The sequence below is a fragment of the Phocoena phocoena genome, chromosome 17 (genome assembly GCF_963924675.1).
Source record: "Phocoena phocoena chromosome 17, mPhoPho1.1, whole genome shotgun sequence".
In the NCBI taxonomy this organism is placed as follows: domain Eukaryota; kingdom Metazoa; phylum Chordata; class Mammalia; order Artiodactyla; family Phocoenidae; genus Phocoena; species Phocoena phocoena.
In genome coordinates, this window is record NC_089235.1 from 12,004,621 (window position 1) to 12,147,414 (window position 142,794).

Below are 142,794 nucleotides of genomic sequence, written 5' to 3' on the forward strand. Positions count from 1 at the left end.
GTTGACTAATAGAGGACCAAGAAGAGGGAGCATCAAAGATGACTTCACAGCTTTAAGCCTGGGTAACTGGGAAAATACATAACAGAAGCAGGAAATCAAGAAGTGAGCTGGTTTTAGGAAGAAGTTGATTAGTTCAGGGTTGTTGTTTCTCTTTTTTTAATTTTTATTTTTTGGCTGCGCCACGCAGCATGTGGGAATCTTACTTCCCGACCAGGGATCAAACCCGTGCCCCCTGCAGTGGAGGCCCGGAGTCTTAACCCCTGGACCGCCAGGGAAGTCCCTGATTAGTTCAAGCTTAGATGTTGAGTGTGAGGTAGAGGCAGCAGGGCGCGCAATGGAAACATATAACAGGCAGGTAACACGTAGCCCACAAGATGCTGGACATTAAGAATAATGCCGCCTCTGGTGCTTTAGGAGTAGTTCTCTTTCTAAAGGGTGCTGTCATTCCAACAGAATCCTTTGTCAGGTCCCTGACTTAAAGATCCTCTCTATCAATTGTTACAGAAAGATGACTAATCTGGGTAGACAGGAACTAACCAACACAGTTGAGATGCCGTGCTGGAATTGACAAAATCAGGACAGACATTTCAGAATGCTGTCTTTGCAAGGCCTGTTTTGGTCTGATCACGCCTGTTGCTACAGAGTTGTCTGAAGCATAAGTTGAGCGAACGGTGATATCCGTGCATCCAGTCATTCACCTTGAGATTAAGAGGACTTGATTTTCAGAGGTAGAGGGAATAAATATGTTTATCAAATTTTCTGCATGGAGTAGGAATACATTTTTTTTTTTTAGAAAAAAAAATTAACAAGAAAAACTCAACCCAGAAAAATAAAATCTTGTTCAAAAATGTTTTTGAAGGAGCTATAACAAGGTGATTGCAATCATCCTTATAATAGTATAGCTTTGAGTATTTGACCTTCTTTCCATGGTTTTCATCATGTCAGAGTTTATCTGTACACTGGGATGCTAAGGCAACCAAGAAACACATAGTAGGACTCGAACACCTAAACTAATTTTATGAATGCCAGCTACCAGATTTCCTTTACCTTGTGTTATATAAAGCCCAGAGACCAGCATTTACATTCTACTTTGGTTTATATTTTGAACACTGTTTTCACTTTGTAGAGAATGATGGTTATGAATGTATACTAGATATAATTGTATATGGAGTTACATGATGCAGTGTTTATGTAAAAGATATAAGATGTGTGCATCCATGTATGGGGAAGAAAGTGTGTGTCTGTTTAAAAAATGTACATAGGGCAACAGCTACCAAAGAAAAAACATCTCAAAGAACAAACAATAGCAACAAACAATCTTGCTTATATGTGAATTAAAATTAAAGGTTAAGTTTTCTGGATTTTTTTCCAGAAAGAAACACACATGTAAAAAAGTCTAATTGACCTCAGAGATTTACAGAAAATGCCATTGTTTTTTCTCTGGCACTTTCTACAATGAGCGTCCTTGTCAGGCAGGGGCCTGGGGAAGCAGGGACGTCTGGGAAAGAGGGCGCAGATGTGAGTAATAACGGTGACGGGGCTGGTCAGGAGGCTCACAGGGGTCCGGAGGACACCAGTGCTGGGAAGCAGATGGGTCCACTTAAGGTAATCAGTCAGAAACTGGGCAATTCAACTCCATAAACATGTATCAACTCAAACTCTCGTGAACAATGCAGTCAAACCCCTGCCTTCACCATTTCAACTTGTAGAAAAACTGAGTTCTTGTTCCTCGGCCCTGACAAAAATACTTGGAAACCCTCCATGTCAAACCTTGAGTCCTATCAGCCCATTTCGGCTCGTTTCTTGTTTTGGGAGCTTGGCTGTAACTGACTGAGATGCTTGGCCAGGACTCCTGCCCCCTGGTGCCCAAACCCTTTGCCTGGTGGGTCACTGACTCCATGGCCCCCAAGGCTCCTCACCTGATTTCTCCCTTCTTCTCTCAGAGGCTGGAACCTGTTTGCCTACAAGACCTTCCTGAGCCTCTACCATCTGGTCTTTGCCTCCCCCCGCAGCCCTCCCCATCCCTCTTCCTAGTTGATCCCGATCCTGGCTCCTAAGCCTTTCCACACTGAATCATGAAAAGGAAGATCTCCAGGAGGGCAAGTTCTTCAACACTGTAAGCTTGGTCAAAGCTGGAATGTGCCTGTGAAGTTGAGTGCTGCTTGCCCAGCGCCCAACAGTGCCCACACGTGCTTGGCACAGAAGAGACATAAAAAAATGAAAGTAAGCCGAAAAAGTATTATTTATCCCGAGTAGGAAACTGACAAAGATTTTTAATATGGATTGAAACAAAACGTGTTTCTGCTTAATCATCAGCTTATTAGGACATTTTAAAAATGAAAGTTTATCTATTTATAATTAAGTGAGATTTAAACCCTAAGTATAATATTTCACGCTGGCGTCCTCAACGTCTCTCAAACACATCAAGCAGCCTCCCACTCTAAGGCCTTTGTATGTGCTATTCCCTCTGCCTGGAATTTTCTTCCCTCAGTCACTGCAAGGCTCATGAGTTTTCTTCTTCCACGTCTCTGCTCAAATGTCACCACAGCAGGGAGGCCTTTTCCTGACTCCCCATCTGAAATAACACCACCCCATCACCTCTAGATCCTTTGCCTGGCTTCATTTTCTCCTCACCTGACATCCTGACATCCTACATTCATGGGTCTGTTTCTGTCTCCTCCCACTGGAACTGTATAAGCTTCATGAGGGAACACCTTTCTTTTCTTCACTACTGTATCCTCACTCCCTGGAATGATTCCTGGTATAAGGCAGGTGCTCAGTAACTATTTTAATGAATGAATGACTGAAGGCAGACACTGAAATATGCACTTTTAAATCTGATGCTTGAAACTACGATCTTGATCAGTACTTCATTTCAATGGAGTAACCATTATTGTTGGACCGTATAAGAAATTATGAAAGCAAACAGCCTATTGCATTTAGTATTACTGCATTTAACTACAGACTAAATGTATGTTTATAAACCTCTGATACTGGGGTACATTTTCCTCTTATTTACCCTTTTGATCCCCATTAATCTACTCTAAAATATGTTACTGCTTACTCAGTAATATTTATCTGCAGGGTAAATAAGACAGGGCTTCCCTGGTGGTGAGCAGTTAAGAATCCGCCTGCCAATGCAGGAGACATGGGTTCGAGCCCTGGTCCCAGAAGATCCCACATGCCGCGGAGCAACTAAGCCCGTGCACCACAACTACTGACCCTGAGATCTAGAGCCCGTGAGCCACAGCTACTGAAGCCCGAGCGCCTAGAGCCCATGCTCCACAACAAGAGAAGCCACTGCAATGAGAAGCCCGCACACCGCAGCAGAGTAGCCCCCACTCGCTGCAACTAAAGAAAGCCCGCGTGCAGCAACAAAGACCCAACGCAGCCAAAAATAAACAAACAAATAAGACAGAACGTCTGCCTCCTAGACCCACACAATGAATCATAAAAGTACAGAGCCATGTTACGTATAGCAAAAGCAGACCTCTTCAAGCACACTCATGTTTAATCTTTATTATTATTAATAATAATTAATTAATTTTTTTTTTTACACAGCAGGTTCTTATTAGTTATCTATTTTATACATATTAGTGTATACATGTCATTGCCAATCTCCCAATTCATCACACCACCACTCCCACCCGCCGCTTTCCCGCTTGGTGTCCATACGTTTGTTCTCTACATCTGTGTCTCTATTTCTGCTGTGCAAACTGGTTCATCTGTACCATTTTTCTAGGTTCCACATATATGCATTAATATACAATATTTATTTTTCTCTTTCTGACTTACTTTACTCTGTATGATAGTCTCTACATTCATCCACGTCTCTACAAATGACCCAATTTCATTCCTTTTTATGGCTGAGTAATATGCTATTGTATATATGTACTACGTCTTCTTTATCCATTTCTCTGTTGATGGGCATTTAGGTTGCTTCCATGACCTGGCTATTGTAAATAGTGCTGCAATGAACACTGGGGTGCATGTGCCTTTTTGAATTATGGTTTTCTCTGGGTATATGCCCAGTACTGGGATTGCTGGGTCATATGGTAGTTCTATTTTGAGTTTTTTAAGGACCCTCCATACTGTTCTCCATAGTGGCTGTATCAATTTACATTCCCACCAACAGTGCACGAGGGGTCCTTTTTCTCCACACCCTCTCCAGCATTTGTTGTTTGTAGATTTTCTGATGATGCCCATTCAAACTGGTGTAAGGTGATACCTCATTGTAGTTTTGATTTGCATTTCTCTAATAATTAGTGATGTTGAGCAGTTTTTCATGTGCTTCTTGGCCATCTATATGTCTCCTTTGGAGAAATGTCTATTTACGTCTTCTGCCCATTTTTTGATTGGGTTGTTTGTTTTTTTAATATTGAGCTGCATGAGCTGTTTACATATTTTGGAGATTATTCCTCTGTCCGTTGATTCATTTGCAAATATTTTTTCCCACTCTGAGGGTTGTCTTTTCGTCTTGTTTATAGTTTCCCTTGCTGTACAAAAGCTTTTAAGTTCCATTAGGTCCCATTTGTTTACTTTTTTTTCCCATTACTCTAGGAGATGGGTCAAGAAAGATCTTGCTGTGATTTATGTCCAAGAGTGTTCTTCTTATGTTTTCCTCTAAGAGTTTTATAGTGTCCCGTCTTACCTTTAGGTCTCTAATCCATTTTGAGTTTATTTTTGTGTATGGTGTTAGGGAGTGTTCTAATTTCATTCTTTTACATGTAGCTGTCCAGTTTTCCAGCACCACTTATTGATGAGACTGTCTTTTCTCCATTGTATATCCTTGCCTCTTTTGTCATAGATTAGTTGACCATAGGTGCATGGGTTTATCTCTGGGCTTTCTATCCTGTGACATTGATCTATATTTCTGTTTTTGTGCCAGTACCATATTGTCTGATTACTGAGGCTTTGCAGTATAGTCTGAAGTCAGGGAGTCTGATTCCTCCAGCTCCGTTTTTCTTCCTCAAGACTGCTTTTGCTATTCAGGGTCTTTTGTGTCTGCATACAAATTTTAAGATTTTTTGTTTTAGTTCTGTAAAATATGCCACTGGTAATTTGACAGGGATTGTATTGAATCTATAGATTGCTTTGGGCAGTATAGTCATTTTCACAATACTGATTCCTCCAATCCAAGAACATGGTATGTCTCTCCATCTGTTTGTGTCATCTTCCATTTCTTTCATCAGTGTCTTAAAGTTTTCTGAGTACAGGTCTTTTACCTCCTTAGGTAGGTTTATTCCTATGTATTTGATTATTTTTGTTGCGATGGTAATGGGATTGTTTCCTTAATTTCACTTTCTGATCTTTCGTCATTAGGATTTAGGAATGCAAGAGATTTCTGTGCAATAATTTTGCATCCTGTAACTTTACCAAATTCATTGATTAGCTCTAGTAGTTTTCTGGTGGTATCTTTAGGATTCTCTATGTAGAGTATCATGTCATCTGCAAACAGTGACAGTTTTACTTCTTTTCCAATTTGTATTCCTTTTATTTCTTTTTCTTCTCTGATTGCCGTGGCTAGAACTTCCAAAACTATGTTGAATAATAGTGGCGAGAGTGGACATCCTTGTCTTGTTCCTGATCTTAGAGGAAATGCTTTCAGTTTTTCACCATTGAAAATGATGTTTGCTGTGGGTTTGTCATATGTGGCCTTTATTATGTTGAGGTAGGTTCTCTCTATGCCCACTTTCTGGAGAGTTTTTATCATAAATGTGTGTTGAGTTTTGTCAAAAGCTTTTTCTGCATCTATTGAGATGATCATATGGCTTTTATTCTTTGATTTGTTAATATGGTGTATCACAGATTGATTTGTGTATACTGAATAATCCTTGCATCCCTGGGATAAATCCAACTTGATCATGGTGTATGATCCTTTTAATGTGTTGTTAGATTCTGTTTGCTAGTATTTTGTTGAGGATTTTTGCATCTATATTCATCAGTGATATTGGTCTGTGATATTCTTTTTTAGTAGTATCTTTGTCTGGTTTCGGTGTCAGGGTGATGGTGGCCTCATAGAATGAGCTTGGGAGTGTTCCTTCCTCTGCAATTTTTTGGAAGAGTTTGAGAAGGATGGGTGTTAGCTCTCTCTAAATGTTTGAGAGAATTCACCTGTGAAGCCATCTGGTCCTGGACTTTTGTTTGTTGGAAGATTTTTAATCACAGTTTCAATTTCATTACTTGTGATTGGTCTGTTCATATTTTCTATTTCTTCCTGGTTCAGTCTTGGAAGGTTATACCTTTCTAAGAATTTGCCAATTTCTTCCAGGTTGTCCATTTTATTGGCATAGAGTTGCTTGTAGTAGTCTCTTAGGATGCTCTGTATGTCTGCGGTGTCTGTTGTAACTTCTCCTCTTTCATTTGTAATTTTATTGATTTGAGTCCTCTCCCTCTTTTTCTAGATGAGTCTGGCTAATGGTTTATCAATTTTGTTTATCTTCGCAAAGAACCAGCTTTTAGTTTTATTGATCTTTGCTGTTGTTTTCTTTGTTTCTATTTCATTTTTTCTGCTCTGATCTTTATGATTTCTTTCCTTCTACTAACTTTGGGTTTTGTTCGTTCTTTTTTCTCTAGTTCCTTTAGGTGTAACGTTAGATTGTTTGAGATGTTTGTTGTTTCTTGAGGTAGGCTTGTATTGCTATAAACTTCCCTCTTAGAACTACTTCTACTGCATCCCATAGGTTTTGGATCGTTGTGTTTTCATTGTCATTTGTCTCTAGGTATTTTTTTACTTCCTCTTTGATTTCTTCAGTGATTTCTTGGTTATTAGTAATGTATTGTTTAGCCTACATGTATTTGTGTTTTTTACATTTTTTTCCCTGTAATTCATTTCTAATCTCATAGTGTTGTGGTCAGAAAAGATGCTTGATATGATTTCAATTTTCTTAAATTTACTGAGGCTTCATTTGTGACCCAAGATGTGATCCCTCCGGGAGAATGTTCCATGCGCACTTGAGGAGAAAGTGTAATCTGCTGTTTTTGGATGGAATGTCCTATAGATATCAATTAAATCTATCTGGTCTGTTATGTCATTTAAAGCTTGTGTTTCCTTATTAATTTTCTGTTTGGATGATGTGTGCATTGGTGTAAGTGAAGTGTTAAAGTCCCCCTCTATTATTGTGTTACTGTTATTGTGTTATTGTGTTAAACTGCTGTTAGAACTTGCCTTATGTAATGAGGTGTTCCTATGTTGTGTGCATACATATTTATAGTTGTTATATCTTCTTCTTGGATTGATCCCTTGATCATTATGTAGTGTCTTTCCTTGTCTCTTGTAACATTCTTTATTTTAAAGTCTATTTTATCTGATATGACTATTGCTACTCCAGCTTTCTTTTGATTTCCTTTTGCATGGAATATCGGTTTCCATCCCCTCACTTTCAGTCTGTATGTGTTACTAGGTCTGAAGTGCGTCTCTTGTAGACAGCATATATATGGGTCTTGTTTTTGTATCCATTCAGTGAGATTGTGTCTTTTGGTTGCAGCATTTAATCCATTCACGTTTAAGGTAATTATCGATATGTATGTTCCTATTACCATTTTCTTAATTGTTTTGGGTTTGTTTTTGTAGGTCCTTTTTTTCTCTTATGCTTCCCACTTAGAGAAGGCCCTTTAGCATTTGTTGCAGAGCTGGTTTGGTAGTGCTGAATTCTCTTAGCATTGCTTGTCTGTAAAGCTTTTGATTTCTCCCTTGAATCTGAATGAGATCCTTGCTGGGTAGAGTAATCTTGGTTGTAGGTTCTTCCTTTTCATCACTATATATATATATGTCATGCCACTCCCTTCTGGCTTGTAGAGTTTCTGCTGAGAAATCAGCTGTTAACCTTATGTGAGTTCCCTTGTATGTTATTTGTTGTTTATCACTTGCTGCTTTCAATAATTTTTCTTTGTCTTTATATTTTTGCCAATTTGATTACTATGTGTCTTGGCGTGTTTCTTCTTGGGTTTATCCTGTACGGGACTCGCTGTGTTTCCTGGACTTGGGTGGCTATTTCCTTTCCCATGTTAGGGAAGTTTTCAACTATGATCTCTTCAAATATTTTCTCTGGTCCTTTCTCTCTCTCTTCTCCTTCTGCGACCCCTATAATGAGAATGTTGTTGCATTTAATGTTGTCCCAGAGGTCTCTGAGGCTGTCTTCATTTCTTTTCATTCTTTTTTCTTTATTCTGTTCCACAGCAGTGAATCCCACCATTCTGTCTTCCAGGTTACTTTTCCATTCTTCTGTCTCAGTTATTCTGCTATCGATTCCTTCTAGTGTAGTTTTCATTTTAGTTATTGTATTGTTCATCTCTGTTTGTGTGTTCTTTAATTCTTCTAGGTCTTTGTTAAACATTTCTTGCATCTTCTTGATCTTTGCCTCCATTCTTTTTCTAAGGTCCTGGATCGTCTTCAGTATCATTATTCTGAAATCTTTTTCTGGAAGGTTGCCTATCTCCACTTCATTTAGTTGTTTTTCTGGGGTTTTATCTTGTTCCTTCATCTGGTACCTAGCCCTCTGCCTTTTCATCTTGTCTATTGTTCTGTGAATGTGGTTTTTGTTCCACAGGCTGCAGGATTGTAGTTCTTCTTGCTTCTCCTGTCTGCCCTCTGGTGGATGAGGCTATCTAAGTGGCTTGAGCAAGTTTCCGGATGGGAGGGACTGGTGGTGGGTAGAGCTGGCTGTTGCTCTGGTGGGCAGAGCTCAGTAAAACTTTAATCCGCTTGTCTGCTGATGGGTGGGGCTGGGTTCCCTCCCTATTGGTTGTTTGGCCTGAGGCAACCCAACACTGGAGCCTACCTGGGCTCTTTGGTGGGGCTAATGGTAGACTCTGGGAGGGCTCACACCAAGGAGTACTTCCTAGAACTTCTGCTGCCAGTGTCTTTGTCCTCACGGTGAGACACAGCTACCCCCTGCCTCTGCAGGAGACCCTCCAACACTAGCAGGTAGGTCTGGTTCAGTCTCCTATGGGGTCACTGCTCCTTTCCCTGGGTCCCGATGGGCACACTACTTTGTGTGTGCCTTCCAAGAGTGGAGTCTCTGTTTTCCCCAATCCTGTCGAAGTCCTGGAATCAAATCCCGCTAGCCTTCAAAGTCTGATTCTCTAGGAATTCCTCCTCCGGTTGCCGGACCCAGGTTGGGAAGCCTGACGTGGGGCTCAGAACCTTCACTCCAGTGGGTGGACTGCTGTGGTATAAGTGTTCTCCAGTCTGTGAGTCACCCACCCAGCAGTTATGGGATTTGATTTTATTGTGATTGCGCCCCTCTTACTGTCTCATTGTGGCTTCTCCTTTGTCTTTGGATGTGGTGTATCTTTTTTGGTGAGTTCCAGTGTCTTCCTGTCGATGATTTTTCAGCAGTTAGTAGTGATTCCAGTGCTCTCCCAAGAGGGAGTGAGAGCATGTCTTTCTACTCTGCCATCTTGATCCAATCTCCCCTTAATCTTTAAGCGGATCCTCTAAGCAGGGCTTTTGACAACGTGATAGTCAACGCGCATTTATGAATTAATGCTTTTTCTTTTTTTGTGGTACGCGGGCCTCTCACTGTTGTGGCCTCTGCCGTTGTGGAGCACAGGCTCCGGATGCGCAGGCTCAGCGGCCATGGCTCACGGGCCCAGCCGCTCCACGGCATGTGGGATCTTCCCGGACCGGGGCAGGAACCCGTGTCCCCTGCATTAGCAGGTGGACTCTCAACCACTGCGCCACCAGGGAAGCCCATGAATTAATGCTTTTAAAGCCACCTACTACTCAATCATGGATAACTCTATTGAAAAGTTTTTTTCTCGTGTCTAATGGGCACTTCCAAGATGATACCATGGGAAAATGTACATCAAATGTGGGCATTTGTCATGATACATTTTAGATATCAGATCCTAAACTTTGGCTTCCCTGCTGAGGCAGAGCACCAAGAAAGTATACATACACTTGTCATCAAAATGGATATAAAAGGATTATAAACAAAGATCAGAATAATTGAGGCTGTGGAGGGACAGTGGTGATGCAGAATGTCCAGAGAAAATTGTGTGGGGCATTGAATGGTGGCTGGATTCTTAGATTTTTTTTTTAAGCCTCCCAAGCAAGATTTAAACTTTATTCTTTAGTTACTGAAACATAAGGCAGAATCTCCTGCTGTCCTTACTCACGTCTGAACTGTTACTACAGCTTTACAGTGAAGCCCCAAGGCCTCTCCCTCTCTCACCAGAAGCTGGATTTAGCAAATAAGATCCCTGGTCTGGAATCAGAAAACCACTCCCCTGGCCTTAGGAAAGTTACTCAACTTCTCTGAGTCTCAGTCTTCTCACCTTTTAAATAGAGATAATAATAATATGTATATCATAGGTCATTGTAAATATTAAATGGCATAATACACAAAAGGGCTACGATGAAGACTTGTGATTTAGTACGTACTCAATGAATTAATATTGGCTACTTCTTCCACATTCTTTTTGTACATTAACTTTTTCTCTCTTTTCCTTTTCCTTTGTTTTTCCCTTACCACAGAGCCCAACTGTAATTATTATTTGCAAGTATTTATTGAGCATCAATCAATTACTATTAAACAAAAGAAGAGTCAATACGTTTGTGAGGATTTACTAAGCCATTATCAGGAGCAACTGCTGGGAGAGACTGTGTACTTGGTCCCTGCCCTGTGGGTACACAATCACACAGCAGTGCAGGCGGGTTGTTCTTCCATAGCTTGGGGCAACATTTTTCTTGAATTGCTGGTGATGGCTAACCTTGATAGAGCAAAGACCTGCAGTGTTTGGATTCTTAGGAAGCCCATTCCCATTTGGAAGCCAGAGGCTCCTCGTTAAGTGTTTCCTGGGATGGGGGGTGGGAGGGGGCTCCTTTCTCTGCCTCCTAGAGTCCCTGAGCTCCGGAGAACAGGCTCTGTGACCTCTGGGGCAATGACTCTCTCAGGGCTGTTTCTGAGAAGTGGGTCTGTCTAGAAAAAGGCTTTGCGAACCAGAGACATTCGGCTCAACTCTAGCTGGAGAGCAAGCTGCGGAAGCAGTTTCATGGAAGCCCCTCTGCTCTTTTCCTGTTCACACTTTTGTCCTACCCGATCTGCATCCCACCCCTTACCACACCCTTCACAGGATTAGCACTCCCAGCCTTCACATTTCTACTTCATCCACTTTGACATGTTTACAATTGCCTGAAAGAGCCTTGTCTTCTCTCCTTCATTTATTACAGGCAGGGCTGCTTCCTCTGCCTTTAATATTCTTCTTGGCCCAGCTCCTATTTGTCTTCAAGACTCAGCCCAGGTGCCAGCTCTGGGCAGTCTTCCTTCATCCCCATCCCACCAAGGTGCTCCTCTGTGCGCCCCTGGGGTTTCAGCGCTTGTAGTCATCGTGGTCCTCAGCAGTGAGTGTGTAGCTGCCACGACTGCCTACTCTTCTGGAGGTGCTTTGAGACGACAGGCCAGGTTTGTTTGTTTAATCTCTGCGTCCCTAACACACCACAGTGTCTGATGCTTAGGAAGTCCTTAGAAAATGACAGTGGAACTAATTAACTAGACTCTCCACTACATTTCTCCCTACATACTCCATCTGCAAGTGAGCTGCTGTCTGTTCTCCCTAAATAGTTCCATAAATTTATGCCGATAAAGTGTACACTTTCACCCACCTCCTTGAGTACTGGAAAGATTAATGCCTATTTGGCAATGAAAGTTTTGTAAGAAGCCTTGGAGGAAAGGAATGATGCGTGTTTGAAAATTCAGTAATGACTCTGATCCGTGGTTACTGCCGCATCTCTCCTGGATTCCACTTATAAAGAACTCAGGGGCTCTGAACTACTTAGAAAAGTGGTACAATTTTTTTAATGACTAGAAATGACCTCATATTACCCTACATACTTGTCAGATGAAATAAAAGAGATATTGTGAATGAGCAAACAAAACAACCCCCAATTTGATTCACATACTCTCCAGCCTCCAGTTGGGGAGAAACAACTGTTTGCTTGTTAGGCTTTTAAAATAGTGTGGACTTCCAAATGTTTCTTTTTTCTTTCCTGAGATAATATGTCCAGACATCACATACTACATTGCCATAGGCAGCAATTACAGAAATGAATCCCAAAGAAGAACATTCGCGGGGTATTAGTGGCTGTTCGACTTGACTTCTTAGAAATCCATAGGGAGGTCCTCGGCTGAGAAATAGTGAGGATTTACTGAACACAAAACACTTCCCCACAAACAACTAGCACTACTGTATCCTTTAATTTTCTTCAAAATAAACTCTTGCACCTACCTTTGCTTCAGGGTGCCCTTGGTATAGATGGCTGTCGTTCCATGAGTGACAACGGGTAGAACTGGGGGACTCCAACTCCAACCTACTTTCCAACAATATCACCACCTAGAATTTGTGAAATAAATGTAGAAAAAAATGGCTTTAAAAGCTTGAATTTTTGAGGAAAGCTTCAAAGATGAGCATAAAAATATGCAATGAAAACAGAATGGTTGAAATAATTCTTGTATCCTCGGGATACCTCCAAGAAAATGCCCTAGGACTTCCCTGGTGGCACAGTGGTTAAGAATCCTCCTGTCAGTGCAGGGGACACAGGTTCGAGCCCAGGTCTGGGAAGATCCCACATGCCATGGAGCAACTACGCCCATGCGCCATAACTGCTGAGCCTGTGCTCTAGAGCCTGAGAGCCACAACTACTGAGCCCACGTGCCACAACTACTGAAGCCCGCGCGCCTAGAGCCTGTGCTCCGTAGCAAGAGAAGCCACTGCAATGAGAAGCCCGCACACCGCAACAAAGAGTAGCCCCCGCTTGTCGCAACTAGAGAAAGCCCACGGGTAGCAACGAAGACCCAACGCGGCCAAAAATAAATAAATGAATAAATAAATTTATTTTAAAAAAAAGAAAAAGAAAATGCCCTAAAAATGTCACCATAAAGAGATAAACATTATCACTATCAGCAAGGAAAATTTACATAAAATTTTCTAAAGTATAAGAAGGGCCTTGACCAGCTAAGAGGTGGTGTAATTATTGTAAACAAAAGGTATGGGCTGTAGTAACAGACCAAGATCAAATTCTGTTCCCTCACTTAGTAGCTGCGTAACTTTGGGCAAATTACTTAACTCCATGAAGCCTATCTTTTCTATATTTAATTTGGATTCCTGACTGCCTCGTAAACTTATTGTTAATTCATTTGCACAATTATTAAGTGATTATTTATTGAGCTACTACTAGAAACTAGACACCATGCTGGGGAATAAGATACAATGTTTTCTCTCAAGGATTTCATTGTCGAGGAGCAGAGACAGTTGAATAAATAAAATAATGGCAATACATTGTGATACCTGCCTTAATACCGTAAGTCCAAGGTAGTATAAAGGAGAAAATGTTCAGTCCGTGTAGGGCAATCAAGGAGGGCTTCGAAAAAGTGATGAAGTTTAAGTATCCTCTAAGGTTGAACAGAAGAGCTGAGGTAGGGAATAGAAAGACACTGAATGCAAACACAACGGAACGCTCCATGGCATGATGTGAGAGACTTTGAAACTTCAAGAGCTTAGGAAGCACCAAGTGGCTCGGCATGTCGATACATTTAAGTATCAGGAGAGGACTGGGGACCATCCGGATGAGAGCGCTTAGCGAAGGAAGGATGACACCCAGGTTTCTGTAGGGGGTGACGAAGTTGAGGTTCATGTCTCACTGAGGGACCTAAGAGGAGGGACATTAAGAAGAAGGGATGATGAAGATAAAGAGGCAACTTAGGGACAAGGTGACTGTGAGGGTTCTGTGAAATGTCTAGATGAAATGTCTTGTAAGCAGTTTAATGTACTGGTCTGCTGCTCAGAAGAGAGAACTGATCTGGAAATTCAGGTCTGGAGGCCAGAGCCTCACATGTAAGACCAGATGAGCACTTGGGTCTTTTCTCCCACACAGGGTGGCCTCAAGGAAAATGAGAAAGTCTGAGTTGTGGGGCTGGTGTCCAAGGGGGAATCCGTGCTTCAGTTCGCAGTCTTGGGGGGAGGAGTTGTAAGCTTGAGAAACCCTGTGGTCCATTTTTAGAGCAAAGCTGCCGTCATAATCTGCCAAAACCCACAAGTGCCGCCAAAATTATTCGTTATTCGCTTTCATTTCTTTAACATTTTGAATGAACACAGACCATAGCAATACCTCTTAAAAGCCCTGTCTCTTTCCCATTTATGTCCCTCTCATCACAAACTGCTCCTCCAACCCTCATACATGTCCTGAAAAGCCTCCACCCCAGTCTGCACATCTCCTGTTCCTATCTCCCTCCCACTTCCCCAAAGATGAGTCTGTAAGGCAAGAGAGGCTTCTCTGGGGGTGAGGGAGGAGAAGAAATAAAACTTGCAAAGTCAGGATCCTTTTAGAGGCCAGGAAGAGGGGAAAGGTTGGAAGGACTCATGCATTAATAATTTTGTTCTTGTTACAGTAGACTCAAAAACCAAGCTGATCATCTAAATAAGTCATGCATGCAAAGAGACTTAGCAGAGAGCAAGGATCCTGTTCCAGGAAGTGGGATGGAAACCAAACAAGAGAAGAAGGTTCTAAGAAGTGGATGAACGGTGTTGTCTAGAGAAATGCCCTAGGCTGCAGGGAACTGCTGCAGCAACTTGTATAGGTTCTAGTGATCTCTGACACTGGGAGAAAGGAGCCATTAAAGGTCCTGGTGAGGCCTGGACATCACTGGAAGAGGTATAGAATGAGAAGAAAATAAGAGTCAGGACAGAAGCTTAGGGAGCAGATTGTAGGAGAAAGTCAATGAAGTGTTCTGGTGAGAATCTGTCAGGAGGTGGAAGAGAACCAGGAGTGTGTGGTGTCCTGGAAATTAGGAAGTATTTCTTACGGAGACAGTGTCAAGTGTGTGTCCCATAATCATCAAGTTTGATAAGGAATGGAAAGCATCCATTGGACTTGGCATTGGGGGGTCACTGGTAACCTTAGCAAAAGCATCTTTAGTGAAATGGTGGAAGCAAAAGGCAAACTGCAGTGTGTTCATAGAGAGGGAAAGATGAGAAACTTGAGATACGAGGACAACCGTCCTGGGAAGCCTGTCTGAGGGCAGGAGGCAAGACAGCAGCTAGAGGAGACGGTCCCCTCCTCTCTTCTTCCCCTCTCCTTCCCTCCCTTCCTTCCTGACGGGCAAGACTTGGACCTCTTTAAAGGCTCTTGGGTAGGATCTTATGAAAGAGAGTCTAAAGTCCAGAAAGGAAATGATAGAGAAGGAGGGTGGGTGAGGGGGAGAACAGACGGAGGGATTCACCTTGAATGAGAAGAAGGAATACCCCTTCTTCTGAGAGTGGAGGAAGGAAGGAAAGTGGCAGATACAGCAAGGTTTTAGTGGGAAAGCAGAAGGTGATCAGCCAGGAAGTTGAGGGAGTTTCTGTCTGCTAGCCTTCAAGTTCTCTGCAAGGCACTTGGCAAGGTCATCTGCTGAGAGCAAGGTATGGAGGCAGGAGCTGGGTAGAGGGACATAGTGAGAGGTTTGGAACAGTGACAGCAGGAATGCGATAGGGGAGAGAAGATACATGGCAAAAGGCTTGAGTGTGTGGGACCACACGTTAGAGACACCTAGTATATTTGAGACTTATGGTATATTTTTCCCCAGCTGCACCTGGATGAGGTGCAGAGATGCAATCATGAGATGTGTTCAGGGACAGCAGGTTGAGACAGGTGAGGCCTTCGATAAATATCTGCTCCCTTACTACGAAGTACAGGTTGGTAGAAGAGAAAAACATGCAGTTGTGACTTTCCAATGGGAGAAAAATGTTTTCATTTGGTGATGTTAATGTCAAGGCCATTGAAGGTCTTCTAAGATGGTTGGTTTCAAGTTTGGATAGATAAACTGTAATATCAGTGGTGCCACTTGGTTATTGGACCTGGGGTTGTGACTGCTCTTATCCTGAGAACACAAAAGGGGTAATCAACTCCCTTTTGCCCTACTTAAGTCATGGGAGACAAAAGAATCCCAACAAGTCCAATTCTATTGCCCTTGTAGACAACCTTCAACATTCTAGGAAGCAGTAGGACAGTGACTTTGGGGGAATATGCTCACAAAGTGTCCACATACAAGGCCATTTCTTACAATTATTTCATGAAGGCAGAAATATTTCTTTTTTAGAAAAGAGATTTGAATTCAGATGAGGCAGGCTAAACGTAACAGAGCAAGAGCCAGAATCAACCAATTTGTCCTCTTTTGCCTGGCTAAGAAAGTGAACCAAACTTCTAGCAGATACAAGTCAAAGCAGGAGAGAGACATGGGGGTGAATCAGACACACCCCCAAGAAGGTACTGAAAGGACTTAAAAGTAGGGCTGAGGCTTCCTTGAAGAAGAAGAAATTCTACCTGTGGATAGCAGCTTCACTCTGTGCCCCAAACCCCAGGCTACCCTTCCTTATGGATTTCGGATTCTCCTAGTCAGCTCCCCAAATCCTGTAAACCAATCGCAATAAATCTCTCTCTTTTAAATCGAAGTATAGTTTCAGGGGTAGAGCATAGTGGTTCAGTATTTTTACAGATTATACTCCATGAAAACTTATTACAAGATAATGGCTATAATTCCCTGTGCTATACACCGTGTCCTTGTTGCTTATCTATTTTATACATAGTAGTTTATATCTCTTAATCCCATACCCCTAATGTGCCCCTCCCCCCTTCCCTCTCCCCTTTGGTAACTAGTTTGTTCTCTGTATCTGTGAGTCTGTTTCTGTTTTGTGTATACATTCATTTGTATTATTTTTTAGATTCCACATATAAGTGATATCACAGAGTATTTGTCTTTCTCTGTCTGACTTATTTCACTAAGCATAATCTTCTCTAGGTCAATCCGCACTGCTGCAAATGGCAGAAATTCATTCTTCTTTATGGCTAAGTTCCATATATTTTACATATATATATATATATATATATATATATATATATATGCCACATCTTCTTTACCCATTCATCTGTTGATGGGCATTTGATTTGCTTCCATATCTTGGCTACTGTAAATAATGCTGCTCTGAACACTGGGGTGCATGTATCTTTTCGAACTAGTGTTTTCATTTTCTTTGGATATATACCCAGGAGTGGGATTGCTGGATCATATGGTAGTTCTAGTTTTAGTTTTTTGAGGAACCTCTACACTGTTCTCCATAGTGGTTGCACCAATTTACGTTCCCACCAACAGTGTAGGAGGGTTCCCTTTTCTCCACACCCTCACCAACATTTGTTATTTGTAGACTTTTTGATGATGGCCATTCTGACAGGTGTGAGGTGATAGCTCATTGTAGTTTTGATTTGCATTTCTCTAATAAACATATTTCTTGATATCTGTCTCCTACTGGTTTTGTTTCTCAAGAGGAACCCTGGCTGATACAGTACGTCCTTCAGATGGGTTGTGAAGATTAAATGAAGTAGTGTGTTACTGTATAAGAAGCACCTGACACAGTGCCAGGAACAACAAAATGGAGTTGCAAAATGCCAGTTACTATCATGATGGCTTGGAAAACACAAAGTTGAGTCTAGCTGACTCCCAACTTGACTCTTCACCCAGTAACTTGGTCAAGAACTGTAGTTACTGGTCTGGCCTCTATCACTAATTCAATGTAACCTTGAGCAAGCCACAGCCTCTAAGGGCCCTAGTTTCCTTTCTGTACAATGAGGGACTGTGAACCAAATGATTTTTGTACAAACTCTTTCAGCTTTGATGTTCTCTGGGTTAGTTTTGACCCGGTTTATTAGATTTTTATTAGGTCGCTCTACTTCTTCCAGCCACCAGACAAGATCTTTTTCATTACTGTTACATTCAAGGCTGCTTCTATACAAATGACCCTCTAATTACTGGGTGGTTTATGGCCTGAGAATGCAAACCAAGTTTAACATTAACCTGAGCAAAGCATTTCTGTTATTTTAGTCAGTGATTATACAGCTCCTGTTCTACACCAGAATACAGGCCATATGGGATGTAAAAAAGCATTCAATCTGGTCCCTGCCCTCAAGGAGCATGGGGGGGGCATCTAAAAATCCAATACTACTATGAGGGAGTATATAATCAAGTCTACAAACCACAGGCTTTGAGAGAAAGGGGACAATAAGATCACTCTGAGCTGGAACGATAAGAAAGGCTTAGTAAAAGAGGCAGGGATTTAGAGAGATGAAATGTCTATGTAAGAGATGAGAGAGAAGTTAAATCTTCTGCTCTTGCTGTTTGTCATGTATTCCAAAATTGGATGTGTGAGATTTATATTGTTGCTTGCCTTTGTTGCCGCAGATGATAGAAAGGTGGCTGCTTCATAACTTCAGGCTTTCTCTCAGGTTCCTCCTGGCATGTCCTGTGCAAGGATGAAGGGGCAGCAGGTGTACCACCCTGCATGAATTTACCTGCAGACACCATGGCAACCCCCATCATCCATGTATTTGGGGAACCCCCTACAGGAGATTAAGTCCCATTAAGGTGGGGTCCATGCTTCTCTTGTCTACTGCATAAATATTTATGGACTAAATCACTAAAATCACTGCTCTCCAGAATATAGGAGACATAAATGGAAAGGTTTCCTATCTGAACCTTTCGATGGCATTAAAACTCTAAAAATAGTGATTCTTATACTTTGGAAATTCTCTGATTTTCAACGTCAGCCCAATCTGAATCCCTGCTCCCACTCCCTGCAAAATGCTGCTTAAACGCTGCTGGCAGGGCTTCTTATCCAAAGAGCCATTGACAGAACTACTGCCAAAAACCTGCTGGAGCTGAACAAAAAAACCAGTGGGTGTGGACAGAATTAACGTCATGCTTGAATGACAAGCAAACACTAGAAGAATTAATTTTACAAGCTCACCTTTGAGATCAGATAACAGCAGCTTGACTTTTTAAAGACAATACTCATTTTAATCAGTTTAATAAATAGCTGTTAGCAACACTGACAGTTATCTTTAATGGACAGAAACAGAGAAGCCTTATTAACAGTTAAATTTAAATTGCTCACTAATCTTACTTTAGTTTATTGCCTCTTTCATGATGATCTTTTGCTAAATGAGTCTAAAAAAATACTTGGTGATGTGTGCAAACAAGCCAGAAATTCACAAGACTGTGGTCTAATGAAAGAAAATAAACAGGGTTTACAAATAATTCAGAACACTGAAAGAGGCAGTGTTTGGAGTGTAAATATAGATTTTTACAAACAAGATGTTAATAATCATAGGTCAATATTCATATAAGGATTGCTATAGAGATTGGAAGTGGAAAAAATGTCCTCTGGATTCAGAAATGTCTCCTAGTCAATTGCAAACTAATTCTGTACATAGGTTATAAACATTTATAATCCAACAGATTTTTGCAAATGTTTACTGACCTCCAACTATGTGCAATGAATAGTTCTCAAAACAAACTGCATCCAATCAAGGCAATCAGTCATTCCGTTTTTATCCAGGGTTGCACTACCAGTAGTCCGGGTAATGCCGTGTACATATGATGTCCTTGCCTGTCCAGTCTCTATGTATTCCCCCCTCTTCTGTTAACAACACCTGAATTTTCCTTGGGGGAACCACTCTACCCCATTCCACACTATGTGTTTCTATGGGATTGATCCCATCCTCCCAGCTCCAAGGGTATTCAGGTGATCATGACCTGCTCAGTTGTCCTTTGGCCACAGTAATTGATTTAGAGATGGGCATAAATATAGACTGAAATAGAGATGAGTTTGGTGATATAAGCCAGGTTAACAAGACTAACTTCTGGGCTTCTGTTGGAAAAACTTGTGCAAGAGAAGCTTTCTTCCCACAGATTGCAAGCTGTAAGGGTGATGAGCTAAGACCCTGCCTAGAAAGACACCAACATAGAAGATGAAGAGGGAGACCAAGTGCTGTTGGGCATTTTCCACTTGCCCACAGATCTCTCTCCTGCTCTCTACCAGCTGACTAAATGGACACGATCTACCTCTCTTCCCCTTTGGCTTCGAGGTGGCAATGCTGTCAGGAGATCAGAGACATTAGGTCATTTATTTCCCAGTCCCTTTCCGTGGGGTCCCCTCAGGTTAGCTGTCTCTCTGCTGAAGCCTATGGCTTCTGTCAGGGGACCTGGTCACATAGCTCACTGTCTTCAGGTTCCAGGATCCATACTTGCTTTATTACTCCTCTAGGCCTAGAGATGGTAATGGTGTTCCACTATTAACTGTTACTTGCTCTGGTACTTCAATACCCCTTGTAATTTCCCTAAATCCTGCTCTCATCTTTGTAAGTAGTCCTCTTTTTAAAACCTGCACACAACACCACCAAGGGGTGGGCAAAACACCTAAGCCACCCTCTGGCCCGACCCCTGGACACACCCTTACCCTCACCCCATATAAGGAACAAGCTTGCCGCCTGCTCAGGGAGTCGGCAAGCAAGAGAACCTGTTGTTTGTTCTCGCTCCCTGCTGCTGCAGCAGGGGCCCCAGTAAAGCTTTGCCTGAAAAAAAAAAAAAAAAAAACCCTAATTGGGTGGAGCCATCTATTCCTGCCAGGACCCCGACAAATCAAATGACATTATCTGAGTTCTGGATTCAGACATACTTAAAGATAATGACACTCCTGACTTCTCAGTTACTTGAGCCAATAAATTCCCTTTTTCCTTAAGGTTGTTTGAACTAAGTTTTCTGCTGCTTCCAACAGAGGGTCCTAATACAGTTTGTTAGGTTCTTTTGATTGCATAGACTTGCACGAGACTCTTAAAAAAGGGGAGGTGGCATTGTTACGCACTGAATTGGGCCCCTCAAACTTATATGTTGAAGTCCTAACCCCCAGTACCTCAGAATGTGGTTGTATTTGGAGATAGGGTCTTTAAAGAGGTAATTAGGTTAAAATGAAGTCATTACATGGGCCCTAACCCAATCTGACTGGCATCCTTATAAAAAGAGGAGATTAGAACACAGACATGCACAGAAGGAGAACACTGTGAAGACACAGGGAGAAGACAGCTATCTACGAGCCAAGGAGAAACCAACCCTGCCAACACCTTGATATCAGACTTCTAGCCTCCAGAATTGTGACAAAATAAATACCTGTTGTTTAAGCCACTTAGCCTGTGGTACTTTGTTACAGCAGCCCTAGCAAACTAACACTGACACCTATAAACTACAAATGGGAAAGACATTTCTAGAGGCCAATGACTCTCTCCAGCTCTCTGAGCCAACATGGTCTCTTAGCTAAGTTGTCTGTGTCCCTCTGTAAATTGGTTCCATTCACCTTTATTACTCACTGGCCAACCTTTCCATATTCCCCACAATCCAAAGGAACCTAAACTAATTGGCTCGGCTAACTACCATTGATACTACTGGAGCGAGACCTCTGCACTGCTCCACCTCATGGGTTTCTGGCCAGCACTGGGTAAACTGCTCTGGATCATATGCCTTCATCTGGTTCCACCGGCGGCTGCCCTGTGTAGGGGACAAGTACATGCCGGTTCCCTGCATAGAAAGTGGTGGGAGGGTCAGTTTCAGGGAGAAAGAGAAGCTGGATACAGCTGGTATTGGACAAGTCCAGCATTTGGTCTCCGGGGCTACTGGCATTAATAATTACAGGAAAACATGAATACCAACACATACTGCTCATATCTGGCTTCAATTTTTACTGTAGTAGCCAGTTCCTCATTTGAGTTACAAGACCCACTTTCTTGACCCTGAGTTTTATAAGATGACCTAGAATCCTTACAATAACCACACTGCTTTGCTTGACCTCGTTTAATGTGTTTATGACTTGAAAACAAAAAAAAAGGCTTGATGAAAATAATCTCCAAAGAGAACAGTAATTCTGTCCAGGGAAGAGGGATCTGTTAATGAGTAAATGTGACTTTTGTGGATTATTCCTGACAGTGCTGTCAACTTGGTGACCATGCTTTGATCTCTTCACTTCCTCACGTACAGAAATGGAAGGAATACTAAAGGACGTCTTCCTCCTCCCAGTAATGCTGCCGGAGAATCTTAAGAAGGTGCCTCACGGGGTCATCTACTCCTACGTCAGACAGGAATTGTTTTCTTCTAGTTTCTGGAACCCTACAGAAGAGAAGTTTTTTCAAATTTCCTGAAATGTTAACTTTTTCCCCTTCTCCACTGACTTCCCAGCAGCTCTTTCTTTACTTACTTCCTGATACCACAGAGACAGAAACAAATGGGCACAGACGTAAGCGTCACAATTTGTGGCGCTGACACCATGTACCCAGCAGTGTGATCCCATTCCTGTCAGTAGTCATTTCCCCCTTGGGGGAGGTCAGGAGTGGTGTGTGGCAGCTGGGCTGGGGTGAGGGGAAGCTTGTGGGGCCCTGAGGCTCTCAGGCCTCCTCCTGCGCAGGAGGTCCATCCAGCAGGGTGACCGGGGCCATTTCCCTGGCATCCAGGGGCCTGCAGGTGTGGGAGTCTGAGTGCATGGGAGAAACTTGATCCTTTACCAAAGCCGGATACTTTGGGACAGGTTGGGGTCGTGGCACACGTGGAAAGCCATCTTTTATTTACTAGAGACAAAATGTGAAAACATCGGAGGATTTAAGCTGAGAGAGCCACAAGATCAAATTTTCACCCTGGAGAGATTACTCTGGATCACTGTGAATGGAGAGCGTTTGGAGATGGGCAGGCTGGAGGTTAAGCTGGGCTCAAAGGCTATTGTAGGAAGCCAGGCCAGAGGTGACGACGGCCTAGAAGAACTGGAGCCAGTGGGGATGAAGAGAGGAGGGCGCTGAGAAAAATGTAGGGATTACAAGTGTGGCTAGGCCTGCTGTCCAATACCCCAGGAGGGACATGTGCAAAGGTACATCTGCGGGGCCAGGATCCTTGGCTTTGGTGTTGAGGAATTGGATGCCATGGCCAGGACCAAGGTGGAGCCACTCTGCCCTCAGTCCTCCTCTCTGCCCGAGGCCAGGAAAGAGCTTAGAGACCGGGCAGCACGTTGTAAATTCCTTAAAAAGACAGGAATGAAGACACAGACCTACTGGAGAACGGACTTGAGGATATGGGGAGGGGGAAGGGTGAGCTGTGACAAAGCGAGAGAGAGGCATGGACATATATACACTACCAAACGTAAGGTAGATAGCTAGTGGGAAGCAGCCGCACAGCACAGGGAGATCAGCTCGGTGCTTTGTGACCACCTAGAGGGGTGGGATAGGGAGGGCAGGAGGGAGACGCGAGAGGGAAGAGATATGGGAACATATGTATATATATAGCTGATTCACTTTGTTATAAAGCAGAAACTAACACACCAATGTAAAGCAATTATACCCCAATAAAGATGTTAAAAAAAAAAAAAGAAATTAGTTACTGACGCAGCCCAGCTCTGGCTGGTCTTTTAGGGAAAGGAGCTATTTAAGAGGGAGGAAAACAGGGATTAAAGCTTTGAGTGGCAGTAGATGTAAAAAAATCTTTCCTAACCATATTTTTACCCCTCACCTTCCAGCCCCCCTCCATTTTAGGGACCCCCCTGAACGATGAATACTGGAGGCCAGACTTTTGCCCGGTGAGGTAGAGTGTATATTATTGTCATGTAACTATTTGCTCTCTCCTCTCCTCCCTCCACTGACAGTAGGTCTGACGGTGTGACTTGCTTTGGTCACTAAAATGTGAGCAGAGACTTAAACTGTGCTTGTGTGGTTTCGCTTAGCCTTTTGCCTTCCTGCCCTTTGCCATAAAAAGAGCCTTTTCCTTCTGCTTAGGCCCTAGAGTAGGGGCAGAGAAGCAGACCTGAACCGCCTGCAGGTCGGAACAGAACCACTGCAGGCAACCTAAGATCCATGAGCCAGATGCCTTTGTTTTATAAGTCATGGAGATCTGGGGGTTGTTTATTACACAGCATTATTGCAGTAAAAGCCGACTAACATAGAAACTAGTTGTTGAAAATGTGATGCTGCTGAAATAAAAGCATAAAATATGTGTCTTTGGTCTTGGGACTAAACAGCAGACAGCAAGAAAGTGTTGGAAACTGGAAAAATGATGATCCATATTATGAAGCAGTAAATATTTGGTAGAACTGTCACCTGAGATAACCTGAAGGCAGAAAATATAACTCATGAATGCGTGGTTTTGGGTGAAGAGATTTCAAGATACGGTTGCTGCTTTTCATAAGGTCTTTCAAGAAGGAACTGACCTGCTTGCAAGCAGGAATGAAAGAGTGAAGAGTGACTCCATAAATTCCAAGACTTGCAAATTTTAAAATAGAACTGTGTCTCATCTCCAAATAGAACAAGAAAAATTGAGAAATGTTTAAAGCCACAAAGGCTGATTAAGATATGAATAAGACCCAGTCTCAGGACAAGGAGCAAATAAAAGTCACCATCGTACTCTTTGTAAGACCTTTGAATGGATTAAGGTGGCATCTGGACAAAATAACTTGTAGAAAAGAAATAAGGACTAGGTTTCACAAAACTTGATAAACTCAAACTACCTGTAATTAAGTCTAGAGAGAGGGAGGCATGACTTGAAAATGATGTGGATATGGCTGTTGTCTCATGGAGCTAACTTGAATTCACACACAAAAAATTTTAATAGTTTCTGAGAGACATTTAAGTCCCAAAGCAGCCTTGCCAGGATTAAAAAAGACTGATTTTTTTCCTAAATGAGATTGTGACTCTTTGAGCCATAATGAAAGATCTTAGGATAATAATAATGTATCAATATTGGTTCATTAATTGTGACAAATGTACCGTATTACTGTAAGATGTTACTAATAAGAGAAACATGGTGTTGGGTATATGGGAACTCTGTACTCTCTCAGCAACTTTTGTGTAAATCTAAAACTATTCTCAATTAAGATTTTATTTAAAAAAAAAGACCTTAGGGTCCCCAACATTCTACAGGCAGATAGTAGGATGAGGAAGCTGCTCAGCTGCCAGAGAGGACATATACTTCTTCAGACGTGACCAAAAGGGGTAATGGAAAACTGCCTCCCCCAAGGTGGGGCCAAGAGCCATGAGAACAATGGAGAAAAGAGCTATTCCCAGGGAAGAGAATTGGAGCCTGAGCAAGGAACATTCCCTACCTCCAGGTTGGGAACTTGGCAATGTTTGCCCAGTGAGATTTTAGAATTGCTACAGATCTGTGACTGCTTCCCCTTCTGCAATGGGCTATTTATTTTTGGAAGCCTGTCTCTGTTCCACTATGGTATGTGGTGTCCCAAATAATCTAGGATTATGGTATCCCAGAATGAAGAACCCACAGAACAAACCTGAACCTGACTCACAGGTCAGAGTACGGCTGCCACAGCTGCGCAGCCAACCTGTAGGCAAGATGTAAAAGTTTTGTTATCGTGAACCACTGAGAATTTTTTGGTACATGGCAAAACTTGATTAATACATCCGGCAAAGGTTCCCAAAGAACTGAGGAATGGCTCTAGATGGGATCTGAGCCTACTAAAGGTGAGAGAGTAGGTGGAGGAGAAAGTTGTAGTACTTCTCTAGACAACGATCAGCTCTATTTCCAAAATCAGGTTAGAGTATTCAAAACATCACATCCACAAGGTATATCAGAAATGTCCTCAAATGACTAGAGTCCAGAATTTTTTATCAAACTTTAATAATTAGTGATACTATTAAAACCCAGACAATAACTATAGTTCCAAACAAGGTCCAATTACAAAGAAATTCCTTGGGAATGAGACTGAGATATAGAATGTTAATGAATCTTAGAACCGCTTAGATAATGTTTTTGTTTATTTATTTATTTATCTATTTATGGATATTTTTAGAACCTGTTAGATAGTTTTTATGAAGAACACACAAATTATAACAAAATCTCAACTGCAGTTTTCTAGTATCTTGAAGGCAATTATTAAAATAGGCATCTGAGATAAAAATTAACTTCTCTATTTATATAAAAACATTAAAAATTCACTTGCTCATTTTTTGAGCCATAAACTTGCACCCATTAAGATGAATATAGGAAGAATTAAAACTCTTTTATTGCAAAATAATTTGACTCTGCCAACAATGGATAAATTAATAATAATTTTGACATTTATTTTGCTCCAATGCAAACTATATATTTAATTTCATGCTAAGCAATATTTGATATAACAAAATACCAACATAAAATAATTCAGATTTATCCATGGAGTTTGTTTTAATGGGAACTGACCTATGTTTAATGATTGCAAACCACTTTAACAGGTTTTACTTGTTTATATAAGAGACATTTTTAAAAAGACATTTATTTTTCACTTTTCCTGGCATTAACTAGGGACAATCTTGCCACAATTCTACTTTACAAAACTACAAGGAAGGAACACTCAATTTGATGTTCATGAGAAATATATTTACCTACTTTTCTTCCTTTCTAACATGTACTCCACAGACAGGATGACAAGCCAAGGGGTACATAATACACTGCCTGTCATTAATAACCAGTATGCTCTTCTGAAATTACTTTACAATAGCACTTATTCAGAATACCCTTTACTTGCTTTTTGGATCACTATGGATATTATAGCACTTTAACAAGTAACGCCTGTTTCAAATCAAAGATATAAATAGGAATTTATTAAATAAATGAATAGACCAGGTACAATCATAAACAAGTATTGTAAATTTTAACATATACAAAGTTTCATCTCTGCCCATGACTCTTAAGGTGGTTACACGGGCAGGCTCTGGGTCCCTATGCCAGGATTGCCGAGAGATACAGCTCCTCCATATTGTCCTAAAGAAATATCACACATTCTCCAAGGCTCTTCAAAGCCCACCTACTGAATGAAGTCTTTCTTGAGTCTCCCGAGCATATGTGAGCTCTTCTTCCTTTAAATCCATACCATATCTGGTTTATCCCTCCATAATAATGATAAAGCTAATAATAACCCAAATCCCACTGACTTGTCCTTGAGAACTTCCAATATGCTTCATCCGCGCTAAACTCTACATTCGCCATCCATTTCATTTCTTCTTTGCAGCACTCCTACAAAGCAGGTATCATTATTCCCACTTTATAGATGAGGAAACTGGGCAAAGATTTGAACTCAGGATTTAACTGAGTTCTTTTTTTGTTGTTGTTGTTAACAATCTCTGATTTTAATGAGAGTCAATCTCAAGGGAACGTCATAACCTTCTCCACGTGATCCTTGACTTAAACGGAAGCTCATGTGTTTGGCCCAGCTACCTTAGATCTCTCTTACCCCAGAATTCCAGTGTACTTTCTCCCCTTAGTTTCTTGGCTCTTTTCAGCCCCACCACCCAGCAAACTGTTCCAGCCTCAAACCCAAACAGGGTGCTCTTGGCTGAGTCCTAGCTTGAGTTATTTCTCTCTCTCATTTCTAGCTGATGCCACTCACGATCACAGCATCATCTGAGGAGGAAGGTGTAAGCTGGAGGTAGAATATGCTACCACAGCATTTTGTTTGTTTAAAAAAATGTTAGGCCCCGGTCCCCTCCATTTTTTTCCCTTTTATATCCAAATTCTGACACCACTGGCCTGTAGCAGTCTGTAAGAGGCATGAGTTCAAGGTGCCATATGCTTCTCTGGTGCCTGTCTATGAGCCAAATAGAGGAAGAGTGTGCTGGAGAGAGCACTGACCAGGAAGATGACATCGAACCAACAGTGATAGAAGTTGAACTGCAGCTCTCCAAGAACTTGGGTGACTATGGTGCGGTACTCCAGAGGCACGCTCATTCGGATCAGCAGCACAGAGGAGACGAAGTACGTGCCCATTACCTGTGCTAATAGCAGGACAGTGACATTGGAGGACTTACTGCTGGATACGGCATAGAGGAACCTGGTAAGAGCGATCAGCACCCCTCTAATAGGCGTGACAATGATTATTCCAATCAGGATGAAGGAAATGTGCTGGGACCAGAACTTCACATCAAATGGGATCCCCAGATAATTCACAGTGATCTCAATGCCTCTTGTGACTGGATCAGTTTTCCCAACTCAGTCAAAAACGATATTAATGGTTGCCATGAAAATTTTCCAAACATAGTAAATAGAGAACAAGTAACCCAGAAAATTAAAATATTTCCCCTTGCAAGTTTTGGGAGTATTCTATTCTCTCCTTGGTAGCATAGAGATCAGCTGTTTCCAGAAAAAGCTGCCTGCTTAGTTCTTCCAAAGCATCCACTTCCTGTTGAATAAGAGTAAGATTTTCACTTCCTGGTACTGAAGTGGTAACACTCTTTATCATTCCCCAGAATCCTGATGGTTTGTTATGCACCTCCCCTTTCTGGAACATAGTAGCTTCAAGGACAGGATTTAACTCCAAAAACGGTGATCTTAAGAACTCAGCTGGAATACTTGGCTTGCATTTGAATTGTATGTGATTTCCGTCTCCCTATTCAGTCGGGGAGTTCTTTGGGCAGGTACCATATGTGACCGGCTCTGTATCACTTTATATCCCTTCATAGTGTCTTGCACAGTAAGAAGTGAAAACAAATACTGGATTTTCTATATTCCAAAAAGCAGCTACTCTTTCCACATTTAAATGTCTCTTAAATTGGAACACGTTCAATTGGTGTCTTGATTTACAAGGTAGTCTTTTCGTTCTTTCTTCTCCTGAAAAGCTGTTATTAGCCCTTAGGTGTTTCCTATCAATATAATCTTAGGATCAAGTAGTAGTTAAACTTGGATAGAAGTTTAACCACCAGAGGAAAGATTAGGTCACTGTGGAGGTAAGCTCCTTTAGATTTCTGAATGCCACCTGGGTATTAAGCAGAGCAGAAATCCAGAGGGGAATCCGTTTGAAAGGGAAAGGGAAGGTAATCAGAGGTAGCGCATTAGATATAAAACGTTGTGAGTTCAGTGGGTTTCAAGGGAACATGCAGATTATGCTAAGATCTCATGAGGAGGGGGAAACTGCTGAATGTTTATATCTCTGTGATGCCCAAACTGAGGTAAGACAGAAACACAGATCGGGGGTAAACAGGAGTCCATGTCCATCTGACTCTGACTGCACATACTCTCCTACCAGATGTCCTGGCAATGGCATTAGAATGAGAAAAATCATGTGAAAATACTGTAAACAGTCTTTCAGGCAGGGACATGAGTAGCTTGTCCACTAGCTTAAAGGAAGTCCTAGGAGAATTTGGGAGTGACGTCATGAAGGGAGTCATTATGTATAACACAATATCAAGCCTGGGTACTTTTGTATCCTCCCTGTCTTGCTTTGGACATTGGTACTGTGGCTTGAAAGGTAACATAGATTATTCTTTCCATTAGCTTGGTTTGGAAAAGGAGGAAAGAGAACTGAAAGTAGCTGTGTCGGGGAAAGGGTCTGGATTTAAGGGAGGGTTTGTGTTTTTATAAATAGAAGAGACTTGAGAATGTTCTTATGCTGAGAAGAGAGAGTCAGCAAAGAGAGAGAGAGAGAGGTAAAAATTAGGTAAAGGGGATAATTAAAGGAGCAAGTTCCTTAAAGTAGCCCCTGAGAGCCTGAATAGGGCTCAGGGCACAAAGAGAGGTATTAGCGTTGGTCTGGAGGAGGGATGCGTTTTCAACTGAGCTGAAGGAAGGGTTAAGAGAGGGTACAGATGTGGATGCGTTCAGAGTGGTGTGGGGCTCGAGTTGGGAGAAATAACACAATGACTTCTCAGTTCTTTGCAGAGGAGATAAGTCTCACTGTTAAGAGTGAGAGGGAAATAGGTCACACAGAGGGCTTCAGGAGACTGAAGAAGGTTGACAATGACTGTTCAGTGGACAGTGGAAGAGCTGCCTTGTGCTGAGGGCATGACTGAGATTGCAGACCATTTTTAGTGGGAGCAGTCTGCATGGGGTTATGAGTTTCTTCAGCTGGGATAACTATTGGGGGTAAAGAAAGGGGAGAAGAGGCAGATTTACCAAGGGTTGAGCTGTTACTGGAAGAGCTCAACAGGACACTGGAGCAAAGCATCTGAGGTGTGCACAAGAGGCTGGTTGGTGGGGTGGTGGCATCCTAAGCTCAAGAGGGTAAACTGGGAAAATTGGTATGGTCAGTGGAATGTAGGCTTCTGTGAGTTTCAAAGAGCAGTTTAATAGGAAGCGGTCGGTTTGGAACGACAGGAGGAGATGATCAGAGAGAGACTGGAATTAAAAAATTTAGAACTGGGTGATAACAAGATCTGGGGGACTCCACGGATGTGAGTGGAGCCAGCAAAGTTGAGCTGAAGAACCCTGAAGTTGAGGAGGATGGAGTGTTGGATTGGATCATCCATAAGATAATGGAAGCCACCTGTGACAATGTCAGGCGTGCAAGTGTTGAGGATTTTTCCTTAAAACAAAACAAAACAAAAATTTAACTGTAGTATAACAGAATCTACCTTTATTTTTAAAAATAATAGACTTTAATTTTTTTGATCAGTGTTAGGTTTATAGAAAAATTAAGCAGAAAGTATAGGCATTCCCATATAATCTTTAACTATCCTGCTATATGTGTGGTTTAATCATGTGTTCTCTCAAAGCCTTTGGAGTGGATTACAAATAAATGCATATCCTGATTGCATTTTATAGCACTAAGAATTTGACTTGATTAGAATTATTGATAATTGATAAGCTCTAACCCAGCTGTACTCAGAAATTCCTTCTCACCTCTCTCATCTTACTTATCAAAAAAGTACCCATCCTTTCAGTCATTTCATATGCCTTCCACTTCATGAAGCTTTCCCTGACTGCCAGACCTAGATGTTGGTTCTCTCTCCTTTAATATCTCATAGCACTTTGATAATAATTCTCTTATGATACTTATACATTGCTTTCTGGTAGAATTTTTTTTTTTTGCTATTTAACTTACGCACCATTAGGCTCTAAGCTCTGAGGACAATGTCTTTGTTCAACTCATCCCCTGTAGCACCTGGCACGGTGCCTTGTGTACCACAGGTTTGAAATTAACATTTGTGGAAGTGGATGAATTATGAAGTGGAAATCCCAACTTTACAAAGGAGGTAAACTAGGATGTAAATATTCTTTCTTTCAACAAAGGGATTGACTTCATGTTTTTGCTAAATAATTCGTTCCCTTAATGCATTTAATATATAATTTACAAAATTTCAAGTGAACTAGAAACAGTTCAGTTCCAAAATTTTAACCGACCTAGGAACAATTTCTTGGCACAAAGTACACGTGTCTAACCACTAACTTTGGATTATTTGAAGCAAATCTTGCTCTCATGTTTTTGTTAACAGAAAGAGTTGATACCAAAGGTCTTTGTTCAGACCTTTTACTGCCTCTTGTTTATTTGTGCTTCTCCTGGGAACTCTAGCTCAGCTTTTAAGCCCAAACATACTACCTTCTCCAATGTAGAAGAAGGGGTAAGTAATATAACTCATGTTAGGATGATCCAGGGGGGAGAGAGCACACAACCTCTGGGGTCAGATGTTCCTCAGGTTCAATCTTGTCTCCACTCACTACTACGAAGCTCAAGGAGAATTTTACTTCTCTGAACTATGTCCTTACAGATTAAATGGCGATAATAATATACCTACCTCACAAGAGAGTGGTGAGGACAAAATATAATGTATGTCAAGTACCTACTCACAAAGATCAATAAATGATATATATGTTCCCTTAACTCCTGAGACATGATTGTGTCTGCTTCTGTCATGGGTGTAAGAAGTAAAAATTTTTCTGAAAAGGTGGCTTGCTGGGAAAATTAGACCAATATCAGCTCCAGTCTTTGGGAATGTAGATCTTCACAGTGTGTCTTATGTTTGGTTTAAAGCATTTCCAAAAGACCGGGTCATGGGACTTCCCTGGTGGTGCGGTGGATGACTCCACCTCCCAATGCAGGGGGCCTGGGTTCGATCCCTGGTCAGGGAACCAGATCCCACATGCATGCTGCAACTAAGAGTTCGCATGCCACAACTAAGGAACCCGGAGCCACAGCTAAGACCCAGTGCAGCCAAATAAATAAATATTTAAGAAAAAAAAAAAAAAAGACCAGGTTGTTATGTCCAAATGGAATAATTTGGACATACATGTGTACATGTAATGTAACAAATACATTACAAAGCAAAATATAAAATTTAAAAAATTTCCTAAGATGGTTGCATTATTGGTCCTGTATAAAACTTTCTGTTCTTCAGAGAGGAGCCACCTAGCAAAGGCGGTCCTATAAGGATCACCTTACGGGATCTTACAGGATCTAAAGTCCCTGAGACTTTAATTATGATCTGGTAGAAAATGTCTCTGCTAATGACATGAGCATTGTATTTCTTGGATCTGTGATCACTTATTATTTTAACCTTTCAAAGCCAGTAATTTTAAAGCGTTTGACTCAACTACAGTACTTTATTAGTGTGGAAATGTTCTACTGCAGCTTGGCTGACATTTTCTTTTACTAATGTCATTAGCACTACGTAAAAATGAATTATGTTGAGGTGTAAAGTACTATCTTTGTTTAGAGAAAATATGATGATGTTTATGAGCACATGAGGTGGGTCTCCTGGGGGTAAACACTAACAACATATATCTTTCTCATCCTCCAGCCATGCTTTTACATTGCTAATAAGTATAAGTACTTTGGCTTGGAAAAAGGCCTGGATTTAGATTTACTTTTTCAAGATTATGTTGAATTCTCATAACATCCTTTAAAGAAAAGTCTAGCTTCGGAGTCACTAAGGCTTAATTAAAATCTCTAGCACACAGTCTGGTCACATCCCTTACCTATTTTGTAGCTTTAGCTCCTGGTAACTGTTGTATGCTAACACTGGTGTTCAACAGGTCATCGAAATCAAATTAATGTAGGCATCTTTGAAGTCAGAGATCAGTTGTATTCACCTACAACATTTTCACATATAACAGGTACAAAATAAAGGAAAAGTGATTTTGTTTAACCTTGGAGAATCCTGAATGGATGCACGAAAACTGCAAGCATTTTAGTGGGAAAATTAAAATTATTTGTGGAAAAAAATTCTAATTAAACGAAATAAAATAAACAAATTTTGGTATACAAATCCTTTTCTGAGTCTTTAAGAGGTAAAGACTCAAGGTCCCAAACCGCAATTCCTAGGTCTTTGAAAGTGCTTTTAGAATTTCCTACTTTCTTGGGCAGAGCACAGGGATTCTCAAAGTGTAGTCCTGACCGTCAGCCCCTTCATCATCTGGGAACTTGTTAAAAATATAAAGTCTTGGGCCTCCCTCAGGCCCCAGAACCAGAATCTTTAGGGTAGGGCCAGTGATCTGTGTTTTTGTAAGCCCTCAAGACCCTCTGATGTTCTGCTCTAAAATGTGGGAGCCTTTGACCTACAGCAATTCTTCTTAAATATTTCTGTGTAGCAGAAGACCTTGGAGGGTTTGCCTAAACAGAGGTCCCTAACCCAGCCCCTGAGATTCAGTGGCACTAAATTCTCGGAGTTGTATGGGAACCTGCAGTAATTTTTTTAAGATTCTGGTATAGGTGATCTATAAAGCACAATCTGAGAAATTCTGGCTTGAAGTGGATTTAAGTGTTGACAAAATTAATATTTTTTTCCACAAAATTCCCCTCCACAACTGAACAAAAACCTTTGAGCTCTGACTTCCAAGCGTCTATAACATTCGTTTAGCCTGAAAATGCCTGCTCATGAAGGTATCCCCTCACTGCAGGCTTCCCTCATCCCACTGTTAGAGGGACGGAAACCTCTGTGGGCCCCGCTGTGAGGCTTTGCCCACCTCTTCCACAGGTGTGATGTTTCATCACAGAAGCCTATGCTACAGGAGAAGGGATATAACCCATACATCTGCAGAACGTAAAGTATTAAGTATATGCTCAGCCAAGATAAAACACAAGTAAGGACCTAATTTTTTAAATTATTATTTTTTTTTCTGAGATGATAGCTGAAGAAAGATCACTTTGGGAAAAGGGAGCTCCACCTTTGCATATCCTGCCATGAGAACAGTCTGTTCTAAGCAAGGTGACCTTTAAAAGAAATTTGGGGGATTTTTATTTAATCCACGGACACTACTAAAAATATTAATGAAATTAGGAAAATTGTTGGTTCATTTTATGTTTCTTCTAATGTATCCCTGCTTGCTCTATAGGTCTTTCCACTTTGTGTGGTAGGAAGAATATGGTAATGAATATTTTTGCTACCAGAAAAGAAAAAGAAAAAGAAAGATGCATGTTGTATACTGGCCTCACTAGCTTATTTAGCTAGTTGTGATATAAAAATCTATTATAACATTTCTGGTTCAACTGAGAAAAAATTGATATTCATTATATTTACAAGTGTATTCCTTTCAACATTTTTATGTTTTATTTTCTACTGTATTAGATTTTTTAGTAGCAAAAGTAATATTGCTTGTTAAAGTCAAACACTACAGAGATGTATATATGAATATAAATGTCCCATATCTCCCTCCAAAGTTATCTCCTAAGTATTTGTATTTCAAATAGCCTTTTATTTTTTTTTAATTTAAGAACAATACATGTCCATTCTAAAACATTTAGAAAAGGTAGCCAAGCAAAAGAAGTGAATCACACACAGTCTCCCATTCTCATATAACCACTGTGAATATTTTGGTGTAGCTCTTTCAATCCTCCCAATACGTGTATTTATTAAAAATGGTCCCCACTTTTTTGCAACTGATCTTTTTTGCTCCCTGCTATCTTGTGGGCATTCTTCTATATCATTAAAATGGAGAATCTTGCCTTACCTAAAGATGATATGTAATGTGTGCCACAGTTGATGCACGAAATGACTTTTTGGTGCTACATGAACACATTTTAGACATTTTTAATGGTCACATTTTTTGTTTGTAACTGAAAAACGTAACGAGTGCACTGAGCCTGGAACTTTGCAGATACTGTTGTTTATAATAAGGCTAAAGAAGGGAGAACTCGATAATCGACTTTATGAAGAATGTGTGGATTACCTCAGTAATGTGTGACCCTTAGTCATGCCCATGAATGTTTCAGATAACTTCTTGGACTTGACGAGTGTGGGAGTGATGAGCTCACCCTGTCAGTGCCAGCGGTCCCTTTCAATGACAAAGTTTTAACTCACCTTGTCCAATCCCAAAATGACAGTCAGAGATAGCCTACCTATCCACGTAATTTAATAAAAGTCAATATAATGCCCTACCCTAGATAAAAAGGGGAAACAAGAGAGAATAATTTGTATAAAAGAATAAACATTTCAGTGAATTAAGTGGTTGGTCTTAATGATGGATGTACTACCATGACGGACATAATGGGAGATTCACTGAGAATGTGAAGCTGGGAGTGTAGATAGACACAGGTGAGTTTCATGGCGACTCAAACACTGTGAGCTGCATGGAGATTGGCGACACTGATTTTCCAAAATTGTGAACAACTTTTGGTAGAATTCTGAACACAATAAACAACGGTCTTCCCTGATGTACAAAGTAGCTGCATTTCTGGAAAAATCAGCATATATATATATATATATATATATATATATATATATTTAGCATATATTAAAGCTGGGCAAAAAGTTTGCATTTACGTGTGAAATGGATTTAGGTCTGGATTAGGTAATTATGAATATAGTACTCTTTAGGTCTGGCTCAGTTGACTTTTCACCAGCTTGGATTTTCTGAAAGACATTTGAAGTCACTTGGAATTAATTACCGGTCAATTCCTGGTCACAATTCCTGGTGAGAACATGCCTGGCATTGCAGCTGTCTAACACTTCCGGCTCCTCCCCAACAAAGGCAGTAGTACTTCCAACCCCCAATTAACAGCAACAAACAAAAAATTTTAGATTTCTAAAATGCTCCCCAGGCACAGTTTCTGAGAACTGCGAGTGAAAACTGCACAGAGAGCTAGTGCAATTACGAGCACTGGCCCTCTGACCACTGTGCCAGCTGACTGTCAACGTGACAGCTGTGCTCTTTTCTGAGGTACAGCAAAGGTCACTTTTGGAAGTTAGCGGTTATTTAGTATGCAAGGTATGTATAAATATGCATAACTGTGCTTTGGAATCAGACCTGTACTTCATTTTTCTTACTGGGCCTTTTGTACATCAGTGAGAAAAGAGATTTTTAGTGCAGAAAGGTTAGGTGTGTGACAGAAATAAAGGGTATTAATTGTGATTTGGTTAAATCAGTTGGTGTTTTTTTGGGTTTTTTTGCTAGGTTTTAGGACCAAGTCAATGCATTAATAGCCTTACTATTTTTCTTTATATTTGTTTCTATAACTATCTGATACTGAAGGTAATTATACTGTACTTCCACTTATGTAGTGATAAAAAGTTACCTTTAAATATCCTTATCTCAGTAAAACATGTGAGTTAATTTAAAGGAAGATGTTAAGTAGATATTAGCACAGATGGCAATATTCCAAAGATAGCATATGAATGATTAAAGATTGGGAAAACCTCACCTACAACACTATTTTCATGAGTTAAACATAATCCTTTTTACCACTTTTCTAGTGTTGAGCTTTTCATTTGTTTTCTGTTATAAACAATGCTTCAAAGAACCTCCTTTTTTTTGGCCAGGTTGTGCGGCCTGTGGGATTCTTAGTTCCCTGACCAGGGACTGAACCTGCACCCTCGGCAGTGAAAGCGCAGAGTCCTAACCGCTGGACCGCCAGGGAACTCCCTCAAAGAACCTCTTGAGCTAAATATTGTTCATATCCGTGATGATTCCCTTACGAGAATTCACAGATGTGAAACTGTCTGGTGGAAGGGCAATGATTATATTATTTTAAAGTTTGAAATTAACAATTTCTCTAAGTTTTTATGAAGACATTTAGGAGGTTAGCAAAGTGGTATTTATGATCCATGGGAATACTTTCTTCCTTGTTACTCAAAGGACTGCTTAATGCAATTGCCTTCAGGTGTGTTCAGGGACCAACGCACGATTCTTCCCACCCTTTGGGGACGCAGGTGGTGGGCAAAACGCTTGGTTGGAAGATCTGGTTTGTAGTTAATGTTACCCTTTCCATTTAATTAGCTTTGTGATCTTGCGCAAGTCACAACCTCTCTAAGCTATAATTTTCTTACCCATAAAATTGTCCTAAAAATAATACACTATTTACCTCACTGAGCTGTGAAGATTAAGTGAAATGATATATGTGAAAGTGGCTTGTAAATGCTAAAGCACGACATAATATGTTAGTTGTCGGTATTATATAAGTGCAATATATAGTCCCCTCTTGAGAGATTCCAAAAGCACAATTCTCTGGCTTCACAGATACAAGTTGTCTCATGCAATGCAGATAATTTTAAAATACCACATGGGGACAGTATCTAGAAAAAGTGAAGGGTATGAAAGAGGAAAGAACTAAATTCCAGTGAGAATCTATTTCTTTACCGCTTGTCCCTTCCCGGTCCCTCCTCAGCAAACACTAGAACCCGATTTGGCACTGCAGCAACACTACCCTTGGGCTTTTGGGCTGAGCTTTGCTCCTGACCATCAAATCTCACTGAAAACATCGGTTACCCAGAACTCACTTGTTAATCTAGGACTGGTCTGGTAGCTCAGGACTTCTGAGTTCAGGCTAGGACGAGAAGTTGCTATTTCTGGCACCTATAGATTGTTGGAAAAGCTAATGATTTTCATGAGACACTGTTCTCTTTCCATAATGCAAGTTATTCGAATGGTGTCTCTTTGTGGGTGGATTCAGGTAAGAATCATCCCATGAGCTGCTTATCAGATGCTGACAAAATCCAGAGAGCGGAGCCCGGGGTGAATACAGTGTGTGCAGAAGGGTGAGAGGGGCGACACTGAAGGCACCTGGGCTTGAGATTTAACTCTGCCACTCAACCCCCCCAGCCTCAGTTTCCCAGCTGCAAAATAAGGGAGTCAGACCGGAATTTAGTCACGAGGTCTCCCGTGTCTCTACCCGCAGTAAGATTCTATAATTCCATGGGCCAGTTTAGAAATTGGGGGTGGACCTTCCCAACCTCCTGCCATGGGCAGGAGAGGAAGTGTTGCAGCTGGAGGGTCTTAGCTGGGCCTTTGGGAGGAGCAAGGATTCTACTCTGTGACATCACAATATCCAGCCCAGGCTCAACCCTGGCTGAGAAGCAGAAGGTAACAGGAGGTTTGGCTACTGATGTATTAGAGGTGGACGCTACCTGATGGAGCTAGAAGGAATCAGCCAGCCATGACTCCGGTTCAGGTACGTGACATCTGCTGAGCTCAGAAGAGAAATTACTGTGTCTAAAGGAACACGAGGCGTGTCTCCGGGCTTAGGGATGACAGCATAAGCACGGAGACCATGCACCAGTTACTTTAGGGTAATGTAAAGAATCCAAATGAGCAGACGAAAGGCCACAGGTGGTCCCACCAGAAGCAGAGCTGGGGCACGTGCTCCCAACAGCCAGACTTACTGCCATGAAGCCGAACCACAGGGCATTTCCAAGACGGTCAGCCCCTCACTGTCCTCCCCCCACCACTGGGGGGCGCAAAAGAGGCTCAGGAGGGAGCCGCAAGAGGTCAGTGTAAAATTACTTTCTAAAATAGTCTACAATTGTTGCCTAATGATGCTTATTCTTTTATATAAGGTGTTTTCCTTGTAATAGCTTCTCCCCAGAATGATAGGGAAGAGTAAGCTAAATAAACAATAAGTTAACTGGGGCTTCCCTGGTGGTGCAGTGGTTGAGAATCTGCCTGCTAATGCAGGGGACACGGCTTCGAGCCCTGGTCTGGAAGGATCCCACATGCCACGGAGCAACTAGGCCCATGAGCCACAACTACTGAGCCTGCGCATCTGGAGCCTGTGCTCCGCAACAGGAAAGGCCGCGATAGTGAGAGGCCCATGCACCACGATGAAGCGTGGCCCCTGCTCGCCACAACTAGAGAAAGCCCTCACACAGAAACGAAGACCCAACACAGCCAAAAATAAATAAATAACTAAATTAAAAAAATATATATTTTAAAATAAGTTAACCGAAAGAAGTATTTTAATAGAAGATAGTATAAAATGCAAACAAAAGTAATATAATAAAATGAAGAGAAAAAACTTATTAATGGGTTAGCAACCGATACTGATTCTAAAGTCTGGTTTTGAAATTTCAAGGCTTGAAAGGCAAAAGGCCACCCCCTATACACAGTGAAAGAGAAGGGCCTTCTGGCTGAGAAGTAAGTAAAACAGTTCAGCTGAAACCACCTCCAGCTCCTCCCCCTAAAGAACTCGCACCAGTGAAGTCATCGCTGGGGATGCGGACAGTTCTGTTTTCTTTACCTTGCCTTAGGGTTTTGGCTTCTAAAATATTTGTTTCTTGCTGGAGTCTCAAGGCCCTGAGAGGCTCTGAATGACGGCAAATAGCTGCTCTGTTTACCAGTAGGGCGGAGCGCGGGGGTGGGTGCCAGGCCCTGACTCATCGGCACTGGCCTCCCTGAGCACACTGCGACCCCAGAGCCAAGTACAGGACTGCTCAGGCAGGCACGCTGAGATTCGCCTGCAAGACCCAAGTTTACTGCCATGCTCCCCAGTGGAAACAGCAGTCCAGTGTTCTCACAGGTAGATCAGCTGCCCACAGAGGACCCCAAGAGCAATAGACAAGGTGGGGAAGACCCAGTGTCTATCCACAAGACACAATTTTAACACTCTTTAGCCTCCAACCCATTGGGAATAAGTATATCTCAGCCGCGAGGCCAAAACTCACTCTATAAAAGTAGTGATAATCCAAAGCATGTAAATAAATTCAGAGGTTCAGATAAAGACAAAAAGTACCTGCACATTGACTCTAGCACATATTCAGCTTCCGCCTAGAGAAGCCACTATGATTTTCACAATTAGATTATGACCCAACCTCTGAAGTCCTTGGAAATTAAAAGCTCATTGGTCCAGTTTTTAGACTTTATTCATTTTATAGTCATTGAAAACTACGTTTAGGTTTAACCTAAAATAATATCCACAAAACGCAGAATGTCCTAACTTGTCTACATTTAGATTTATTGACTAGCATGTTCTCTGACCATTGTGTTAGTCACATACCACAGGCGTTCAGAGTTGGAGGAGAACTAAGAGATCGACCATTCCAACGTCCTCATTTCCAGAGGAGGAACCCAGCACAGAGAGGTTAAGTGTCTTGACTTAGGCCACTGTGCTAGTTAGTGCTAGCTTGAGACTAAAGCTTAAGTCCTCTCACTCTTAGCGTGGTGACCTCTTCAGTCCTCCCTGCCTCTAATTCACTCTGAAGGAATTTATTGGTTCAGACTTGAACTATTTTAATTTCCAAGTCAGAATATTCTAAGATAAGGAAATCTCATTTGATCACCTTGGTGTGGTTATTGGTAAATTCAGGTACTCTAGGTAGGTGACACTATTCACCAAAGCTTTCCCGGCCTTCACAGCTCCAAACAAAACAAGCTTTGATCAAGGTCAGGAGAAAGCACCCAAGACCCCATCCAAAAGGCTGAGAATACAATGAAAATGAATCCAGGGAAACTGACAGGCGACTCTGCCTTGACGCCTGATTAGTAGCAGTCCATTAAAAAAAAATAAAAAGAGGCATTTATACAATTAATGAGCTTTTGGCTTTATAATAAATATACAGACTTCCTGTGGCCTCTTCTAGTTTAGGTAGATCACTTTGTTTATGTGTTTGCGTGTGTATACTCTGTAAATGCCCATATGAGTAAACACTTCATCTGGCAGTTGTGAGGCTTTACGCCATCTGTGGTAACTGACCTATCTTTATTACATAATTTGTCCCCTACGTGAGCCTTTCCCGACTTAGACCACGAATTAACATTTTATTTAGAGTTATCAATAATTTAGGAGCAGTCTTAAGTTTGTCCAGGGTTTGTTTTATGTAGAGCTGTCTATGTCTTGCATCTCTAATTCATCTGTAAGTTTGAGCCCAGGCACCCCCTGGATAGAGATACTCAGAGCTTTTTCCAATTGAATTCATTGCAAATGTATTAACATCAGCCTGAAGTCCCCAAATCTGAAAGAAAATGAAGAATTGTTGGATATAAGCATAGACCTCATTTGCATAGTCATCAGCTCCAAAGGTCTGATTAATATTTTCTAGGACATTAGATTGTTTTTTAATCCACTGAAATGTGTATATCCTACAAGGATCTTCCATATGTTTCTGGTTTTCCAAATAGATTGTCTTTAATAAAAGAGAATTATGAAATGATTACCAACAGGAAAGAACATTCCATCATGGCATAGGGCTTAAACAAAGCTGTGGTAATATCTTTCAGCTTCCATAGTAATTTCAAAAGTTGTGTAATATATTGAGTAATCTTGCACGTACTACCACATAAAACTGCAGAAGGCTGACTATGAAAAATGGAGGGATAAAAGGAGCTTTAGTTTCAGATTCTTCATTGTGGGTTTTGAATTCTCAACTCCCTCCAGTAAGCTGAAACACAGGTAGGCCACGTGTACTTCTGAAATGTTTTCCACCTGAGAAGATGCATCCTCACAAGCCTTATTAACAGCCGTGGGAGGGAAAAAAAAAGGTAAAAGCCACCTCACCAGAGATCCCGAGACATTTGATCTTCTGTCTTGCTGCCACCACCCGGGGTGCCTTGGCAAACAGCTACACCTGGATCTCTGACACATGCCAGACACGCCCCTTCATCTCGGCCCAGCCCCCATGCCCACTTTCCTAAGAATTGTGCAATGAGCCCTTTGTGACCGGAGGTCTGTGAAGTCTGGAAAGGAATGTGGCCCAGAGCCAACAGGCGTTGCTGCCACCAAGGCCAAGGAGGAGCTCTCCTGCTGTTTACCTCACACTTGGGGGAACCTCAGAAGGGGAAGGGTATGCTCTAAAAGGAGAGGGAATCTAGCCCTTGGCAGGAGTGTGAAGAAGCACCCCAGGGCCTTTCGCCCTTGTCTCTGCAGACCTCCAGAGGCATGCTCTGTGCTGCTCCCAAGACTTGGATCCACTTTTGAGCCATTTCCTTTCCTACTCATAACTGTGCCCCCTACTGAAAGCTGTGAGTGTTAGGTCCCATTGTTCCAGTGCCCCTGTGTAGGGTGAAGGGTGATCGTAATGGGAGGCTCCACTAAATAGTGGTGCTGATAGTAGAGTGCCAGGCGCTGGTGGCAGGACAGCTGGAGAGGGTGCTGTGATCAGAGGCCTATTGGTACTGGTCAAGTAATAACACAAAACCAGCTTCCGACGTCTTCTCTCCACCTCCCCAACAAACATCATCCTGCATCATGACAAGTGCACAAGCTGGCCACTGGCAATACTGGAGGTTGCCTCACCTCTTCTGCCCAGGGAATTATGTCACGGGCTGAGCCATGAATACCCTTCTTTTAATTCGCCCACCATCATGATGGCCACACAAGTAGACCTCTAACTAAAAAGAACTGAAAGGAAGTGAAAGACTTAATTCTCAGTCTTGCCATTTGAGCACTGTCTAGTACAACTTAGTATAACTAACTGTAAAAGACAAGTTCTATACTTATCTTACCAATACTGCTTATAAACAAATGGTGGTCCAAGAAAAATAGACTTTTTAGCCAGTTGAAAAGACCCCTTGGCAGTTAGAACGCCAGTATTCTTCTGCTCCTTTCAAGCATATTTAGAAGGCAAAGTCATTTTTATTAGTAGAAGGGAAAGCACTCCTTTCATGTTAGAATGTTCTTTGTATGTTAGGAACTGACTCATATAACCAACATACTGCCTCTTGTATCCTGTCCTTTCAAGACAGTGGTTATCTTTCTCCTTCCGACCCCAAATGAATTCAGTGTCAGTTTCAATCGAATTTGTAGTTTTTGAAAACTTAAGATGTACCAGGCACTGTGGCAATAACAAAATAAAATGTTTGGCATAAATTGGGCTCTTTAAGAATTAAGGATTTAGGTGAGGAGACAAGATATACACGTGTGAAGAGTTCAGATGCAAAGAAGGAACTGCGTAACTATGTGAAAAATGTTCTCGTGGACTTCAAAGCGTCCCAGGGGCTCAGTGCAGGGCAGAAGCAAAGCTGTCTCCAGTGTTTTGGTTGCTCATCACGGCAGAATTAGGACTTGGGAGGAATCTTGAGGAGAAACAGAAGAGTGACTGACACAAGCTTGAGGAGGAAAACATTTTCTGGTGCAAATTTTGGCCCCAACACAATGGGTCTTGTCCCACTCACAGACCTTATCTCCTTTCTCCCTGTGCTTTTACAACTCCTTTGCATACAATGCAAACAATTCACATGGCTTCTTTGGGATTGGGAAAACTGGAGTCATAGAAACATGCTGCCAGGAAGGATGAAGCCCACCCTAACAGGTGGTTTCTGTAAGAGGCCCTACATGCTACAACCAGGGTTGTGTCTGATTTTAATTATGGATGTGTGGGCTTCCTGACCTTACACCCTAAGTCAACATGCTCTAAATCTAATTCATTATCTTCCTCCAAATCTGATCTCCTTCTGTGATGCCGGTCTCCGCCAATGACCTCGCCATATTCCCAGCTATTCTGGCTAGAATCTCGAGTCCTCCATGATTCCCAGTTCTCTCCTCCCTGGCGTTTGGTCAGCAGGCCCAGGAGGTTATAGCTCCACATCTCTTTCGAATCCATCACTTCCTGCCAATTCTGCCCACTGCTGCCCTGGGCCAGGCTCTCATCATGTTTCCCTAGGATCACTCATCTCCCCAACTTCATTCCTTTGCACTCTGTTGGTCACATCTTTCTAAAATAAATACTAGAGTTTGTCACTTGCCAGTTTTAAAACAGTTCAAGTTTCCCCATTGTTAAAAAAAATGAGGACTGGGGCTTCCCTGGTGGCGCAGTGGTTGGGAGTCCGCCTGCTGATGCAGGGGATGCGTGTTCGTGCCCCGGTCTGGGAAGATCCCACATGCCGCAGAGCGGCTGGGCCCGTGAGCCATGGCCGCTGAGCCTGCGCATCCGGAGCCTGTGCTCCGCAACGGGAGAGGCCACAGCGGTGAGAGGCCCGCGTACCACAAAAAAAAAAAAAAATGAGGACTGAACTCCTTATCTTGACTTTCAAGGTCCCTCACAGTCTCTAGCCTCGTGTGGCCACTCCTCTCCTCTGCCACCCGTTCACCCAGTCCTCTCCACCAGATGCACCAGACGCATCCCTCTATTTCCGATTCTCCAGGCTGCCCAGCACTTTCCTGCTGCTGTGGTCTTTCTCATGCAGGCCTCTTCTGACAGTTGAACTCCTGCAGGATTCCTTCTCAAAGGGCTGACCACTTTCTTCCTCCGTCATTTATGATCTTCTCATGACACTCTTATTATTTATGACCCTTTATGCTGAAGGAGCGAACCAGGTGTGGTTGAAAGACCAGTGAGAAGGGAATAGAAGACTGTTTTAAGACAGGGACTAGCATGTCAAAGACTCAGAGGAAACAGGACATGGTGCTCAAGGAACTGACCAGTGCACAGAAGTTGGTGGAAATAGAGTCTGAGTTGAGAGGAAGGGGTTGGGAGGACATGGCCCTGGAGAAAGATGCAGAGGCTGGCCCCGATAAGGAGTGGGGATTTCAGCTTACGATCAGTGGACCACTTTAAAGGGTTATAAGCAGGGCAGTGATAGGACACTACTTGCATTTTAAAAGAATGTAGTGTCCAGAGAACAGATGGGAGTGGAGAGAGACTGGAGAAAAGGCTATCAGTTAGGAGGCTGGCCAGGTAAAACAAGGATGTGTTGAACTTGTTCTAGATTAGTGACAGTGGGAAGAGAGGAAGGCAGTAGAGTTCAGGGAGCTTTAGAAAGGAGAACTGATGAGGCCTGGCTGGTTGACCACACATGGATCAAATGGAGGAGGGGAAGTGAAGGAAGTCGGCCATACAGGCCCAGAAATGATACTGTACTAGTTGCAGTATCACTTAAAGATAATGCCTCACATGGAGGAGACTGGACTTGATCCTGTAGGGAACAGGAGACAACAAGGATTTCTTGGCTTACGTAAACCTACATTTCTGAAAGGGAAAACTGAAAATGGTGTGCAGGATGGCCAGAAAGGGAAACACTGATCGCAGACAGACTAGAAGGCAACACCACTGACGTGGGGTGTTGAAGGCTGACAGCGCACAGCTGCTCAAAGCAGTGGGCTCCTCTCAGCACTGGTGATTCTGCCCCAAACATAGTTTAATTTAAAAAAAAAAAAAAAGGAGTGTTTTAATCAAAAAGTTATATTAAACAGTGTAAAATGTTATGCTATGAAAAACGATTCTCCCTCCCACCTCAGTCCCCAGTACTTTTCCTCCATGGAGCTTCTGCAAGTTTTACATCTCTCCAGAAATGTTCTCTGCATACACAAATGTGTCTGAGTATGTATTATGCACATGCTTTCTGTGTATGTATGTATATATCCACACACATAGATCCACTTTTTAAAATGAGATTACTATACATATGCCCTACTTTTTTTAAACTGGGAAACTGTATATGGTTAGACCATTTTTATACCAGCTTGGGGAGCTCTGCTTCATTCTCTTCAATGTCTATGATGGCTGTGCTCCTGCAGTGATCTCACAAACCCCCTGTTGATTAACACTGAAGTCAAACTTGGTCTTAAAGTGCTCTTGCCTGTCCTTTTCCTTGTCTACCACCCTCAGCTTGTGATGTGCTGGCTGCTTTAAACCACTCATGGTCCCACACTGGGCCACTCTCCCCTTCCACCTTTTCACACAGCTCTTTTCAAATCTGAAGTAAGAGAACTCCCTCTGCAGCCACACGAATTTAGCACACCCTTAATTTTCTTTCATCGTGGAGTCATCTGTGATGGCAGCATCAGCTTGGCTTATCAGATTCATATTCCTTGAGCAAAAGATCAGACGATCCTCTCTAAATTTGTGAAATGTACTTTGAAAATCCTGTGTTTATACAGCCGCACCAAGGGTATCATAAACTCTAAAATGTCAGAGCCCCATTGCCAATCAGAGTTAAGCTCAGAGTAACAGGGATTTTTCTTCTCAGAGCTGACATTTTCAACAAGGCTGGTCAAGGGCTCTTCAGACACTTTGCTTTTAGAGGACACTGCAGTGGATACAGGCCTTGGATCTCATTCATTTGCTAGAGTCCCCAGGGCACACAGGTATTTAATAAATCCTGATGAACAGACATCTGTGCCTATAAGTATTATTCTTGATAGTCTTCCTTCCCATTTTTTTTTCAAAGAATTGTTGGGCATTTTATCCTCTATTGCCCTTCATAGTGTAAACTGTAATCAGACCCTTTCTTCCTCCCCAACTTGGATTTCAGTGGAAAGCCTTAATTAGGAGACAGGTCTCCTGCCTGCCAGGTCATTGATGGCCCTCAAAGGCTTCCTGGCATTCCTTACAGGGTGTCCTATTGTCTGGTCATCATCAGAAAACCAAAAAATGTCCTTTGACACCATCCCGAACTAGCTGTCTGCTTCCTACATCTTCCTGTCTCAGCTATAGCCTGTACAAGAGGAGATTAAAATACCCCCTGGAGCCCTGTGACCTTTATTCCCACCTGGAACAAAGTCACTGAACACTGAGTTTCCTCTGCATCTTTCCTCTCCTTATGAATCATTTTAAGGTCCCTCATGTCATCAGGAAGCAGCACATCTGCAGCCTGACCAGCCAAAGTGGACTCGGTCCATCTTCCTTGGCCACCAGTGTCCTCTCCCCCGTGCCTCGAATCTCGCTGTGACAGTTTTCTCTAGGTCCCTGCTTGTCTTTTTCTGGGGTCCTTCACTACCTCTGCAAGCTGCAGAGAGAGGAAGCCATTGAGGGCTTTCTTTACCTTCTTTAGATGAAAGTCAAGTTTGCAGTTCAATGATTTCATCTTAGTTAAGATTCCTCAGTACCAATATTATATTAGTATAAATTATATAATTTTTTTTTTTTTTTTTTTTTTTGTGGTACGCGGGCCTCTCACTGTTGTGGCCTCTCCCCCTGCGGAGCACAGGCTCCGGATGCGCAGGCTCAGCAGCCATGGCTCACGGGCCCAGCTGCTCTGTGGCATGTGGGATCTTCCCGGACCCGGGCACGAACCCATGTCCCCTGCATCGGCAGGCGGACTCTCAACCACTGCGCCACCAGGGAAGCCCTAAATTATATAATTTTTTAATTTTAGAAAGCCATACAAACAGAAAATAATTATCAGTTCAAATCTAAAATGTTTTTCCCAGAGTTTAAGGTAATAATATTGTCAAAATTACATATATAATTTAATAAATAATGAACATAATATACACGTATATAATATATACTATAATACATAATGTGTGTGTAGTATCTTGACATACACATACACACGTGTTGTTATATGCGCTTGTTTTAGATGATCAAATTACATCTTCTGAACAGCACATGAATAACAAGTGCTGTTTAAACCCTCCTGGCATTTCCCCTGTCCCTTAAACAACATAAATTTACTCAGCTTTATGTATAGGCAACATTTCTTGCCAAATTCTGAAATAACAGAAATAGAAATCATAAAAACAACCTTTTTTGGGGGGGGCACCTGCTGTATTAGGGTTATCCAGTTAAACAGAACCAATAGGAAAGATATCTATCTATCTATCTGTATATTATTTATTATAAGGACTTGGCTCATGCAATTACAGAGGCTGACAAGTCCCAAGACCCACATTCAGCATTTTGGAGACCCAGGAGTCCAAATACCAGCAGGCTAGGGACCCAGGAAATGCCAAAGTTTCAGTTGAAGTCTGAAGGCAGGAAAAAAACTGATGTCCCAGCCCAAGGCAGTCTGGCAGGAGGAAATTTCCTCTTACTTCCGGGAGGGTCAGCCCTTTTGTTTTATTCATGTCTTCAAGTGATTGGATTGGCCCACCCACATGGGGAGAGCAATCTGTTTTCCTCAGTCTATTGATCCAAATGTTAATCTCATCCAAAAACACCCTCACAGACACATTCAGAATAATGTTTGACCAAATATCTAGACAATCCATGGCCCAGTCAAGTTGACACATAAAATTAACCATCATACCTATCACGTCACCAATAGGCTCAGGAATTTTCTCATTTAATTGCCACAAAGACCCATATGGAAAGTAGGCTTATTCCCATTTGCTCAATAGATGTTTATTCAATAAATGTTTGTACATTTTAGAGATGAGGAACCTGAGGTTCAGAGAGCTGAAGTAACTTGTCTAAGGTGGCACAGCTAGTAAATGGCAGAACCAGCATTCTAACCTAGGTCTAAATGACTCCATCTGAATTCTTAAGCTGTGTGGCCCCTGCCCCTCAGTGCTGGTGCTGCATTCCCCCTGGTCCTGAGGCTTGGGGTGCGACAGGTCTGAAGGTATTTGCTATTGGTCGAAGCTCTGGGCAGCAGTGGGGAGGGGTCCCATTTTTGTCTTCACAGGTCTGTACACGTCAGACTTGAGTGCAACGTGGAGCTGCTAGGAGGGCTCTGCTTTCCTTTACCTTTGAGGTCCTCCACAGAACATTAACAGATGCTACTCTTCACTGGAAGTTTCATGCTTGTGCTTTGTACAGATAATATTATTTAACGTTCACAATGACCCTGTGTTCTCCCCACCCCACCCCTCTGCTGTGGTAGGGAGACGGCTGACAGGTCACCATGGGCTGCCAAGGGCCAGGACTGTGAGACATCTCTCTTAAACTACTGTCCTCAGAACCACCAAGAGTACCCTCCATTGCCTTAAATGTCCCCATGGGCCAATCCAATCCTGTTCTACTCCTCCCCACAATCTGCCCATAAAGCCAGCATAAAATACGCATGAATCAATAATTCTACAGGTGTGTGCCATCTGCTGACTCACCCACGGAATAGGCCTGGGCTTTCCCTTCATTTGCTTTGCCCCTCACGGCCTGACGTGTTGCTGCCCCTCACTTTCTACCTTCACCAGCACTTCCAGGAAATGCTGTCCAGTGGTAAACTTACTGGGAGCCCCTAAATCAATCTTGTATAGAGGAGACTCCTCTGTCCCCTCTCCCTGGAGCACTGTCTGGGTTGCTTCTTGGGAATCCCCTTTGTCGTGACAACATAAGCAGTCCTGCCAGTACTGCCGAATTAGCTGGGCCACGGCAAACCTCTTGTCCTAGAGAGGAGGGATTGGAGACCCGGGGGTGTGCATCTTACCCAAGTTCACACTTAGGAGCCAAGTCATCCGCCTCCCAGTCCAGTGCTTCTGGGGTTGCCCACAGATACCAGTTCTGATGGGCTGGGGACAGGGCAGCCTGCCAGTCCCAACCAGCGGAGGCAGGCTGAAGAACAGTGTATCGCCAAGGCGGTGTCCGAGGGGCAGACACGCAGGCTGCACCAGATGACAAGGGGCGCCGGCACCCCTTTTGCACGTCTGCCTCCGTAAACAATAATGTACAATGACGTAGGTGCAGCACAAACAAAGCAAGGTGTTGCTAGAAAACTGGGATAGGGTGGACCCTTATTAACAGAAGCAGATTCCCTTTGGTCTCACGCTTCACCGGAAGGCCCTGGAAAGAGCTGAGACTCCTACCTGCCTGGAATTGCTGTGAATGACTCACTCTGGCCCCCATTCCCAACAGAAGTGGCTTTGGATTATATCATGGGTCCACAGAAACTCAGCTCGACTGTAAGTTTGTGTGGATCTACCCAGAGGATTCTCCACGGCAGGTCAACAGGCATGCATTTGGGCTCCATGGGATGACGTTTCTAGATTAGATCTCTGGTCTGGCTCCCTACATCTCACTGCTGGTGTTGTTTCCAGAGCCTGTGAACCTGATGACAGGAGCCGAGGGCAACTGGGCTTGTGTCAGCCGAGGCTCGGAGAACACCATCAGATAAATACTTAACAGAGAAACAATCATTGGTGGGAACAACTCTCAAAATAAAGTAAAATAAAACTGCTTATTGTTTTCAAGATCACTTTACTTAAAAAAAATTTAAATATAAAGGGTAAATGAACTTCAGGTGCTTTGGGAGCAACAGAGCCATTGTTGAGAAGGCAGCACACTCTAGAGGTGGAGACAGAATGTGGAAGGTACTCAGAGACATGGGTGCTCGTCCTGGCTGCCAAGGATTCCTTGGTGCCCTTGGACAAATATCCACTTCACTGCTTGACTTGGGATTCTTGTAACTGGGAGACCTGTGCTCCTACCCAGGCTCTGTTCATAACTGTCTGAGGCTCAGAGGAGTTTCTTGGTTTGTAAAATGGGAGTAAGAACACTTTCCCTGCCTACCTGTCCCAGTTGCTGTGTAGGTCAAATGAACCTATGTGAAAATACTTTGCTAACAACAGAGTACTCTATATATTTTTTCCTGTGTAGGACATAATGTCTTTTGATGGAAGTGAGGTAGGAGTTTAGGAGGAGACTGGTGGAGAATGGTGAAGGGACTAGGGTTCCCCTGGGACATGCAGGGGGTATGGGGCAGGGTTGCAGCTGGGACTGGAGACCATGGGTCTGTGGTGGCAACATCTGCCTTACCAGTGGCTGTACAATTGAATGTTGGCTGCGGTGGTGGAAGGAATTAGGAGTATGGACATGGGAATACTATAATTATAGTGGTGATGGCGGAGTCTAAGCTGAACAGGGAAAGGGTTGAAGAAAGGAACGAGGCTGATAGATTTGGGGAGCTGGGAAATATTAGTGGGACGTAAGTACCACGAACACAGGGGCGTTAGCTGGCGAGGTAGGCAGTGGTGGGTGAGGCTGGAGTTAAAGGTTTGCAAGCTCAGGACATCCAGGTATCTGAATAGGGCGAGGAGCCATAAGGGAGAGGGTGCTGTCTGGGAGGACCACATGGGAGCTGAAGGGCCCCAAGTCAGTGACAGGACTTGGGGTGGAGAGAGTTGAGTGCCAGGGTCCTGAGAGAATATGGGTGAGTTGACAGACGCGGGGATGGCCATGGGGAGAACAGGACCTGTGGATGGTAGGGACACCAAAGGTCGGGGGCAGAGTGTCTGGGAGGGCTGGGAGAATGCTGCTGCTGCTTTGGGGTAAGGGAGGCCCAGAAAACAGAATGGCTAAAGGCGTACTCAGATTTAAAATTTGATATGCAGTATACACAAGTCAGTCATTTTGTGTACAGATAATAAAAAGTTGTAGGGGCGCCTTGGCCTCAATATGTAAACATATAAAACAAATGATAATGGAAAACTCCTTTCAGCCATTGACACTTGAAACTATAATAGGCTCGACAGCACGCGGAAGCCGGTTAGTACCAGTGGATGAGGGCCACGCATTGTTAAATTTTCTGGAATTTTTGCAAGCCAGGTATTATGTTGGTAGATTGAAGTAGGCCCGGGAGGGAATAGTTACACCACGGAAATCTGCAAACACTACATACTAGGGCTTTTTCTCCCCTGGAAATCTGGTTGCTAAACCTTTTCCAGCATACCACTGAATAGGTCTAAATATAACCTCCAAATCTGCCCAACTTTACGGTCCTGTTGTGAGTTTAACTGTGACACTAAAAGAGACATGCCCTAATCCCTAGTACCTGTGAATGTGACCTTATTGAAAGTAGGGCTTCTGCATGTGTAATTAAGATGTAAGTTAAGACGAGTGCATCCTGGAGTAGGGTGGGTCCTCAATCCAATATGACTGTAGTCTATAAGAGGAGCTGCAGAGACAGACACACACACAGGAAAACACCATGTGAAGGCAGACACGGGGGGACCGCCATGGTGACAGAGGCAGAGACTGAGGCATGCCAAGGATTGCCAGCAACACTGGAAGCTAAGAGGATGTCGTGAAGTATGTTCCCTCAGAGCTACCAGAAGGAGCCCACCTAGCCAACAACACCTTGACTTCAGACTTCCGACCTCCAGAATTGTGAGATAATAGGCTTACGTTATTGTAAGTCACCCAGTTTGTGCTACCTTGTTCAGCATTGCTAGAAAACTATACACCTGCCACGCCGCCAAGTCTGGGCACAAGGCAAGTGGAAGCTCCCCAGTGTGAGCTGTGAGGGAAGGTCCCTATTCCCTGTGCTCTGGCTCCCAGGGAACCTTCTCTCCTACATCCTCCGGACGTATGTTCCGTGCAGTCATCTGCTACTCCTTGTTAGCTGTCTTGTATTGTGGATTATGTTTTTAAGTGTAGACGTGTTGCCTCCTCTTCTAGGTGGTAACCAGAAGTTGTAAACTCAGACACCTTGCGCGTGGGTCAAGGTTGCTGAGTGTGACACTGGGGCAGCCACTGCAGACTGGAATGTGCGTCTGCCTTTAAATAAAACACTTACCCCACCCTGTTGGCCAAAGAAAACCTGACTAAGACCTGCCATCTGGGAACCTATGCAATGTGCCAGAGAGAGAGCGAACGTCTCTTGGCCTTTGCCTTCCCCGGCAGCAACCAGCAGGCATTGATTCACTGTGAATTTGCCGCCTGGATCTCGTGGGTCTTCTGTCCTGGCCCAGCAAGTGGGTCTGAGACCTCAGAATTTCAACAATTGCCCTAAAGTGTCCCCCTTCAGACAGAAACTTCAAAACAGGTTTTTATAGGGTTATGGTTTAAATCCCCTAGCTGACTAGCTACTCCACACTCTTGCAAAACTTCAGCTTCAGAAGAATATGGCAGAAGGGCGGCGTCCCCTCTAGACACGGCTTGCCCCACCCTGATGTTTCCATGAGTATTTTTCTTGGTGACTCTCACAATCTCGGGTGGCTGAGGGAGAGGCGTCAGGGATACTGAAAAGAAAGGGTGATTTGGGGTGAGGAAATCTTTTGAAGTTGAAACTGTTTATAGTTCATTACTTTTTGAACACCAGAGGGCGATACAGGCATACAGATAGAGCTGCTCTGCCTTGCTTTTTTAATGTGAGACCAAATGCTGAATATCGCTCATTTGACTCTTTTGCTCGGGTCTCTAAGAAAGTTACACAGAAGGCTCTTGAGACCATTTTCCGATGTCCAAGCCCTGGGGCTGGTACACCCACCGAAGGGTGCTGGGTAGGGTTACAGCTTCCTTTGTGGGGAAGCACTTGTCACTTACCCTCCCACCCCATCCTGAGACTGTCTAGTTCCGGTCAGCTCTTTGGGAGGGTTTGGACTGTGTCCCAGGTAAGAGCTAACTTGTGCAGGGACCCAGCTTGTTACTTCCAGGGCCATTCATTTAAAACCGGTTTCATGAGTTCTACTTAGTATCTGGCCCTGAGAGAATTGAGAAGCCTGAGAGAGGAGACCCCGTGAGGAGGGATGAGGGATTGCACAGGTCCTAAGGTTATCACCTGGGCAGCTCGTGGGGCTTTGGTGACGGTGGCCCGCTGACCAGTCTGCATGTCTGTGGTCTTGGACCAGCTCCCGCCAGTGACCTCTGATTGTGAGGACGATTTGGCAGAATGTTCGTGGTTTTTGGAGCATTATGGAAAGCTGTGTATGCCTCACGGAAGAGTCTGGGAGCAGCTGCAGTAGAGCAGTTGGGGATGCCCATGGGAGGCCTGACAGTGGTGGTGAGGGCCCTGGGAAGGGGCAACTGAGCTCAGCTTTGGAGTCTGAGGCCTGTGAGGAGAGCTTAAGGTGCACAAGTGCCCATCTAGGTGGGCAGCAGGGAGACCAGAATCAGGGCCCATCTAATTCTGCAGGCCCAGAAACCATGGGTGTGTGTGCAGTTGTGGAAAACTCTGCACCTGACTACGTAACTCATTCAGAAAGGGGCCTGTCTACCTTCACCCACTGGGAGAGGCGGTTCAGCTTTAGCTGTTCTGGGCACCTTCCAGAGGCATTCAGCAGAGACAGAGACTGTTCTTAGCAATATGTTGTCAATAATAAAACACCACTTACTACACAAGATAGAAGAAGGCTTTGCAGACCAAAAAGCTGTGCTAATGGGTTGATTACAATTTAGTGGGCTCTAGTTGTTCATCTGAAAGAGAAAACTTCAGCAAAACGAGGGGAAAATGTGTATCTACAATAGAGGGCACAAAGTCATTGCCATTATCCCAGTGAGTAAGTTGAAATGTACCACTGGAAAATCCAGCGTGGCCACTAGAAATTGGTGCAAGGCCGTGATCTGTTTGGCGCACAACAGGGGACTGCGCTGCTCCCCAGTCCTGTGATTGTTGCAGGGGCCTGGCCACGTGTACTAACAAGAGAGGATTCCCCGCCATTTGTGGTTCTATTTCTCAATTCAGCCTTTTAAATTAACAAGGATTTAAAGGCACAGATTTGGAAGCAGAGCACTTAGACTGGACCCCAGTTCCAGCTTTCTGCCCCTTATTATTGATGTTCATGCTTAGGGGAAGTGATATGACCGCAGGTAGTCAGTTATCTCTTTCTTAAAATGGACACTGAGTGTCAGGTAATGTATTTCACTTGTGAAAAAAAACTTATTAGGAAATTACCAAGGGTGGTTTAAGTGCAGTTATTCATCTCTAGAGGGAATCCTTCAGTATTTCCTTCACTTTCAAACACATGTCTGTTACCTGGGCTGGGTGAGGCTTCATTTGAAGGTGGGCTTTATTAGAGTTAAAGATATGCCTTTAGGCCCGTCCTATTAAACTAGCACTTAAATGCCCCCCCAAACGGGAATGAAAACTATTTTGGTTTCTATGTACTCTGCTGGTTTTGTAGTCCGTTTAGCCACATTTAGATGACAATTTGTAGAACAACCACTGTATTGGAAACCTTATTGAAAAGAAATTTTGCCTTGAGCAGAAGTTTATGTCTTTGTTTTTATCTTCTATCTTTTTAAGCTAATTAACATAAGAGACATCCTGAGCGAAGGTGAATGGGGAACAGCCGTCCGCAAAATCAAGGATCCACGTTCTAATTACAGACACGTTGTCAAATAAACACTGCTGTTGGACTTGAAGTCTCCCTGGTTTATCACAGCAATTGCTTACTGTAAGTAAGCAGCAAGGTGTTTAAATTTCACATCTGTGAAGTACGTGTTATGTTTCCTAGCAGCGGACAAGACGCAGTCAATATTTTTTCAGTAATACAGGTCTCAGATTCAGAGCGTTACTTAACCAAATAAATACTGTCCTTGACACTGAACTACTTACTGGACCTCATTAATGAACGCGCTTATTGGCAGTTCCTTGTTTAAAGCCACTACTACAATATTTTTCTTGAGCTTTAAAATATGCTCCATCTGGCTCATTCACAGATTGATAAGCAAGGGAATATAGCAGGCAACAACCCCCTAGAACTAGACTGTGAACTCCTGAAGCAAAGCTCTCTGGCGAGTTACAGCTTGGGCTGTGAAATCAGTCAGCCTGGTTTCAAAGCCTGGGTCCACGGCTTACTAGCTGGTGACCTTGGGCAATTCATTCAGCCTCTCCAATCTTATATTCCTCCTCTGTAAAATAAGGATATGAAAGTATCCACCTTAGAATTTTGTAGGGTTCCAATGAGAGAATCTAGTTAACATCTGGTTACTATCATCACCAGCAATACCATCACCACCTCTGAAACCCTCACAACCCCCAGTATAAGGTCTTGCACTATATTTATCACATAGCTCATTCTACCTACTGGTGAATTACAGATTTGGGATGAAATCTACCAGGATTGCCCATTCTTCCAGCATACTGTTTCAATTTTAGGGGGCAGAGAGAGAGAGGACCATCTTAACAATTGCTCAAACCCCAACCCTAGAAAATAATCATTAGATCCGTGTTTAGAAAAGTACCTAGTATCATTCTTAGCACACCTATACGAGGTATTTGATAAAAGGTCTGAGATAAAAACGGTTCATATTTTATTACTCTTTTACAGAGAAGACACAGGTTTAAAGTGACTTTCCCAGAGTCTACAGGAATGTTGTTTTGGGATACTCCTTCTTGATTTAAACTATGCAAAGCCAAATTTTATTTTCTGTTGAATCACACAGATGCCATTATCTTTGCTAGGTGTTTTCTTAGGAAATCCAGGCAATGGAAAATTCCTCTAGAGAGCTGCTTGGTCGACAAGTGCTTTCCGTGTTACTTAACTAAAGCTGTCAGGTCCAGTGAATAAGGAAACTAGTCAGCACTGGCTCTTAATGTGGGCAGCTCTATAGAAACACCTGGAGCCCTAAAAGTGCCTGAGCCAGGCCCACTCTGCAAGATTTTGCTTTGGGATAAATCTGAGAGATGTTGCTTTTGGACAACATGGGTGGGGTCTAGACATCAGAAATCTTAAAATCTTTCCAAATGATTCTAGAAAGAGCTCCTATCTAGTTCTTCCCCCTTAGTCTTCTATGATTCTTTTTAAAACTGAAGTATAGTTGATTTACAATATTATATTAATTTCAGGTATATAGCATAGTAATTCAGTGTTTTATAGATTATACTCCACTTAAAGTTATTACAATTAATGGCCATATTTCCTTGTACTGTACAATGTCCTTGTTGCTTATTTATTTTACACATAGTAGTTTGTATCTCTTAATTCCATACCCCTATCTTGTCCCATCCTCCCTTTCCTCTCCCTACCGGTAACCACTAGTTTGTTCTCTATATCTGTGAGTCTGTTCCTGTTTTGTTATATTCATTCATTTGTTTTATTTCTTTAGATTCCACATACAAGTGATAACACTTGTCTTTCTCTGTCTGACTTCACTAAGCATAATACCCTCTAGGTCCATCCATGTTGCTGCAAATGGCAGAATTTCATTCTTTTTTTACAGCTGAGTAATATTCCATTGTGTGTTTGTGTGTGTGTGTGTATCTTGGCTATTATGAATAATGCTGCTCTGACATTGGGGTGCATGTATTTTTTTAGAATTAGTGTTTTTGTTTTCTTTGGATATATACCTAGCAGTGGAATTGCTGGATCATATAGCAGTTCTTAGCTTTTTGAGGAACCTCTGTACTGTTTTCCATAGTGGCTGCACCAATTTACATTCCCACCAACAATGTAGGAGGGTTCCCATTTCTCCACATCCTTGCCAAAATTTCTTATTTGTAGACTTTTTGATGATAGCCAGTTGCACAGGTGTGAGGTGATATCTCACTGTGGTTTTAATTGCATTTCTCTGATGATTAGAAATGTTGAGCATTTTTTCAAGTGTCTGTTGGCCATCTGTATATCTTCTTTGGAAAAATGTCTATTCAGTTCTTCTACCCATATTTTTCACTGGGTTGTTTGTCTGTTTGGATATTAACTCCTTGTCAGTCACACCATTTGCAAATATTTTCTCCCATTCTCTAGGTTGTCTTTTTGTTTTGTCAATGATTTCCCTTGCTGTGCAAAAGATTTTAAGTTTAATTAGGTCCCATTTGTTTATTTTTGCTTCTGTTTCTTTTGCCTTAAGAGACAAATCCAAAAAGATATTGCTGCAACTTATGTCAATGAGTGTTCTGCCTATATTTTCCTCTAGGAGTTTTATAGTATTTGGTCTTACATTTAGGTGTTTGATCCATTTTGAGTTTATTTTTGTGTATGATGTCAGAGAATGTTCTAATTTCATTCTTTTATATGTAGCTGTCCAGTTTTCCCAGCACCACTTATTGAAGAGACTGTCTTTTCTCCATTGTATATTCTTGCCTCCTTTGTCATAGACCATAAGTTCGTGAGTTTATTTCTTGGCTCTCTATTCTGTCCCATTGATCAATATATTTGTTTTTGTGCCAGTACCATGCTGTTTTGCTTACTGTAGCTTTATCGTACAGTCTGAAGTCAGGGAGCTTGATACCTCCAGCTTTGTTCTTTTTTTCTCAAGATTGCTTTGGCAATTCAGGGTCATTTTTAGTTTCATATAACTCTTAGGATTATTTGTTCTACTTCTGTGAAAAATGTTATTGGTATTTTGATAGAGAGTGCATTGTATCTGTAGATTGCTTTAGGTAGTATGGCCATTTTAAAAATATTAATTCTTCCAACTCAAGAACATGGGAGGATATCTTTCCATTTTCTATGTATCATCTTCAATTTCCTTCAGCAGTGTTTTACAGTTTTCAGAGTATAGATCTTCCATCTACTTGGCTAAGTTTATCCCTAGGTATTTTATTCTTTTTGATGTGATTTTAAACAGGATTGTTTTCTTGCTTTCTCTTTCTGATAGTTCATATTAATGTTTAGAAAAGCAACAGATTTACGTATATCAATCTTGTATCCTGCAACTATACTAATTCATTTATTAGTTTTAAGAGTTTTTTGGTGGAGACTTTAGGGTTTTCTAGAAATAGTATCATGTCATCTGCAAATAGTCACAATTTTAGTTCTTCCCTTACAATTTGGATGCCTTTTATTTCTTTTTCTTGTCTGATGGCTGTGGCTAGCATTTCCAATAATATGATAAACAGAAGTGGTGAGAGTGGGCATCCTTGTCTTGTTCCTGACTTTAGAAGAAAGACTTTCGGCTTTTCACTGTTGAGTATGATGTCAGCCATGGGTTTGTCATAAATGGTCTTTATTATGTTGAGATATGTTCCCTCTATACCCACTTTGATGAGAGTTTTTATCATGAATGGATGTTGAATTTTGTCAAATGCTTTTTCTGCATCTATTGAGATGATCGCATGATTTTTTTACCCTTCCTTTTCTTAATGTGGTGTATCACACTGACTGGTTTGTGAATATTGGACCACCGTTGCATCCCTGGAATAAATCCCACTTGATCATGGTGCATGATTCTTTTTATTTATTGTTGACTTCAGCTTACTAATATTTTGTTGAGAATTTTTGCATCTACATTCATCAGAGATATTGGCTTGTAATTTTCTTTTTTTGTAGTGTCTTTGTCTGGTTTTGGTATCAGGGTAATGGTGGCCTAGTAGAATGAATTTGGGAATGCTCTTCATCCTCTTCATGTTTTTGGAATAGTGTGAGCAGGACAGGTATTAGCTCTTCTTTATATGTTTTTAAAAATTCCCCTGTGAAGCTCTCTGGTCCTGGACTTTCGTTTCCTAGGAGTTTTCAAATTACAAATTCAATTTTGCTACTAGTGATCAGTCTGTTCAGATTGTCTATTTCTTTCTGATTCAGTCTTAGAGAGTTGTATGTTTCTAGAATTTGTCTATTTCTTCTAGGTTTTCCAATTTGTTGAAATATAACTGTTCACAGTATTCTCCTATGATATTTTGTATCCCTATGATATCTGTTGCTATTTTTCCTCTTTCATCTCTTATTTTGTTTATTTGGGTCCTCTCTCTTTTCTTGATGAGCCTGGCTAAAGGTTTATCAATTTTGTTTATCTTTTCAAAAAAAAACACAAAACAACTTGGTTTCACTGGTCTTTTCTATTGTTTTTTTTGGTCTCTATTTTATTTCCTCTCTGATCTTTAGTATTTCCTTCCTTCTGCTGACATTGGGCTTTGTTTTTCTTTTTCTAATTCCTTTAGATGGTAAGTTAGGTTGTTTGAGATTTTTCTTGTTTCTTGAGGTAGGCCTGTATCACTATAAACTTCCTGCTTAGAACTGCTTTTGCTGCATCCCATAGATTTTGGAAAGTTGTGTTTCCATTTTCATTTGTCTCAAGGTATTTTCTGATTTATTTCCTCTTTGCTGTCTTCACTGACTCACTCTTTTTTTAGTAGCATGTTGGTTAGTCTCCATGCTTTTCCCATTTTTTGTCTTGCAATTGATTGCTAGTTTCATACTGTTGTGGTCAGAAAAACTGCTTGATATAATTTCTATCCTCTAAAATCTGTTGAGACTTATTTGATGGCCTAGCATGTGATCCATCATGGAGAGTGTTCCACATGCACTTGAAAAGAATGTGTATTCTGCTGCTTTTAGATGGAATGTTTTATAGATAGCTATTAAATCCAACTGGTCTAATATCATTTAAGACCACTGTTTCCTTACTGATTTTCTGCCTGGATGATCTGTGCATTGATGCAAGTGGGGTGTTAAAGTCCCCTACTATTACTGTATTTTTGTCAGTTTCTCCTTTTATGTCTGTTAGTACTTTCTTTATATATTTAGGTGCTTCTGTATTAGGTACATATATGTTGATGAATGTTATATTCTCTTTTTGTATTGATCCCTCTATAATTACATAATGCTCTTTATCTTTTGTTATACACTTTCTTTTTTTTTTTTTTGCGGTATGCAGACCTCTTACTGTTGTGGCCTCTCCCGTTGCGGAGCACAGGCTCTGGACGCGCAGGCCCAGTGGCCACAGCTCATGGGCCCAGCCACTCTGCGGCATGTGGGATCCTCCCGGACCGGGGCACAAACTGTGTCCCTTGTATTGGCAGGTGGACTCTCAACCACTGTGCCACCAGGGAAGCCCCTAGACTTTCTTTTAAAGTCTGTTTATTTTTCTGATATAAGTATTGCTACCTCTGCTTTCTTGTCATTTCCATTTGCATGCAATATCGTTTTCCATCCTCTCACTTTCAGTCTGTGTGTGTCTATTTCTGAAGTGAGTCTCTTGTAAGATGGATCTTGTTTTTTTGTTTTTTTTTTCAATTGGCCACCCTATGTCTTTTGATTGAAACACTTAGTCCATTGACATTCAAAATGATTATGGATAGGTATGTACTTATTTCCAGTTTGCTGTTTCTTTCTGGTTGTTTTGATAGTTCTTCTCTGTTCTTTTCTTCTTTTGGTTTCTTCTTTGGTTGTTTAATAATTTTCTTTAGTGGTATGCTTGTTTTCCTTTCTCTCTAGTTTTTGTATATCTATGTAGGTTTTTGATTTGTGGTTACCATCTCCCTTAGCCTTCTATGATTCTATGCTTTCTTCATATTTACAGATTTAGGCACATTAAAATTCCATCACCTTTGTAACCTCTTTTTAAAAGGGACATTTTTTAACTTTGGAAAATTACGCGACATAATAGGAATTAACCAATTGCATTCTGAAACATAAACACTTGATTTTATAGAAAAACTGCCAGAATTGTTCCGTAATTTTGTTTGAGGTGCTGCTGGAGTGGTCGCCAACAGCCTCTTAATTTTACACAGTCAAGGCAATAACTTATCTTCTTCCTTTCTAAATTCATTTAACAGAATGAAGCTTACCCAGATGACTCATCCCATGAAATTTATAAAGTGGGTGGCCTGAATTCCATATATAGCAATAATAATAATAATAATAATAATGTAGAAGGGTAATAATAGTAACAGTGATAGCGATAATAACGCCTTTGTTCACTGCATTGGGTTGTTTAGATTAGGATTTATTTGTTGGAACTATGTGCCCTTGGACATCACATGTTCAAAATGAGTGGTGCTTGCACCTGCTGATATATGAAGTTTACATTAAACACTATGTACCCTAATGTTTATGATTCTTAGATTATTTTGGTCAAATATTCAAATTCATCTAGTACCTGCTGCAGATTCTATGCTGATGTATTGGAACTAGTCATTTATTATAATAACCCTAACCCCATGTGGTAATTCAGGGAGGTATATAAAAGGTCTCTAGGAGCACCTAAGGGAATAGTGAAGACCCCATAAATAGAATACACAGGGAAAATTTGCATGCAATGCCCCCACCCTCAGACACACACACACACACACACGCACGCACACGCACACACACACACAGACTTCTCTCTGCAATTTTCTAGAAAGGCCACATTGGTTCAATCTTGGAATATTTTCTAGGTTCCCCTCTTCAAACTTCACTGATTACATTGGCAGTGCTTTTATAGTACATTTGGTGCATTTTGCATCAAGGAATTATTTATGTGCTTACCATGAGTTATGTCCTTTTACAAATATCATTTGAGGCACACCATTTCTAGAAAGCCTCACCTGTTTTAGTGGAATATGATTCCATTAATCTCTGGCTGTATCGTTAGATTATATATCAGAAGCCGTATGTGTATAGGCATGTGTTGACATCCTATGTATTAGAGCACACATCAGCATGAATCTTTTATTTCTTCAATTTAAGTGCCCAGGGCCATTGAATGTACTCTTCCACCTGCCTAGAATATATTTGCTTCTACAAACAATCCCTTCATCTAGTTCTTTTCAGTTATCTGCTTGGTTATTTTTGTTCAGGGAGGCTTTTTCTGATCTTCCCCTGCTCCACTGATTTACATAGTCTTACATCTCTCCAAAGTCTTACTTTTATACTTATTTGAGCGATCATTTGATTAATATCTGTCTCTACTGGTAGGTTGTATAACTCTGTAAACCACAAACCCAGAGTCTGTGTTTGGTTTTGTTTACCAGGATATTTCTAGCATTTAGCCCAATGCCTAGACCTAGTAGGTAACCAACTGTTGAATGACTAGATGAATAAGAAACTATGTTTTCTCTCTAAGAAACAGCTGTAGTTTTACTTCACCTAAGAGTTTTGCAATACTTAAAAAAATTTTATAAAGTCATGGTTTAGCCAATATTAAAAAATTAAAAAGTAATGATTTAAGAAGAGACTGGTTAATTGTGTAAAAATAATGGACTTTACTAAAACTATTTATTAAACTGAATTTGAGGCTTTAAACCTCAATTTTAAAAAACATCATCCATAATCTCACCATATTAATATAGCAACTATTTTCATTTCATCAAAGGACACTGCCCTTCTAATGAAACTTAAGAGCTTTTGCACAGGAAAGGAAACCTAAGCAAAACAAAAAGACAACCTACGGGTTGGGAGAAAATATTTGCAAACAATGCTACCAACAAGGGCTTAATTTCCAAAATATACAAAAAGTTCATACAGCTTAATATCAAACAACCCAATCACAAAATGGGCAGAAGACCTAAATACACATTTCTCCAAAGAAGACATTCAGATGGCCAACAGGCAAATGAAAAGATGCTCAATATTGCCAATTACTAGAGATATGCAAATCAAAACTATAATGAGGTATCACCTCACACCTGTCAAAATGGCCATCATTAAAAATCTACAAACAATAAATGCTGGAGAGGGTGTGGAGAAAAGGAAACCCTCCTACACTGTAGGTGGGAATGTAAATTGGTGCAGCCACTATGGAGAACACTATGGAGGTTCCTTAAAAAACTAAAAATAAAGTTACCATACAAGCCTGCAATCCCACTCCTGGGCATATATCCAAAGAAAACTCTAATTTGAAAAGATACATGCACCCCAATGTTCACAGCAGCGCTATTTACAATAGCCAAGACATGGAAACAACCTAAATGTCCATTGACATATGAATGGATAAAGAAGATGTAGCATATATCTATATACATACTTATATAGATATATAGATATATATAATGGAATATTACTCAGCCATAAAAATGAATAAAATAATGTCATTTGCAGCAACATGGATGGACCTAGTGATGATCATATTAAGTGAAGTGAGTCAGACAACAAAAGACAAATATTATATGATATCACTTATATGTGGAATCTAAAAAACTGATACAAACAAACTTATTTATGAACTGGAAATAGACTCACACAGAAAACAAACTTATGGTTACCAAAGGGGATAGCGGGGTGGGTGGGGGAGAGATAAATTAGGAGTCTGGGATTAACATATACACACTATTATATATAAAACAGATAGACAACAAGGACCTACTGTATAGCATAGGAAACTATACTCAATATCTTATAATAACCTATAATGGAAAAGAATCTGAAAAAGAATACATACATGCATATATGTATGTATATATGTATACACATAAATATATAACTGAATCACTATTCTGTACACTTGAAACTAACACAACACTGTAAATTAACTATACTTCAATTTTTTTTAAAAAAGGACATTTGTCCTTAAGCTGAAGGGTTGATGGAACTTGGGTATTTAGCTTTATATGTCTTTAGTTCCCCCCATCCCTGCCCCACTTATCTGCATGATGATGGGCTGCTTTCTAAACTCTGGCTGGAAATCAGGATCTATGAGAAATAGCCTTTGTATCTGAAGGAAAACAACGATATCTAGAGGTGAGAATGCTCTGAAATGTTTATACAAAATAGCACTAGGACTTGCTACCTGTCATACTAAGCATCAAACTTAAACACTACCTTTAACTTCAGGAACCAGACCACATTTTGCAAAATTCAGGAGTAATACCTGTCTCACTTGACTTAAGACTTTTTCAGTCTGTATGATCTTACTCAAAATCATAGGGAACTATTCTCTCTTGTGACCTTCTACTTTATATGAGGCTTTGACCATTGTTTTAACAAGAAATCCCTAATTTTTTTTTGTCTGTGCCATTTGGCATGCAGGATCTTAGTTCCCTGACCAGGGATTGAACCCATGCCCCCTGCAATGGAAGCATGGAGTCTTAACCACTGGACCTCCAAGGAAGTCCCAAGAAATCTCTAATTCTTTTTTTTTTTTTTTTATCCCTAATTCTTAAAACCACCTCAGTCACCACTGTGACTCAGTGCCTCTTAACTAAGATTAGGGTAAAATGTTCAGATATGAAAACAAGTGAATTAATGTAGTAAGAAATTACAGTTTCACCCTTATTAATGTTACATGGTCCTTCCAGTAATTTTAAAGCAACTGATTAGTACTAGCCTTAGACCAAAGGAAAATAAAATTAAAAAGAACCCACTTTGACTCTGAATAGCTAAAGCAACCTTGAGAAAGAACAACAAAGCTGGAGATATCACACTCCCTGATTTCAAACTATATTATTAATATAAATGCTATAGTAATCAAAACAGTATGGTATTGGCATAAAAACAGACACACAGATCAATGGAACAGAACACGGAGCCCAGAAATAAAGACATGTTCGTATGGTCAATTAATCTATGACAAAGGAGCCAAGAATATACACTGGGGAAAGGACAGTCTCTTCAATAAATGTGTTGGGAAAACTGGACAACCACATGCAAAAGAATGAAACTGGACCGTTATCTTACACCGTATACAAAAATCAACTCAAAATGGATTAAAAACTTGAAGGTAAGACCTGAAACCATAGAAGTCCTAGAAGAAAATGTAGGTGGTAAGCACCTTGACATCGGTGTTGGTGACATTTTGGATTTGACATTAAAAGCAAAGGCAACTAAAGCACAAATAGACAAGTGGGAATATGTCAAACTAAAAACCTTCTGCACAGCAAAGGACACCATCAACAAACTGAAAAGGCAACCTACCAAATGGGAGAAAGTATTTGCAAATCATATATTCGATAACGGGTTAATAACTAAAAAATATATAGAATGCATACAAATCAATAGCAAAAAAGCAAGCAACCCAAATAAAAAATGGATAGAGGATCTGAATAGGTATTTTTCCAAAGAAGACATGCAGATGGCCAACAGGTCCATGAAAAGGTGCTCAACACTAATCATCAGGGAAATGCAAGTCACAACCACAGTAAGATATCACTTCATACCTGTCCAAATGGCTATCATCAAAAAGTCTACAAATAACACATGCTGACGAAAATGTGGAGAAAATGGAGCCTCTTGCACACTGTTTGTAAGAATGTAAATTGGTGCATCGACTATGGCAAACAGTACCGAGGTTCCTCAAAAAATTGAAAACAGAACTACCATATATTTCAGCAATTTCTCTTCTGGGTATTTATCCAAAGAAAACATTAACTCGAATAGATACCTGCACCCCCATGTTCATTGCAGCATTATTTGCAATAGCTAAGATATGGAAACAACCTAAGTGTATATCAATGGATGAACGGATAAAGAAAATGCGGTATATATCACTTAGCCATAAAAAAGAAGGAAATCTTGCCATTTATGACAACATGGATGGACCTTGAGGGTATCATGCTAAGTGAAATAATTCAGACAAACACTACATAATCTCACTTACATGTGAAATTAAAAGAAAACAAACAAACCTGAGCTCACAGATACAGAGAACAGATTGGTGGGCGCCATAAGCAGAGGGGGGTGGGGGGCGTGGTCATGGTAACAGGTGGGTGAAGTGGGTGAAGGGGGTCAAAAGGTACAAACTTCTAGCTATAAAATAAGTCATGGAGATGTCATGTACAGCATGGTGACTATAGTTAATAATACTGTATGGCATATTTGAAAGCTGCTAAGAGAGTAGATCTTAAACGTTTTCATCACGAGAAAAAAAATTTGTAACTATGTATGGTGATGGATGTTACCTAGACTTACTGTGGTGATCTTTTAGCAATATATACAAATATTGAATCATTACATTGTACACCTGAAACGAATTAAATATGTCAACTATATCTCAATTAAAAAAAAAAAAGAACCCACTTTGCATGTCAGGAGATAGCACATTTTCTTGATTGAAAGTTCTGGTGGAAACCTGGAAGCAATTCCATAGCAGCATCTGGCTGAGCCAAGCAACAGTTGACTAATGATCGGATTAGAGGTAGCGTGTATTTTGGTATCACTGGATGCCTTGTAATGGCAACCTTCGTGGTCATGCATGTTTTATTCTCTCTTTGTTATGTTTTCCAGAGGGATAACCAATTGGCTGATAGAGTAACAAATCAAAAGTAACTCGACGCCATTGACCCGCTTAAGCTTGCATGGGAACGACGGAAAGGAGCAGCCGTTTACTCTGAAAGAGCGGAACAGGTATGAAACAATTCCTTGTTGTTGCCTTTCTTTATTTCTTTGCACATCTATTTCCAGACCAGTTGAAAACAGCAAGTTATTCCTGTTTGAAAACACAGAATCGGAGTTAAAGGAACAGGTACTATGGGTTATTTGTAAGATTCCCAAGTTGTCTCATCTTCAGGTTGCTGTTTATGGAAGTACCAGTGCAGTCAAGAGGTAATTCGTTTTCAATAGCAAACTGTAATCACACTAGGGAGAATTCTTACTTTAAAACATAGGTTAGCATTTTGGATGTGTGTTTAGCTTTAAGATACAACGCCCCTTGAATAAGGAGATCTGGCTCCAATAAACAGATTTCTATAGAGGAATTACAGAAGTAATTTAAAAATGGTGAAACATGTTGGCTCCTCCAATCACGGCCATCAGAAGGGCTTTTGCTGTTTAACGATCTCATCTCCCCTGCTCACATTCATTTTCTCAGCCGTGAAGGGACCCTGCCAAGAAAGGCATAGTTTGATTTTTTTTCCATTTTCAGAATTCACATAATAGACAGAGGTGAAGCTTCCTTTACTCTGAAGGAAACATTTCATGTCAACATGAAAAATTTAGAACAGCATTTGTAGGGCTCCTGGAATTAGAACCTTTAAAATATGTGTTTATTTTGAATTGGATGTCTGAACGTTCTTTCAATTATATCTTTATCAAGAGACAGGTAAGCTGTATGTGGTTTGGTAGTGACTTTAGTGGTCAGTGGTTTAAGATATTATGATATTAATGGATTGTAATGCAGCTAGAAAGTAATTTAAGTTCAGATGATTAAGTGTCATGCACTTATCATGATCAAAATTAAATTACTTAATAACTTTGCATAACAGCCTTTTCTCGATAGGATAGTACAGATGAGAGACTATGAATAAATAATAAAGACTTGAGTTTTGAATAGGAATATTAGCATTCAAAAGGCTACAGAGGAAGAACTCATAAAGATTATATTTTATATAAGGAATTAAACAAGGGTATGACTCCATTATTTAAGTTTAAGGAGAGTTTTTAGGAGATGTTTTGACTATTGCTCTGTAGTTAGTATGTTCTTGGCATAATGTCTTTATTTTCACACAATAAACAACTAAGGGTTTCAATGTATTACTCTATTGAATTTGACACTAAATGCCATCTGCATTAATAATATATGAAGAGTCTGGTTTCCAGCTCAGCAAGGGCACAGAAAAATAGCAGGTTGTTGCTTGACACACAGAAAGCAACCCTGCAGTCTTTGGGTTCCTTTATGTTTCACTTTATAGACAGCCAACTACTAACGACACTGACCAGCTATTGACCAACTATCTTTTCCTTGTGTTCCAATATTGATATAACTTTTTTTAAGTACCTCAATTAAGAGACGTTGATGTTGTCGTCTAAAAAGAAATATTTTGATCCTTTGGGAATAGGGCAAAGAAGATGAAACAGAAAATAAACAAATTCCGAACTCTGTAACAACCCATTGTGAATATTATTCAGTCCACAACATAAGGAAAGTCAGCTACTGGATTTCACTTAGCAGGAATAGATTACAGTGTGATTAGATTTCTAAATAAAGGGTGATATGAAAAAATACATAAACCAAAGGAATAGCCAGTTACCATGTCTTCTTGGGCGTGAGTTTCTATGTCCAGAACTATTTGAGAGATGGACTCTGCCTTCTTTTTCCATTGGGGAGAGGCGTATATAAAGGGATGGCTGTGGGGCAGGGAAGGGGGAACCCCAGATTTTTTCCAGGACTCCTCCAGCCCCCAAGTGACCTCCCTCTCTTGTTCCTCACCTGGAATAACTTTAGGGGGCAGTCTTGGAAAAATAAAGTCCCAGTCAAAATTGGGAAACTGCGCATGTTTTTGCCTTGTTGAAATTGATTTTAGGACAATCTGTTGATTTATGCAAGCCATGGCCTCTCTCTTATTTCATGAGATAGATGATGAAGAGTGAATACATTTTATTCCCTCAAACTGAAACTGTTTCTTTTGAATATAGAGAAAAATAAAGGTAACTATTTTTCATATTTTTATTTCTTCTTAGTTCTCTTGACTAGCTCTCTACAAACTTTCCTTCTGAAAATGTCGATCCAGATTTATCACTGCTTCTTTTATCCATACTAGTAATGTCTATACACTATATCTGAATCTGTTTGGTTTGAATACCTTAGTGTATGTATGTATGTATGTATATATATATATATATATATATATATGTGTGTGTGTGTATACACACACACACACGTGCGTGCACACACACACACACACATATATATACCATTGTTATGTCCCTGAAGTATTCATTCTCAAGTACCTGCAAGCCACTTTCAATTTAAAGGTAGAGTAGGTTGCAGTGATTTAAGAAAAATCCACAGTGGATAAGCCTGGCTTAAAGGTGCTCAGGGAACTGCTACTGATGTTTAACTGAGGTACATGACACTAAGGAGTATTGGTTGACAGTGACCAGAATCTATTTATAGCTAAGACATGCTCAAAAGAAAACAATGTATATGCATTTGTGTACAGGGAGGAATTTTACTGGCTCAACCCAAGGAAGGGTTGATGGACAAACTGTGGGAGGGGATGTGTTGCAAGTGTACCCGAAACCACCTGGAACCAGGGGACTGAACCCCACCGAGGGTCTCTCTCCATCTCCTGCCACTGCTCCTCTTCTGCAGGTCTGTTTCAATCTCTCTCATTTCAGCCCAGCCAACAATACCCAAATTTTACATTTTACAAGTTTTACCATCTGAGAGATTGTTCTACATCCAAAACAAAACAAAAAAATCTTAGGGGAGGAGTCTGGTTGACCTGGTTGACTTGGCTTGCGTAAGGTACACACTCCTGGTCTATTCAACTGAGATCACGTAAGACAGAGGCAGGTCTCGCGAGACGTCTATGCTGCAGTGCAGTAGGAGGAGAAAGGAGAGCTAATAGGCTAACAGTAAAGTTGTCTGCTACAGCGATCTCTGGTCAGAATGCCCCAAAAGGCATTTGTTAAGTTGGCTTAGATGACTTCTAACTCCATATTCTACGGTCCTAGGATTTGAATCATTATGTTGATATATTCTTTTTTTTTATTTTTTTGCGGTACGCGGGCCTCTCACTGCTGTGGCCTCTCCTGTTGCAGAGCACAGGCTCCGGACGCGCAGGCTCAGTGGCCATGGCTCACGGGCCCAGCCGCTCCGCGGCATGTGGGATCTTGCCGGACCGGGGCACGAACCCGTGTCCCCTGCATCGGCAGGCGGACTCTCAACCACTGCGCCACTAGGGAAGCCCCAATGTTGACATATTCTTAGTTAGTGACTTTGGGGATCTTGCTACCCAGCGAGATCTTAAAATCTCCGAGACAAGTAGGATGACTGTGGTCCTATTCCTTGTCTACCAAGCCACACAGAAATCCCTACTTTCCAAATCCCATTCATTCGTGGCATTTAGTGTGACTAGTGAGAAACCTACCTACCAGTCGCCTCCATTCCTGGGAGCAGTTAGGTGGAAGTGTAGGGCAGAGCATCAGTACCATGAGCATACGTGTGTGGTGGCAGCAGGAGAGAGGGGACCGAAAAGAAGTAGGGAGGCTGTCAGTGACTTGGGCAACTTTTCCTTCAGTTGTGAATATTCAGTTGGGCTGTGGTTCCAAGACAGGGCTGAGCTGCAGAACTGGAACCCAGGGATGAATGACCCAGCCCCAAGTCTTGAATTACCTACTTGCTAGGGAAATTGTGATGGTAGGTAAGAAAGGTAAGGTAGAGCAGTAGTGAAAATAAGTGCTACGATTTACTGAGTGGCTGCCAGTCAGTATGTACATCTGCTGGATTTTGTTTTGTGGCAAGCAAAATTAGGATTCCTCCTCCTCTTGTCCTTGTGTGAACCAGACATTTGGGACTAGGGCCCCTCTGGCCTCCAGAAGCTCCACCTTCATGGAAGGCTAACTGAGGAGGGGACAACACAGTCATGCCGAAAGAGGAGCCTTTGTTCTTGTGGTGTTGTCCTCTGTTAAGTCAGTTTTCTTCCCCAGTGTCTTCAGGGCTGCAGGACTTTTGCTTGGGGTCTGACTTTCTCCAGCACTGGCTTCCTTTTCTCCCCTCAAGAAGCTAAATGCTCACAAAAACATTTTGAAGTTCTTCACATTGTCCTTTTTTTTTTTTTTTTTTTTGCGATATGCAGGTCTCTCACTGTTTTGGCCTCTCCCGTTGCGGAGCACAGGCTCCGGACGCGCAGGCTCAGCGGCCATGGCTCACGGGCCAAGCCGCTCCGCGGCATGTGGGATCTTCCCAGACCAGGGCACGAACCCGCGTCCCCTGCATCAGCAGGCGGACTCTCAACCACTGCGCCACCAGGGAAGCCCGGCACATTGTCCTTCTTAATCGAATTACTTAGGACCACAAGCACTCACTGTGCCATGTTGAGGTCTCAGGGGCCTCTAAGACCACCCTGACCCACCAAATGACATCCAGAAGGCTCTGCTCTTGCCTGTGGTGGTTCAGTCATTAGTCTGGTGGAAGCAGAGCTCAAAGGTTGGCTTCAACCCAGCCCATCTACCACTGGGATGTGCCCATTTGGGTCTGCCGCTGCCACTGTTGTCACCAGGGATTCCTTGTGTTGAACGTGAGTATCGCCACAACCCTGATGCCATCTCCTGAGCCCTGGTATATACGTTCATACAGCACTTGCTGCCCAAAGCCCAAAGCCCAGACATAGACAGTAATTTTCAAGGAACTTCTGGTCAGAGGAGCTTGCAATCTAAGTAACTTTATTTATTTATTTTTTCTTGTTTTGTTTTTGTGATAAAATACAACATAAAGTTTACTTTTTTAACTGTACAATTCAATGACATGAAGTAAAATCACAGTGATATTTAACCATCACCACTATCTACTTCCAGAACTTTTTCATCATCCCAAAGAGAAATTTGTACCCATTAAGCAATAACTCCCCATTCCCCACTTCCCCCTCACACCCCCACCTCTGGTAGTCCGTGTTCTACTTTCTGTCTCTATGAATATGCCTAGTCAAGGTACTCATATAACAGGGATCAGATACAATATTTGTCCTTTTGTGACTGGCTTACTCCACTTAGATAACGTTTTCAAGGTTCATCTCATTGTAGCATGTATCAGAATTCCATTTCTTTTTATAGCTGAGTAATATTTCATTGAATGTACATACCACATTTTCATTTATATGGCTTTTACGAATAATGCTGCTACGAACATTGGTATTTGTTTCCGTTTTTTAATATACTAACTCATTTAATTCTTCAACAGCTCTATGAGTTTCGACACTTTTTTGTCTCCGATTTATAGATAGGGATGGTCGTGCAGCTGGTCACGGCAAGGCCAATATTCCAACCCAGAGGGTCTGACTACAGTGCACTCTCTGACTTACACACTGTGCCTTCTTTAATAAAAATAGTTCTTTGAAGTTACTATGTCCTGGGTACATTACACGCATTATTTCTAAATCCTTAAGGTATCCTTATGATGTGGGCTTTATTATCCTCATATTACAAGTGAAGACATTAAGGCTTGGAGAGGTGAGTGTGGACGCAGGAATGTCCCCAGTGTGCTTGCTTCTCTGTGCTTCCCCCCTAGAGCCAGAACACAGCAGGAAGATGGCTCCTTGGGACTTGGGACAGCACAGCCCTTTCTGTGCTGTGCTATCTCGTGTGCCAAACCCATGAGCACTGTTGGGGGACTTGGTATCCCACAGCTGCAGAGAAGTTCTAACCAGGCTCCTAGATGAGAGCAGGATTTTTTTTTTTTTGATACTTACAGAAAGTTGGTTTTTTGCGTTTTTTTTTTTTTTTTAAACTCATACTCTAACAATGGCTAGGCCAATAGAGTCAAAGTAAAATAGATGATTATTTCCATTGCTGGCTAAATTTGGAAAAGATACAAAAAAGGAGTTATGCAAATTCTGACCAAAAAAATCTATATATGCCTGACTTGGGAGGACTTTTAACAATTACGAGCTAGCTGGCTATTTAGATAACATTTTGCTTCTATTTACCCATGTGGACAAAGCCATATTCCATTTGCATGGCTGCCTGTAGCCTTTAAAACCCTGACTGACTTGAAGCTCTAGTGTTGGCTTTCCTAACCTTTTCCTCCCCTCCTTTTGCAGCTAACACAAAGATGTACTTCAGATTGTCAGTTTACAAAAGGTCAGAAATGAACTATCTTCCCTTGAGACAGTGGGATCCAGTATGCATAACCCTCACGGCTATTTCCCCTCTGGTTTTGCAGCTTGAGAAAATGGCATGTAACACACCTAACCAAAGACAGCGGACTATGTCAACATCTGGAGAAGCTCTATATGAAATTCTTGGTCTGCATAAGGGAGCATCAAATGAAGAAATAAAGAAAACATACAGGTACAGAGGAGGTTCAATGATGATATTTCCTGTACTGCTAGTGATAGTTATTTTGTGATTGGCGAGTGCCTCCAATTAAAGACATAAGCTTCCTGCTGAGACCTGGTAATCAGGTCTCAGACCTGGAATGTTCCATTCCCTATTCTACAGCATAAGCAGTTGGGAATGGACAGGCATCACACTGATTTTATGAAAGAACTCTCTTGTGATGCTGGGCCTTAGGAAAGGGTAGCCTGTGTTCTAGGCCTGCATTGTTAGAGAGAGACAGACATACAGACAAACACCGCAAATGACCAGGAGTTGTGATTTAACCCACATAAGATAGCATCACCAAATCTGGTAGAGGGATTTAAAAAACTAAATAAAGGGGAGCTTCTCTGTAATTGCTGTATTGTGCTATGCTTTTCAAGTCTTCAGTTTTGATCTTTCATATCTGATCTAATTCCAAGTTAGCTACTTTTGGGAAGAATTGAAATATCTTTTTCTTCAAAGTACCAAGGAATTTTAAAAAGGATTAAGTAAAAAAATAATTTACTTATCGTGCAAAATTTGGAAATCACTAAAAATGAAGATAATAAAATTTATCCATAATTCTACCTCTAGTGATAATTATCATTGATATTTTTTCTTCCAGTCTTTTTAAAAAAATCTAGAGAAGACATTTTACACTCGAATTGGATTTATCTATATTCTCTAACTAGCTGTCTTTTTTTTGGTCTTGTCCCAATTTTATTTATTTTTATACAATTTTTAAAGGTTACTTTCCATGTACAGTTACTACAAAATACTGGCTCTCTTCCCTGTGTTGTACAGTATGCCCTTGAGCCTGTCTTACACCCAGTAGTTTGTCCCTCCCCTGCCACTGGTAACCACTAGTTTGCTATCTATACCTGTGAGTCTGCTTCTTTTAAGTTACATTCACTAGTTTGTTGTATTTTTTCATTAAAATTTTTTTCCAACCTCTTGCATTTCATATTTTAGGAAAATATAATTTTTCTCTCTTTTTTAATTTTTATACAATTTTTAAAGGTTAATTTCCATTTACAGTTATTACTAATATTGGCTGCATTCCCCTTGTTGTACAATACGTCCTTGAGCCTATCTTACACCCAGTAGTTTGTACCTCCCACTCCCCCATCCCTACATTGGGCGCATGTATGTGTTCAAATTAGGAGTTTTGCATTTTCGGATATATACCCAGGAGTGGAACTGCTGGATCATATGGTAGTTCTATTTTTAGTTTTTTGAGAAACCTCCACACTGTTTTCCATAGTGGCTGCACCAATTTACATTCCCACCAACTAACTAGCTTTCTTTTTAACAAGATCCTATCATGAAAATATTTTGGTGCTGTTTAATATTGTGATTTTTAATGCCTGCAGCCTATGGCTATTCTGTAACTTAATTACTTTATGAGCTACTTTTTAACACGTAAATTCTTTTAATTTTCACTATACTTAATATCCTTGTACATAAATGATGATGCATATTTCCAATTACTTCCTAACTTATTGAGGAATAAAGCTGTGCCTTTAGAAGAAAAATGAATCAAACCACAAATGAAAGTTTCAGATTTTAATCAGTTACTTCTTGATTTGGCCTTGAATTTGGTTTTTAAACTTATTTTTGTTTGTTTTTTGTTGTATGGAAGTTTAATATTTTTAGGTAGGCAAATTTGTTAGTCATTTCCTTTATGGCTTTTGTTTTACCTGTTGTGGTTAGAAAGCCTCTCCCAACTATAATATTATAAAAATATTAACCATTATCTTCTTCTAGTACATTTATGATTTTGCTTTTATAATAAATCTTTGATCCATTTGGAGTTTATTTTGACATGAGGAATGAAGGTAGGATTCCAGATTAATTTTTTTCCCAAATCACTAGCCCACCAAAATTTATTGAATTCTCCATTTTCATCTACTGATGGACAATTCTTTGGCTTTGAATTGGAACCTTCACCATGTGGTAAACCATGGGACCTGAAATGTCTTCAAGAAGCATGTGCTGAAGAATAAATGACAGTGGGGAAAATTTCCATTTGAATCCAAATAGTTCTGTGAAAATGGTAGATTTTGATCAAAGTCAATATCAATTTTCTAGTTTATATTTCACTTAAGGTGCTGGAGAAGAAAAAGTCTTTGCTGTTTCGTTGTGCCCTAGAGCTACCCAGGAGCGTGGCTGGGAGCTGTTCAGCCCCCTGTGGGTAGATGTCCTTGGTGAAGGGTCACTAAACTTGACCTTTAAGGCTTTGGGCTGAGACGCTGTGCTGGGGTGGGACTGGGAATCAAAGTATATGCACTGTAGGCATAATACCCTACACAAAGACGACCCCAAAATGAGAAGAAAAGTGATGTCTAACTATAAGTTCTAAAGCCCGCTTTACTTTACAAATGTGACTCTTCATTGCCTTTATTTATTTTGTAAGCTAAAATTTCAAGTCATATCCTAATTAAGACGCTAATTATGCTGAGTAGTTTGCAAGTTTAATAATTACAACCTAAAGTCTTTTCATGTAATCAGTGTCTTCCTATTAATTTTGTTTTAATGTCATACAAATATTATTTTTTCAGCTGATTAGGGTACTAGTATGCTGCCCAAGGCATCTACTTCTAACTAAATGACACATTTGTATTCTGCAAGTTATTCAAAATGTATGAGCAGGCTGAAAATCCACTGAGAATATTATTCTTATATTCAGGGATCTGGATCAAAGCAGTGACAATATAGTGAAATCAAAAGTCAGTGAAGTTTAATAAAATTACTAACTGTTGAATCCATACGGTGCTTGACCTCTGTTGTAACCCTTGGTTGTGCTCTTGAAAACAAGGCTGAGCTAGAAGACCTCTTTTTTTAAATATTTTATTTTATTTTTGAATAGATAATATATTCACCTGATTAAAATGAGAACACATAAACAGGTATACAAAAAAATTCTCCCTCCTACCTCATATCCCCCAGGTTCCCTCCCCAGGGAAAGAAATTCCTGTGTACCCTTCTAGAGAGATCTTATGCTATATAAACATATAAAGAGACCTTCTGGTCTAGGCAAGATGGTACAGGCTTGTCTCTCACAGATTCTCCCTGCTAATAAGCATGACGAAAACCCTTGGAAATAACACAAGAGACAAAAAAAGAGAACCTTCAAAAGGTAGATGGAAGAAGAAGAGATGAATTGGTTAGGGATCACAGGACCAAAGGAGCAACACAGTGACAAGGCATCTTACAACTCCACACCCAAGAAAAGGTAATCCAGGCCTGGCCTTTCCCAACACCCGCTCTAGCAATGGAAGGCAGCCAGGTAGTCCTATTCTTCCTCTAAATTGAACTGAAGTCCTGTCAACAACTCTAGGTAATCCCAGCAGAAACAGCAAAGAGGACCAACTGAATGTCCGCCTAACAAGAGCCAGCCAGAGGACTTTCCCACCAGCCTGAGACTCCCCTCTCCCACCCAGAGATCCCACTTTACAGGGGAAATTAACAAGGGGGATTCTGCCACAACAAACACTCAGCCCAGGAAATGTTTTTGTCCCTGCAGCCTGGAGATTCCCTTCCGCCACCTAAAGGCACCAGACATCCAGCCTGGGAAGGCTCCTTTCACTTCCTCAACTAGTACCAACAAGCACCAGTAGTGGCCCCAGAGGCAGGAGACAAACCAAGCAGACCAAAATAGCACCATGGAGTTTCTGAAAACTAGATTGTCACTGGAACCACTGACCACAAAAGTAGGCTAGGACCTGCATGCTAAACCCAAGCAAACGGACTGTCTATTAAAAGGAAAAATTGAAATAGGACCCAGAGTCTCCTAACATAATAGCCAAAATGTCCACATTAAAATCACGCATTTTATACAAAGAACGAAGGAAATCCCAACTTGCATGAGAAGAGATTATCATCTGACTCCCACACAGAGATGAACCAGTTATTGGAATTATCTGAGTATTTTAAAGTAACCATCATAAAAAAGATTCAACAAGCAATTACAAATTCTCTTGAACCAAGTGAAAAAAATGGAAATTTCAGCAAAGAAATAGAAATTGTAAAGAAGAACCAAATGGAAATGAAAGAACTGAAAAATAAGAGAAATAATATAACTAACTGGATGAGCTCACTAGTAGAGTAGAGATGACAGAGGAAAGAGTCAGTGTCCAGTGTCCTCCTCAGGACAGAGCAATACAACGTATGCAATCTGAACAACAAGAGAACATAAACTGAAAACAGTCACAGGAAACTGCGAGGCCATGACGAAAGATCTAACGCTTACAGCATTCATGTCCTAGAAGGGGAGAAGAAAGAGAATGAGACTGAAGAGTGTTCAAAGAAATAACCACCGAAAATTCTCCCAATTTGGCAAAACATGTAAACCTACAAATCAAGAAGCTGAGTGAGGGCTTCCCTGGTGATGCAGTGGTTAAGAATCCACTTGCCAATGCAGGGGACATGGGTTTGAGCACCGGTTCAGGAAGATCCCACATGCTGCGGAGCAACAAAGCCCGTGCGCCACAACTACTGAGCCTGCACTCTGGAGCCCACGAGCCACAACTACTGAATCCCGCATGCCTAGAGCCCGTGCTCCACAGCAAAAGAAGCCACCACAATGAGAAGCCCACACACTGCAACGAAGAGTAGCCCCCTCTTGCCACAACTAGAGAAAGCCTGCATGCAGCAACAAAGACCCAACGCAGCCAAAAATTAATAAATTAATTAATAAATTAATTTTTTAAAAAGCCGAGTGAATCTCAAATAGTATAAATCTAAACAAGTCCATACTAAGACACATCATAATTAAACCTCTGAAAACTAAAGACAAAGAAAATAAAAGCAGACGGAGAAACAAGACAATGCTTATATGGGGACAGTAATTCAAATGACAGCAGATTTCTCATCTGAAATAATAATGGCCAGAAAGAAGTGATACAACATTTTTCAAGTGCTAAAAGAACTGTGAATTCTATATCTGGTGAAACTATACTTCAGGAATTATGGGGAAAGAAAGATATTCTCAGATTAAGGAAAACAAAGAATTAATCACTAGCAGAGCTACTCAAAGAATAGCTAAAAGATGTTCTTCAAAAAAAAGAAAATGATGAAGAAAGCAATTGTGGATCATCAGAAAGGAAGAAAGAACAATGAAGAACACAGAAATATGGGTAAATACAATTGACTATCCTTCTCCTCATGAGTTTTCTAAATAATATATGATGACTGGTATAAAAATTATAATATCATCTGATACTCAAGACAATGATGTTTAAAAGTGGAGAGAATAATGGGACCTAAATGGGAGTGAGCTTTCTGTACTTGACTCAAATTGGTCAAACACTGTTATCTGTAGACTGTGATAACCACTAAAAAGAATACACAAAGTAATACACTGCAAAAAACTAGAAGTAAATCAAGATGGAATCCTTGAAAATGCTCAAATAACCCCCAGGAAGACAAGAAAAGGGAAATGGAGAAATGAGAAACACAGGAAACAAGCAGAAAACAAATAAATGACAGACTTAAGCCCTAACATATTATTATATTAAATGTAAATGGTCTAAGTATGAGTTATATTTTTCCTTTCTTGTTATACAAATGGTGGTGTACTATCACTCCTACGTTGTGAGTTGCATTCTTCTCTTAATATATCTTGGAGATCATTCTAGGAAATGATCAGTTCATTAAAAGTTTCCATTTTTTCACATTGCTGTATAGCTTTCCATGGCAGAGCCATCTCATGATTTAATCATTTCTCTATTGATAGATAGTTAGGTTGTTTTCCATCAAGGCTTCCTTTTTAAACCAACTTAGAGCTTCTCCGAGAGGCAAACAGAAAGTTTCCCATGGTCCCAGAAAGGTAGCTAGAGGTGGGAAGAGGGGAACTATCTTGGTGTTCCTGTCCACTTTCCAGTTTTGCTATGTACCAATTCTAAATTCATGAGCAAGTATCTAGTGGGCCCAGCTGGGTCAGATGCTCGCCCGCGTCTACCTGGCTCTAACTAGAGATCTGAAATCGCAAATCCCCACTACCACTCAGCAAGGACTGTAGGATCCAACCCTATGGGAGGGAAAAGTGGCTATGTTCTCTAAGAGGGGTACAGAGTTGGGAAGGAAATTGTCAATATCTCTAGTCCTTTATTTTTTAAGAGAAAATACCATAAACAGCCTCACAGACCTATCTCAGTGCCTTCCTATGTCTATTTATAAACCCTTATCACAGAACCTTTCTGTCAATAAACCATCGTGTCTTCCTATATCATTGTTTTTCCTACATTACAAGTACAACCACACTTCATTAGTCAGCTGATAAATTGGAGTCCCCAGCTATTTCAAAGGACAGCAGGGAGGACGACTGCAGGAAGGTTTCTACTGTGTCAATTCATAATGTACTGAAGCACTTGCCTCACTGAGATTTTGTAAAGAGAAAGGAGATCACTTTTTCAAAGCTCTTGGGGCCCTTTGTGGAAAATCGTAGTGAAAATACCAGGTACTGTTATGAATGGACAGATACTCTCATCCTTAAAAGTCTAAAATTATCCTGCCATTTGGTGCTACTGTTTAAAAACCATTTATCTAGCATAAAGCGAGTTTTTCCTCCATGTCAAAAGTGCCATAGCACAGAATGAGACTCGTGGTATGAGTCTTAGCCAGGGCCTTCATTATGGAATAAATCTGCCTCCCATATTACAGAGCATAATAATTCCAGGGAGTTTGAAGTGTAAGCCTTATTTAATTCAATTCTCTCATAGCTGGGTCATGTCGCTTAATCCTACCAATGTTTCTTCACAAGATGAACAAATATTTTTCCCCTATTCTTGCCTAAGAGTCTTTACTCCCCCTTTTCATGCTGTCTGAAGGAGACTCACTTGAGTTAAGCTTTTAAAGTTCAGATACACCTGGAATGGCTAAGAGGTTACCCATCTTTCACATATTTGCTGTAGCTTTAAACAGGCAAGCTTTCCCCTCTCACCTAATTAAAGCAGTCTCTCTGAGCCAACAGAAATTTTGAGTTAGGAAGCTGGCAGAGGAGGAGAGGAAGACAGAAATACTAGTGAACGGTGGGACAACTGGGGACATGGTAGGTTGCTGAAATAAGACCCTCAAAGATTATTTTCTACAGAGCCCCCAATACCAGTCTTTGGCCCCTTTCAAGTGACTCAAGAGCTTAGGTTCCCTGTAAAGTCTCCACCACCCAAGTCCTTCTAGGAGGCTCCCCTGGGAGAGTCTCCCAGGACCCAGGAATCAGTTCATTCCCATGTAGCAGGATTGCTCCACCAAACCAAGTTTCCACCCTGTTGATGATATCTGCTTTGCCATTCACTCAGTGAGCATGTCCACGGCCACTGCTAGGTACAACTTGGGGCATGCTAGGCTCTGCTGCTGCAGGTCCCTGGTTCTCAGCTGGGTACAGCTGCTCTGCTGCTGTTCTGTGCCACTCTCCCAGGCCTGGCAGGCATAGCAGGTGCTCCTTGCTAACTCCTCAGTGCTCAAGTCTTCTGACTATTCCTCCAGGCCAAGAAGCTGCCTCTGCTATTTCTCTTGAGGCTCAAAGGAGTCATAAATGCCTGCTGGGCTGTGCCCTTGGGAGGTGGTGGGATGGATGTCGGGAATGGCTCCCTCGTTTTTGTGATACTCTCTTACAGCCCCCAGTGAATGTCAAAGGTTGGTAGAAAAGCTTCCAGATTTTCTTGCAGATCTCTTTTTCTATAGGACCCAGATACGTGCTCAAGGGTGAGTCAGAGAGTAGCAGTAATGATGCTATACCTAGAATCTCCACCCCCTCTGACAGATAAACATTTGTTCCCTTGATAAAGGGTCACGTTTATCATGTCTGGCTTTTTCTTCCCTAAGACAGCATCCTTTCCCAGAACACTCTGCATTTCCCAGCCCACCCCCAGAGAGGCTTCTGTCAGGCTGCCCTACCAGTTTGTCAGACTCACCCAACTGTGACTGCTCCAGCAGGGTATATGGCTTAGACTCCTTCTGGAAGGCTCTCTAGCCCTGGGGGATTTCTGGGAGGCTGCCATCACCATGCTCTCAAGCATGCCCTGATTTGTTCAAACTCCTGGCCGTGCAGGGCAGGCTGTGACGGCTACAAGATGCATCCCTACCATAGCCCTACAACAAGGCTACCTGACTACGTTCTCCTTAAAAACCCGAATTACGTAAATGCAGTTTGTCATTAATCTGTGCTCAGCAAGCACTTTAGGTGTGTGATTAGAGCCTTCTTTTCTTGATATTGACTGTCACATAAAAATCCTTCACTCCAAAATCAGTAGATTGTTGGTCTATGCCTCATACTGCTATCTAATTATTGCAGAAGCCAGGAAGGCTGGTCAGATCACTTAGCAACCACTGGTATGTTTAGAGTCTCCTACAATCGTAATGGCTTTATAGCAGCAACTCTTGTTTATTACCCAACAGATATTTATTGAGCACCTACTATATGTTGGGCAGGGTTTTAGGCACTGAGAAAATAGCAGTGAACAAAACAGACAAAATCCCAGCACTCCTGTAGCCTATATTCTAGGCTGCGGAAATGAGGGAGGCTTAATAATAAACAGAGAAGTAAAATATACAGTATACCAGATGCTGGTAAATGATGTGGAGAAAAGCAAAGCAGTGCTAGGAATGGTGCTGGACGTTACATATTCTCTTTGAGGTGTTCCACACAGATTTTAACACTAAAATCCCTTTACTGCAGTGAACTCTAAGTATATAGTAACAGTCAAGAGTGCAGGATATGGAGTCAGAAAGACCTGGATTCAAACCCCTTCTCTTAGCCTCATTTTTCTCACAGTAAAATGCAGATAATGGTACTGACCTCAGACAGTTGCTGAGGATTAAATGAGATGATACATGTGAAGTGTTTAGCCAAGGTCTGGCACATGGGTACTGGCTGCCACAAAGGATACATAAGGAGTGAGAAATACAACCTTAAAGAATGGTATTCTTCAAACCCGGTTGGGGCATGGGTGCAAAGAGACTCTCTAAGGAATGTCTGTGTGTGTGCGCATGTATGTGAGAGGGCGTGTCCGTGTGTATATGTGTGTGTAAGAGAGTGTGTGTATGTTTGTGTGTAAGAGAGTGTGTGTATGGGGGGTATTTAGATTCTGTGACATTTAAATTCCACTGAACACGTTTAAAAGAGTGTAACAACTTATATTTTAACATGTCAATGTTTGTAATATGCTGACAATTGCACCCTTTGCATCTATTCATTTTTTTTTTGCTGCTCCCCGCAGCATGCAGGAACTTAGTTCCCCAACCAGGGATGGAACGAACCCATGCCGCCTGCAGTGGAAGTGAAAAGTCCTAACCAGTGGGCTGCCAGGGAATTCCCACATCTATTCACTTTTATCAAAAAACTTTTAGATACCAAGTTAAGATTGTGGAAGGAACAATTTCTCAAAATTGTTTTCAGGAGCATATAAGCAGAAAGTTAGAATCTAATTGAGAGAGAGAGAGAGAGAAGGGGAGGGAAGGAGAGAGGCAAGAGAGAAGAGAACAAAAAAAGAAGAAACCCAAACATCATACCCAAAGTGATTACAAGGAACCAAGGAAACACTGAGGTGGGTTTGAGGAGAGGGGCGTGTTGGGACCTTCCTGGAAGCTCTCTACACGCTCCATGGCCCACTGTGCTGTCCCATCAGAGCATGAAATCCTCATAGGTTGTAATTCCCTCTTTCTTGCCTTTCCCACTCCATCAACTCCTTGAGGGCAGGCAGTATGCTTTGTCTTCCATCGCACTTCCAGTCCTAGCACCAAGCCAATATTTACCAAATGCAAGAATGAACTGGTCAGCAAATAGATTTTTGCCTGTGGGTTTTCTCCTTGATTATATTCTCAGCTTCTTTAGGACCATTTCTCAAATATTTGGTCACCTAGCTGAAGAGAGAGTCATATACTGACCCAGTACATAGAGAGGAGCAGATCAGCAAGGAAAGACCATAGTTTCAGTAGGGACACAGTACATTTTACATGGCTGTGGAGCCTTCAGATGAGAAGTAGTTAGGGGATAAGGAAGGGAAAACTGTAGGAAATAGAGCCGGTTATGCGATTTAGAGAATCTAAGTCTTGAGTATTCAAAATCTCATATGCAACCTAAATGATAGTTTTTATTTACACTGATGTGTCCATTTTTGAAGTTAGATAAAAACAAATTTAAGATGGCTGAAAGGAAGGCTGACTGGTTCCCCTGGTGTATGTGGTACAGGAGCCTAACATAACACTGGCCAGCTGGATGAGAAATCAGATACAGATCGAGCTCTTCCTTAGGTCCTCAGAGAACCACAAAATCAAAGTGAACTGCTCTGTATGTTAGCACCTGGGTCTCTGCGCCCATGGATGAGCTTAATTTCTCCTTGTTGACAAGGTACCAAATATCTTGGTTCACAGGGTAGCAGGGACTCAACTGATTTTTCTACTTCATTCAGTTTCACATGGAACTTTCTGGAAATTATCTTCCACCTCTGAAGAGGTGAGTTGCCTCAGAGTAGACCAAAGTGTGGCAATGCTGTTTTCACAAGGAGCAGGAAAGAGTGTCATTTCCATAGTGATCTGTGGCAACCCCAATCTGTGGTGCTTTTACCCATCTTTATTAGCAATTACAGGTCATAACAGAGGCTGCTTATGAATAAAGTTTAAATGTCAGGGGAATGCATAGCTAATAAGAATTGTAAATATTTACAAGGCAAAGTGATGATTCAAGCTCACAAAATAAATTGAAATTAATCTCTATCAAGCACTAATTTGTTTCCTGAGTTCTAAAACCTTCCACTAAAAAGAAGTGTATATGAGGCTATGTCAGCGTTATCTTCCAGGTCAGTGCACAACCTCCCGTCTCCTATGGCAAAGCTTCCACTTGATTCTCTTAGTTCTTCATGCAGCTTCTCCTTCAGTTATTCCTGGGCACTGGAATCACTAGGATCAATGACTTTTTTTTTTCCACTCGCTCATTTACTCAATACCTATTTACTACTAGATACCTATTATCAATACATTATACTATGAAAGATGAATATACATATCTATCTATATATCTACGTCTATCTATACCCATCTGTAACCACAAACTTTGTACCATTTAAAGAGCTTACCTTATAAAAAGTTAGATTTAGTAAGGTTTAAAAGATTCATACTAGAAGAAGACAAGCAAAACAAGGGAAATTGTAGTGAGGGGAATAGATTAACTTGAGCATAGAATTCATATTAATCATTTAAATGAAGGTGAATGCTTCCTGCCATTATTCATTCTTATCCCAGGCATTATGCTAGGTTCTGGGGATACAATTCTAAGCAAACCATTGTCACTGATCTCATGTAACTTGAGGTCCAACGGAGGAGACAAAAAACAATCAAATGATGAAAAAAACGAGTGTATAATTACTGATGCGATAAAGTGTTCTGAAGGAAAAAGGATGGCTTCATGAGAGTATATAACAAAGCTGATCCGGACTAGGGATTAGAGAAGTCTTCCCCAAGAAAGTTAATGCAGTCTTAATTTTAGGACAATTTATACCAATTTACATAGTACAAATTATACCAATCAAAGAAAAGCCAGAAGGACAATCACAAGAGCCACAATGAGTCATTAATAACAAGAATAATAAAAATAACCAGCATATATGGAATGCTTACTATGTGCCAGGCACTACGCTCAGTGATTTATATTCATTATTCAATTCAATTCTCACATCTCTGTATTGTAGATACTATTATTATCTTCATTTTACACTCGAGAAAACTGAGGCTTAGGAAGGTAGGATAAGTAGCTGTCCGAAGTCACCCAGCAGTAAGTAGTGGAGTTAATACCAGCATTTGGGTTGCCTTACTCCAGAGCCTACCACTCTTAACCATTACATCTCTGGTTTTAGAATAGCTACCATGAATCCAAAGGATATAAAGGCCTGAATCTGAGTGACAGGCCACACTGAAGGATGGAGCAAAGATCAGGGTCTGAGAAGGAAGGTTGGGGATGAAATTTAGGGTTCTTAGGCCCAGGTTGAGATTTAAAGACAGCAGTAGTGAGAGGAATCCAGAATTAGCACAGAGCTGTAAGTTCCAGACAGTGTGGGGAAGTGGGTCCACTGTCGGCACACCCAGGAGATGACTGCACATCCCAGCTAATGTGATGTTTACTCTTATACTGGATAGGAGTAGCTTTTGGTATTTACTAGCAAAGTTCTAGATGGTTAAATGAGTCAGAGTTGCAAGGGAGTCCATATAGGTCCTAAGGTAATGTAAGGCACCTCTCTCTGGCAATACTGTTAAGCCCAACTGCTTCTTAAGTCATCTATTGATAAAATCATGGCATCATTTGGCGCATTTTATGTGCCAGATACCCTGAACCTATAGCTATACCTGATGGACTAGGTACTTAATAAATAACTGGTAAATAAATGCATGCATGAAAATTATAAATGAATAAATCAGTAAGAAAAAGCAATCTTTTTTTTTTTCTGGGTGCTTTAGCAATGGCCATCAAGCCAAATAACCTAATACAGTGGTTGAAAGAAATTATGTGGACATAAATTTAAACAACACTAACACTGTTTATCTCATTGAATATTGTTACATCTATTAGGTATCAAAACATTCCTTAAATCTGCTTTATGTCCATCAGTATTCTTCAAAGAAAAGCATAAATAATAAAAGAATACTTTCAAAGAAATGTTTTCTATAAACTTTATACATTTTACTGGAATTGATATAGATATTAAACTATTGATAGGTGATGATATCAATGAAAATGGTAGGATAAGGAACTCTAAAAGTCTCCTCCACTATAAAAGCAACTAAAAATCTAAAAGATTTTTAGAACTATCAGAACCATCAGAATCAACCTTTTCAGAACCTGGAAAACTATACAGAAGCTTGTGGCAACTGGGTGCACTTTTTTTTAAAGTTGAATCATGGTAAGAACATCGAACTTCATGGCATTTTAAACTGTCCTAGTCCCATACCCTGCTCCTTAGCTCAGTTGTAACCTTGAAAATAGCTGTCTGCATTCCTGGTACCAGTGGTACCAGAAGAAGCAGAAAAGACTTTATTTGCAAATAATTGTCATCAGATGATCTGTCCGGTAGCTCCCTGGAAGACCTGCTTAAAAGGCTTGTTTTATCCCACCTACATCAAAAGTTATCCAGTACTATAAAGTTGCTATGAAAGGAGGGAGGGCATGTGTTTAAAACATTTATAGGCAAATTTTTAGTCATTGCTGCCTGAGGTAACAAATAACAGTTGGGGCAACGGTAGACTCACTAAAGAAACTTGGAAGAAAAGGCTGGGGAATGAGATACTTTGGGGAAGAAGGGCTTTGAAAAGCTCTGACCTATTCCTGGGAATCTAGAAGCTACTACCATGCCCAGGGGTCTGCACACGCTCAGGAAAGACCTGAGAAAGCCCTAAGCTCTCACTTCTGGCTGACCTTGAAGAGCTGTGCAGGCAGGAGGTAAAGGCTAAGGCAGAGTTGTAAACTGCCTAGCTGAGTGCTGAAGGTGTGCCCTACCATACACACAGAGCCCATCTGCAAAGACTGGGTGATTTTGGGCTCCAAATGTGAGAAAATCTGTCTAATCTTTAGCTAGCCATTAAGCTAATGGAACAGAGACTTCAGTGGCCACACATGACTAAGAATACAGACTTTAACTGCGGCATGCAGGCTCTTAGCACACAGCAATGATGATCCCATGTACCGCAACTAAGACCTGGTGCAGACAAATAAATAAATATTAAAAAAAAAAAGAATATAGACTTTATAAAATTAGGTCAGAAAAGTCACTAAACAAACAACTACAACAAGCAACAGCTGAAAACCACAGGGAAAGAGGAGATTCTGAAATGTAGAGTTGCCAGATTATCCTATTCAAATGTCCAGTTTTCAAAAAAAATATTACGAGCCATGCAAAGAAACAAGAAAGGCCCACATGCAGGGAGAAAAAAAAATCAACAGAAACTGTCCCCGAGAAAGCTCCAAATATGGACATACTAGACAAAGACTTTAAATAAGCTAAATATGTCAAAGGCTAAAGAAAATCATGCCTGAAGAACTAAAGGATAAAAATGATATCTCATCACATACAGAATATTAACAAAATAATAAAAATTATATAAAGGAAGCAAAATAGAAATTCTGGAGTTGAAAAGTACAATAACTAAAATGAAAATTTCATTAGAGGGCTCAATAGTAGATTTGAGTGGGCAGAAGAAAGAAACCGTGAAATTGAAAATAGGTCAGTTTCATTGCCTACACCATCATGCATACTAACACATACATAATAAGAGTCCCAGAGGAGAGGAGAAAGAGAGAAAAAGGGGAGAAAAGAATATTTGAAGAAATAATGGCTGAAAACTTTCCAAGTTTGATGAAAAATATTAATCTACACATCCAAGAAGCTCCATGATCTCTAAGTAAGATAAACTCAAGAAAATCTTCACTGAGACACATCATAAACAACTGTTCAAAGCCAAAAAGTATGTTGAAAGCAGCAAGGGAAAAGTGACTCATCATGTATAAAGGGTCCTCAGTAAGATCAACAACTGATTTCTCATTAGAAACTATGAGGCCCGAAGGCAGGCAGCAGGATGATATATTCAAAGTGTGAAAGAAAATATATGTCAATCAATAATTTCATATTTACCAAAATTATCCCTCAAAAATGAAAGAGAAATCAACACATTTCTAGAGAAATAAATAAATGAGTCATTAGTAAACTTTCCCTATAAGAAATTCTAAAAGGAGTCCTCAGGCTGAAATGCAAATACATTAGGCACTAACTTGAACCCACATGAAGAATTAGTGGACACCAGTAAAAGTAACTTCACAGGTAAATATAAAAGACAGAATTAATCTGTTTGTCTGTAATTCCTCTTTTTTCCTATCTTATTTAAAAAACAACTGCATACATATACAACTCAACATCAAAAAAACAAACAACGCGACTGAAAAATGGGTGGAAGAACTGAATAGACATTTTTCCAAAGAGGAAATGCAGATGGCCAACAGGCACATGAAAAGATGCTCAGCATCATTAATAATCAGGGAAATGCAAATCAAAACCACCATGAGATACCACCTCACACCTGTTAGAAGGACTATTATCAAAAAGACAAGAAAGGGCTTCCCTGGTGGCGCAGTGGTTGAGAGTCCGCCTGCCGACGCAGGGGACACAGGTTCGTGCCCAGGTCCGGGAGGATCCCACATGCTGCGGAGTGGCTGGCCCCGTGAGCCATGGCCGCTGAGCCTGCGCGTCCAGAGCCTGTGCTCCGCAACGGGAGAGGCCACAGCAGTGAGAGGCCCGCGTACAGCACACACACAAAAAAAGACAAGGAATAACAACTGTTGGTGAGGATGTGGAGAAAAGGGAACCTGTGCGCACTGCTGGTAGGAATATAAGTTGGTGCACCCACTATGGAAAACAGTATGGAAATTCTTAAAATTAAAAATAGAACTACCATGCAATTCCACTCCTTGGTATTTATCTAAAGAAAACAAAAACACTAACTTGAAAAGATATCTGTACCCATGTTAACTGCAGCGCTATTTATAATGGTCAAGACATGGAAACAACCTAAGTGTCCATCAATGGATAAATGGATAAAGAAAATGTGATATGTATTCAATGGAATACTATTCAGCCATAAAAAGAAGGAAATCCTGCCATTTTTGACAACATGAATAGACCTTGAGGGCATTATGCTAAGTGAAAAACTCAGAAAAAGACAAATAATGTGTAATCTCACTCGTACGTAGAATCTAAAAAAACCCCAAACTCATAGATACAGAGAACAGACTGGTGGTTGCCAGAGGTGGAGGCTGGGGCTGAGTGAAATGGGTGAAGCTGGTCAAACTTCCAGTTATAAAATAAATAAGTCCTGGAGGAAAATACAAAATAAAAAAAGCAAAAAGAATAGGCTATAAATGTTTTTAATAGAGATCAAATTGTCATAACTTGATGTATGTGCATAATGCTTTGCCATTAATATTGTACAGTGTGCTTAACTATTTACCATAGGAAAAAAAGCATCAAATAATTAATAGTATAATAGCATTCCAACAAAGCTGTTAATAAAGTGTTAAACAGCTTTGAAGCTAGCAATTCACGTACACATTAAACAAAACAACAAATTTCTATCTAAAGTAGTCACGCTTAAAGAAACAACATAGAATCGTGGTTTCCAGGGACTGAGGGAAGGAGGAAATGGTTAGTTGTTTTAACAGATACAAAGCTTCAGTTTGCAAAGTAGAAAAGTTCTAGAGAAAGAAAAAGAAAGAAAGGAAAGACATATATATGACACGACATGTGAGTTTTTAAAAAGAACACCCCTTCACAGACGGTTTTTAATACCAGATGTTGAAAACCACTGATTTAACTGGTGGGCAGAGGAGAAATGATAAGCATAGATGACTGTAGTAACACAGTCGGATTAGCCACTCTGTTCTTGGTCCTTTTATGAGAAGTGGCCACCCTCTGGCTTGTAGGGAGTGAATCAAATCCTGTCTCTGATGTGTTCACTCTACACTCCAGTTCCTGCTCTTGCTTTCCCAGTTCTTTGTCTGCTCTATCTTTACTCGGTGTTTGAATAACCGCTTGCTTTTGGTGCACTGGTCACTTTGGATAAGACACACTCCTGCCAACCTTGGCCCTAAGGGACCCACATGTTTGTACTACCTTGCCTAGCCTCCCAGCCAGGGCAGGGGAAGAATCAGGAAAACATCCTAGAAGCCAAGAGAAAAGAAGGAGTGGCCAATAAACCTTGCAGAAAGGCCAAGTAGAATGAAGGTGCAAATGGGCCACTGGATTTTTCAGTTAGGATGTTGTGGAACGGAGAGCAAGTTCAGCGGAGACTAGAAGTAGAAGTCAGATTACAGTGAGCTGAAGAGTGAATGGATATTGAGAATGCAACCTTCCTGTGTAAACTACACTTTGAAGAAGTGTATGGGGAAGGGAAGGAGGAGATAACTAACATTTCAATAATTTGAAGGGGAGGGGAGGACAAAAAAAAAATAGTTTCCCTTTTTAAAAAACAATTAGGGCTTCCCTGGTGGCGCAGTGATTGAGAATCCGCCTGCCGATGCAGGGGACACGGGTTCGTGCCCCGGTCCGGGAAGATCCCACATGCTGCGGAGCGGCTGGGCCCGTGAGCCATGGCCGCTGAGCCTGCGCGTCCGGAGCCTGTGCTCCGCAGAGGGAGAGGCCACAACAGTGAGAGCCCCACATACCGCAAAAAAAAAAAAAAAAAAAAAAACAATTAGCATGGGCTTCCCTGGTGGCACAGTGGTTAAGAATCTGCCTGCCAATGCAGGGGATATGGGTTCGAGCCCTGGTCCGGGAAGATCCCACATGCCACGGAGCAACTAAGCCCGTGCACCACAACTACTGAGCCTGCACTCTAGAGCCCGCGAGCCACAACTACTGAAGCCCACATGCCTAGAGCCCGTGCTCCGCAACAAGAGAAGCCACCGCAATGAGAAGCCTGTGCACCGCAATGAAGAGTAGCCCCCGCTCGCTGCAACTAGAGAAAGCCCGTGTGCAGCAACGAAGACCCAACACAGCCAAAAGTAAATAAATTTATAAAAACAAACAAACAAACAATGAGCATGTTTGCTTGCTGAGGAGAAGGAGCTAATGAAGACATTATTGAAGATACTGGAGTTGGGGGTAGAGATTGATGACTGATGGACCAGGATTTAGGAAAGTGCCCAGATAAATAGAGTCTAGAACACGCTGGCAAATTTAATTTTAAAAAGGAGAGGTTCTTCTTCCCTTAAATAACAGGAGGAGGGAAAGATGGGTGCAATTATGCAGAAGTATAGAAGTAAAAGGGTGTGAAGGAGTTTCTTTCTAATGAACTTTTAACCCCGTTTGAAGTAGGAAATGAGGTTTCTTGTGGAGAGGGGGGAAGCTGTTTGTCTTTATTGCCCTTGATTTGCATAGTTTTGCAATCTTCTCCAGCAATACTGCTCTCCCAGAAATGGGAGTGGAAGTAGTGGATAGCTAGAGTCATCTCCTTGGAGGTATGACAGGAAATCAGAACTTTTAAGGAAGTGAATAAATTGGTTTGAGCAGCACTCCTACAGTATGACCATGAGGTTGAGTCCAGATAGTCAAGGAAATTGAGTCAGTGAAATTGACAGTCTAGAAGAATAGATCCTGCTAGTTTTAAAATATTGGTTTAGGGGGGAAATGCGTTTAGGGAGGACAAGAAAGTGAGCATTGGGAGCCCTACAAGGGCCAGTGGCTGGGCCTGCTACAGGTAATTACCAGGACCTGCTTGTGGCGTTGACATGATACACTATTACTGAGCTTGAGCTAGGGAGCCAGCAGGAGGAAGGCTTACAGAGAGCAAGTGCCTTCTGAGGGCTTTGACAAGAACCAGTGGCTGGAGCTGCTGTTGGAAGAAGGAGACAAGGTTTGTAAAGCCATTTCTCCTACATCCTGGTCTTACGATCCCTTGATGTTCAGAGTTCAACAGAGATTGCCGGCTTTGAAAAAACAAGAACGTAAAAATTTCCCCAGGAAATGTAATAAGGTTAGAGGCACAGAAACTTTTGATGGCAACCTGGGCCAGATACTGAGATTTTGTATTATATGCAGCTCTCAGATTCTGGGTGAGCCGTAGGCTGTGGGGAAAAGGATTAAATATAGCACACAATCTTAGTGGCCTGCTGAAGGCTGTCAGAGGCCTACTGGTGTCCGAACTTCAGGTCTCCATCCCCTAAAGTAGTACTCTTATGACTGGTGTAGACAAATACTTCTAATATTGGCCACATTTTATCTACTGTGTTTGCACAAATATTATAGTCTATCCTATTTTATTAGGGAGGGTAAAGAGCTGCTCTTAAAATTAGCCACAGAAAAGAATTGTAGTGATCAGAAAATGACCTAAAACAAAGCTCTATCAATTGGCATTTGAACTTTTCAGAAGTTTAAGTATTTTTAAGTCATATTAAAAAAATAAAAAACAAGCATAACGCCTCATGAAGTAAAAATTCTAGTAAATATCTGGCAAGGGGGCTTCCCTGGTGGCGCAGTGGTTGAGAGTCCGCCTGCTGATGCAGGAGACACCGGTTCGTGCCTCGGTCCGGGAAGATCCCACATGCCGCGGAGCGGCTGGGCCCGTGAGCCATGGCCGATGAGCCTGCGCGCTCGGAGCCTGTGCTCCGCAATGGGAGAGGCCACAACAGTGAGAGGCCCGCGTACCTCAAAAAAAAAAAAAAAATCTGGCAAGGGATCATTGAAGCACGATGGGATCACTGTCTCAACTGCCACTAGAGGTCAGCACTGGACTCTCGATGTCATTCTATATGAGAGAAAGGACTGTTCTCTGAAATAGACCATCAAGTATGGTTCCCATCGTTACCTCATGCAATCTGTCTTGAATCTTGAATGTGACTGTGGATCCCAGAAAACCAGAGAAAACTAACAATTTCTGGGGTGAGCTGCTCAGATATTCCATCTGTACGTGTGAGGAAATCACAGGACTGTGTAATGTGGCCTTCAGAGGACCCTGGATAAAGCCTTGGTAGTCAAGGTACTTGAATCATGCATTATGGCAGCAGGTGTTTCAGAAATAATTACACAGTAGGGGTAGTATTGGCATCATTACTTGCAATGTGAAGTCAAATGGTGCCCTGACATTGCTATTCTGTCCCTTGACTCTACACTAATCCTGGCCCAGTGGCTCCTGCTTCCTTGAGTCCCACTTACATTCTCATTCCAGCTTTTTCTCAGCACCTTACTGTATTAAAATGTCTTATGAGGACGGAAACTGTACTCAGTACAAACGTACGAAATGGCTGTGGGCGGTTGAGAGATTTGGCGGCTGGTAAACAGAAAAGACATGACCATAAGAGCCAGCAACACAACAGGCTTTACTGGATGGTGCTTGAACAGGGTTGCATGAGAGGGGAAGTTCCTCACAGCATGAGACCATCCACAGGCTTATGGCATGGGGGTTATCATCAAAAAGGCAGGAGGTCGAGGGAACACCCAGGTGAGAGGAAGGTTGGAAAGGGGGCTTATGTACCTAGGTGGTGTCACTGGGGAGCACAGTGCGGAGTCTCTGAGTCGGAGAGTTCCAAAGGGCCATAGCAGCTTGGAGTCTTATAGCCATAACGCTCTGTCTTACCAATGGCCAGCAGATGTGGGGTGAGTCTTGCAGATATGTAAAGTAGACAGGCTCTGAATGGCTAGCAATCTGCTTATTTGGGTTATTTGAAAAATAACTGAGGGAATTCCCTGGCAGTCCAGTGGTTAGGACTCTGCTCTTTCACTGCCGATGGCCTGGTTTCAATTCCTGGTCAGGGAACTAAGATCCCACAAGCCGCATGGTGTGGTCAAAAAATAAAAATAACTGAATGTATGAAAATTTGAGTTTGACACTGGCGGGCTTTTGAGCTAATGGGTCTCAGTCTGCAGTAAAGAAATAAACAATGTAGGGGTCAATACACAGAGGCACTCTTTGGCTCATTCATATAACAGTGGTAAAAAGCTCTTTGTGAAATTAACATAGAGTTGAAAGAAGCGAATATAAACATGAAAGATAACCAGGAATTTCTGAATCAGGAGTTTCTGGTTATCACTGGCTAGGTAAAGTACCAGTTCTCCCTTCTGCTAAAAACTAGAAAAACTGAAAGGAAAATTATATTTATATATGTACATCTTAAAAGCATTTGAGAGTAAAGAATTGCTGCTTACTAGGTCATGATATGGGAGAAGAGAAGCTGAGAGGCTGAGCAGGACTCAGCCTTCAGAGAAGGGGGAAAAAACCAGGACCCTGGCCCCATAAGAATGGAAATCCTGCAATTCTATTTAGACTCCAAAGTGCTGCACCCCAGGAGAAAGGGCAAAAATGGAAGTAAACCATCTGTGGTTAACAATTACTTTGGTAGTCCTCCATAAACCATATCTCCTGGTATTCATATCCTGTGTAGTCTTCTAGAATTTGGGCTGGCTTTCTGACCTGATTTAACTAACAGAATATGACAGAAGTGATGATTTACCTAAATCTTAAAAAGGCCTAGCAGCTTCTACTTTTGCAATATACTTTTGACAACATTTAAGAAATATGACTACCCTGAGACCATCACATTGTGAGGCATCTCACCTAGCCACGTGGAGAAGCCACGTGGAGGAGAACAGAGTGCCCAGCCAACAGCCCTAGCTGCGCTTCCAGCCACAGCCAGCACCAACTTACCAGCAGGTCAGTGAAGGCATCTTGGAAGCAGATCCTTCAGTTCAAGTTGAGCAGTTCCAGTCAAAGGCAAACAGAGCAAAGACAAACTGTCCCCACAAAGTCCTACCCAATTACAACGTGGTAGGCAAATAAATAAACTGCTTGTTGGTTTAAGCTACTAAATTTTACTGTAGCTTGTTACACAGAAACAGATAATGGAAACACCACCCTTGTATGGACTGTAACTGAACTTTGAGCCATCTGGGTGACTGGGAAAATCTCAATTCCTAATATTGGATTAACATGATCCCAGTTTTGTAAATGCCTCCAGACATCTGAAAGTAGGACATAAAAATTCTCTCTGGTATAACATCTTCTTAGTACTCCGATCATTCTTTATAAGTTTTAAATATCTGTCATACCAGAGATAATCAAGGACACAAGTTAAGACAATAAGAACAAGAATCAGCTGAAAGGAGACAACGGAAGCAGAACTTCAGAAAACTCAGGTATTAGAATTATCAGAGAAAGACATTAAAACATCTATGATCAGGAAGATAAAATACAAGATTGAGAATTTTCACAGAGAACTCAAAATTATGAAAAGGGACATTCCAGATGTTTTAAATAAACATAAATTATACAACTAAAAAAAAATACAACAATGAAATTCAAGAATTCAAAGGCAAGGTTAAACAGGTCAGAGAGCTGACTGGACAACAGACCAGAAGAAAATAACCAGAAAGAATTACAGAGGACAAAAAACAAAACAATAAGATAAAATACATAGAGGATCTATTAAGAAGGTCTTAGATAAGTGCAACTGGAGTCTGAAAAGAAGAGTAGACAGAGGATAAGGGGAAAGCTATTTGAAAACATAATGTATGTGAATTTTCCAGGTTCATGAATGATCTCAATCCATATATACCAGAAGCCCAATAAAAGCCAACCAGAAGAAATAAAAGTCTATATCTAAGCACGTCACAGAAAAACTGCTGAAAACCAAAGGTGGAAAGCCCCTATGGAAAACAACAAAAATTAGACTTAGAGCAGAGTTTTTCAAGAGATAATGAAATCCAGAAGACAATGAACTGAAATCTGGATGAAAGAAAACGGATGGAAGAAAATAACTGATAGCCTACAATTCTATATCCAGGGAAAATACTCTTCAAAAATGAAGGTGAAATAAAGACATTTTTAAGCTAAACAAAAACTGTAAGAATTAATCATCAGCAGATCTACACTAACAGAGATACTAAAGAGTGTTCATAGACAGAAGGAAAACGATCCCAGATGTATGGTCAGTGATGCAGGAAATAACTAATGGCAACAAAATTGGAAAATATGTGAGGAAATGTACACAAATACTAATTGTATGAAATATCATCATACAGTTGATCCTTGAACAACAGGAGTTTGAACTGCATGGGTCCACTTATATGTGGATTTTTTTCCCCCAATACCACAGTACTACACAATCCATGATTGGTTGAATCTTCAGATGTGGAACCACAGATATGGAGGGCCAGCTATCAGACTTGAGCATCTACGTATCTGGGTATCCACAGAGGATACTAGAACCAATTTCCCATGGATACTGAGGGACAGTTATATACTAATTGTATTAAATAACATTTTTTGAGGGCTTAAAAGATTTACAGAATTAAAGTACATGCTACCAACAACACAAGTTGGGAAGACAGTAATAGTGTTAGTGTTCTAAGATTTTTATATTGTCTTGGAGAAAGACAGAAGTACATTGACTTTAGAATTTGATAAGTCAGGGATTTTCTAATTTCTAGGGGAACCCCAAAAGGAATAATAAAAGATTGTGCATTTCCCAAAGCAACAGAGGGGAAAAAAGTATAATAATGAAAAATAATCAATCTAACAGAAGGCAAGAAAGGAGAGGAAAAGAAAAATACTTTAGATGGGACAGAAGAATATAATGAAGTGGTAGATTTAACCTGTAATCAATCAACAATTAGATTAAGAGTAAACATAGACTAAATGCTTCAATTAAAAGAAAAAATTGTCACTGTGAATAAAATAACCCAAAACTATATGTTTACAAAAGACACATCTAATACATAAGGATATAGAAAATTTGAAAATAAAAGGAGAGAAAAATATAGTCTATGTACAAGCCTACCCAAAGAAAGTTGGTGTAGTTTTATTAATATCAAAGTAAAGATGAAAAGTATTACTAGCAAAAAGAGGTGTATTTCATAATGATAAAAGTTCAATTCACCAGGAATATATAACAGCTGTGAATTTGTATACTTCTAAAGAACATGGCCTAAACTACAGAAAGCAAAAAGTGACAGAACTATGAGGAGAAATATGCAAACCTACAGTAATAGTGGGAAATTTTAACATAACTTGCTTGTAGAACAATAAAGTGGCAAGAATACAGAAGATTTGAACAAAAAAAATTAGCAAAGAAAATTTATTGTTCTTATATATGCACAAAGCACCCAACAGGTACAGAATACATATTCTTTAAAGTACACATGGAACATGTATAAAAACTGAACATATAATGAGCCATAAAGCAAATCTCAAATTTTGAAGGATTTAAATCATATAGAACATGTTCTCTCACTGCAGTGCAATCAAGCTGCACTGTAGTGAGAGCAAAAATAAAAAGATGGCTAGAAAATCCCCATATGTTTGAAAATTCAGAGGCACAATTTAAAGTAACTCCTGGGTAAAATAAACCACAATTAAAATTAGAAAATACCTAAAACTGAATGTTTCATATTAAAACTTGTGGAATGTAGTTAACGTAGTACTTAGAGGGAAATTTATAGAATTAAATGCACGTATTAGAAAACTGAGTCCAGCAATAAGTAAAATAATACATAATTAAGTTGAGTTTATCCCAGGGACACAAGTGTCATTTAACACTAAGAAATCAATCACATTAACAGATTAAAAAAGAAAAAATGTATCTTCTCAACAGATGCAGAAAAAACATTTGATTAAAACTCAATATTCATTCATTCTTAGTGAGTTGGTAAAAGAAGAAGGAAAGAAGAATGTCTGCTTTAGTCACTCTTACTTGACATCATACTGGAGGTCTTAGCCAGGACAATAAGGAAAAACATAAAATGATATAAGAATTGAAATGAAAAAAATTCATTATTTGCAGATTATATGATTGTGTATGTAGAAAATGCAAAAGAACCTATAATATATTAAAATTAATACATGAGCTCAAGTTTGTAGGATAAAAATCAATATATAAAAATCTTTTACATCTGCAATAAATTAAGAAAAATATTTTAATATCAAAACCACACAAAAATAAGTTCCTAGAAATAAAGCTAATAAAATATATGCAGAACCTAAATGGTAAAATGATAAACTTTGAGTTCTAAATAAGTAGACATACCATACAAATGTCAATCTCCAAATTAATCTATAGAGTCAAATGCAATTGTAATAAAAATCCCAGTAGAGAAAGAGTGTGTGTGTGTGTGTTTGTGTGTGTGTGTGTGTGTGTGTGTGTGTGTGTAAACTAACAAACTAATTCTATAATGTATGTGGAAATACAGAGGGCCCAGAACAGCCACAGAACTCCTGAAGAACAACAATATGGAAGAACTTGCTCTTTAAGATACTAAGATATATTTTAAAGGTATAATATTCAAGACTTTATTAGCCCAGAAGTAGCCAAATAGACCAATGGAGCAGAATAGAGATCCTATTTAAAATACAGGGAAAGGATTTTATCTTTTTAATAAATGATGCTAGGATAATTGGATACCCATATTTTAAAAATGAAATTGTATGCTTACTTTCTACTGCATTAAAAAATCAACTACAAATGGGTCATTGACTTCTATGTGAAAGGCAAATCTATAAAGATTTTAAAGAGTTTATAAGACAATATCTTCCCTAATTCAGGAAAAGATTAATTAAACTAATTAAAATTAAGAATTTCTGGACCTACAGATGGCCAAAAGCACATAAAAAGATGCTCGATATCACTAATTATCAGAGAAATGCAAATCAAAACTACAATGAAGTACCACCTCACACCGGTCAGAATGGCCATCATCAAAAAGTCTACAAATAATAAATGCTGGAAAAGGTGTGGAGAAAAGGGAACCCTCCTACACTGTTGGTGGGAACATAAATTGGTACAACGATTATGGAGAACAGTATGGATGTTCCTTAAAAAACTAAAAATAGGGCCACCTATGATCCAGCAATCCCACTGCTGGGCATATATCCAGAGAAAACCATAATTTGAAAAGATACATGCACCCCAATGTTCATTGCAGCACTATTTACAATAGCCAGGACATGGAAGCAACCTAAGTGTCCATCGACAGAGGAATGGATAAAGATGATGTGGTACATATATATACCATGGAATATTACTCAGCCATAAAAAAGAAAGAAAGAATACCATTTGCAGCAACATGGATGGACCTTGAGATTATCATGCTAAGTGAAGTCAGGCAGAAAAAGACAAATATAAGGTATCACTCATATGTGGAATCTAATTTAAAAAATGATACAAATGAACTTATTTACAAAACAGAAACAGACCTACCAATATTGAAAACAAACTTATGGTTACCAAAGGGGAAACATAGGGGGGAGGGATAAATCAGGAGCTTGGGATTAACATACACACACTACTGCATATAAGGTAGATAACCAGCAAGGATCTACTGTATAGCACAAGGAATTCTACTCAGTATTCTGTGATAACCTATATGAGAAAATAATCTGAAAAACAATGAATACATGTATAACTGAATCACTTTGCTGTACACCTGAAACTAACACAACTTTGTAAATCAACTATATTCCAATAAATTAAAAAAAAAAAGTTAAAAAAAGAATTTCTGTTCTCCAAAAGCTTCCATAAGGAAACTAACAATAACAAAAAAGCCTTAGAAACAGAGAATACATATGCAATACATAAACTGACAAAGAATTCATATATAGAATACTATATTTTAAATCCTACAAATTCATTTTAAACACGAAACTAAAAACTGGTGAAAGAGCAACATACACTTAAATAGAGGATATCCAAATGACGTATATATCAGCCTCATTAGTAATTAGGAGAATGCAAATTAAACCACAAAGGGATATATACACATACACACACACACACACACACACACGCACACACTCAAGCTACCAGACCATCAAACATTAAAATGTCTGTCAATACTAAATGTCAGGGAGATGTGCATTGGAACTCATATACTGGTTTCTTATACTTTCACTTGGGTGTTGCCTGAGTCCAAGAGGGCACAAGAGTTCCACTGAACTTCTACTATGAAGACATACTATTAAGTTCCATAGTTGCAATACTTGCCAAACACGTAGGGTTACTAGTCTAGGGTTTGTTTTCACCTGAAAACTCTGGTTTATAGCAGTTCATTTTCCTATCTACCACCAGTCTTCTTCCCGTTATAGTCAGTTCTTTTCCCTAGAAATAATAGTCTATATCTAATATGAGCTCAGATTTTTTTCTTTTTTTTTTTTCTACCTTTGCTGTTGATGATGCTGCCTCTGCCACGAGGGCACTTTTAACGGTTCTAGGATATAGGAAGAAACCAGTGCCTCACCCTCCCTCTTCTACTCTTTCATTTTAGGTAGCAGGTAGCTTTCTTCTGGGACACGGGAGGGGCAATAAACTTTGTGGCTGAGGGAGTTTAGCAGAAAGTCACACAGCAATGGGGAAATCTTTGAAATAGGAAGCAACAAAAGGTAATTGGAGAAGACAGCTAAAAATGTGTTGAGTGGGGAAAGGCAGCTATAGATACAGCTATGTCATGATGGAACTTAGTTCCCTGAGGTTCAGGGCCAGCCTTTCCAAACAATAAGGTCTCCTCTGACATTCCAACCCCAGGGAGATAGATTTGGTCTTGAGCTGGGGCAACATGGTCAGAACTGGGTCTTAGGTGATTCACAGACTGGTAGAGAATAGTAGGTAGATCTCACCTGAGTGTTAGATGGTGTGAGAAAGAGAGTTGGGCATTACAATTCTTAGAATTATTCCACTGCCTCAAAACAGGTAGATCTTAGGAGCCTTTGGTAGTTACAACTATAAATCCACGTTGATCCTATCTGCCACTCAGTTGAAAGCTGTTATTGGATTTTGAAGTGGAAATTACAGGTATTGATGCTATTTCTAATATTAGTTATAGCCATACCAGATTAACAGTGACTAAGAGTATAGAGAGATTTGGAATTAAAGGCTCATGTTCTGGTTGAACATTGCATCACTTTTAAGTATAAAATGAGAAATTATAAGGAAGATCTTTAAAGTGAATAGGCAATGTTATATTTAAATGTACTCCAAGCAACTCTCCTTTCACCCTAAATTCCGTACGTGTTTTCCTGCTGTACAGACACCACCAAGGGGGTGAGTCATCGATCAACTACCTCCTTGAGCAATTGTGTAACTTTGGCAGCTGCCTCTGCTAGCCACATTTCCTGAGGATTCCTCAGGGCCAAGAGCATCTGCCAAGAGGAGTCAGAATGCTGCTGATTACCAGGAATTGGATTTGTTACAAATGGAGATGCTCCAGCCCTCTGAATTTGCCAGCTCCATTGTTAGAGGAATGTGATAAATAGTTGAGTGCGTCTGCCCTTGAAAGCTGACAAAGATCCAAGCAGCTTAAAATGACACGTTTCTCCGGATAAGTCTTGGGTAGTGTGCATTGGTCTACAACTGAACCCTAGAAATAAAGAAATATATGTAAAGAGGCATTTTCCAGGGATTTTTTTCTTTCAGGGCAGAAGTAAGAGCCTTTGCATTTGGTTGGCCTGGACATGATCTCTGGAACTGGTAGGGGAAAATGCTGCAATTGTATTCCAGGGCACAGAGTGAGAATTCCAGGAATATTGAGCCATTAAAATTAATGTGCTTAAAGAATCCACTTGAGACTCTCTGATAATGATTGTTGTATTATTAAAGTTTGAGGACTTCTTTCTTCCTTCCTCCCCCCCTCTAATTTGGTAGTGGGTCATTTAAGGGAACAAACTCTAAACTTTCAGTTATTAAAGGAGCATAAAATTTTTAACTGGAGCTTAAAAATACTTAGGGAAGGAAACTGCACAAGTAGTATGTATATTTTTTTTATAACAAGAATAAACAAAGAATCACCTATAATCCCAGCTATAATCACAGTTAAGCATGGTTATAAACTTTCATTTTTCTCTTTATTTCTACTTATTGTTATGCTTTATTTTCCCTATATAAAGACATATATACAATTGTCTGTGTGTGTATGTGCATATATGCATGTGTATACGTGTTATGTGTGTGTATGTGTCAAGGTCACCAAAGATTTCTGTAACACTAAACCCAGTGATCACTTCTTAGTTGTCATTGTACATGACCTGTCAATAGTACTTGACACAGGTGACCACCCTCTTCCTTGAAATACTTTGTTCACTTGGATCCCCTCACCCCATATTCTCCGGATTTTTCCTTCTGCATCATTGGTCTTTCTTTCTTCATCTCCTCTGTAGTTCTTCCTTCCCAAAGCTCAGCCCTTGGACTTACGTTGGATCTAACTCACTTGGGAATCTTTTCCAGTTCCATGGCTCTAAATACCATCTACCTGCTGAGAACTCCCAAATGTACATCTCCCAGAGTAACTCTCATTTGAACTCAGGCTCATATATTTCTCTACCTCTGTCACACTTGTAAGTCTCATATGCATCTCACAGGTGTTCAAAATAGAACTGTGAATCCTAGCAAATCATTTCCTACTACCAAAAAAAAAAATCTCTTGCCAACTCTTTAAATAGTAACTCCAAAATTCCAGTTGCTCAAGCCAAAACTTCGGTGCCACCCCTCATTCCTCTTTTTCTTTTACATCCCACAACCAATCCATCAGCTAGCCCTCAAAGTGTACCAGAATCCAGCCACTTCCAACTAATCATCCACTACCACACTGGTCCAAATCACCATGAACTTCCCCTAAAAGAGTCTCCTGCTTTTGCCTTTGTCCTCTCCAAGACTGAGTGATCCTTCTAAACTAAAATCAGATCATACCACTTTTCTTCTCAAAACACTCCAGGAGCTTCCCACATCACCTAGACCAAAAGCCGAAGTCCTTGCAATGTCTTACTTTTCTAATTCAAAAATATGTAGGAGGCAGCATAATGCTCAGGGTCAGATTGCCTGTGTTCAAAGCCTGGTTCTAATTATTAGCTGTATGATGTTGGACAAATTATTTAACCTCTCAGTGGCTAAATTTCCTAACTGTAAAATGGGATTATTATAATACCAGTCTCATAGAGCTGCAGTGAAGATTAATGAATTAATATTTATAACAGGCTTACAATAGTCCTGGCATGTAGTAAACATTATAAAAGTTTTTGTTTGTTTGTTTTTGCGGTACGCAGGCCTCTCACTGTGTGGCCGCTCCCGTTGCGGAGCACAGACTCAGGACGCGCAGGCTCAGCGGCCATGGCTCACGGGCCCAGCCGCTCCGCGGCATGCGGGATCTTCCCGGACCGGGGCACGAACCCATGTCCCCTGCATCGGCAGGCGGACTCTCAACCACTGCGCCACCAGGGAAGCCCCATTTTACATTTTTAATACTTGATTATAACCGAAGAATAAAGAACACTCACAAATCACCCCTCTGCCCCCAATACGCACACAATGCAACACAACACACACTCATAGCCTTATGGAATTGCTTTATGACCCACAGAGGAGAGAGGGCCTTGTACTCACAAGTAAATTTCTACAGATTATTTGAAATGGGAAGACCTATTTGAAAAGAGGTCAAATACACATTTGAATACAAGGTAAGTCACGGTATTTGTCCATGAAAACAAAAGGGAGTTAGGATTTGTAAAAAAAATTGTGAATGGGTCATAATATTTATTCAAGGGTGTATAAATCAGAGATTTTTTTTTTGACAGTTGAGTTTTAACTTTTAGAATATGTGGTGTGAAGTTTTGTTAATTCTGGAAACGTCTTCCAGTTCTAGATGAAATTGTGGTATAAACTGGTCCTGTTGCTGGAACTCTTAAAGGCCTCTGCATGTTGAGGTGGGCTACTGATGAGCTTCCAGGTAAAAATAAACTTCACATATTTGCCAATAGAAAAATGTCTAAGACTCAACAGCTATGCAGCTACTGAGAATTCCTTTGAGGATGTGAGGGGAGAAACAATACTATGCTGCCTGCACATTAGAAACACGAGGCAACACTTAATGGAAACTTGCTTAGTTGAATCAACATTATTATGAAACGTAACATTTCATGGTATTTACACGTATAAAAGATGTACAAATGAATAATGCCCTTCTAAAATGTCGTTGTAATACCTGTCAAGTAACACTTTTCCTCACTTTTTTTTTTTAAATTTTAAAAGAAAATTGGCCTTGAAACACCATCCAGACAAGAATCCAGATGATCCAGGTGCTGCTGAGAGGTTTAAAGAAATCAACAACGCCCACACAATACTAACTGACACGTCAAAAAGAAACATATACGACAAGTACGGATCACTGGGACTCTATGTGGCCGAGCAATTTGGAGATGAAAATGTTAATACCTACTTCATGCTGTCAAGCTGGTGGGCAAAGGTGAATTGGATTCTTTGTTTCTCTTGAAAACAATTTCTTAGAAGATCATGATATTAGTCACTCTTTTAGACTCCATCTCAAAGAAAGTCTAACCTTGCTATATTACTAAACTCTTACAGATAAAAGGAGCTGTTATTTAAGGATCGTTTTTGCTTTAGCTCACCAAGTAATTATAAAATACAGCATGACTTAAAATACTTCTAGACATTAATTAGATTTGAATTTGAAGCCTCAGGTTAATTCTGACTGCCCTCCCTACCCCCATAATGACAAATTAAGAACTGACTCATTGCTGAAAACCTAAAATAATTTATTAGTGTGACAACTGTCTAAAAATTCTTATGGGACAAATTTAGCCATGTACTTTCCTATCTATAGCATAGGCTACATCAGCAAACACAGTACTGCGGAGAATACATGGTAATTAGGTCATAGGTTCACATGGAGCCTGCTGGGAAGTAGTGGAGAAGGAAATGAGGGGAAAAAGGTAAGAATTAAATAGGGCAGCACACTGAGTTGGCGAGAGAGAGGAAGAGAGAGAGAGAAAAAGGATATCTAGTCAAGAAAAAGGCAAGATTTTTAAGGACTTAGTGCGACCGGAATTGACTTTTGACAGTAAATTTTGTGGGATTTCCTAAGAATCCCTAGTATATGCATGCTTGGTGATAGTTTTATATTTGTTTATGAGTATTACTATCCTTATCTTCTGATAAAAGTATATTTACATATAAATCATACATATAGTCCATCTGCGTCTTTTCTGGACAGTTCACATACATGTAGTAAGTTCACAGTTCACACATTTTGTGAAATCAGATGAACTCACACTCATACGAGTTGTAATTAATAAAGAAACAGCAGATCTCCAGAGGCAGATGTCATGTTCAGTAGTACTCTGATTGCTACTTTCTTCCACTAAAATAAATCTTGCTAAATTGAATAGTTTTATATATGCAGGATGAGAGAGAATGTGTTTTTGTTCATAGGCATGGGGAGAGAGAGTCTGCAGCCTGAAGCCTCATTTGCCTTCTGCAGTCCTCAGAATTCCTTTTCTTGGGGATAACTGGGATTCCCACTGAAACCTCCTTTCTTTATCACTCAAGACCTGGGAGGGAGATAAGTTTCTGCCCAGAGGATGTGGAACTTAGAACGAGAGTGTACATATTGTCAATGTCATTTATGATGACAGTTTGAATGTTTATGTAAAATACAGGCTTCTGTGGGAACCTAACCCCCAGGTATGACACTATTTCCATGGGAAGGTACATCTGGAGTTCTAGATAATTCACACACTAGCACCTGACTGCATATTGGGGCCTACCTGCATAAAAAGGAGAATAGATTTCCTTGCCCAGGAAGTTGACAAAATTGATCAAAATTCATATAGACAAGCAGAAGCTGTTCAGTAGTGTAAGAGATATACATAAAATAATTCCTGATGTGGCTCTTTAAAAATAAGGCTACAAAGAAATCTACCTTCCCCTTCTGCTTGTGCCAAAGCCTAACTGCCCAGTGCCCTTTAGAGTGGCCGCACATAGTGATCATGTATTAATAAGTATGCATTACATGTATGAGTCAGCGTACCAATTTGAAAATATTTTAAAAACAATGGACACCTACTTATGCCTTGTACTGCACTAAGCACTGCAAGGATTAGGCAACAGTGCAAGTAATCTAGTTGGAATAAAGAACAAAACAATACATGCATCAAAGGAAATTTTCAGAGAGGAGAAAAAATATGGGAATGGAATAGTGAAAGCCAAAAAGGTCAAAAGTAGGTAAAAAAACCAGGGTGCTTGTTGGGGCACTGGCTCAGGAACACTGCACAGGAGGGTCTTAGAGGCAGTTGGTGAGGAGGAAGTATTTTTATACTTTTCAGAGTAATTTAAGAAATGTATGACTCTGAAGATGTAGAGAATCCATAGCAAAAAGATTATAGGTATGAGGGTGTATAAAATCACTTTCTATTTCAAATAACATACTTTTAATAAAATCATAAACTTATTTTGCTCAATTAACAAAAATGGGCTTGTTTTCACTTCAAATTGGATTGGGAGAGTTTAGTCTTTTAATCTTTACCTATGGCAAACTTAGTGAGGAAACCTTTTATATGCTCGTGGGGAAATCCTGGTGCTGTTCACTAGGAGGAACAAATCATTTGTTTATCTACTAATCAATTAATACCTTCATTAATTCAGTAGGCATTTCCTGTCTACCACACTCCAGGTACTAAATCCTTAGGTAGAGGAGGGATTGAAAAACAACTAACATATAGTTTAGCCTTGAAGAAGTTCACAGTCTGAGACAGAATTATAAACTCATCACTGTCTTAAAGTGTCAACAAAACAAGACTATGGTGGACATTTGTATGGCATGCAGTTGGGGCACAAAGGAGGGAGTAATTGTTCTGGAGGACATGGGGATCAGGAAAGATGTCACACAGAGGATCTTTGAGATAATCTTAAACACGGAGTGGGTATTTTCTAGATGACTAGGGAATGGGGCAGTGGGTGTCTAGGCAGATGGTTCCATAGGGAGAGCAAAGCTCCGCAAGGATGGCAGGAACAGGGCCATGCTGGTGCAGGGAAGGCACTGGAAGAGGCCAGAGGACCATTAATAAGGAGCTCCAGCCCTTTCTAAGAGGCAGGAGAGTCGCTGCATGGGTTCAAGAGAACATGTCAGAAAGCTCCAGCAGCAATGTGCAGAGTGGGCTAGAGGCAAGAGGGGAAGCAGGTAGGTCAGTTAGGAGGCTACTGAAGTATCCAGAGCAGAGATAAGGGGATCCATTCTAAAGCCCTACCAGTCAGGAGAGAGGCAATGGGGAGAGGGCAGAGATGGTGAGGAGAGAGACTGCAGGACGTGGTGACTGAGAGGAATGTGGTGATGTCAGGACTGGCTATCCCTAGCTCTTCTTGGTGAGAATGATTCAGTGCCCTTGGTTAGCCCATGTGACCTGTAGAGGTTATGTTTGTTGGTTTGTTTGCTCTGCTCTTAATAATGATCACCATGGCTTAAGAATAAAGAAGAAAATGTCATACTTCATTATTTGGCTGCAAGTCACTTGTTCCTGGCTTAACTTGTTAGGTGAAACTTTATGAGGAATTTGTTTCCAAGGAAACTAAAAAGATAGTCCTCCATGGAATAAGGATGAGGGTGAATATGTGGTGTCTGGGATGAACTGTGATGCCTTCAGGTCTCTGGAGGTACATGGGTCCACACTTGATTTCTAGGGTCTCCTACACCCCACGATCCCTCACCCCTGTTTTGCTTTGCCTCTGGTTCCCCTAGACTTTGTTTGTCATCATTGGCCTCTTGACCGGCTGCTATTTCTGCTGTTGTCTGTGCTGCTGTTGCAACTGCTGCTGTGGACGCTGCCGGCCTAAGTCATCGATGCCAGAAGAGGACTTCTATGTGTCCCCAGAGGATCTTGAGGAGCAGATCAAGACTGACATAGAAAAAGGTACAGCAAGATGAGAACAGAGTAGGGGGTGTCTCTTCATAGGCCTGGCCAAGCACCAGGCCCCATGGCGATGGCCATCACTAAAGTGAGAGCGATACAACAACCAAATGGGGGGAATGCCGTAGACTTTTACCTTTGGTACCTCTTTTGGAGAGGATGAAGGGACAGTTACCTTTACCAGCCACAGAGAAAAGCAGAACCTAACACTGTCAGAAAGAAGTCATGAAATGTGCTGATCACAAGGCAAAGCTAGCACAATTCACAGTCGCATTACAAAAGAGTGAACTGTGGGTTCAGGGAAGTTTGGGTGGGAGTGCCCAGGGGTAGGAGAACCAAGGTAGAAATTTCTCCCAGGAGAAGCATTTCAGCCTGTTACTTTAGGATCTCTATTCAGATAGAAGGGAATGGACATCAGGAGAAGTCAACAACCCTTGACTTTCCTTCTTTTTGATTACTTGATAATGAGTTTTGGGTAAAACTGGGGGAGGGTAGTCTTTCTTCCCCAGAAATGCAGCTTCCTTCCAAAACCACACATTCAGAGCTAGCCTCAAACCAGCATCAAGAATACTGTCTGATACAAACGGGACTGTTTGCTTTGTTAAACCACCTGCACATGCCTGTCAATGTGTATGCATGGCCGTGATAGATTACTTGATTCCTCAAGTTCACTAGACCCAGCAATGATAACGAAAAAATGTAAAAGAAAGACAACAATCTCACAGAATTCACATCATCAGGAATACTTCATATTCTCTGGGAAATGCCTTTGTTTAAACAAACTGGAGTCAAACCTGCCATCATCCTTTCTGTCTTGCAGCCATAATCCTACTGTCATTTTCTCCTGCAGAATGCATCATTATTCTGGGTAATAGACTTCATCGCTAAGTCACAAAGAAGGCTGGACAGCCAAATAAACAATTCAGACTGTGACCCGCTGCTGTCACAACTGCGGAAATTAGGCATGGTGCACTTCTGTGTACTGTACTCTGATTCCTTTGATCACAATGAAGCAGAAATTCCAGGACATCAGACAGAGGAGAGGCTGTTTAAAGGCTTCCAGATACTTTCAAATTCCCTATCAAATGTGATGCTAAGTAATATCCAGTTATTACCCACCCTGAGTCCAGCTTAAGGAAAGGAGTCTTCAATCATGTGAATTGTACTTAGTCTCAGACCATTTTAGGATTGGGAGATCAGAGAGAACAGAAGGGATTTTCCTGCAAGCTGTGACTCCTTTCCATGGGGACCACTGGGTGGCCAGTCTGGCAAACAGGGGGTTTGTTCTCACCATTTTGTATTACTGCCCCTGGAGCCAAATTGTAGGCCCATCGTGAAATACAATTACAACTTTCTTTTGCTTCATTTGGGATATAAAATGACAAATCTTCTAACAGGGCATACACACCAAAAACAGCAAGCAAGCTGTATTACTCGTAAATGGGTTAAACAGATACACACGCATAAACTCTTCTTCAGGGAAGAGCCAGTGACTTCGGCATAAGTCGCTGAAGAATGATGAGTGCGTTAACCTCATCTGCTCTTCTGAGGGAGATAAACTGTTATTAGATCATGTCAGGGGTCGCTGGGCCCATTGTTCATAGGATCTCCCACAACATCCATCAACCCAGTCCAGTCACTGACAGAGGATAGGAAGGGGCAGTTAGATAGGAGAGTACTGTCATCGGCACCCACCGTGTCAAGCTTATCTTAACTTTTCCTTTATAGTGCGGGAACCAAGTCTAGGTGAACTGAACCTAGATACCTCAAATCCAGTGTTCCATACTTTTCTGAAAAGCCTCAAAGTCTTTCCTTTTTAAATTAGATAAAAGCTCCACCAGGGCATTTCAGCAGACCTTCTTTGCAGAAGATTTCTTTTCTGGAACAGAAATTCATACTCAGTGCCAAATTCCACCCAGATTTCCTTCCTGCAGAGTTGTTGGTGATAAATCTACATGCCGTTCACTGTTCTCAGTTCTGACACCCCAGAGCTACCAATTCCATTGCAGAGGTCAGATTCCAGACTTAGTAAGTCACGAACCCATTTGACTGTGTTACTGTTAGTCTTAACCAAAAGGAAAAGCTCTATCCTATTCCTAAATATTCAAAAGCTCCTATGCAGAGTTAATGAAGGTTTTCAAGGGCCAGAAACTTACACAATTTGGACAGTCCTTTTAGGGAAAAAGAAAATCAAATTACAAATACAAAATTAGATCTGAAAGTGAATACTTATTTATAATGAAAAAAAGAAATTACAAAAAAATTGCAAAGCTTAAAAACTGATAAATGTCTTAAATATCATAAAATTTGAAAAACAGCAACAGCTTAATTAACTGCCTGACACACCTTTATAATACTTTCCCCCTATGCTTTCTGGGCGCGTATTCTTTGATTGCCTCTTCACTTAATAATAATTTCATTAATATCATTTCCTTAGGGAGAATAGAAAAACTACTGTCCTTCCTCTAGCATGTTTCTTCAAAATTTGTTTTTTATTATTGGTAGATTAGAAAAGTTTCAGTTTTACAACTCATTATTGATAATGTTGTCTAACTTTTTAGGGATTGTTATCAGATTTAAGAAAACTCCTATCTAGTTTATTTCATATATCAGATGTAAATTTGGAAGAAATTTTTCCACAGACCAATTCTGACTACACATTTCAAACCTTGTTGCCCCTCCATCACCCAATACTTCCAGGATCAGAGCCCAGTGGACACATTCATAATGTGTGACACCATGTCTGGCATGGATCTTCATGTCCCCTAAGCAATTAAATTGGGATAGTGAGCTATAGGAGTTATCTCTAAAGCCATTGTTATGCCAGTATGGCTAGCAATAATTATACACAGAGTTGCTGCAAGCCACAGAAACACAGTTTCTGTTCAAGAGTAGTGGTACAGGGTGGGATTTGCTAGTAGAGAGGAGAGATTTGCTTGGGTTATTGTGTCTCTTTCAAGTATGTGAAAGAGTGTAATCTAACTTCTACCCTTAAGAAATAAAGGAGGGAAGTTCAAAACAGTGGCATCTTCAATATTCCCTGGTAATTTTAGAACTTGTAAACTGATTCCCATCTCTTTCTCAGAATAAAAATATAATCCCAGTGGCATTCTAGGAACACAGGGGAATTTTATTATTCTTATGAATCAATTAGGAGCAAATAGAAGAGAGACAGTGTCTTGGGGGGTTGTCCATACCCCCTTTTTTGTCTTGGAAAATTTGAAGCTTGAAAGATAAAGGTGACAGATACCAGGTTATTTCCCTTCCTTTCAAATGTTCACAAATTAGAAGTTCCACTTTGTGAAATTTTGAGTGTTATATTTAAAACAAGCACATTTAGACCTTATACTCCTCCGTTAGATAAAGGCCACAATGCAGTCAGAATTCTACCAGTCAAGAGGGCTTTACAGAACATCTTGAGATAGAACACCATTCCCTGGGACCCTGTGTGTCTGTGTGTGTGTGTGTGTGTGTGTGTGTGTGTGAGAGAGAGAGAGAGAGAGAGAGAGAGAGAGAGAGAGAGAGAGAGAGAAAGAAAGAGGAAGGAAGGAAGGAAGGACGGAGGGAGGGAGGGAGGGAGGGAGGGAGGGAGGGAGGGAGGGAAGGAAGGAAGGAAGGAAGGAAGGAAGGAAGGAAAAGAAAGAGAAAAATGAAGAAAAAAGAAAAGGAAGGAAGAAGGTATAGAAATGAGCATAAATGGAAACCTGTTATCTCTAAATACCCTGGCAAAGCAAACCAAAAATACAAGAGATAAGCTCAATTTTTTTCCAAGCTGCAAGCAGTGGACTGAAAACTCCGTTAAACTCAAAAATTTTCTTGCAGAGTCATGATTTCCCCACTTTTTTGAAGGAGAGGAAATAGAGTGTTTAAGGGAGAAGGTTTTCTAGTGGGTTGACCTTGGATCTAAAACTGTGAGATTCAGGGCACAGGAAAATCTGCTGACTGCTTAACTGTTCTTGCTACTCACCTGGATGAAACCCAAATAAATTCACAGCCACTGAGCTGAAGAGGCCATATGGCTCCTAATTAGACTAGCTCCCAGCCAAGATATTGAGACATTTATTACATTTGCTGTTCAGCATTCATCACACTTTATTGCCCAGGAAAAGGGCACCAAGGAAGAGATTAAATTCACCCTTCCTCTTTTCACCAATCCCACTCAATCTCCTTCCTATCCCCTTCCCCCCAGTCAAAAGGAACTGATTTCTAAACATAATTCATGGAAAATAATTCTTGCAACTAGTCCAAAGCCCTTTGCTGCTTCTTTATATGAAAATAACAAGTAAGCACCATCAAGGCCCTGGGCCGGGACAGCAGGACAAGTGAGTCAGCTCAGAATGCTACCCCAGAAGCTGCTCAAAGTGGACCCAAGTGGACCCAAGGTTTCTTCAGATTTTGCCTGCTAAGGTTCAGTGAGCAAATTTACTAGACAGTCTTTTCACAGAAAACATTTATTGAGCACTTAATATTTGCCTGACACTATGCTAGGGGCTAGAGAAAAGAAAGGTGTGGTCCCTGCTGTCTTGGACCTTACAGTATCGCAGAGGAGATGGGAAGACAAGTACTCAACAAATAGTCACACAATGAGCTAGCTAACTTACAGGTATGATAAGTCTGCCAAAGGAGAAGCACAGGGGCTGTGACAGTGAAGACTAGGCGGGCCTGACCCGGATGCAAGTGAGGACAGCTTCCCAGAGGAGGTGACATTTAAAGCTGAAAACGTAAAGAATGAGGAGTTAGGGGTGGGAGATTACGGGGAAGGAGAACCCTAGAAGGGAGGAATCTTGACACCAGCACAGCATCTGGCACAGCACCTCCTAGCATCCTGTGGATAATGGTGAATGGAGCTCTAGATGCCAGGCAAGGCAGGGATACTCACATTAGGCTGTTCTAGTGAACAGTTTGATCAAGGAACTGAATGAAGAGGAAGTTATGCAGAAAGCATATTTGCAAATAACCCCAAACTGGGATATACCCAGTCAAGGGCTCAGACCATCAAAGTGAAATGTGATAGATGGAAAGCAGCTGGAATCCTGGACAGTTGGCTAGATAAGAGCAAGAGCAGTAGGATTTTAACTAGGATGAGGGGAAAGGGAGTTGAGAGAAACCCAGGAGGTTCTGAGGAAGAAAACGCAAAAAGGTAGAGGTGAAATATTATTCAGCCATAAAAAGGAATGAAGTACTGATACATACGACAGGGTGGATGAACCTGGAAACGTTATGCTAAGTGAAAGAAGCCATACACAAAAGGACAAACACGGTATGATTCCATTTACATGAAATATCTAGATTAGGTACATTCATAGAGGCAGAAAGCATACTGGTGGTTGCCCGGGCCTGGGGGGAAAAGAGGAACAGGGAACAACTGCCTAATGGGTCTCCTTTTGGAGAAATGTTCCGCAGCTAGATAGAGGCAGTGAATCATATATTTAGTTAGTACACTGTGAATGTACTAAATTGTTCACTTTATTTATTTATTTAAATTTAATTTTATTTATTTTTGGCTGTGTTGGGTCTTCGTTGCTGCACGCAGGCTTTCTCTAGTATGGCGAGTGGGGGCTACTCTTTGTTGTGGTGTGTGGGCTTCTTATTGCGGTGGCTTCTCTTGTTGCGGAGCACAAGCTCTACGTGCGCCAGCTTCAGTAGCTGTGGCACGTGGGCTTGGTAGTTGTGGTGCGCAGGCTCAGTAGTTGTGGCGCGCGGGCTTAGTTGCTCTGCGCGGGCTTAGTTGCTCCGTGGCATGTGGGATCTTCCCGGACCAGGGCTCGAACCCGTGTCGCCTGCATTGGCAGGGGGATTCTTAACCACTGCGCCACCAGGGAAGTCCCAAATTTTTCACTTTAAATGGTTACTTTTATGTTATGTGAATCTCACTTCAATTAAAAAATATCTGTAGTAGAGGAGAGAGGGGATTTGACTACAGAAAGAAACTAAACACCCTTTCTTCAGAGAAGGAGAAGGTTCTTTGTTTCCTGAAAATTCACCCATGGCAGGGAGTAGAGGATACCACAAAGAATCAGTATTCACAAAGTGTGGGGAAATGGGAAAGTTGATTATCAGTCTTTTATGCAGCTACCTTGAGAGCAGTACACTATTAGTAGCTAAGACAGAAAAGGGCTTTGAAGTCAGTCCCATTTCAAGCCCCGACTCTATTAGTTACCAGTAGAGATTTTGGGGGTAATTCACTTAACTGCTTTATCCCTTATTGTTTTCACTTATCAGGAACATACAAATGAACATTATGTGCCATTACCTTTAGGTTCTTTGCTTGCTGTTCCCTATTCAGAGGTAACTGTTACCCTAAATCACCTGTAATCATTTTCCTTTTTTAAATTTCTGTTTTATTGAGATATTTAATTGACATCCAGCACTGTATAAGTCTGACTTGCCTTACATATATTGTGAAATGATCACCGCAGTAAGTTTAATTAATATCTATCATCTCATATAGACCACAGAAAAAGAAAAAAATGTTCTTTTCCTTGTGATGAGAAGTTTTAGGTTCTACTCTGTTAGCAACTTTCAAATATGCCACAGCGCAGCGTTAACTGTAGTCATCATGTTGTATATTACAACCCCAGTATTTATTTGTCTTAGAACTGGAAGTTTGTACCTTTTAACCACATTTATGCAATTCCTTGTCTCCTCACTCTCTGCCTCTGGTAACCACAAATCTGATCTCTTTTTCTATGAGTTTGGGTTGTTTTTGTTTTTTTAGATTCATGTATAAGCGAGATCATACGGTATTTGTCTTTCTCTATTTGACTTACTTCATTTAGCATAATGCACTCAAAATCCACCCATGTTGTCACAAATAGCAGAATTTCCCTCTTTTTTTTATGGCTGAAAACTAGTCCATTGTATATATACACCACATTTTCTTTATCCACTCATCCATCAATGAACACTTAGGTTGTTTCCACCCACTTCTTGGCTATCATAATGTAATCATTTTCTTACTATTCTTTTTAGTATTACAACTATATATATTTATGTTCCTAATCAAGTTTATTGCTTGGTTTTACATTTCTGAACTTTAAATCAATGAACTCATACTCAACAATTATCCTTCAACTTCTTTTTTTTTCACTCAACATCATATTTCTGAACTTCATTCGTACTGTGATTGTCTTTCATTCATTTTCACTGTTGTATAATATTCTTCTATGAGAATATCCCAGAAAATTTATTTATCCATTCTACTGCTAGTGGGTATTTGGGTATCCAAATCCACTTTTTTGCCATTACAAACAGGGCTATTACAAATATTCTTGTTATGAATGTCTCCTGGTTCACGAGTGCTAGAGTCTTCTAGGTATTGGGTTGGCCAAAAAGTTTGTTCGGCTTTAAGTAAAAATAAAAGACACATTTTTCATTTTCACCAAGAACTTTATTGAACAATGTATTCATTAACTGAATGAACTTTTTGATCAACCCAATATATACACAGGAGTGGAATACCTTAGTCAAAAGGTGTGCATATCTACAAGTTATTAGATAACACCAAGTTGTTCTACAAAGTTGCTGCACTAATTTCCATTAGCTACTGAGAGTTCCTACTGCTTCACATCCTTGCCCTCACTAGACTATAAATGTGTGCCAGTCTGGTGGATGGGAAATGGTATACCTTTGTGATTTTAATTTTTTTCTCCTTGAAGCCTTTCAGAATCTTACTGGTTGTTTGGGTTTCTCTTTCTTTGAAATGCCTATTCAAGTCTTTTGCAGGTTTTTATTATATCATTTGCTTTTTTCTTACTGACTCTTTTTTGGGGCGTGGGTATTGACTCTGTTGATCATGTTTGTTTAAAATGTATCTTCCCAATTTGTGGCCTGGTGTTTCACTCTTTACGGTGTCTTTTGATAAGCCAAAGTTCTTGATTTTAATGTAGTCAAAATGTCAATATTTGCTGTTATGCTTAGTGATTTCTGTGTTTTGATTAAGAAATCTTTCCCTATCCCAAGGATATAAAGGTGTTCTCCTATATGGTCTTCTCAAAGTTTTATAGTTTTGCTACTCATGTTTATGTGTTTCATAACCAGGAATTGATTTCTGCAAGTGGTATGATGTAGGGTTCCAACTTCATTTTTTTCCATATAGAAAACAAACTGTCCCAGCACACTGATTTCTAGTCTTGGTTTTGACATACATTAAGTTTTAATAGATATATGGAACCGTTTCTGGGCTTTCTGTTCTGGTCCGTTGGTCATTTTGTCTATCTATATGCAACACCAGGCCCATTTATAATAATTCATAACACTATTCAGGCAACTCTTCCTAATTTGTCCTTCAGGACACTCTCACATATCCTTGGCCTTTTGCTTTTCTATATAAATTTTAGAATAAGCTTTGTTAAGTCCTGTACCAAAATTTCTTTAAGCAAAATATTTGGGATCTTGATTAGAATTGCAGTGACTGTAGATAAGTTAGGAAGAACTGACATCTTCAAAGAATGTGAGTCCTCTAATATGTGACATGGTATACCTCTCCATTTATTTAGGTTTTCTTCGTTGCCTTTCAATAAAGATATCTCTTTTATACCTTTGGTTGCATTTATTCATAATACTTTATCCACTTTGATACAATTATAAATAAATTATCATAGATTAGTAGTTGACTTGTTTCTTAGTATATAGGAATGTACTTTTTTTAACATTGATTTCGAATCCAAGAAACTAGCTAAACTCTCTATTTCTAATTATTTATCTGTAAATTCTTTAGGTTTTCTACATACCTATCTATAACATTCGTGAATAGTGATAGTTTTGATTCTTCCTTCCCTTCCCTTATCATTTTTTTAGCCTTTTCCTTGCCTTTCTGTGTTTGTTGAGACTGCCAGTAAAATGTTGAAGAGAAGATGCTTTCAAGATTGCATAATGATTGTGAAGTTTGCTGTAGGCTTTTGATCAGGTTAAGAAAGTTGTCTTCTATTACTATTTTGTTAGAATACTTTTTTCTTCAGCAATTGAGATGGTAATGATTTTTCTCCTTTAAATTGTTCATGTGAAGAACTATATGAATTGTTGCCCAACGTTAAAACAATCTTGAATTCCTGAGATAAACCCAAAGCAGTCATAATGCATTAACTATTTTATTTTTTTATGAAATGTGTTTGCTAATATTTTGTTTTAGATGTTTGCATCTATGTTAATGGGTGAGACTGGCCTATCATTTTCCCATCTCAAACTTTCCTTATGGGTTCTATACCAAGATTATGCCTCATAAAATAAATTAGCAGTGTTCCTCTTTAACTCTTGAAAAGTTTGTGTATTACTGGATTTATTTCTTTCTACAGGACAGTGTAGACCTTTCTGGGCTAATGTGTTTTTATACAAATTTTAAATTATGGATTCAATATATTTTATAGGCCATTTAGGTTTCCCTTCTTCTTTATTAAAACAATTAGTTCTTCAAAATTTCCTCTTGTTACCTTTTACACATCTATAGTATCTGCATTTTTGTCCCATTTTTCATTCCTTATATTGGTTATTTCTGCTTTCCTTTTTTAGCCATTCTCACCAGATATTTGAAATTTTTATTCTTCTCAAATAAATGTTGTCAGTTTTATTGATTCTCCTGTATATTCTCTCTACTTAATTTCTACTTTTTATTATTTCTCTTAATTTATTGTTGTTAATTTTCTAACTTAATTTTTATACTTCTTAATTTTCAGTCCATCTTCTTTTCTGATATTAAGCTATTATGGCTATAAATTTTTCTGTAAGTACCAGTTTGGCTTTACATACACACACGTACATATATGTTCTTATAATCTAAGCTTGAAACATTTTATTTCCATTATGATTTTTTTCTTTAATCTATAAGTTAGGTCTATATGTGTCTTAATTTGTAAACCTGTGGGGTCTTTTCTTGTTCTTTATCATTGTTTGTGTCTAACTGAACTGCAGTATTATCAGAAAATGTGGACAGCATGACACAATATTTTGAAATGTCTTGAGGCTTGCTTATAGCCTAGAACTTAATTGATTTTACATATGTTCCACATTGCTTCAAAACAGTACATTTTGCATTTGTTAGGTTCACTGTTCCATGTATGACTATTCAATAAAGCTAATTTGTTGTATGTATTAGTTTGCTAGGGCTGCTGTAACAAAGTACCACAGACTGGGTGATTTGAAAAACAAATTTATTCTCTGGCAATTCTGGAGGTTAGAAACCTAAGATCAAGGTGTCTCAGGACTGGTTTCCTTAAGGCCGCTCTTCTTGGCATGTAGATGGTCATTTTCATCTTGTGTCTTCACAAGGCCTTCCCTCTATGTATGACTGTGTCCTAAGTACACAAGTCATACTGGACTAAGGCCCACTCTGAGGACCTCATTCTAACATAATTACTTCTTTAAAGACCCCCTCTCCAAATATGGTCACATTCTGACAGACTGGGGATTAGAACTTCAACATATGAATGGGGTGGGGGGCAGGGACACGATTCAGTCCACAACATTACACTTTTCAAATCCTTTATAACCTTAAAGATTTTTTTGCTTGCTTTATCCGTCAGTTACTGAGAGAAGCATTCAATTCTTCCACTGTGCTGATGGATTTTTCTATTTCTCTATAAAGTTCTGTCAATTTTTGCTTCCTATATTTTGAAGCTATGTTATTAGCATATATAAGTTTAGAATTTTTATGGCTACTTGGTTAATTGAATATTTTATTATTATGTAGTTACCCTCTAGCTCTAGCAATGCTTTTTGTCTCATACTTTGTTTTTTTTTTTTTTTTTTTTTTTTTTTTTTTTTTTTTTTTTTTTTTTTATGCTGTACGCGGGCCTCTCACTGTTGTGGCCTCTCCCGTTGCGGAGCACAGGCTCCGGATGCGCAGGCTCAGCGGCCATGGCTCACGGGCCCAGCCGCTCCGCGGCACGTGGGATCCTCCCTGACCGGGGCACGAACCCGCGTCCCCTGCATCGGCAGGCGGACTCGCAACCACTGCGCCACCAGGGAAGGCCTCATACTTTGTTTTTAAAATACAGTTATATTAGCTTTCTTTTCCTTAGTGTTTGTGTAGTAAATATGTTTCCATCCTTTTATTCTCTATGTTTTTTTGTCCTTATGTTTTTTGATGTGTCCTTTGTAAACAGCATATTGCTGGGGGGATTTATTCAGTCTGGCCATGTTTTTTCTTTTAAATAGAGTCCATTTGTATTTTTTATAACTAATGATATATGTTTTTTTCTATGAACTTACTCTTTGTGAGAGACAGTATAGCACAGCCTTTAAGAAAACAGATTCTGAGAAATACTGCCCAGGTTTTAATACTAGCTCTATTCCTTACTACCTGTGTAATGCAGGCTAGTTACTTAAAACATTCTGTCCCTCAGCTTATCTGTAAAATAGCTATCATAATTACCCTACCTTGTAGTGCTATTATTGAGTTAAGATACATAAAGCACTGAGAACAGTGCTAGACACATAAAAAGTACTATATATGTGCTTTCTGTTAATATTTTATTATTATAATTATCACTTTAAGTTGGCATATTTTTTCTGTTTCTATTTTCTTTCCTTTTTTTCCTTCTTCTGTACTGATAGAAATTTTTTTTCACATTCCATTTCTTTCTCTCCTCCAGTTTGGAAATTATATTCTCTGTTCTATTTTTTTAGGGCTGCCTTAAAAAGTTATCAAGCATACTTAAGTTACCAAAGTTGAAAGTTAATTCTTATCTTTACCCTCTCCTGAACAATACAAGAACTTTATAACTCTTTAATTCTGATCATCTCCTTTCTGATTTACATACCATTGTCATAATTTTATCTCAATTTTAAATCTCATAAATTATTATTGCTTTATATAATAAATAATTGTTTAGTTTTACTTATATATCTACTAATCATTTCTATATATAGCACAAATTTTTCCATGTGATAACACTTCTTTCTGTCTGAATTAGAACTTTTAAATTAGGTCTGCTGGTGGCACAACTTCTGTTTTTATTGTCTGAAAATACCTGTAAATCATGCTTAAAAAAATAAATGTAGCAATAAGAGGGTTTATCAACAAATTTAGGTTGATATCTTCTTATAGTATATTGTAAACATAATTTCATAGTTTTCTGGCTTCCATATCTGCTATTGGAAAGTGAGATTGCTTTAAGAACCGTTATCCTTAGTGTTCTTCAATATCACTAAGATGTTTAAATACGAATTTCTCTTTAATTTATCCTAGTTGGTTCTTCAATCTGTGGATTGGTGTCTTTTATCAATTCCAGGAAATTCTCAGCCATTAAATCATCAAATATTACCTCTACTCTTCTTTTCTTTTCATTTCTTTATGAAAGTCTTATTAAATATAAGTCAGGATATCACTCTATTCTTCATGTCCTTTAGCCTCTTTCCTATTTTATATCTTTGTTTCCCTGTGTCACATTCTGATTAATCTCTTCAAATCTGTCTTCTATTCCATTAATTCTCTCTTTAGCTGTTAAACCCCATTCATCAAGTTTTAAAAATTTCAGATGTGTTAATGTCTAAAAGAGATTTTTTATTATTATTAATTTCAAAATCCATTTGATCACTTGAAAAACAAATCTAATTCTTTCTTATTCTGTGTCTGGTAAGTGCAGGATTTGAAGTCTTTCTGGGTCTGACTGGCTTTCTGTTGTTTCTACTGGCTCTCACTCAGTGTGCATTGTTCCTATGTGTAATGTTCCCCCTCCCCCCACCTCTCTCCCTCTCTCTCTATTTCTCCCTATCTCTCCCATCTCTCTGTTTTTTACTATGAGTTTATGTTTCTTGCAATTTGTGGGGGATTCTTTGAGGGCTGGGTTGAAGGTTGGGGCCATTCACTTCTGCTCTGTGCTTTTGCACAGGACCATTTTAAACTAAATTATTAGCCTGAGGTTTCTTGGAACACATAGGTATTGTAAATTTGACCTGCCACATTGTGTGCTCATTAGCTTGCTAACAGACATTTTTAAGGGAGCTCTTCACTTCCTCATCAAAACTCAAGACTAGCAAATTTCCTTGCAGATTTAAGGCTATGGTGATTTAGATAGCACATAACCATTTGGGATACTAGCTTTATGTGGAGAGCTTCCTATTAGACTCTTCACCCAAGCAAACTCTGGGTCTTGGCCTCTCTCCCAACCAGAGCCATGTATGCAATTGTCCACTGCACGATTCTAGAGGTATCTTTCATATAGATACACACTGCAGTCTATATGACATGGGTGGCAGCCCTGTCCTCATCCCCACAAAATGGTGAAAACTAAAGCTCAAGTTTATCAGCTTTAGAAACTGCCTCAAAGTGAAACCTGGGCTTAGTACTTTGGTTTTATAATTCTGTAACTAATAGAACTTAAATGAAGAATGAAGACAGTGAGTGTATCCTCCCTTTCGAAGTCCTTTAAAGGGTAGGATCCTTAGTATCTCAGGAATTGAAATGATTTGCTAATCATCATTTCAACAAAAATATCTACCACTTGCCCCATTAAATGAAATGTAACGTAAGAGGGTGTTTACTGGTTTTCTTTGTTAATTTTTAGATATGGACTTTCCAGTCGTCCTCCAGCCTACAAACGCAAATGAGAAAACACAGCTGATCAGAGAAGGACCTCGAAGTTATTGTACAGACTCTTAATATTGAGCCCATTGAGGGTCCACAGTACCTCCTCTTGGTTCAGTCATGTCTCCAGGTGGTCTTGATGGGGGATGGTAGGGGACATGAAATGCTGTGAACTTTTCCACATTTGTATTTTACTTTTAGGTTAAGGAAAGATGATTGCTACATAATCCTCTCAGTATGCAGATTCACTCTTTGAGTAGAACTCCTAATGGAAACACACATTCCATCTGAATGAATAAAGGCCTGAAGAGTTGTTTTATGCTCCTTGTATGAGGTAAGACAGTGGCATTGGACAGGCTTATGAGCCTGCCCTTTATGTGAGCCAGACCTCGTTCCTTATAGACTAAAGTAGTATTTCAAAACCGAAGCCACTTTTCATCTATTTAACTAAATGTAGTATTCATATCTGCCTTTAAATATCAAGAGCAAAACATACATGAGAATTTAGGAGGAACATTTTGTGGGTGTGGAGATTTTTCCTGTCATATTCAATATGGCTACAGAAATATTTCAAAGGCAAGAAGAAATTATTAGGTAAAGACAAATCGTATTATTTTAAAGTATATTTTTGAAAGATTACAAATTGTCACTTACTGAAAACTGACAAAATCATGAAGGAAGAAGTTTTGTGTGTACTTGTAGATTGGCATAAAAACAAACAAACAAAAAAACTTCAGCCTGGTTAAACGTTATAAATGATCCAGAAAGTCATTCTGGGCCCAAACCAGCCCCAAACAATGTGTTTAACAATTTTAAGTTAAAATAATTTTTGTCCAACAGGCTTAGATTAGCCAGACTAAGAAAAAGAAACACAGGAGGTAAAGGACAGAATTCTAAATTCTACAGCCTAAATTTAAATTTAATGGCATTATCACTCACCCCAACTTCAGTGGGATTAATAACACTGACCAGAAAAGGCTCTGCTCTGTGCACGTCGAACATGTATGCTCAGAGGTCATCTCTGCATTTACTTGCTTGATCCTTATATTCATCATGTGGAAGAAACCATATGCTATTTCTAAAATAGTAAGCAGCAAGTGTTTGTTTTTTTCCAGGTCTTCCTTAGTTCTTTATGTAATATTGCATTTTTCAAGATCTTGTTATGTTTTTATGTAACACTGCATGAAATGCTGTTTCCTTTTTTTCTTTGTTTCTTATTCTGCCTCACCACCAAATTACCGTTAATTAAAGTTAAATATACATTGTAAGTGGGAACTGGTGTTATAGCTGATAGTTCTGACATAACTAAAACTCTGCTCTAACTCTTGAGTTACTGGATTTTTTTTTTTAAATCGACATAATTAAGTAGAAAGAGCCCTGGTTTGAACATTAAGAACCTGGTTCTAATCTAAGTGCTCACAAACTAGCCCTGTGACCAAGCGAGATGAGAATAATATGGCTAATCTCTCTGACTCTGTTTTCATATCTTCTCTGTTCATATTTCTAATTGCTGCCAAGATCAGGTGAAATAGTTGAAGTGAAAGAACTCTGAAAAGTCAAGTATTTAACAAGTATAAGATGGTTTCACATGAGTTTGTATATGTTGATACACATAGACAAATGTAATGTGACTCCTTATGTATATAAACTCTCTCATCCAACAAGACCCATGAAAATACCCAATACTAACAGTGCCAGTGACCAGTAAGTGCTCAGAACTCTGCTCAACAATTGAGTGCTACTTTCCATTTGAAGGGAACAATGAGATAAACAGCCCCATCTGGGGATAATTTGAGCCACTACATTTCCTTCCTGAGGCCTCTAACCAAAACATCAGTCCTGTTTTTGAACAGGAACTTACAAGTCATAAAGCTCATCTTCTTTCTCTCCCAGACCTCTTTTTTCTTTCTTACACGGAATTTTTTACTTCCACTCCCAGCTTTCCCAGAGAGCTGGTACAAGAGTGGTCGCGATGAGAATAGGGCAGGAATTAGAATCAGAATCAGATGGTGGAATTCCTGGAGGCATTCTGGCCAATGTTTCCCACATAGGGCTAGTTTCTAGTTACCACGGTTGTGGCAAATGCATGCACATGGATGTCTCTGAGTGAGGGAGTGAATGCTACAGAATGCCCCTTAGCTACATAGAAACAAGGATCAACTCTCCATCTGAGGGGCCACGTAAGCATCTTGTGGAGTTGCCATCTGGGGTCACCTGCTATTATTCTGAGTCCACAAGCATCTTAGCAAAGAAGCATCGGGGAAAGAAAGGACATGCTGACCGTGATCCTCAGCAATGGCTGCATGGCTCCGGTTCATGCAGGGTTAAATAAACTGCCACTTCAGTGGCTCACTACCTAATCCTGGTCTCCAGGCTATCAGAGAAGGGGATTTCATATAAGGTTTCACAGGTCAACCATTTATTTATCGTTTTGCTGTCTTACATCAGAACGTAAAAATATATATGCATTTTTATTTACCAAAATACACACATTTTATTTCTTTGAGCATAAGTGACATTCTATTTCTACATTTCAAATGGTATGTAGACTAAAACACATTTGACATGGCCTGGTCTGGAAACACACTTACTGGCAATGCACTGGCTGATCTTCTGACCTATAGAAAGGGTTCCAATTAAGGCTACCTGATCTCTGTGACAGGCACAATAATGGTCCCCCAAGATGTGCACATCCTAATTCTCAGGCCTTTCATGGCAAAACATATTTTATGGATGTGATTATTAACGACCGTAAGATAGGGAGATTATCCTGGATTATCCAAGTGGGCCCTATCTAATCACTCTGGTCCTTACAAATGGAGAGCCTTTCCTGACTATGGAGAGAGAGATGTGAAGACAGAAGAATGGTAAGAGAGATACAATTGACAATCAGAGAATGACTAGAGATATGCTTTACAGATGGAAGAGGAAAAGGGCCATAAGCCAAGGTGTGCAGGCAGCCTCCGACAGCTGGAAAACTCAAGGAAATGGATTCTCCTCTAGAGCCTCCAGAAGGAAACACAGCCTAGCAAAACATTGATTTCAGCCCACTGACACCCATGTCAAACTTCTGACCTCCAGAGCTGTACGAGTTCAACACTGAATCAGTGCTCCTCACTTGTTTCTTCCTTGTCCTTTTGACTCCTTATTATATATTCCTCTTTTGTTTCACTCCCTCATCCTGTCTCTTTAATTTTACTTTCTGCTTTGTCCCTTCCCTTCCGTTTCTCAACACTCCCGTCTCCTTCCCTGTCCTCCTCTCCCACTTCCACCTTTCTTACATTTGACTTTCATTTCCCTGTTTTAGTCTCCTAATCTCTCTGCTCACCATTGTCAACCCTCTGCTTTCACATTTACTGAAATTTTTAGATAAACTGAACTTTTGGCAATCTACCCCAACTGTTGTAGGGTGCAGAAGGGAGAGACAGGAAATAGCCTGGGTAACAGGATATTAGTAAAGGAACGTCTTCCCTCCTCCAACTTCAAGCACGAATAATCATAACGCTAATAGGCAAAGGGGGAGCAAAAGTATTTTTCATTCAGTTCTCTGAGTATATTGACAAATAATTTTAGAGACCAAATTATTTGAATGAATGGCAAGGTAATTTATTAGACATTAATTTTGGTTTGTCCTTAGTACTGTAGGAATCTCACTCGAAGGAATGAGTGCTCTCCTGATTTTTTTTTTTTTTTTTTTGCGGTACGCGGGCCTCTCACTGTTGTGGCCTCTCCCGCTGCGGAGCACAGGCTCCGGACGCGCAGGCTCAGCGGCCATGGCTCACGGGCCCAGCCGCATCCGCGGCATGTGGGATCTTCCCGGACCGGGGCACGAACCCCTGTCCCCTGCATTGGCAGGCAGACTCCCAACCACCGCGCCACCAGGGAAGCCCTCCTGATTTATCTTTAAAAGGTCACTCCCTTGCTGCCCTAGCCTCACAGGTTAAAAACAAAGGTAGTCAGACACATGGAAAACAACCACCTATGTATGCTTTTGTTTGGGCTGTTGGAAAGGTGCGTGCTGGGAACTCCCTGGTGGTCCAGTGGTTAGGACTCCACGCTCTAATGCCCAGGCTCAATCCCTGGTCGAGGAACTAAGACCCCACAAGCCATGAGGCACGGCCAGAAAAAAAAGAAAGAAAAAAAAGATGTGTGCTGAAATTTTAGGAAGAGAAGTACCCCCATCATGAGGGGCCTCTAGACTAAAAACAGGTTGGAGAGTTTTGGGGGGCAGTTCCCAGAGTAGCCCAGACTTGTGTCCCCACAGAGGAGAGGCTCTGGTGAGATAGCACTTGGATGCCTCGGTGACAAAATTAAGTCAGGACTTTGTAGACATTAAGATTCTTGGGCCCACATCTGGCCCCTCAAAGTAACCACACAGGGTTGGACACTGAGACCTCAGGAGCAACCAGGGGACAAAGACATAAACCCTTGCAGACCCCTTATAATCTGAAGAAGGGGAAGGACTCTCAACACCCAGCTGAAGTGAAATTTCTTGCTATCCTGTTAAACTGCAGCTCTAAGCCAACGTTTAATTTAGAACACACCATCAAGAGACTTCCCCCAGATCTTTTCCCAAATGTCATTCTTTGCAGGCTTTCTAGACCACCCTGCCTAGGACTGTTAACACCCTCCACCTCACGCTTCCTATTTTCCTTCCCTGCTTTTTCTCCTTAGTACCTTTTTATCTTTCTCCCACACCACAAGGCCTAAGATTTTTGTCTGTTTTGTGCCCTGAATTCCCATTGCTTAAAAGAGTGCCTGACACATGGTAGACAGTTGGGGCATATTTGTTAAATGAGTAAATTTTTAACCTGTGTCATAGAATAAAGAAATTCCTACCTGCTAGAAATGCAGAAGCTGCTAGAAACCTTAGTTTTTAGGGAGGCTTAGCATATTAATAGCAAAATTAATTAATTTAATTAATAGAAAAATTAATACATTAGCTTGGCACCCAATCAAACCTCTGGCTCTATTTCAGAGTTATCTTTTTTTTTAATTTCATCAGCCAGCCATCCCTTACTCCTCACTGATAAGAAGGCGAATGTCCACTTCCAGGCAACAGTCCTTCTCCAAGCAGAGAAAGACCTTTATTCAAGAAACACAAGTCCTCCTCTCCAAAACCCCTCTTCTTCCAGCCTGCAGCACTCCTAAGCACCTAACAGTCATCTTCGTATTATTCCTGAGCAGTTCTAGACCACAAAGGGCCAGAAATTTAGATTCAGTCACGCATAACCAGTTTCTGTAAAACAAAGTCACTTCCAAATTGTAGGTGGCTCAAGTTAGCAGTGATTTCCGGAACTACATCTTAGAGTCAGCATTTACATCTGTGCTTTGCACAGTGCTAAAAATGAAGAGGCTAATAAATGCCTGTTGATTAATTCTCACAACATATACCATTTCTGAGAAAAGTCTTGCTCCAAAAGGGGACTTAAACATGCTCAGTGCCAAAATGTGATACAATTTTCTGGAATTTTCATGCTATTCCAGGGCTGTCCCCAAGAAGCAAAACTAAATTCCCAGAATCATATCAGCAGCTACAGGACAGCGGTTAACACATTCTGCTCACAGCTGGGCTGCCAACGGAGCTTTCTCATAGCTGAAAATCTGATTATCAGCTTCTCCAACGCCTGAGAACCCCCAGGCACATCCCTGTTCCCAGAGCCAGGAAGAAGCATCTTACCTGGGAGGGTTTTTTCTTCTTACTTCTGAGTAATCTGCTCTGGTACCCAAATATCTCCACTCCTGAGATGTCCAGATTCATCTCCAGATTCATCTCCTTTCATCTACGACACGCTTTTCCTGGTGAAGAATAATTGGGGGAAATTTTTTAGTACAGATATTCACTTTGGGAATGAAATTCCAAAATTTTCTCTAATTTTTTTAGAATGATCCATTTGGGCATGTATACACACTATTTACTAAACTGATATTTTCAGAATTATTATAATTGCAAAAAGCAGTACTTTAAAGCTAACCTAGATTAGCTTTATAAAAGTAAAAAATGAAAGCCACCAAGCAATGAAAAGTATTGCCTATATACTGATTAACTTATTAGCATAACAATTTTCTATAAAATGCCTTCATTTCAGAAGTTTATTGTATTTAGCATGGAATTTATTTTTTTAACTCAAAAAATAGCATACTAGGAAATTTAATTTTCAGCTACCAAAACCTGAAAGATACATGTTATTCTGAATACGAGGGTAAAGTTTTAATAGATTTTAAAATGATTCACTTCCCTGCTTATCTCCTGCTTTTCTTAGTTCTCTCTCTTACCTCTTCTCAGCACATCCCATCCCCCAAGCTAAAGGATTTGAAAGGAGGTGGAAAGTGTTGGGTTTTAGGATCACAGGTGCATTTGTATTTGAAAAAACATGATTCTTTTTTTTCATAAATTAAAAATCTGTTGCACGAACAATAATTACCAACAGTCCCCGTGCTCCGGACCTGACACTGCCCTAAGAGCTTTATATTAGCTTTATATATTTAATATTTACATATTCACTTAATGCTCACAACAACCTGTGGGACCAGTACTACCAGCATTATTATTCCCCAGTTTTCAGACAGTCTAAAACAGAAAGGTGAAGTAACTTGGCCATGACCACCCAGTTAGTGAGGGGTAGAGCAGGCTGGTCCTCAAGTCCACGATATTAACAGCTGCACTACATTGCCTCTCCACAATGATCTTACATTTCCAACTACATTTGTCCTTCTTGAAAACGAACCTTCTACGCCTCCCTGCCCAGATCTTTCCCAGGGTTCTGTTATTTTCAAAAGAACTGTCACTCCTGTCACTCCTTTTATAATCTACCTTTCTCTTCAACTGCCCTTTGCCACTCAAGAAGATTCCTCTAGGGAATGGCCCTTACTTAATTCCCAGGGATTTCCTCAAGTAAATCCTGGAAGACTCAAAATCCTCAAATTCCTCAAGAGCAAATTCCTGAAGGCTTCCTCTGTGCCCTCCTCCTTCCCCTGCTACCTGCAGCACCTGCTTCCTTGGGAAGCCCGTGTGCCTTTCGTAGGGCTACCTGCCACTTCTCTTGCCTGACCAATAACTGCAACGTTAATCAAGTGAGTGAGAAGTTGGATTTTTTTTTTTCTTCAGGGTGTTTTTAGTCTGTGTTAATCATACAAATATTCATGTATACAGTCGGGAGAAACTGCCTCATCTTCGTCGCCTCCCAGGCACCAGGAGGCGCCACCGCAAACAGCCAGCCAGCTTGCTTGCTGCCACACCACTGTCCAGAAGGAGAGGGCCGCAGCTCCAGCATTCACCCAAGGAGACAGACAAAAGGCGAGGCAGGGTGGGGCGGGCAGTCAGCTTGCAGTGCTGGGCCCTGGCAACGCCACCACCCTCTCCCGCTGGGGCTCACAGTGAATCTGGGGAGGGGTTTATCCTTACGCCCACTTCCCACCTGGGCCACCCTTGGGCCACACCAGCTGTCTTGGTGAGGTTCTCTCCTGGCTGGAAGTGCCTTTGATGGACGTTAGGTAACAGCCAGTCCTTGCGGGGGGAAGAGAAGGCTGTTTCTTGTAGAAAAATGCCCCCAATTCAACTGTCCCCATGGCAAAAAGAAGAAGAGCGGGCACGCGTGCACACACATCCACGCACACCTCACTCGGTGCAGACAGACATGTTCCTCCCAAGCCTCAGCCCCTCTGCCTCCCCCGCTGGCCTCAGGTCCTTAAGGATGCTGCCTGCCTCACCTCGCGGGTGCCAGACACTGGTGGTCCTGCCCAGAGGCAGCCTGCGACTTGGTAAAGAGTCCAAGAGGAACAGACTACTGGGGCTGAGAGGGTAGCCTCTGCTGGCCCACTAGGCGGTGGAAAAGAGGGGCTCTGAGGACTTGCTCAGAGCCCACACCAGCGAGAAGAGGCAGGATGAATGGTACTAAGGGCCGCCAGGCCCTGGGAGGACCACGGACTCCTTCCGCCCCTACTCCGCGGCTGGCGCTCGCTCTGGCCTCTGCAAGGAGCGCACCGCTCCAAAGATGTGCACAGAAAGGGTTTGTTCTTGGGAGAGAAGCCAACGTGCTTGGGACAATTACCTTGCCAGGTGAGACTGCCTAAAAGCAAGGGGAGGAGGAGAATCCTTGTGGAAGGCCCAGACCCACTGACGGGGACCCGTGAAGCCACTGCTGCATAACGGCGGGCAGCCCCCCTGGGAAAAGGGGAAGGGGCACCTAGTGTGGGGGAGGTGAGGAAGCCCGGAGCCCAGCGGGTGTAAAGCCTCCCATGATCCTGCAGGGGCAGCTGGAGATGTGATGCTTTGAGGGCTATCCAGTGAGCAGAATGGTTGGGCATGTGTGGGCTCCAGGGTGGTGGTGTCCCCGGAGGTTGGCAGCAACAGTAGCACCAGTCTGCGCCCAATAGGGCCCTCAAACAAAAAGCCATCGTGAGCCCCTGGCTTGGACCTGTGGTGGCCTGGGCACCTGGCAGGGACTCCCCTCTGCTCTGCTGGGAATGGGGTGCTCTGTGTGTGCATAGAAAGTAGGTGCTCCAGTGCGAGCTCTAGTCCGGCCCCAGCCCCAGCGGCACTGCCCTTTCAGCAGGCAGGCTCCACCCTCCCCCGGGGCTTCTCCAGTGGACCAATGTTTACGCCCCCTTTTATTTGGGGTGAGGTGGGGAGGCAAAGGGAGAATTTCATACAAGCTTTTCTCTCACAGTCAAGCTTGAAAAACATAACCGTCTCAGAAATGGACGAGGAGGAACAAACAACACGCGTTTTGGGAACTCAGACACCCAGACAGAGCCAGACAGACTCTCAGCCACACCCAGGCCACATGACCCCTGCGGCCAATCAGCGAGCTGGACTCCCTGCTGTCTCACAGCCGGGGGGGATGGCGGTGTGGCAACAGGCAGGTGACCCAGCAACGGCACCCTAGATCCGTATGCCCGGCTACCAAACGAACCAAGACTCGAGGGAAGGACGGGGGGAGAAGAGAAGAGGGACTTTGCATACTCCTGTATCTTTGGCACACAGCTGTTCTGGCCTGGTTTGAGCTTCCTGTGGAGATATCCACATCTCAACCTGCTCGGAACGCGCGGCATGCCAGTGGGGCCACCTGTCCCAGGGAGCAGCCAGCCAACCAACCTGTGCTCCGGCTGGGCTGTGCCTTGCCCGCCACCTCCCAATAGCTAAGCATCCTGCCCAGGGAGGGGGTCCTTTCATTCCCAGCAAAATGTGGTCTCCAAGATCACGCAGTTAGTAAGTGTGGCCCTTCCCCACGGCAAATTCCCCCATCTGGGGCTCCATTTTCATACCTTAACAGCTCAGCCTCCACTAACAGGCTGCGAAAACACCACAAAGGACAATTGGAGGGAAACGCAGGGAAGGGAGTTGTGTGACAACAGAGAAGCAGGGGACACCTTCACATTCGCCGGCTGTACACTCGCTGGTGAGCTGCACCAACACCCGTGTGTGTGTGTGTGTGTGCACGCAGCACGCACATAGCACAGAGGCCCCGTTCCCAGAGTGAATGGGGAGCCGCTGTGTACCAAGAATCCGAAAGAGCAGTAAGCGTGATGGCGTGTCTCTCCGCCAAGAGAAACGTGGAAGGAAAGCAATTTGAATTGTCACGAGTGTGTGCAGGAGGTCACCTCTCGGCCTCACAAACTCCCACGTCACCTGAGATCTGTCCTCCAGGCTCCTCTGCTGGCCACACAGGGAAGTTTGGTCTTCAGAGGTTCTGATGCTAACAAGCCACAGGGTTGACGAATACAAAGGTCAAAGGTGTAAATCGATAGAAGATTAAAGAGAAAAAAAGAGGAAAAGCGTGATAACCCATAGGCTGATGCCATTGAAAACAAATGGGGTCAGAGTCTTGTGGAATCGGGTGGCACGGCAGGTGTCCTCCTATAGCACCTACCCACAGAGTCCCCAAGCAGGCCGTGCCAGCTTTGAACCTGAATTGTTTCCCAGAGCAAGCAGCTATTCTATACACAGAATGTTATCCCTTATCTAAAAAAATAAAAGTGGGGAAAGAGTGGAAAAAATTAACATATGCTCAAAACTACAAGCTGTCTGTAGGCAAAATAACTTTTGTTTAGAAGATGGCTTTTTCCCCCTCATTTTAAACATTTTTTTCCTTCCCGAGCGCCCTAATGACTTGTTAGACTAACGCCTAATAAACAAAACCCAAAGTGGCTGCGAGGATTTCTTCTCGGTAGCCTTAACACCACTCCCACCACTCAGCATTCACACACACACACACACACACACACACACACACACACACACACGCTGCGTTTACTCAAAAGTAGTCTTTCTGATTCTTCCTCTTCTTCCAGGATGGGGGTCAGAGCCACGGGTCCCTGAGACGTGGTCTGCAATCCAGAGGAACCCCTTGCCCTCCCCTTCCAGAGTCAAGCCTTGTGTCTTTCGTTAATTTTTCTTCTTGGTGACACCCGTTTAAGACTGACTGAAGGGGTAAGGCCCGCGGAGCCCCTTACTGTAAGTCACGACGGATAAGTTGTTTGCGTGACTGTTGGGGGACAGATCTACAGAGTTCTGGGAGAGTCTACTCTCATCTTGCTCGGTTTGGTCAGGCGTGGGACCTCATGTGTTTTTGCTGATCGAGTCGAACCCGGAACCCCTAGGGTCTTTTGTTTTCATCTGACTGTCGTTTCTTTTGGGGAGAAGCAAACGGGGTGAAGCTTCCTTCTACCTTGCGATGTGGCTGTGTGTGGAACTCCGTTTCAAAAGATGACAGCTGCTGTGCTACTCCTAGAAGTCCACCCGCCTCCACACTGAGAATGACCCAGATGACATCTCCATAGTAGAGTCCTGTAGCAGTGCACATCCGCCACTGTCCCTGATCCATTCCTGCTCTGCTGGGGCTGCACATCTGGACGCTGACATCTGCAATCTCCTGGGGGTTTAGCAATCTCACCAACACCATGTTCACATGTCCAAGCTGGTCTCCCCTGACATATTTAAGACAAACCCCTGGAGGCCAGGCCTCTGCCCCAGAATTTTGGATCCGCCATGTTTTTATATATTGAGCATAAGGGGATATCGACTCCCGTTCTCCTATGGTGACATCTTCAACAAAGGACACAGACGGCACACTGATGTTTGGGCTCTCAAAGTCATACTAGGCGCCAATTGCTCCTTGTAGGTTCCAGCTGGTCATGTCCAGGAGGAAGGCGCAGCCGGCCGGGTTGAGCTGGAAGCCGAGCAACCGCTGGAACTCGGAGATGAGCACGTCCTTGTCGGCGGTGCCCAGGCAGCTGAACTTCTGCATCAGCCCAGGGTCCAGGCCCATGTCCGGCGTCCGTGGCTGGGGCCGGACACTCGCTTCCCCGCCTCCTCACAACTGGGCCGCTACCGCACCGCCGGGCCCGGGGACCATGAGGGGGGCCGCTGCTAGCTGGCGGCGCCGCGACCCTGCTCCTCCGGGTTAGGCCCCAGGCCTCTCACCGCCCACAGGGATAAACTCACTCAGCCACGGGCTCACTCTCGCGCTGCCCGCCCCTCCAAGCGCCGACACCCCGCCAGGCCACCTCTCACTTCTCCCCTGCCTCCGCCTCAAGGTGGATTTTTTTTTTAATTTAAAAAGTGATTCTAGAGTAGTCGGTATTGGTAAACAGCTGTGACTTTTAAATTCTGATAAAGTTCCTGCCACAATTTTCTAGGATGTGTAGATAGTGTTAAGAAAACTTAATATGTTTTTTAATAACAAACAAACATATGTATGGTGCTTACTATGTGCCAGACCCTGTTCTTAGTGTAGAGCTTAATATAGATTGACTCATTTAATCCTCACAGCAACCCTATGAGGTAGGTACTATCATTTCCCATTTCACAGATGGGAAAGTTGGAGACATTAACTCGTGCCATTAATAACAGAAGAACCAGCATTTGGACTCAGGTAGTCTAGCTCTCCCATCTATCTGCTTAATTACTACACCACGCTGGTGCCCTAAGACATATGTGAATTCTGTAAAGTCAGAAACAATACTTATTTAATGTCAAAACAGAGTTTACCCTCAGTATATTCTAACTTGTCCCCTCCCCACTAAAAGTGAATACATAGGTCTGTAAATCCAAGTTAATATATCCTGTTCCATTATTCTGATTCCATAAGATTGGAATGAGAACCTTTGCTATTATATATAAAAATAAGGCATTTCAATACCACTCATACAATGAGATGTACAATCTTTTCATGACTTCAAATGTTATCTATTCATAATAAAAGTGAAATTATACTCAATTTCTCCATTGTACAAAATAAGGTACAAATTGTGAAATTTCTATTAGTAAAAATATACCGTTACTTATGTCAGACTATTAATTAGCAATCCTTTATTATTTCTTCATAGTACAAAGGAAATACAACTTAGCAAACTTTAACTTTTTCTAAAGGAATTTTATCTGCAACCATTTAAAATAAATGTGTGTGTGTATGTATACGTATATATACTGTAGCAAATTATTTTGCTTTTTTCCTACGTCAATTTTCCACTGTCAGAAGCACAGTACCCTCCACACTCTGGATCTACCTGTGCTTTCTTTCTCCCTCTGGTACTCACCACTGTTGAACCTACTCTATACGTTATTTACGGTCAATTTATTGTCTGCCCCTTCAGAATGTGTGCTCCATCAGAGGAGGGATTTGTCTGTTTTGTTTACTGCTATGTCTCTAGCACTAGAACAATGCCTAACACATAGTAGAGAGTAAATAAAAGGCTGTTAAAGGAATATGAACCTCTGAAGAAAATCTCCCTACAACAGCCTCCCCCTCCCTCCCCCACCCCCCAAATCATACCTTCGGGGAAGACACTGTGTGAACAAGATGAGAGCTCTACTTTCTCTGAGTGTGAAAGACTGCAAGGGAGTTTGCAGAGGCTTATGGAGCCCTGGGAAGTGGATGGGTCAGTCTTGCCGTCTCCCTTAACGGAGGTGGGGAGCTGGGGGTTAGTCTCATTAAGAGCTTGCGAGGTAGTGATTCGGCATATAATTCAGGATTTAGCGTGACTTAATAATATAGTCAATTCTCACGATCACAGATTCCACATTTGCAAATTTGCCTACCTGCTAATATGTATTTGTAATCCCAAAATCAATACTCAGGGTGCTTTCGTGGTCATTCACAGAGATACACAGAACAGCAAAAAATGCCGGTTGCCCAGAGCACCTGCTCCCAGCTGAGACCGACAAGACGACGTTCTTTTTGTTTCAGCTTTCTTACTGTAAAGAAGTGCCACTTTGTTTTGCACTTTTGTGCTTTTTGTTGGTAATTTCACTATTTAAAATGTTTAAAAGCACAGTGCTGCCTAGTGTTCCTAAGTGCAAGAAATTATGATGTGCCTCATGGAAAAAATATGTATGTTAGATAAGCTTCCTTCAGATATGAGTAATAGTGCTGCTGGACATGAGTTCCATGTTACTGGATCAGTAGTATGCATTAAATAAGGTGTCCTTACAGAAACATGCACAAAACAAGGTCGTGTACTGATCACTTAATGATGAAAACGTTGTGAACAGAGGCTTAAGGGAACCCAACCCTGTATTTCCCCCAGAAGCAATGATTCTGTATTCACTAAATCACTGTTTGCGGTGACTTCTATAGAACCTAACTAGCAGGCGTAACAAGAATCAACTGTAGCTCCCGTGGAGTTCTCCAGCATGGTTCCCTTTCTGACTTTGGAAACATCATCTCTGTGCTTTCTCACAAATAACCTTCCCGGACACAGTAAATATTTACAGAAAGCCATGGATGAGGAATCAGTAAACCTGAATTCATCCCTCCTCCCCCAATTTGGAGGGTCAGTCTGAGGAAATTATTTAACCTTTCTTGGTAGAGCCTTGTGATCTGCAAATGGTTTCCTGAACTGAAAGGAAGAACGTGAAAGCCCTTTCATGTTGATATGTGTAAGGTATTTTTCCAAGTTGAACAATGGCTTTTTCCTTCAGATCTCAGGGCATCTTGGCAGCATTTTCATGGAGCTCCATTGTTAACAAATTTCAGGAACTTGATCTTTGGGTTCAAGAGATGAAAAGACAGTTCCCTTGAATAAACCAACACTTTCCTACTCCCAGAATCCTGGTCATCACTGAACCTTGCCTGACATCAGAAACTGCCTTTCAACCTCCCTTCTCCCAGGGAGCAGTCCAGCATCCAGTCCCTCTAAGTGTCCAATTGGCGACAAGTAGTGCCAAGCAAGGAGTCCTGGCTAGTGACGCAGGAGATCTGAACTCTCATCTGCCGCTGTTCAACTTTGTTACTGAAGGTAAGTCATTTCACATCTTTGGGCATCAGCTCCTTCATTTAAAAGCAACTGTTACAAGTCTCGTAGATAGCCTCATCCACCAGAGGGCAGACAGCAGAAGCATGAAGAACTACAATTCCGCAGCCTGCGGAACAAAAACCACATTCACAGAAAGATAGACAAGATGAAAAGGCAGAGGGCTATGTACCAGATGAAGGAACAATATAAAACCCCAGAAAAGCAACTAAATGAAGTGGAGACAGGCAACCTTCCAGAAAAAGAATTCAGAATAATGATAGTGAAAATGATCCAGGACCTCGGAATAAGAATGGAGGCAAAGACCGAAAAGATGCAAGAAATGTTTAACAAAGACCTAGAAGAATTAAAGAACAAGCACCGAGAAGAATCAAAGAACAAACAAAGAGAGATGAACAATACAATAATTGAAATGAAAAATACACTAGAAGGAATCAATAGCAGAATAACTGAGGCAGAACAGATAAGTGACCTGGAAGACACAATGGTGGAATTCACTGCCACGGAACTGAATAAAGAATGAAAAGAAATGAAGACAGCCTAAGAGACCTCTGGGACAACATTAAACAAAACAACATTCACATTATAGGGGTCCCAGAAGGAGAGGAGAGAGAGAAATGACCCAAGAAAATATGTGAAGAGATTATAGTCGAAAACTTCCCTAACATGGGAAAGGAAATAGCCACCCAAGTCCAGGAAGTTCAGAGAGTCCCAGGCAAGATAAACGCAAGGAGAAACATGCCAAGACACATAGTAATCAAACTGACAAATATTAAAGACAAAGAAAAATTATTGAAAGCAACAAGGGAAAAATGACAAATAACATACAAGGGAACTCCCATAAGATTAACAGCTGACTTCTCAGCAGAAACTCTACAAGCCAGAAGGGAGTGGGACAATATATTTAAAGTGATGAAGGGGAAGACCCTACAACCAAGATTACTCTACCTGGCAAGGATCTCATTCACATTCAACAGAGAAATCAAAAGCTTTACAGACAAGCAAGAGCTAAGAGAATTCAGCACCCCCAAACCAGTTCTACAACAAATGCTAAAGGAACTTCTCTAAGTGGGAAACATAAGAGGAAAAAAGGACCTACAAAAACAAACCCGTAAAAATTAAGAAAATGGTAATAGGAACTTACATATCGATAATTACCTTAAACGTGAATGGATTAAATGCTACAACCAAAAGACACAGGCTCACTGAATGGATACAAAAACAAGACCCATATATATGCTGTCTACAAGAGACCCACTTCAGACCTAGGGACACATACAGACTGAAAGTGAGGGGATGGAAAAAGATATTCCATGCAAATGGAAATCAAAAGAAAGCTGGAGTAGCAATACTCATATCAGGTAAAATAGACATTAAAATAATGAATGTTACAAGCGACAAGGAAGGACACTACATAATGATCAAGGGATCAATCCAAGAAGAAGAGAAAACAATTATAAATATATATGCACCAAACATAAGAGCACTTCAATACATAAGGCAACTGCTAACAGCTAGCTACAAAGGAGGAAATAAACAGTAACACAATAACAGTGAGGGAGTTTAACACCTCACTTACACCAATGGACAGATCATCCAGAGAGAAAATTAGTAAGGAAACACAAGCTTTAAATGACACAACAGACCAGATAGATTTAATTGATATTTATAGGACATTCCATCCAAAAACAGCATATTACACTTTCTTCTCAAGTGCACAAGGAACATTCTCCAGGATAGATCACATCTTGGGTCACAAACCAAGCCTTGGTAAATTTAAGAAAACTGAAATCAAATCAAGCATCTTTTCTGACCACGTCTTTTCTATGAGATTAGAAATCAATTACGGGGAAAAAAACGTAAAACACACAAACACATGGAGGCTAAACAATACATTACTAAATAACGAAGAGATCACTGAAGAAATCAAAAAGGAAATCAAAAAACACCTACAGACAAATTACAATGAAAACACGACGATCCAAAACCCATGGGATGCAGGAAAAGCAGTCCTAAGAGGTAAGTTTAAAGCAATACAAGCCTACCTCAAGAAACAAGAAAAATCTGAAATGAACCATCTACCTTACACCTAAAGGAACTAGAGAAAGAAGAAGAAACAAAACCCAAAGTTAGTAGAAGGAAAGAAATCATAAAGATCACAGTAGAAATAAATGAAATAGAAACAAAGAAAACAATAGCAAAGATCAATAAAACTAAAAGCTGGTTCTTTGAGAAGATAAACAAAACTGATAAACCTTTAGCCAGACTCATCAAGAAAAAGAGGGAGAGGACTCAAATCAATAAAATTAGAAATGAAAAAGGAGAAGTTACAACAGACACTGCAGAAATACAAAGCATCCTAAGAGACTACTACAAGCAACTCTATGCCAATAAAATGGACAACCTGGAAGAAATTGGCAAATTCTTAGAAAGGTATAACCTTCCAAGACTGAACCAGGAAGAAATATGAACAGACCAATCACAAGCACTGAAATTGAAACTGTGATTAAAAATCTTCCAACAAACAAATGTCGAGGACCAGATGGCTTCACAGGTGAATTCTATCAAACATTTAGAGAACAGCTAACACTCATCCTTTTCAAACTCTTCCAAAAATTGCAGAAGGAACACTCACAAACTCATTCTATGAGGCCACCATCACCCTGACACCAAAACCAAAGATACTACAAAAAAAGAATATTACAGACCAATATCACTGATGAATATAGATGCAAATATCCTCAACAAAATATAGCAAACAGAATTCAACAACACAGTAAAAGGATTATATACCATGATCAAGTGGGATTTATCCCAGGGATGCAAGGATTCTTCAATATATGCAAATCAATCAATGTGATACACCATTTTAACAAATTGAAGAATAAAACCCGTATGATCATCTCAATAGATGCAGAAAAACCTTTTGACAAAATTCAACACTCATTTATGATAAAAACTCTCCAGAAAGTGGGCACAGAGGGAACCTACCGCAACATAATAAAGGCCATATAGGACAAACACAATGGTGAAAAACTGAAAGCATTTCCTCTAAGATCAGAAACAAGACAAGGATGTCCACTCTTGCCACTATTATTCAACATAGTTTTGGAAGTCCTAGCCACAGCAATTAGAGAAGAAAAAGAAATAAAAGGAATACAAATTGGAAAAGAAGTAAAACTGTCACTGTTTCCAGATGACATTATACTATACTAAAGAATCCTAAAGATGCCACCAGAAAACTACTAGAGCTAATCAGTGAATGTGGTAAAGTTGCAGGATACAAAATTAATGCACAGAAATCTCTTGCATTCCTATACACTTACAACGAAAGATCAGAAAGAGAAATTTGGGAAACAAAGCCATTACCATTGCAAAAAAAAAGAATAAAATACCTAAGAATAAACCTACCTCAGGAGGTAAAAGACCTGTACTCAGAAAACTATAAGACAGGCTTCCCTAGAGACACAGTGGTTAAGTCCACCTGCCAACGCAGGGGACACAGGTTCGAGCCCTGGTCCGGGAGGATGCCGTGGAGCAAGTAGGCCTGTGCATCACAGCTACTGAAGCCCGTGTGCCTAGAGCCGTGCTCCGCAACAAGAGAGGTCACCATGATGAAAAGCCCGTGCACCACAGCGAAGAGTGGCCACTGCTCGCCGCAACTGGAGAGGGCCCATGCGCAGCAACAAAGACCCAACGCAGCCAAAATAAATAAATAAAATTTTATAAAAACCTATAAGACACTGATGAAAGAAATCAAAGATGACACAAACAGATGGAGAGATATACCATGTTCTTGGATTGGAAGCATCAATATTGTGAAAATGACTATACTACTCAAAGCAAACTACAGATTGAATGCAATCCCTACAAAATTACCAGCGGCATTTTTTACAGAACTAAAACAAAAAATCTTATAATTTGTATGGAGACACAAAAGACCCCAAATAGCAAAAGCAAACTTGAGAAAGAAAAACAGAGCTGGAGGAATCAGACTCCCTGACTTCAGACTATACTACAAAGCTACAGTAATCAAGACAATATGGTACGGGCACAAAAACAGAAATATAGATCAATGGAACAGGACAGAAAGCCCAGAGATAAACCCACACACCTATGGTCAACTAATCTATGACAAAAGAGGCAAGGATATACAATGGAGAAAAGACAGTCTCTTCAATAAGTGGTGCTGGGAAAACTGGACAGCTACATGTAAAAGAATGAAATCAGAACACTCCCTAACACCATACACAAAAATGAACTCAAAATGGATTAAAGACCTAAATGTAAGACCAGACACTATAAAACTCTTAGAGGAAAACATAAGAAGAACACTCTTGGACATAAATCACAGCAAGATCTTTCTTGACCCATCTCCTAGAGTAATGGGAAAAAAAATAAACAAATGGGACCTAATGAAACTTAAAAGCTTTTGTACAGCAAGGGAAACTATAAACAAGACGAAAAGACAACCCTCAGAATGGGAGAAAATCTTTGCAAATGAGTCAACAGACAAAGGATTAATCTCCAAAATATATAAACAGCTCATGCAGCTCAATATTAAAAAAACAAACAACCCAATTCAAAAATGGGCAGAAGACCTAAATAGACATTTCTCCAAAGAAGACATACAGATGGCCAAGAGGCACATGAAAAGCTGCTCAACAGCACGAATCATTAGAGAAATGCAAATTAAACTACCATGAGATATCACCTCATACCGGTTAGAATGGACATCGTCAGAAAATCTACAAACAACAAATGCTGGAGAGGGTGTGGAGAAAAGGGACCCCTCTTGCACTGTTGATGGGAATGTAAATTGATACAGCCACTATGGAGAACAGTATGGAGGTTCCTTAAAAATCTAAAAATAGAATTACCATATGACCCAGCAATCCCACTACCGGGCATATACCCTGAGAAAACCATAATTCAAAAAGACACATGCACCCCAGTGTTCACTGCAGCACTAGTTACAATAGCCAGGTCATGCAAGCAACCTAAATGCCCATCAACAGATGAATGGATAAAGAAGATGTGGTACACATATACAATGGAATATTACTCAGCCATAAGAAGGAATGAAACTGGGTCATTTGTAGAGACGTGGATGGATCTAGAGACTGTCATACAGAGTGAAGTAAGTCAGAAATAGAAAAACAAATATTGTATATTAATGCATGTATGTGGAACCTAGGAAAATGGTACAGATGAACCGGTTTGCATGGCAGAAACAGAGACACAGATGTAGAGAACAAACGTATGGACACCAAGGGGGGAAAGCGGGGGCAAGTGTTGGGGGTGGTGGTGGTGGGATGAACTGGGAGAGTGGGATCAACATGTATTCACTAATATGTATAAAATAGATAACCAATAAGAACCTGCTGTATAAAAAGTAATAAAATAACTTCAAAAATTCAAAAAAAAGAATGCAAAAACACTGTATTGCTAATAACGAGAATGCCAAGCATTTACAAACACTACCAAATAAACAAATAAATAAATGCAACTGTTATTAAATGCTGTATTAGATGACAACTATGGGGCTGTCTGCCCCACAAGTGTTTGCATGTGGTCAAACAAACATGGAAACCATACCAATGGATGCAGAAAAGAAAGCAAACTTCTCTTTCCTCACCGTGCCTGTATTCGTTTGCTAGGGTTACCATAACAAAATACCACAGACTGGGTGGCTTAAACAACAGTTTTTTTTCTCACCGTTGTGGAGGCAAGAGGTCCAAGACCAAGATGTCAGCAGGCTTGGTTTCTTCTGAGGCCTCTCTCCCGGGCTTGCAGGTGCGTGCCTTCTTGCCGTGTGTTCACATGGTTGTCTGTGTGTCTGGTGTCTCTCCCTCTCCCTATATCCTCATCTTATAAGGACACTAGTCAAAGTGGATGAGGACCCACGCTAACAGCCCCATTTTAATTGTCTCTTTAAAGGCCCTATCTCCAAGTATAGTCACATTCTGAAAGTTCGAGGTTCATTATAAGTGGCGGGGGGGCATACGTTAGCCCACAACACAGGTCATCAATTTCTCAAAATCATGCCAGTTTTCAGTTTGCCGTATATTTGGACCATGAGTTTTTTATGAAGCTCTATGTACTTTTTTAGAAATTCCTAGTTTTGGTTTGCTTTCTGAGAAAATCAACATGCCTTTATCACATCCCTAAGCTCTTCCTGGTCCTTCGTCACGTTCACTGTGAAAGAATCCATTTTCTTCTTCAAAGATCATCTTCCTAGAGCCCTCTGACCTCTTCTGTTTTTTCCTAATTCTTCCTGATTGCTTTCTTGGCTTGCTGCATCACTGTTAATCTGGGATTTACATTGAGTTCCTGAGTTGGTCCCTTTCTTCTTTTTAAATCCTGGGTACTCCTCTTTCTTGGATTCTTGTTTTGATGAAGTACATCTGTGGCAGACATAGAGTATTTGCTCCTAGACTGCCTTTCCAGAAAGGACTCACTGCCCAGCTGCAAGGAGGATGGTTAACTGAGAGCCTCCTGGTGTTAACTTCTTCAGGATTCACCTCAGTTTCCTGGCCAAGGTTGTCAGCTTCTGACAAGGAGGTTGTATAAGGGCCTAGCCATTTCTGCCCCACTCAGGACTCCACTAAAGGGAAATCTGCTCTGCAGCTACCAAGGGGGCTGGTAGAGACTTTGTCAGGTCTGCGTCACTGTCTGATGGCTACCCCCACCCAGTACTGTGTCTTCCCCTTTTCTGTTCACGGATGTTACCGTCCAGTAAACTTTTGTACTCTAATTCTGTGTCAGCTTCTGCTTCCTGGAGAAACCAATCATTATAAGAACCTCAAGTAACATTTTTTTTAAAAAGTTGTTTCAGAAAGGAATCACGGGATTTAAACTTTGAGACTTTGTGTGAATTATCTATTTGTCCTCATATGTGATCGCTACTTTGATTGGTTATACAATTCTAGGTTCAAAATTATTTCCCCACAGAAATTTGAAGGCCTTGCTCTACTGTATTCTAGCATCCAGTATTTCTGATAAGAAATCTGATCATAATCTGATTCTCATTCCTTTGTAGCTAGCCTGTTTTTCTGTTTTTTTCCCCATCTATGAAAGCTTTGGGGGTTTCATCTTTATCCTCAATGCTTTAAAATTCCACTAGCCTGTGTCCAGACACAGCTGTTTTTCATTCACCCTACTTGGATGGCCCTTTCAATAACTAATGTCTTTCTTACATTCCTTTCCTTACATTGTCTCTGCTTTCTTTCCCTTTCTGGAACTCTGACTAGATAGCCATTGTGTCTTCTGGGTCTATCCGCCATGCTTTTAGGTGTATATTTTCTGCTCTCTCTATTCTGGTGTCCTGGGAGATATTTTCCATTCTATCTTCTATAACTCGAAATTTGATCTTTTGCCATAATCAGTGTTATTTTTCACGTTAGCAATCACTCTTAGTTTTCAAGAAGTCAACTTTTCTCTCCTTGCTCCTTTTAATACCACCTTGTTCTGGTGTCCCTGAGAATATCAATTAGCATTTTAAAAAGTGGTTTTGTATTATTCCTTGCATCATCTGTTTCCTCCAGGATCAGTTATTTTGTTTGTTCATCTTGGACTTTAAGTTGTTTTTGTTTCCTCTCAAATGCCTGGGAGACATATGTTCATATTCATGAATCAAGGACTACGTTGACTGGGGTTTGTAAAATGCCTGGGTCCTGGGGATAAGCAGGGTTTTTCATTTCTATGGTGCTGGCCCAAGATGCTCCAAACTGCCAACTTAATTGTGAGTGGGGTGGGGCAGCCTTTCTTTCTCTCCAGGTCTCTTTATTATCAGGCTCTACTCTGCCTCTCTCCCCAGCCCTACACTCACCCCATAGGCTCTCCCCAGGCAAACCTACTCAGCTTAAGCAGTTCTCCAGGTAGCTCCAGCTGGGGCAAAGGCTGCAGCAGCTGCAAACTGTTGTGGGCCTCCGACCTTTGAGCTGCTGCCTCTGTGCCTGAAGCCTCTTCGGAGCTCCACAGGGAAAATGGTTGTTTCTGCAAGCTTCTAGAACGTGTATTCTGAGCTGTGACTTTCTCCATTTTGGGCCATGTATCTATTCAATCTCACTTGCTTTCCACAATCCCAGAAATTATTTTAAAGCTCAGGTTTGCTGATTGTACCTACTTTGTTTTCCATGTGGCATGAGACTTTTTCTTCTTGTATATCTTTATTATCTTTCACTGGCATCCTAGGAAAGAGGGATGCAATCATGTGTCCAACCCTTCTCACCGTATGCTCACATGACTGGAAGAGAGGAGGCATCTCTCTGAGGTCTCTTTCATAAGGGCACTAATCCCATTCATGAGGGCTGTGACATCACGACTTAATCACTTCCCATAGGCTCCACCTCCTAATACCATCAGTTGGGCATTAGGTTTTCAACATATCAATTTGGGGCCAGGCGGAGGGACTAAATATTCAATCTTCGGCAACAGACTAA

General features: G+C 40.9%; 1 protein-coding gene and 2 pseudogenes across 2 annotated transcripts; 1 reads left to right on the plus strand and 2 right to left on the minus strand.

Moving 5' to 3' along the window:
• Positions 1-27,380: 27,380 nt before the first annotated feature.
• On the minus strand, positions 27,381-43,279 carry LOC136136865 (Golgi pH regulator pseudogene; annotated as a pseudogene).
• DNAJC5B (DnaJ heat shock protein family (Hsp40) member C5 beta) lies at positions 37,816-120,407 on the plus strand. 2 transcript variants are annotated; one of them, XM_065895500.1, is made up of 7 exons: positions 37,866-37,917; positions 54,300-54,450; positions 65,857-65,976; positions 72,233-72,360; positions 102,902-103,115; positions 106,404-106,575; positions 120,075-120,407. In XM_065895500.1, the coding sequence occupies exons 4-7, from the start codon at positions 72,242-72,244 to the stop codon at positions 120,167-120,169; spliced, it is 600 nt and encodes a 199-aa protein (XP_065751572.1). In that variant the 5' UTR covers positions 37,866-37,917; positions 54,300-54,450; positions 65,857-65,976; positions 72,233-72,241; the 3' UTR covers positions 120,170-120,407. The 2 variants fall into 2 exon arrangements, with proteins under 2 accessions (XP_065751573.1, XP_065751572.1); XM_065895501.1 differs by lacking the exon at positions 54,300-54,450 and having other exon boundaries at positions 37,816-37,917.
• A 10,101-nt stretch (positions 120,408-130,508) lies between these two features.
• Positions 130,509-131,364, minus strand: LOC136137277 (protein ILRUN-like; annotated as a pseudogene).
• Between the last annotated feature and the right edge of the window lie 11,430 nt (positions 131,365-142,794).

Bases quoted from the DNA above. Each gene is read 5' to 3' on its own strand.
- DNAJC5B (XM_065895501.1), top strand. From the start codon at position 72,242: ATGGCATGTAACACACCTAACCAAAGACAGCGGACTATGTCAACATCT. The intron at 72,361-102,901 runs GTACAGAGGAGG...AAATTTTAAAAG, and splicing joins GAAATAAAGAAAACATACAG to AAAATTGGCCTTGAAACACC. The intron at 106,576-120,074 runs GTACAGCAAGAT...GTTAATTTTTAG, and splicing joins CAAGACTGACATAGAAAAAG to ATATGGACTTTCCAGTCGTC.